Below are 136,437 nucleotides of genomic sequence, written 5' to 3' on the forward strand. Positions count from 1 at the left end.
AACAGATGTTGAAAATTTGATATCTGGTTCCTCTGCCTTTTCTAAAACCAGCTCGAACATCTGGAAGTTCATGGTTCACATATTGCTGAAGCCTGGCGTGGAGAATTTTGTACATTCCTTTGCTAGTGTGTGAGATGAGTGCAACTGTGTGGTAGTTTGAGCATTCTTTGGCATTGCCTTTCTTTGGGATTAGAATGAAAACCAACTTTCCAGTCCTGTGGCCACTGCTGAGGTTTCCAAATTTGCTGGCATATTGAGTGCAGCACTTTCACAGCATCATCTTTCAGGATTTGAAATAGCTCAACTGGAATTCCATCACCTCCACTAGCTTTGTTCGTAGTGATGCTTCCTAAGGCCCCCTTGACTTCACATTCCGGGATGTCTGGCTCTAGGTGAGTGATCACACCACCGTGATTATCTGGGTTGTGAAGATCTTTTTTGTACAGTTCTTCTGTGTATTCTTGCCACCTCTTCTTTATATCTTCTGCTTCTGTTGGGTCCATACCATTTCTGTCCTTTATCGAGCCCATCTTTGCATGAAATGTTTCTTTGGAATCTCTAATTTTCTTGAAGAGATCTCTGCTGCTGCTGCTGCTAAGTCACTTCAATCGTGTCTGACTCTGTGCGACCCCATAGACGGCAGCCTACCAGGCTCCCCCGTCCCTGGGATTCTCCAGGCAAGAACACTGGAGTGGGTTGCCATTTCCTTCTCCAATGTGTGAAAGTGAAAAGTGAAAGTGAAGTCGCTCAGTCGTGTCCAACCCTTAGCGACCCCATGGACTGCAGCCTACCAGGCTCCTCCATCCACGGGATTTTCTAGGCAAGAGTACTGGAGTGGCTTGCCATTTCCTTCTCCGGAAGAGATCTCTAGATTCTCCCATTCTACTGTTTTCCTCTATTTCTTTGCATTGATCGCTGAGGAGGGCTTTCTTATCTCTCCTTGCTCTTCTTTGGAGCTCTGCACTCAGATGCTTATATCTTTCCTTTTCTCCTTTGCTTTCACTTCTCTTCTATTCACAGCTATTTGTAAGGCCTCCTCAGTCATTTCGCTCTTTTGCATTTCTTTTTCTTGGGGATGGTCTTGGTCCCTTCCTCCTGTACAATGTCACAAACCTCTGTCCATAGTTCTTCAGGCACTCTATCTATCAGATCTAATCCCTTGAATCTATTTCTCACTTCCACTGTATAATCATAAGGGATTTGATTTAGGTCATATCTGAACGGTCTAGTGGTTTTCCCTACTTTATTTAAGTCTGAATTTGGCAACAAGGAGTTCATGATCTGAGCTGCAGTCAGCTCCTGGTCTTGTTTTTGCTGACTGTATACAGCTTCTCCATCTTTGGCTGCAAAGAATATAATCAATCTGATCTCGGTGTTGACCATCTGGTGATATCCATGTGTAGAGTCTTCTCTTGTGTTGTTGGAAGAGGGTGTTTGCTATGACCAGTGCATTCTCTTGGCAAAACTCTATTAGCCTTTGCCCTGCTTCATTCCGTGCTCCAAGGCCAAATTTGCCTGTTACTCCAGGCATTTCTTGACTTCCTACTTTTGCATTCCAATCCCCTATAATGAAAAGGACATCTTTTTTGGGTGTTAGTTCTAAAAGGTCTTGTAGGTCTTTATAGAACCGTTCAACTTCGGCTTCTTCAGCATTATTGGTTGGGGCACAGACTTGGATTACCGTGATACTGAATGGTTTGCGTTGGAAACAAACAGAAATCATTGTGTCATTTTTGAGATTGCACCCAAGTACTGCATTTCGGACTCTTTTGTTGACCATGATGGCTACTCCATTTCTTCTGAGGGATTCCTGCCCACAGTAGTGGATATAATGGTCATCTGAGTTAAATTCACCCATTCCAGTCCATTTTAGTTCACGGATTCCTAGAATGTCGACGTTCACTGTTGCTGTCTCCTGTTTGATTACTTCCAATTTGCCTTGATTCATGGACCTAACATTCCAGGTTCCTATGCAATACTGCTCTTTACAGCACCGGACCTTGCTTCTATCACCGGTCACATCCACAGCTGGGTATTGGTTTCGCTTTGGCTCCGTCTCTTCATTCTTCCTGCAGTTATTTCTCCACTGATTTCCAGTAACATACTGGGCAGCTACTGACCTGGGGAGTTCATCTTTCAGTGTCCTGTCTTTGCCTTTGAATCTCTCTCCAGGAGGAGCAGCGACCTGCGCAGACCGCGGGTTGGACGACAGCAGTGTCCTCTTCCGACTACGTGGCCTCTTGCTGTGGGTTGTACCACGTTTCCCAGAGCTGTTTTGGCGGTAATGCCGATGACCCCAAACACCCTTCACCCCAAGTGTCACAAACACCCTTCAGTGTTTCTGCTGTGCCCTCCCCTGCGTCACCGTCTTCCTACCCCGCCCCGGCACCACCCCAGGGGTTCTGGAGACCAAACTACAGATTCACACCCTCAAAGAACAGGATTTCAGGAAAATTTTGGTTAGGCAAAGTGACAGGATATTTAGTAAGTCAGGACCTTGCCCGGATGCATGAACGAACTAAACGTCTGATTTGAAAAGGATTCTAATATTCTTACTGCTGGTAACTTGCCAAGTAATCCTGAAAAAAAAAATCTTTCAATCTTATCAAGAGAAGTGATGAGCTTCTACACGGCTCAGTAAGACCAACAACCAAACGGAAAAGTGGGCAAAAGTGTTTGAACAAATAATGCATGGAAAAGAAATGCGACTGCTTCCCAAACATTGAAAACAAAAACCCAACTTCACGTATAAGCAAGAGACAAATTCTAGCTGGTCTACGGTTGTCCTTGCAGACCTTCATCCTACAGATAGAACTCCCAAGGAAAATGCGCGGCTCGTGGGCACAAGGAGGCTGGATTTGTAGTGGACTGGATGATCGGTCCTCTGTCTTCATCCCCGGGGTGCTGCATTCGTCCACCCTCGCCGTGGCTTTGTGATGAGCTGAGGCTGTCCCTTCACCCCTGGGGTCCAGGCGTGGCTCCATGACTGGATATGGAGGACTGTTAGCGGGACGACACCAGCAAAGAGTTGACTGTCCCACACGGTCCCTGCCTTCCGCCATGGCACTTCTGCTGTGTCCGTGAGTGCGTGCCCCCAGTAGCCGCTGCCGTGCTAGCCTGAAGCTCAGATTGGAGCATGGACTGAGCCAAGTTCATCCAAACCCCTACCGACCCACAAGCCTGTGAGTGAGGGAAAGAAGCTGGTCACAGGCACAGATGACGAGGCCGTGTTACCGGCAGCGCTTGCTGTCGCTCAGTTGCTAGGTCACGTCTGACCCTTTGTGACCCCCATGAACTGCCGCACGCCAGGATCCCCTGTCCTTCACTACCTCCTGGAGTTTGTTCAAACTCATGTCTACTGGGTCTTCCTAGACATACATTCCTGTGTGAGAAGTGCAAACAGGTCCACACAGCTCGTCCACAGATGCCTAAGGCAGCACTGTGCAGAAATCACCAGAGCTGGAAAGAACCCACATGTGTTGTGGATGGCTGACTGGAGCGGCAAAGCGAGGAATACCCAGTGGAATGTCTGTCCATAAAAAGGCGTGAAGGGCTGGTACATGACGAGTGTTGCCAACATGACACGATACAAGAAGCCAGTCACAAAATAGCACGTGTGTTTATAGGAAATATTTATATTTATGAATAGGAAGTATTCAGAAGAGCGAAGTCTGTGGAGACAGAGCAGACAGGTGGTTACTCAGGGACGAGGGGTGGGGTGTGATGAAAGCCACAGGGCTCCTCTTGAGGTGAGGGGAATGTTCTAATAGAGATGATGGTGATGGCTGCACACGTGTGGCTATTCTAAGAACCACTGAATCGCACATTTTAAATAGGCGAGCTGCATGTTATGAGAACTTTATCTCAGTAAAGCTGTTATTTTTTAGTTAAGGGAAATATCTTTCCTCATATGATGAAAAATGTTCTGTATCTTTAAAACAAAACAAAACCCAAACGTAAGAATAGAATACGTAGGTCCTCTCATGCACTCAGCCATGTCCGACTCTTCGTGACCCCATGAACCACAGCCCACCCGGCTCGGCGGTCCATGGGATTCTCCAGGCGAGAACACTGGAGCAGGTTGCCACGCACGCCCGCCTCCAGGGGATCTTCCAGCCCAGGGATCAAACCCAGATCTCCCACATTGCAGGTGGGTTCTTTACCATGTGAGCCACCAGGGAAGCCCAAGAACACCAGAGTGGGTTGCCACGCCCGCCTCCAGGGGAACTTCCGGCCTAGGGACTGAACCAGAGTCTCCTGTCTTGTGCACCTGTGGGCAGATTCTGTACCACTTGAGCCGGGTCCCCTGATGTGTGTATGTTTAACTACACAAGGAACTGCCCAGCAATTTACCAAAATGACTACCTCTGTGCCCTCCTGTCAGCAGCGTATGAAAGCTCCGGCTGCTCTGCATTCGCAGTATTTTGAATATGTTCTTACATTTAAGATACTCTAACAGGCATGTGTTATTGTGGTTTTAATTTACATTTTGTAAATGACTGATGACACTGACCATCTTCTTTTTGTGCTTATTTTAATTGCCATCCAGGCATCTGGTGAAGTGTCCTATAAAATAAGTTACTGAAGAACAAAAATTAACTCTCACAAAAATCAGACCCTTAAATTAACACCAAAATGAGATTTATAGAGAAGAACCACTGAGAAACTACTTGCCACACATGTGAAAGGACAGGCGAGGCAGAGCTCAAGTGGAGGGACGGCGGGCGGGGAGCGCGGCCCGCAGCCCCGAGCTGTGTGTGGGGGGTGCCGACTCCACTCACACCACTGGAGGCTGAGGCTGGGAGGCACCCAGGGCAGGCGGGTCAGCACAGGCAGGGGGTCCCTGCCCAGGAAGACAGACTCCGTGCTTGCCTGCAAAGGAGGCCGGCAGGCGGAGGGGAGCTGAGGAACATCAGTGGGCAGGGCGGGAGGTCAGCGGCACGGCATGAGGGGTGGGGGAGGGGGAACAGACGGAGGCCGCCTGAGGGCACAGGGAACGGGGTGGGGGCACGTTTCTGGCCTTTATTTATTCAGCTACCTGTTCTGTCCATCACGCCCTCCTCTGAAGACTTCAGTGCGAGTGCATGAGGCTGTCTGACGCTGTCCCTGGCTTCTGACGCCCTTTCCCTCCGTCCTTTGGGTTTCCTGTCTTGGAGCGTTTTCATTGCGACGCCTTCACGGTCACAAACTCTGTGTCCTGCACTGTCTGCTGTGTCACCAAGCCTGCCCCTTGCCGTCTTCATCCCCGTTGCTGTTTCCTCTGTAGACGTCCGACTGCAGCTTTCTCGGCCGCAGTCTTGTGTGTTGTCACTTTCCGAAATAAGGAACAGTGTTAAGAGTGACTGTTTTAATGTTCTTTTCTGCTGGTTCTGACATCCATGGAACTCCCGGGCCAGTCTCGCCTGAGCAGAAAGACTGACTCTTTTCCTCGCTTTGCCCTGAGCTCCTCCTTTGCAGGCCTGGTAATCTTCGTGCGGACGTCAGACATTGTCAACTGTCCCTTGCGCGATGTTGGGCACTTCTGTATTCTTATAGATCCTGTGGAACTCTGCAATGCAACTAACTTCTTGGAAACAATTTAGTCCTTTTGGGTCTTGTTTGTGTTTTGTTAGACGGATCTGGAAGTGTTAGTTGCTGTTATATCTGACTCTTTGTGACCCCAAGGACTAAAGTCCACCAGGGTCCTCTGTCCATGGGATTTTCCAGGCAAGAATGCTGGAGTGGGTTGCCATCTCCTGCTTTAGGTATCTTCCAGAGCCGGGGATTGAACCCGGGTCTCCTGCATTGACCGATGGGTTCTTTACCATCCGAGCCACATGGGAATCCCAGATGGATGTGGAGCAGATGGATCTAATTATTTTCCAAAACAGAGGAAGACTTCCCGAGTCTGCCCCAAGCCTGTGAGCTGAGTTCTAGTCCAGTGGACAGGAACGGACACCGCACGAGGCTCTGGGTGCCGACCCTTCTGGAGGGCTCTGTGGCCATTTCCTCGTTGCAGGAGCACCGGTCTGCACGCAGCTGGACGTGCAGAGGCTAAGCTCCGGGGTTCCGTCCTCGGAATGCCCTCCTCTCCGGGGCTTGGAGCTTCCTGGGCTCTCGGTGCCACGTCAGGAGTCCAGGGTCCTGCTGGGCCCCGCCTCAGCTTCCCCCCCCCGGTGCTGCGGCGGGCGGGAGCTGGGCAGCCCCGGACTCGTCCTGCGCCCCACTTCCCCGGGGCCGCTGTCCTTCCTGCTGTCACTGTCTCACATACCCTGCCTGCCGCCTTCGGCTGTTTCAGGCAGCACGGTCAGCGTGGTCCGTCCATCTGTCTTGGCTGGAAGCGCACGTTTCCGACCGGTCTCCCCGCTCCCTGTCCCCTCTCGTCTGAGCAGTGGTTGTCACTGTAACACTGACTGTCAAGGCTCCTTCAAGGCAATGTGTGTCATGTGCCGTGACTTTGCCTCCACGACCCTGGCTGGTCCTCACAAGCACGCGCATCTTCTTGACCTTGTCTCCCTTTGACAGGCTGGAGAGTGAGGCCCACCTGTTCTCAGGCCACGTGCATCCTGTGGCTCCCACAGCCTGCCCCCTGGGGTGCCCTTGCCCAAGTGCATCGTGTATGCTGGCTCTGTCGGGCATGCATGTGTGCCTGCTTCCCTTCAGCCATGTGACTTCCCAGTGAGACAGGCAATGGGACGACCACCCGGCGGGGAAGCAGCCAGACGGGATATCAGGGGCCAGAACCATCAGGCCTGCTTTCCCGACGCGAGTATGGAGCAGACACAGAGGTGCTGGTGGGGTGCGGTACCAGGGAAGGCGGTGCTCCACCCTCAGCAGGCTGCCAGTCTCCGCGATTCCAGCCGCCTCCTGTCGGTCAGCGCTGGGCCTGCCGCCTAAGAAAACCCTGATGTCTGCGTTTCCTGATGTCCATGGTGCCTGCAGACAGAACCCAGGACCTCTGTAGCTGGCCTGGGAGAGGATGTGGACGGGCCGGCCCGCCAGCTCGTGAGAGGCTACGCGTGGAGACGCTTCGCGTGGAGACGCTTCGCGTGGAAGGGCCGAGGGTCAGGTGACATCAGGATCCCTTCTGCTGGCCGTGTCATCACTGCCCATTTCAGGATGGGGTCCACGGTGCGGGGAGGGCCTGGGAGTTGGAAAGAAAAGGCTGGGGAAGTCAGGAGCGTTTGGTATCCAATGCGTGTCCATTTATTTTACACTTACAAAAGAAATCACCCACCCTCTGCCCCATCCCCCAAAAAAGTCTCTTTTTACAAACATTTAAAAATTAAAACCAAACTAAGATAGACAAGTTAATTTCAGTACAATTATTTTTCAATGTAGCTGTCATAATTAGAGTTTAAATTTCCTACAAGTGACCAATGTCCAAGTGACTTATAGGGAAATCCTGATTATTGGCCATTTTACAAGTTAGCAAATTCTAGTACAAAAATAGTCCGTGTGCTGGAATAGGCTTTCCTTTCATATAGGTCTCAGGTCAGTCTACCGACCACATAATCTGTGTGCGTCCTGGGGCTCTCTCTTCACAATGGCTCACTCATTGTAGCTGAAGCAGCCTGGCGTCCCCACGTCGTGGGCCCGGTTCTGCCCGGGGCCGCACTGGAGATGGCAGGTCCAGGCGGGCCGCACTGGCCCTGGGGCAGCAGGCAGAGCCCAGCTCCGCTCCAGGCCTGGAGGGCGGGTGTGCTGCGGGCAGAGCTGCCCCCTCTGAGGGAGCAGCAGCCCGGGACGTGGCTCCATGCGGGACAGCCTGCCTCCTGAGGTGTCGGTGTCCCTGGGGCCCAGTGGGGGCAGCGGTGGGCCTTGCGGCGGGGGCGGGTGGGCAGGCTACTTGTCCTGCAGGAGGTCCAGCTGCTCCTGGCACTCGGTGAACAGGCGCTGGAAGCGGAGGTTCTGCCCAATGACCGGCAGCAGCTCCTTCAGCAGGTCTCGCTTGCGCAGCCCCTGCGTGCACAGGAGAGGCGGCTGAGGGAGCCCTCTCCCCGGGAGGTGGGACGGCTGAACGCGGAGGCGTGGGGCGGCAGGTGCAGGGGTGGGGATCCCAGGCAGGCTCCGCCCATCTGGGCTTCCTGTGGCCGCTGGCTCGGGCACCGCTGGTCTCTGCACTAGTCAGTGGCCAGAGGAGCCTGGCCTTCCAGGCCGGGATCAGACCAGGCTGCCAGGGCGGGGGCCCTCCTGGAGGGGCAGCTCTCCAGGGGCCTGAGGTCAAGCCCAGGCAGGGGGCGGGCCTTGGCCTCATGTCCCGGGGTCTCTGCCTTCAGCACTTCCTACACCCCTCCTGCCCCCGGTGCACAAGCATGTCTGCCCGGGCCCTCGTGTGCCATGCGCTGCCAGGCGGGGTCTCCATCCACAGGCCCCCGAGGAGCACAGCTGCTGGAGGGAGAGCCCTGCGGGCAGGGCTGCCCCTGCAAGAGGAGGCCCGGGTGCCACAACCAGCGTGGACCCCAGACGAGGAAACAGAGGCAGCAATGTGAGCAGCACAGCACACCCACAGGAGGAGGGGGCTCCGGGGCCTGGACGCTGCTGAGGCCGAGAAGGCTGAGGGCCAGCGGGGAAGCAGCCACCCCCGAGCAGGTGGGGGCGACCACTGCCCACAGAGGCCTGTGGACGACAGCAGACAGCCCAACACCCACGCAACGGGTTCCACAGGAGACACAAAGTTAAAGAAAAACATGGGTACATTTCACAGTTCAAGGCTGAAAGGCCCCACTGAGGGCTGATCAGGTAACATGGAAAAGCTAATAACCAGACATGTTGGAATAAGACACAACATTTTCAGATAAACGGCAGAAAAATTCTGAAAATTTCCAAAGATTAAGAACATATTACCTATAAAGGAAAACATGCCAAGACTCAGAATAAAGTGTTTTGTTTTTTTAACCAGTTTGCCATATCTTGATTCCTGAGCAGGGATTAAACCTGGGCCGGCATGGAGTCCTAACCACTGGACTTCCAGGGAAATCCCTGGTGTTTTTAATACCCTGTTAAAAACCTTGCCTACTTTTTAATCCAGTTAAACAGTTACTCACATAAGAGATTATCATAAAAAATGTTTTATTCAGGCTTGTAACACCTCAAATGAGATGGCTGGATGGCATCACCGACTCTGTGGACATGAGTTTGAGTGTACTCCGGGAGTTGGTGATGGACAGGGAGGCCTGGCGTGCTGTGATTCATGGGGTCGCGGAGAGTCGGACAAGACTGAGCGACTGAACTGAACTGAACTGAAAGCCTCAGAGGGGTTACCCCAGGAAAGATCCACTCTGAAAATGTTTTGGAGGAAATACGCAGAGTGAGAAGAGGCACGCTGCTGCTACTGCTGCTAAGTCACTTCAGTCGTGTCCGACTCTGGGTGACCCCATTGATGGCAGCCCACCAGGCTCCCCCGTCCCTGGGATTCTCCAGGCAAGAACACTGGAGTGGGTTGCCATTTCTTATTATCTTGCTAAAGCTGATGCTAGTCTTTAATACGAACACACACATAAGGAAACAAGAGACGTAAATGGTTTGAACTAGGTGATGAAAAAACAGCTTGTCAGATCAAACAAAAGCCGGCCACGCCAATGCTGGCAAGAAATACACAGGCACCTACACAGAGAGGCTGCAAGTTAACGATGCAGAAAGATAAGTTGCTAGATAATAAACGCATTATCAAATAATGTAGACTTTGTGACAAAAACCATCGCTGGAGAATGTGTGCAAAGACCCCAGCACACGCCGCCCCCTCCACCCCAACCGTCTTGGGCAGCAGCCAGACGCAGCTCACGGCCACAGGTCCTGAGATGGAGACCTTGATGGAAGAGGCTTCCCTAGAGGGCCTGGAGGACAGTTCAGGCCCCGGAGGGCGGCTGCCCCATGCCCACCCTCTGCTTACTGTCTGCCCCGCCACCCCCGGCCACCACCCCGTACACGGCAAGAAACCTGGGGCCCCTGAGGTGCACTGGGGGCTCTATCACTCGTTTCCCAACACACAACAAACAGTAAGGAAAGCAGATGACACCACAGTATTCCAACAGGAGACACAAATGGCTCCTAGACACGTCAGATGGCGTCGTCCCAGGAGCCTCCTGGGGTCGCGGGCAGCACCCTCAGCTGCCCGACCTCCTGGGGACCAGCTCCACAGGAACGGCCAATTCTCACCGAGAAACTCAGCAAGAAGGTGGAGGGCTCACACTCAACTTACCCCCACCCCACCCCCAACATCCAGACGAAGAGACAGGAGAAATTTTTTTTTTAAAAAGGTGTCAATTCGGAAGAGTGCTGGGACTTTCCTAGCGGTCCAGTGGCGGGGACTCTGTGCTTCCACTGCAGGGGCTTGGGTCTGATCCCTGGTCAGGGAACTCGGATCCTGCAAGCCATGCAGGGCGGCCTCTGCAGGATCCACTTCTTGCCCTCAGATCACACCCCCTCTGCCGACGCTGTTCTGGCCACGGAGGCCTCTAGGGCCCAGCGAGTGCACTGCCACCCCCACCCGCAGACCCCCTGGGCCTCCCCGCCACCACTCTGCAGACTCAGCAGCTCACTCGCCCAGGTCTGCCAGCCCAGACGGTGCCTCACTGCTGACAGACACAGAGCAGAGGCCCCTCGGTTGTGCTGTGAGGGCTTCCGCCAGGATGGGTGGGCACCATGCCCTCACTCTGAGGCCAGGTCCCATGGCTGGAGGAGGGCACCAAGAAGCTCTCACAGCACCTGGCTCAGGCCTCAGTCCCACCTTCCTGTAGGGGTAGGAGAACTGCACCTACCACCACTGTGGACTCCCACTGGCTTCCAGTGGACATGTGAACCGGCCCCAAGAGGTCCTTGCATACTTCCCGGAGTCGGTATTCAAACCCTAGTTACAGAAAACAGAACCAGGAACACGTCACATAAAGACCAGAAAGCTGAGACCATGCCAATCACCGTGAACACAAAGCCCAAGGGACCACCGTTCCGTGCGTCACCTCCTGCGGCCTGCTGTCCCGGCTCTGGCCCCGACCTGCTCTCTCCCTGGGCACAAGCACGTCCCGGAGTGGGCTGGGCTCGGGGAGACCCCAGGGTGTGGGCCGTTGGAAGAGGGGTGGGCGGGGGCTCTGCTGGAGGGGGGCAGGCACGGGTCAGGGGAGTGGGGTCCTGGGGCAGGGACACGGACGGCCCTCGGAGAGCTGGGCTGAGGGTCGTGCAGCTGCTGGATAGCAGGCGGCACTGCTGGGCGGGAGGGGCAGAGCTGTGGGCCTACGGGGCTCCGAGGGGTGGGGGGCAGGGAGGCTTCTGGGAGTGACCTCCACATGTGCCCTGCCCCAGCCCTTCAGCTGATGGTGGGGCTGGACGCTGGCAGGGCCGCCACCTTGCTGACCAGGCTGTGGGCCCTCGGGAGGTCTGGCTGGGGCGGGGCGGAGGCGGGGCCGGGCTCACCTTCGCTCACGAGGTACCGCGCGTACAGGAGCAGCCAGTGGCGGTACTCGTGGCTGGAGCGCAGGGTGAGCGCTGCGGCGACCTGGCTCTCCAGGTGGGCCAGGGTGGTCTCCTGCTGCACCACGTGAGGCACGGAGAAGAGCCGGGCCGCCTGCCGCCCCGAGCTGCGGGCAGAGCACCGTCAGCAGCCCCAGCCGGCCCCAGGCCCCAGGCCCCACTCTGCACCGCCTCGCTGGCCCGCCGCCCGCCTCTCAGCGACAGGGCCGTGAGCCTGCTCCCTGAGACCGAGCCCGCCCGCGGGGCAGACAGCAGTCCAGGGTGGGTTTGGCAGGGACCGCGTGCGCACAGCCGCCCTCGCCCGGCACCTACGTGGAGGCGCGGCCCTGGACTATGGCTAAGGGTCCCGAGCACAGCATGGCGTCCTGGGGCGGCAGGCTGCTCCTGAAGTCCGCGCACTGCGCCAGTGAGTCCTGCTTGTCAGAGACCAAGTTCCTGGGGACACAGGGGCAGGCGGGGCTCAGGGAAACCGAAAGTCCAGCAGGGGCAGCGTGGGCCGGGCGCCCTGCACGCCCACAGGGGCCTCTTGATGCGGGCGCTGGCTAGAGGCCAGGCCAGAAATGCCAGTGGACAAGCCCAGGAACACTCAAGTGCCCCCCTGGACGGGACCCCAGAGAGCAGACAGCGGGAACACAGCCTGGGGGCGGTGAGCTCACCACGCGGACAGTGACGGGCTGAAGCAGTAGGCCTTGCCGTCCGACAGGTTCATCACCGGGATCCCGTGCTGCGTCAGCAAGATCTGAGACACTGTCATGTCGCTTCCTGGGGGGACACGCGGAAGGTTCCCACATGTTCTGGTCAGCGGGCCCCAGGCCCCTCAGCAGCAGGGCCCAGAGCCTGCGCGTCGCCTCGGCCAGCAGGGCCGCCCCGACCCGAGGGCCCTGTGCAGACCTGCCAGGATGGACTGCAGTGACTCCTCCTTCACCACCACCTCCTGCCTGTGGACATCCCAGACGGACAACGTGGCGGCGGCAGTGAGTGCCATGACATATGGACCGGTGCAGTGCAGGGTGGAGATTGGGGACGGCAGCAGGATGGGGGGTAGGAGGCGGCGTCCGCAGGCCGAGAACACCGACAGCATCCGCTTTTCACAGGCGACGCACACCACGTCCCTGGGGGCGGGGGCGGGTGTCAGGGGCCTGCCTGGGGCCGGCTCCTCTCCCCAGGCTGTCCGGGCTATCCTGGGCTCACATGAGCTGCCCCAGGAGCAAGCGTTCAAGGACCAGTGCCCCAATAGCGAGGGCCCGTGGTCCTGGCTGAGACGAGCCAGAACAGCCTCAGAGGGCTCTGCCCAGACAGGCTGGGGCTGGGGGGATGGAGCGCCGGCCGTGGGCACTGTCACGTTCCCTCCTCCAGGTGGCCACGGGGGCCCTGGGCTGTGCCTGGCGCTGCAGGCTCTGCTCCCAGTGGGGCCCCCACTGTGGGCCAGGAAGCAGCCGCAGGGCCTGGCAGTGGGTGGCAAGTCTGTGCACCCGGCTGGGGCCTGGCTGGCTCTGCAGCAGCCTCTGGTCACCAGGGAGGTCGTGTTGACACTCCCACCCTGCCAGCCTTGGAACAGAGCCAGGGAGGAGTCCAGCGAGGGCGGGGGGGCAGCAGACACCTGTGAGGGCGTCGCCCGGGCCTGACAGACGAGTGTGCTCGTGAGGGAGCGCACACGGCTCTGATGGGCCCTCCCTCCAGAGGAAGCGAGCGCGGGGCCCCTCTAGAGGCCCTGGAGCCCTTGGGAAGACACTGTGGGGCTGAGCCCTGAGTAGAAGGGCAGGACCTGGAAAGCACCGGCCTGGGTACGGGGAGGATAGTCAGAAAGCCCTGCTGACCTCCCTACACAAAACTCGGTCCAGAGAAGCAGCCAGCGACGGTCAGAGGCAGGCAGTGCCTGCACACAGGGCCTGCAGGAGCCTGGCCACAACGCCCGGGGCGGGGCTCCCCTCCTGAAGCACGTGGGTGATGGCGCCACCTTCGGGTGGCCCCAGGGACGTGGTGGGCCAGGCGTGGAGCAGGGGCTGCCCTGCGAGCAGTGGGGCAAGGCCCTTCCCTTACCCACTGCCGGCGGCTGTGAGGATGCGGCCGGGGAGCACCGTCTCCCACTCCTTCCCCTCACGGCTGCACTTCAGGCGGCTCAGCTTCAGGCCCCCGCCGGCCGCCACCTCATTCTCCACCTCGATGTACATGGAGGGGTCGGAGCTCACCTGGGGGAGGCAAGACAAGTCTTCAGTGGAGCTGGCCTCAGACGCAGGCCCCAGGGGTGTACAGAGCTTCCTCCACAGGGTGGGGGGTCAGGAGGAGTGGTCACAGGGACAGGTGCCGGGAGCGGGTGACCACCGGCCCTCCATCTGTGGAGTGGACGCGCTGGGTAACAGCTGATGACTGAAGCCTCTCGATTCCGCCACCCCCGCTCGGGAGAGAGGATGCAGCGGCCACAGGCGCCTGGCCGAGAGCACGGAAGGGCCCCAGCTCAAGCGCAGAGCTGGGGGACACGGGTCTCCCGACTGAAGACCTTCAACAGCTGTGGGGTGTGGCAGGCACGGAGGCTGGCTGGCTCCTGGAGGTCTGGGAGGCCCGAGGTGCCCGGTGTGCTTGCGGAGCCCCTCCAGGTGAGTGTGGGGAGGCGGTGTGGGTTGGCGACAGCTCCACACGGGCAGACAGGAGCGCCGGCACTTGGGAGGCCCCAGCAGCTGAGCTGGGCGGAGGGCTGGCCAGGCCCCCAGAAACCAAGCACAGTCCCACCAGGCGCTGCAGGGAAGGCCCCAGGGTGGAGGACTAGCCACTCATGGAAAGAACCGGGGGCCCCACCCAGAGACCCCGAGGGCAGCCTGGGCAGGGCGGCGTGCCCCACCGGCACGGAGGTCCCGAGGGTGGGGGGACGGCCTGTGAGGCCAGGGCCTCTGGGCCAAGGACCACCAGCCCCAGGTGCATGCTGCAATAGACCTCACACCCCTCACGGCCGCCTGTGCTGGGTGCTGTGACGTGGACGGCCCCCCAGGCACCGAGTCCAAGGCCCAGAGGCAAGATCGAGGAGGCTCCTGGAAGAAGGGACCCCTGGGGCGGGTCTCTAGGAGCTGGGCGCCCAGGGCGGGCAGCAGGCCTTGGAGGGCAAACCACGGGGGAGACGCAGGGTCCCCAAAGAGGCCAGCCACTCCGTAAGACTGGGTGGCTGCTCGGATCAGCCACAGCTCCCCTGAAGGTGATGGGGGCCGTGTGGAAGCAGCCCGAGTCTGTGACACCTCAGGGCTCACGGCCCAGGGGGAGCTCACCTGGAGGGTGAAGGCTCTCTGCGGGCCTGGCATCGGCAGCTTCAGCGCAGGTGCTGGGACAGACACACACACCGTGTCCTTCTCGGCGGTCAGGGTGGAGGGGGACTGCAAGAGCAGAGATGCCCCTGAGCCCTGCGCCAGCGCTGGAGGGTGAGTCCCTGAGCGAGGCTGGGCTTGCGGCCCCGGCTTCTCCTCCCTGAGGACCGCAGGGCAGATGCGCGCCACAGGGAGGCAGGCCACTGTGGGCCCGAGGCAGCTGCCCTGGGGGACTCGAGGACTCTGGGCGTGGGGCGGCCCAGGCCCCAGCGGCGCCCACCAGCAGCCTCACCTGCGCAGACAGGGACATGGGCAGGAGCCGCGAGTCCTTCCGTGGCCGCCCTTTCTTCTTCTTCTCCACGGTCTCAACCTCCAGCTCCAGCTTGCGCTTGGACAGCGAGCAGGGCTTGGCCGTGGGCGCCTTCTCGTCGCTGTCGCTGCTGCTCTCCAGGACGTCGCGTGGCCGCAGCTCCTTCACCAGGCTCTGCTCTTTCAACCTGTACGACACACACCCGTGGCATTTCCCGGGACCACTAGTTGCAGGGTAGCCAATCAAATCCCTGCTTGTCCCCAAAAGCCGACAAATGAAACAAGTCAGGAGAGGGCATCCCTGCTGGTCAAGCGGCCAAGAGTCCACCTGGGAATGAAGGGCATGGGTTTAACCCCTGCTCCGGGAGGACCCCGCGAGCTGGGGGGCAACTAAGCGTGCACGCCTAGAGCGTGTGCTCCGCTACCAGAGAGGCCACTGCAACGCAGGGAGCCCCTGCTGGCCGCAGCCAGAGAAACAAGGGCCCAGTGCAACAAAAACTACGCAAGATAAACACTTGCACTAAAAAAAAAGAAAGAAGGAAGCTATCAAATCATGAAAATGCGTGGAGGAACCTTAAACATTATTAAGACAAAGAAAGCCACGTGAAAAGGCCGTGCCATGTGGCTCTGATGACACTTTTTTGGAAACGGCACGCTACAGGCACCGTGAGGAGGAGAAGGGGAAGCCCTGGGGCAGGCTGCTCAGGACGGACCCGCCGTGCGCGGTCTGGAGCCTGCGGGCACGCGCACTTGCTGGCACTTCGGCTCGTATTTGTGGGTTGTGGACTCACGTATTCTCTGCCACTGTCAAGGGAGAGGGCGAGAATGGTGGGCATGACGCCTCACCCCACAGGCCCTGGTGGAGCTGTGTCTCAAAGGCCGTAAGGGGTGGGGTGACAGCTCCTGACGGAGCCAGCCTGGTGGCCTCAGGGCCCAGGTCACCCTCCCGCGTCTGGGGGTGGGAGGCGCCTCAGCACCCCTCACTTCCTGTTTAGGGACACGCGTCTCATCTCATCAGCTTTCCAGAGCGTTCAGCAGCGGGAGGCTTCAGATCCGCCACACTGCTGACCGCATACCAAGGTCAGGGGCCATGCTGGCCTGCACGACAGTGCCCCACGCCCCTCCCCGAGTGTGAAGCCTGCCCAGACATGCTGTTTCCACATGGAGTTAAGCCCCGGGGCAGCCCAGGTGGCTCTGCTGTCCACGGCAAGGACGGCTCTCGTCACAGCTGCCGCCTCCTCTGGGCAGTGGCTGGCTGAGGGGCTCCTGCAGGTTCCGGGCCCCCGTCCCCAACGTGCTAATGGGGATGCAGCTCCAGGAAGGGACTGGCGCCCCTGGCCTGTGCCAAGGGAGGTGGCCCGGCCCAGCTTGCACGCCCCAGTCCCCGACGTGCTAATGGGGACGCAGCTCCAGGAAGGGACTGGTACCCCCGGCCTGTGCCAAGGGAGGTGGCCTGGCCCAGCTTGCATGCCCCAGTCCTTGACTCACTGGACCAGGTGGTAAGTTCTGTGCCTCAGAGGACTCGCGCTGAGGCCTCCCTGAGGGCAGAGAGGCTCTAGGCCAGTTGCACAGGCTGGAACGCTCAGGCAGCCGGCTCAGCAGGGTCCGGGCACCCAGGGGGCTGCTGCCTGTCCTCGGGGAGGTAAGGACGTGCTGTGGGGGCTCAGAGGCCTCCAGCCCATCACTCTGCCTCGGCTCCCGGCCTCCCGGCTAGTGCGTGAGCAGGAAGCCGGCATTAGAGGCTAGAACCTGCCCACCCCCATCCCCGGGGCCCATGCATCCCCACCTACCTTTCCACGGCTGTCGGGGTCACGCTGGCCAAGGCAGGAGTCCCCGGCGTGGCTTTGGAGCGCTCCGTGAACCGAGAGTCAAACGCCTTCATAGGTTCGATCTTGGACGGGGTTGTCAGGACGGAGGGGGACGGGGTGGTGGGAGCAGTGGCCATGTTCACGCTGGGGTGAGTGGGGAGAAGGCCACGTCACACAACCAGCAGGGCCGGGACTCTGGGCTCTGTGTGCCGTGGAGCCCAAGGAGCCAGGCACAAACATCAGACTTCCATAAACGACTTCCCTGACTTCAACATCCCCACATAACCTTCTGGAAGGTGGCCCCTCTGGCACCTGGCATTTGTGAGGGTGTGAGCCAACGCCTGGCACGCCCCCCCCCCAACCTTCCGAGAGCTGCTGGGGGCACAAGGCCAGGACGGCGGCTCCACAGGCCCTTCCTCACCTCGGGCTTGTCTCTACCCCAGGCTGCTCTGCCCACAGGTCTAACCGGAAGTGCACGGGGTCCTGAAGCCACCGTCCCCTCCTGCTACTTCCCCTGGCCAACTGCGGCCCCTGGGCAGCTCTGCAGGTTCCCGGGGGACGGTCAGGTGCCCCCGCCACCCCGGGTCCAGGCACGTCCCACACACTGGTGCGAAGCCGCAGGGCCTCCTCCGGGCTGACCCAGGCCAGACCTGCAGGTCTCCCAGGACCTCGTGCAGGCCTGGCACCCTGCCCTTCCCCAGGCCCCTTCACCCCGATGCCCAGCTTCCTGAGAGGCCTGGCGGACCCATTGTGTGATCCCTCCTCCCCTGGTGCAGGCCTGCCGGCTGCGACCATGGCAAAAGCTGTGGTAATGCAGGCCCTGGAGTCACCGCGACTGTCAGGCACAGGCCAGGGCAGTAGCTGGGTTTGGACACCTCCCGGGAGGGAGTCTTGGCCTGTGTCCGCACCAGGGAGAAGCCAGCCTTTCGTCCCGCGCTCCCTGCCCCTCCTCAGGGGATTGGGGCTCTGCTCTTGTGGCTGTGACCCTGTGGCCTGGCTCAGTCTAGAAGAGATACTTCCAGAGACCTGCCTGGCAAGGCCCTCAGGGGGCCAGTTCCTCAGTCACACCCCTATGCTCCTTTCCCACGGCCAGTGTGGTGTCCAGGCAGCAGTGGGCCATGGGCTCCCCCAGCAGACGCATTCTGAGTGTGGGGGGAGCTGGGGCCGGGGCACACGAGCAGACCAGCTGAAGCAGGGCTGGCCCTGTGGCTGGTGACACGGAGCCCCTGGACCCTGAGCACGGACCCATCTTCTGAGCAGGCCCCCATCTGAAACCCAGCCTGTTTCTCCTTTCACCTGAGGCTGCCCAGCGTCCCTGGGACCTGCCCCTGGCCCCACGGACTCACCCGTCCTTACTGGCAGCATCGCCCACAGGCCGGGTGCCGGGTGCCGGCTCGGTGGAAGGCTTCGAGGAGCTGAAGGGGACAGGCGTGCCAGGGTCCAGCGGCAGCAGCGGCGGGCCGCTGTGGGAGCTGAGCATGGGGCCCGCCAGGGAGCCCGAGAGCGGGATGCTGTTGAAGAAGGCTGTGGAGAAGTCCCTGTCGCCGAGAAGGGGAGAGTCAGCCCAGGCCGCGGGCGCTGCGCCGAGTACTGACACGCCCTCGACAGCCCGGTTTCTGGTCCAGGGGCAAGGCACTGTCAGGGCGGTTCCATGCAAGTGACAAAGAAGTAAAAAAGACAGGAAAACCACCCCGCTCACTAGGGCCGAAGACGAACTGGCAGCCTATGTGCCACTGAGAAAGAGAAAGATCGCAACCGTTAACTGTCAGATGCCTTTGATTTTAAGATGCACCCTGAGGGTTGACCAGGCAAGCGTGTCTTGGGGCTGCGGAAACAGCACACAGGGGCCTCCCTGCCGTTACGGGTGGCCTGGACATGCCACGTCACCCAACCAGCCTCTCCCGAGGAACGGCCGATGGCTTCCTGGCACTGCTGTATCACACTGCAGGGCTCTGCTGAGGGCCCTCCCCACGGGGCCGCCGTCTGAACTAGCGCAACCCCCAGGCTCGTGCCCAGGACAGCACATGGAGAACACGGGCACGCCTGCTGTTTAACTGTCGCCCACCTTGACTTTACATGCTACGGGGAGAAAATGCTAGAAGGAAAGGCAGTATCAAGTGGAACGTTCACAGACGGTTCTGGATAAACCGTCCTCGGGGTCCCGCTTTGAGGTCCACCTCACAAGCTGTGTATGGCCGCCCACTTCTCCACACACTCAGCACCGGTTTTATCAATTTCTTCCCCTCTGACTCTCTGAGAGATGAAAGTGCTCTGTTACTACAGGTTTTTTATTGTTCGGTCAGTCCTGTCTGACTCTTCGCAGCCCCATGGACTGCAGCACACCAGGGTCCCCTGTCCTTCACCTCCTGGAGCTTACTCAAACTCATGTCCATTGAATCAGTGATGCCATCCAACCATCTCATCCTGTCAATCCCCTCTCCTCCTGCCTTCAGTCTTTCCCAGCATTAGGGTTTAATTTACAATTATTTTGATGTAGAGTTGAAAATTGTTCATCCAGAAATATCTGACACTCTTCTTCTGTGAACTGTTTGTTCATTTCTGTCATCCATTTTTCTATTTTTTTTTTCCTTTTATCCCTTCAAAATGCACTGAGCAGCAACTAAATGCCCAACGCTGGGAATGCACCGGTGAAGACGGCCATGGTCTCCGCCTACATGAGTGAGAACCTCGCAGCCAGCCAGCCAACCACATCTGTAACTTCGTTACTATTCTAACGAGTGCTCTGAGATTGGTCACGCTAAGACATTTAAAAGCAAGTCTGACCCACATTAAGACCTTGTTCTATCTGATTACTGGTCTGTGCTATTAAGACCTACTTACCATATTTTTAAAATTCCTACATGGACAGGGAATATTTTCCCCAGGATGTTGTGTTTTGACCACTTACCATGTAATTTTTCTTGCAAAAACATGTTGTGTTTGTGTGGTCTAAACTTTTGTGTAATTTGCAGGAAAGATTTTTTTTACATCTGAGGTTATTAAAAAAAAAAAAACTGAAATGTTCAGAATGTTATTCTCTGAAAAATTTCTGAGCTGTGCAAAATTCTAAGTTGTAAGACAGGGCTCCAAATTTCTCACAGACTGTGCCTCCCTGAAGTGTAGCTGACGTGCACTGTTGTGCTTGCTTCTGCTGCACGGGACAGTGACGCAGCCACACACGCACACCTTCTTTCCCAGTGTGCGTCGTCACAGGCTCCCGAGCAGAGCCTCCTGTGCGCGTGTGCCCAGCCCACAGATGAGCCCCCATGGTGGCCCTGCCCACGCCCTTCTGCTGAGCAACCACACCTCTGTTCTCTGCGCCTGCGATCTGTCTGCTGTGCAGATGCACTCGTTGTGTCACATTTCAGACCCCACACGAGTGAGCCCCTCTGGCCTTTGTCTCTCCGTGGCTCACTTCAGGCACCGTGACAATCTCCGGGTCAATCCGCGCTGCTGTAGATGGCGTTATTTCACTCCTTTCATGTGGCCGAGCGGGGCTCCGCTGTCTAAACATCCTGCGTCTCCATCCACTCGTGTGTCGGTGGGCACTGAGTTTCTTCCCATGGCGTGGTTACTGCAAACAGCGCTGCAGTGAACACTGGGGCGCATTACCTTTTGGAACAACAGCTTTCTCCAGGTATGTGCCCAGAGTGACCTTGCTGGGTCACATTTTTAGCTTTTTGAGGAACCGCCTCACTGTTTTTCATAGTGGCTGCACCAACTGACCTTCCCACCAACGATGTAGGAGGGTTCCCTTTTCTCCACTCCTTCTCCAGCGTTTGTTACTTGCAGACATTTCAGTGACGGCCATTTGGACCAGTGGGAGGTGGTAACTCACTGTGGTTTAGATTTGCCTTTCTCTAACGATCAGTGATGCTGAGCGCCTTTCCATGTATGGTTTATTAACCTGGGCCTTAGTATAGACACTGGGGCTTGCCCACGACGCTGCTAATGCACAAGGCCCTGACGTTCTGTCAATTTTTCTCGAGCAATGACACCAGGAAGTTGACAGCTAAGTGGACGTGCACAAGCTCTACACCTGTCATCTTCACGTGGCTGACAGCCACAGCACCTTCTTCATCTGGAACTTGACCGTGGACTCCATTGCAGCAACTTTGGCCACCACATTCTCATTGTGGGTCAGCAAGGAAGGGAACTGGCCAGACTTGTTCAGGCCTGGGCCCAGGATTCATGAGACCTGGTCGATCAGACTCTGAAGCCAAATTGTGAACGCTGAACATGAAACTCGCTCAGTCTTTGCGACTCCATGGACCGTAATGCTCCAGCCAGAACACTCGAGTGGGTGGCCTTTCTCTTCTCTAAGGGATCTTCCCAAGCCAGGAATCAAACCCAGGTCTTCCGCATTGCAGGTGGATCCTTTACCAGCTGAGCCACCAGGGAAGCCCCCAAAAGGCCTCATGTTTCTTGGCCAGCTTCTTATTCTCGCTGAGTTTCTTCAGTACCTCGATGTCCACGTGGGGGTGTCCAGGGCTGTGGCCGCATCGCAGCGCGGCTGTCCCCCAAGACACATACGGAGAGCCTGGGGTGGGGAGTGGCCTTGAGCCTGATTCTGCCCGAGAAGCGTCTGTCCTTCTGAGGGACACAGTTTCAGGCTGATGCGAAGCTCCCCCATCTGCAAACACTCCTGTGGCTCCCGGGAGGGACTCCCCACACCAGAAGCGTCTGTCCTTCTGAGGGACACAGTTTCAGGCTGATGCGAAGCTCCCCCGTCTGCAAACACTCCTGTGGCCTCCGGGCGGGACTCCCCATACCAGAAGCTCCCCCGCCTGCAAACGCTCCTGTGGCCCCGGGCGGGACTCCCCACACCAGAAGCGTCTGTCCTTCTGAGGGACACAGTTTCAGGCTGATGTGAAGCTCCCCCGCCTGCAAACGCTCCTGTGGCCCCGGGCGGGACTCCCCATACCAGAAGCGTCTGTCCTTCTGAGGGACACAGTTTCAGGCTGATGTGAAGTTCCCCTGTCTGCAAACGCTCCTGTGGCCCCGGGCGGGACTCCCCACACCAGAAGCTCCCCCGCCTGCAAACGCTCCTGTGGCCCCGGGCGGGACTCCCCTACCACCTCACAGAGGGCGTCACAGGGGAGAGCTGCTTGTGATTCCTCACACCACGGTAACCGGAAAAGAGCCGTTTGTTTATTTTTGTTGCTATTTCTATTGCCTTAAGAAAATGCTGGTGTGGCATGTCAGAGAATGCCAGCCTATGTTCTCTTCCAGGAGTCTTATGGTTGGTTGCGTGTCTTCTGTTTAAGTCTCTGAGCCGTTCTGCATTCACGTGCTCGGGGTGAGGGAGCGCTCTGGCTTCACCGCTTTACATGTGCTGTCCGGCCTTCCCAGCACCACTTACTGAGGCCGCCTCCCACCCACCGTGCAGTCTCGAGCTGACTGTCTCCGGGGGCACCGCGCCCTGACTGCTCCCTGCACCCCACTGCTCTATCCACATGCAGGTGCGTCACTGCTGTCACAGCTTCTAAGCTTGCGCTTCTAGCAGGGCTAGTCTCCTCTGATTAGTCTCCTCCACAACACTTCAGCTGCTCCCATGTACTTTCCTACATACCTTCAGAATCAGTTTGTCTTTTGGTGAAAATCCCTGTGGTGATTTGCAGTGGTTCATGCTATGTTCATGGGCTGAGAGAGATCTGTCATCTTTACGACACTGAGTCATCCTGCCGAGGAAGTGGTGTGCGTTTTCAGCTGTCCGTGAATTTTCCTGTGGGTCTTGCAGCGGGGTTTAGCATGTTTCTCTCCATAAAGATCTCCTGTGCTTGTGACGTTCTAGGTGCCGCACTGCTGAAGCTGGCCTCTCTCTTCCAAAGGCAGCGTGCTACTTGATGGCGCGGGGCTGGCTGCACACAGGCACCTGGCCTTCTTTCACTGACTGTGGCAGCTTTTCCAGTTGATTCTCTTGTGGATCACATCACCCTTGACTAACAACACACTTGCCACCTCCTTTCTAATTTCTTTTTGCTCTTGTCTAACTGTACGAGCTGGCATTGCTAGAACAAGGTTAAACTATTGTCACAGGAGTAGACATTTGTTCAGTTTTCAAACTTAATTTGAAACGTTTATCAAGTTTAATAAACACCTATCTATTCCTATTTAATTAGACTTTAAATAAGAATGATATTGGATTTAAGAAAAATGCCTCTTAAGCATCTACAGAGATGACCAAATAATTTACTTTGATCTATTGAAAGGTAGGAGTAAAGTAAGTTTCCCCAAATCGTCTCAACCATCTCGCTTTCCTGAAATAAATTTTACTTATTTATTGCGTATTAGCATTTTAACACATTGTAAGGTTCAGTTTGTTACAGTTTATTTAGGATTTTACATTGACATTTGGAAATGAGATTGATCAGAAATTTACTGTATCTGTCATATTTTGATTGTGAAATTTCAATATAGTGTCATTAAAAAATGATTTTGCAAGTTTTCTTTCTTTTTCTAAGCACTAGGGGTATTTTCAATAGTATTAGCTTGATGCAAAAACAATTGCGGTTTTGCACTGTTGAAATCTGTGCTTTGATATTGGAATATACTCTAAATAATGTGACTACGTTATATATCGTTCTGATGTGCATTTCTCGTTTTACCTTTCTGCTAATGACTTACTATCTGCTGTGCATTTTATGTTTACTTTAGACTACGGAAACGATGTTAGACACAAAGCAACTTTGAGAGCGTTTCTTATTTGAGCTCAAAATGGGATGTAAAAGCAGGGGAAACAACTCACAACACCCACAACACATCTGACCCCAGACTGCAAACGAACGCACAGCGCAGAGGGTTTGCAGAGGGAACGAGCGCCCTGAAGAGGAGTGAAGGGGGCGGCCGTCAGAAGCTGGCAAGCACGGCTGAGAGCGTCCCTGACGCTGACCCCATCAGAGCCACGGGAGGAGCTGTCCAGGAGCTCAACCGCTACCATTCTATGGCTGTTCTGCACTGGAAGCAAATTGGAAAGGTGAAAACGGCCGATGAGTGGGTGCCTCACGAGCAGACTGGAGAGCAAAACAGTGTCGTTTCCAAGTGCTATCTTTGCTTCTTCTACAAAACAACAACGAACCATTTCTCGACTGATTGTGACACGCGACAAAAAGTGGACTGTATACGACAAGTCGGTGGACCGAGAGGAAGCTCCAAAGCACTTCCCAAAACCAAACTTGCACCCATAAAAGGTCATGGCCACTGTTAGATGATCTGCTGCTGGTCTGATCCACAACAACTTTCTGAATTTCAGCAAAACCATGACATCTGAGAAGTATGTTCAGCAAATCGATGAGATGCACTGAAAACTGCAATGCCTGCAAATGGTGGTCAACAGAAACGGCCCGATTCTTCTCCACAGCAACGCCTGACTGCACGTTGCACAAGCAATGTTATGGAGTTCTGCCTCATCCGCCTTATCCACCTGACCTCTTGCCAAGTGAGTAGCATTTCCTCAAGCACCTCAACAACACTTTTGCAGAGAAAACACTTCCGTAACCAGCTGAATGCAGAAAACGCTTTCCAAGGTTGCTGGATCCCGAAGTTTGTTGGGTTTTTTTTTTATGCTACAGGAATAAACAAACTTATTTCCTGTCGGCAAAAATGTAGTTGTTGATTGTAATGGTTCCTATTTTGATTGATAAAGATGTGTTTGAGCCTAGTTATAAGGATTTAAAATTCACGATCCAAAACTGTAATTACATTTGCACCAACCTGATAGAGTGATTTGTTCTTTAAAGTTTGTCAGCGTTTTCCCATCAAGTTGTCTCAGTCAGGTGGCTTTTGGTCGGTTGCCTCTTTGACAGCTGTCCACTTCTTCTGTAAGACTTCATCTGTACAGATTTTCTCCAGTTTTGGTAACTTTTGTTTTCCTCAAAATAATCCATTTTCAGATTTATTTGCAGAGTTCAAGGAAAGTAACTTTCATCCTTTTGGTTTATTCTTTATCTGTGATTGCTTCCCACTTTTTCCACTTTAAATATTTGCACTTTCTCTTTTCTCTTGATTGGTTAAGCTAATAATCACCTAATCTGTTACTTATTTTGACATGCGTATCAAGAGAAGAAAGTCATTACGATCAAAAACATCAAATCTGGTGCAAGAAACGCGTGTCCCAGGGCAGAAAGCTGGCTCATGCACCACCTGCCTCCTCAGTAGGACTCACAGGACAGAAGCAGCCCCCCGTCTCCCACCCATTCAGCCCTCCCTCCCCTGGCTCTGAGGTGGCCAAGCTCCGCACAGATGGGCTTCACCTGGTCCTGAGAAAGGCGGGCGGGGGCGGTGCCCGGGTAGGTCAGGGGAAAAGGCTCCTTCAAGAGAAGCCATCCTGGGTGAGGAGTCTGGTTCCAGCGTCAGCTGGGGCTCAGTGCGTGCACACCTAACCTCAGGAGGGTGTCTGTGCGTTGGTGACTGAGGGTATCCGCGGCCCTCAGGGAGATTCAGAACAGCCCCAGGAGGAGAGTGAGCAGAGCGCTGCTGCGCACGGTGCCTGCACAGACAGGCGGAGGGGAGTGGGCCACCTCCACCCACGGCCTGTTCTTCACACAGGACCTTATCGCCCTCTGAGTCCTCACTGCAGGGAGAATGACCAACACGAAAGCCAGCCCAACCACAGATGCCACCAGCAGCGGATGCCCGCCAAGCCCACCACCCACTGGGGTCCCGCCCTGCACACCCAGTTCTGGGAAGTGCACCGAGGGGAGTCAGAGCTGAGCCCAGATGCATGGACAGGCGCAGCTCCCCCCACACCGCACGTCCAGTCATGGGCTGGCCAGGTAAGGCACGGCGCGTTCACAGGCTGGCACCTGGACCCTCTGCAAGCTAGTACTTTAGAGGACCAGTTATTCAAGTGGACATAAGGTCAAGAACCAGGAACAAACGGAGGATACAGACAACAGAGTGTTAACAGTGATCGAATCTAAGGCTGGACTGTCCTTTGGGCCTTAATGCTTTCAGTCTCAAAGTGTGCATTTCTTTCCTACTGAGAAAGAGGATGCTACGAGAGTGTAAAGACAGACAGGAGAAAGCCGACCTGACTTTCCTCACCCTGGCGTCAAGGCGAGGCCAGCTGCGTGGACACGGTAGAGCCAGAGAGGTGCCTTTGCAAGCCTGCCTACAGCGCCGTCAGGGAGCGGGGCTCCAAGGAGCTGGGCTCAGCTGGCCCCCGTCCACCCACGAGCCTGTGAAGGCCGGGCTCGGACAGAGCTGCCCGGCGGAAGGAGAGAGGAAGAGAGCCCAGGGAAGGCCAGAGAAGGCACGGGGAGAGCAAGTACCCGGTGTCCAGCTGTGCGATGCAGAGAGGCGTGATTCTCCTCCGACCGTCTGCGGTCCGCGTCTCAACCTGCTTCTTTAAAAGGTTCTGGCAAAGGAGAGAAAGAAATGAAAGGAGACGTGTCAGTACCTCTGAGCAGCAAGGCCTGCACGGACGCGAGCCCCAGCTCCCCATGCTACGGCCTTTCGGATGCAACCAGGTAGAGCCTCTGGTTCAGGATGTGTGCTCGACCTCCCACCCCGAGGGGCAGCAGCTCCAGCAGCCCCTGGCCTCCACCTCCAGTGCCCACCTGACCGGGCCTCCAGGTGGTGAACATGTGCCGGGCCAGCCACGCACCCGCAAGCACAGGCTCCACGCGGAGTCACCTCCCAGGTGAGACCTGACCTCCTGTCTCTAAACATGGCTGGTAAACACTCCCCACCAGAGGCGTGTAACCAAGCTCTCCAGTCGCACCCTGTGTGCACCCCACCTGGGGCGGGGGCGCCCTGTGCGAGCGCCTGGGACGGTTTTAGCCCCCAGTTCAGTCTGTGCCCTTCCCATCTCCCTCACCCGCACTCCCAGGGAAGCCTGGCGCCCAGGGGAAGACGCGGAGCTGACAATCTCCGGAGGGCAGGGCCTGAGGCCCACTGCCCCGTGTCCACCCCCAGGAAGGGCTATAGGCGGTGTTCTCGGGGTGCCGGGCCCAGCCCTAACCTTCCTGATGTCCTCCAGACTCTCCCCGTTGACGACGCCGGCTACCGAGGTGGCGGAGCCCGCGTCCCTGGCCGTGGGTCCGGCGTCCCTGGCTGCGGGGCCCTTGTGGTCCAGTTGCTGCTGCCTGCGCTGGTACTGCAGCATCTCGGGGTTCTCAATGACAGCGGTGGACAGCTGGGCCTCAGTCATGATGGCCAGGCTCTTGCCGTAGGTGGACTGGTGGATGCGGCTCTGAGGAAGGCCGAGTGAGGGTGTGATGCTGCCCATCCATGGGCAAGCGGTGAGCGGCTCCCCGCTCAGAGAGACAGGGCCCCCCCGCCGTCTGCCTGCTGCTGACTATGTGTCAGGAGCGGCCCTGCACCCTCCCTGGGCGCTCGCAGCCTTCAAGGCGTCTACACCTGGGGATGTGAATGAACGCCTGACCCTACGGCAGGGCTGATGAATAACAAATAGCAAGAAACTCTCGCTGAACTGAAATTGAGACCCTCGGGTTGTAACATGAGGCTCTTAAACCACTGCAAGGACCCAAAGGCTTCTCGGGAACAAGATCCCAGACCCAGAACCTCCTCCACAGCCAGAGGAGCCCCGTGAGGCTGGAGGTCCCCACCTGAGAGCGAGGGAAGGCCTGGCGTGCGGGCCAGGGAAACTTTTTCTGCCTATGTGGCTCCCAACACGTCCCAACCATTACGAGCAGGGCCTGCCCACCTTCCCAGACCTCAGCAGTCCTGGGCCACAAGCCACCCATGGGAGTGGGGACAGTGGCCTCAGCACATGTGTGTGGCTGGTGGCACAAGCAGACGACGCACACTGGGTGTGTTCGCGACCAAAGCAAAGGCCAGCGGGAGACCTGCCCAGCAGGAAGGACCACGGGCAGGGTGGCCTGGGGCCACAAGCTCCTCCCTGGGCCCTGGCATCTTGAATCAGGATTCGGAGCTCAGCCTTAGCGTGCCTCCAACGCAGGGGCCCTGCCTGCACCCAGGCTGGTCACAGCTCTCGAGAGCAAAGGGAGGTCACCTGGAGATGCTGACCGGGGGAGGGAAGAGCTGGGGTGGTGGACTCGCCCCCCACGGGCCAGGACTGTGGGTGCCAGGCCGGCCCAGGGCCCTGAACCAGGCGGATCCCAACGCCCAAAGGGTGATGTCATAGTGGGGTCCTCACAGAGGCCTCTGAGGGGCTGCCAGCAACAGTGGTCCCCTGGAGAGGAGCTGGCGTGGGCCTGCTCGAGGGAAGTGAGCTCTGAGCCGAGGCAGGGAAAGCTGCGTCAGCCCATGCAGGGCCCCAAGGACGTGCTGGCACCCTGTCCTGGGCAGGCCATGCGTGGAAGAGGCGCAGCCCAGCCAAGGTGGCTCATGCTTCTGCCCCCAGACCTCAGGCTCACCAAGGAGGGGCTTGCTCACAGGCTAGCAAGACGGAGCAGCCCTGCCTGGAGGCAGGGAATGCACGGCCCTGGGCCCGGCAGGTGTGAGTGCCAGGAAAGGGGCCCTCCCTGTCCCGATGGCCAACCTGAGGCCACGTCAGCACAGGACACAGCCAGCAGCCCCTCTGCGCTCATGGCGTGAGCACTGCTGGGGCGGCTATCGGCTCAAGGATAGAGGCCCAGGCCCGCTCGTGACTGAGACGGATTCTGGTTGAACAGAGCTTCATCTGTGAGGGCGACAGGCTAAGTGGTTGAGCCCAGGGACACTTCAGGAAGCAGTGAGTCTGTGCAGGATGCAGGGGCCCCAGAGCCGCGCGGTTCCTACCTTTTCCTCTTCGCTCAGCGGGTCTCCCAGCTCGTCCTGGGAGAAGTCCAGAAATGCCACAGAGCCGTCCATGGAGCATACCAGGATGCCCAGCCCATTTAGGGTCCTAGAAGAGATGGCCATCAGCAGCCAGGCGCGAGCCCTGGGGAGAGGCCCCTGTGCCCGGGGAGCAGCAGGAGGGACAGTCCCATCCCAGAGAGCTCTAGGCCCTACAGTTCTCAGCACACATATACCTGGGGGTCTGCTCTGGCTGCGACCCCAGGCCTGGCCACTCAGACCTGATCACACGAGGCCTCAGGCGCCAGTGGGTGCACGCCCCCTGCCCCTCGCCAGACCATGCCTTGAGCCGAGAGACCAGCTTACCAGGAGATGTCCATGATGGATTTGTCAAACAGCTCGTGGATGACCACCAAAGGCCGTTTCAGGCACGTGAGCTGGAAGGCAAATGAACGAGTGAAACCTCCCCGTCCAATCGGCTCAGAGCCACCACCAGACAAAGAGCCCTGGTCCAGCTGCGCTGACACACAGGGTGTCTCCAAGTCCGCTCACCCCACCACTAAGACCCCAGCAGTGGGCCCCAGCCCGCCAGACACACAGCAGGCCGGGGAGACGGCTGCACACACACATGACGAGCGACGCCCAGAGGTTCCGGAAGGCCTCTTGAACAGGGATGGGGACAAGGCCGCAGGGGAGGTGGCGGCCAAGGCAGGTCCTGGGACAGCAAAGCCTCAGGGAGGACCAGGCCCCTGCACGTACCCAGGCTCTGCAGGGGCGGTGCCACGCACCTCACGGGCTCACGCTGCCCTGGACCTGGCCCCGGGTTGCCACTACTAACCTCTTTCTCCTGTCTTGGGACAGGCACCGTGTTCTCTTAAAGTTAGGCACAGGGTTGCACACTGACAGCGTGGCGCAGAGCGTGTCGCACACATCTCGAGCAAGCCTGCGTCTGAGGCTGTGCTCCCGCCCCAGGGCCCCCACGTCCAGCAGGTTGGGCTCCCACACACAGGGCTGGCCCACCTGCCCCAGGGCCTGGGAGCCTAGCTTGTGGGCAGGAGGCCCTGCGGCCATCCCGGTCGTGGGGATAGGGCTGGACCCTGAGCCTGGAGTCCACGGGAATCTCACCCTCTGAGTCCTCTCTCCAGAGAGACCCAGCCCGACCCTTGGCCCACCAGCCTGCCCGCAGGCCCTCAGATGCGAGGGACCTGTCCACCTGAGTGGCAGCACCGAGGCTTTGCTCAGAACACCAGGGATGGCGCTCAGGACCACCCATGACACACCAGGCCCAGGTCTGGGGCAGGGTCGGGGATTGCTCTGCCATCAACAACTGTCCTGAAAACAGCCAGGGATAACCTCCAGACCCACCGTCTACAGGGAGTCAACCGTGAGGAATAAACTACTGTCAACGCAGCAACACACGCAAACCTCAACCACGGCGCGCCGGCTGAAAGCTAGACGGGGTGCAGGCAATACACCCCGGGCAACTGCGTTTGCATGAAGCCCCAAACAGGAAGGCCCAGGCACACGGCAGACACTGCAGCGAGGTGCCAGGGCGAGTGGCCAGGAGTGGCCTGGGCTACACGGAAGCCATGCCTGACAATCTGCACACTGCTGCCCATGGGGGCTCAGAGTCAGTATAGAGGGTTTCTTAAAGGAAAGGAAGGCCAGCGCCACGTGCAGGAGATGTCCAGCTGCACCCTGGCTGCTGACGGCACTCCCTGCACCTGGATCCAGGGGCCGCAGCAGCAGGCCAGCCTCTCCTGGCTGGGCCCCACGCAGGGCAGAGCCCAAAGCCCGCCACCAGAGTGGGGTCTCTTCTCTCCCTGCCGCCCCCTGCCCCTGGCAGCAAGCTCAGGGTGGGCTCACCCAGATGGACAGCCCCCCACCCCAGGCAGCGAGCTCAGGGTGGGCTCACCCAGACGGACAGCGAGCGGTCCTTGCTGCCGACGGCACAGCAGCAGTACGGGCAGCTGGGCTTCGCGGAGCTGCCATTCTTCTGCTTCTTCTTGAAGATTTTAGGATTGAATTTCTGAAGCCAAACGATAAAGGCGAATCAGTAACTAGGGGTATCAGGCAGGTGCCCTGCACTGACGGTCCCCAACCTTTCTGGCACCAGGGACCAGTCTGGTGGAAGATGGTCTTCTGCAGACGGGGTGGGGTGGGGTGGCTTGGCTTGCGCTCCTCTGAGAATCTGCAGGAGGCAGAGCGCAGGTGGGGTGCGGGGGAAGGGGGGGCGGCTGTGAACAGACGCAGCTTCGCTCGTTCGCGGCCCCTCCCTAACCTGCCACATGGTGGTCCTCAGGGGCTGGGGACGCCTGCCCTACACCAAATTTGAGAAGCACCCGGGTGGCCCAGCGGGGTCTCATCCCAGAGGCAGGCACATGCAGGTGCCTGCAGGTGCAGGGAGACGGGAGGGCTGCAGCAGAGGCATGGGCCCTGGGCCTGGCGGCTGGGAGGCCTTGGGGCGAGTGTCCTGCGGAAGCACCAGCCAGCCACATGGCAAGCCCTACAAAGGAGCCAGCCCCGAGCCCCCAGGCTCTAACAAAACCCCAGCTGAAGCTGGTGGTACCAGCACAGCTGTTCTTACTTGTTTAAGACATGTAGCTCAGGTCAGAATGTCTAATGTTTATCATCAAGCATGGGAAGGACGAGCTCATTCTGATGAAGAGAGACCTGAGATCAGGGTTTTGGACAAGCCCCTGCCCTGTCAGCCTCAGATGCCCTCTGCTTCCTCTATTTGGTGGCCCACAGCTGACTGGGTCAGGCTCACACAGGCTGCTCCACAGCCTGCCTCGGGTCTGTGAGGACGCTGATTGCCACCACCAGGCAGGTCAGCTATCTCACAGCACGGCCTCGGAGCCATGCCGGCCGCAGATGGGTCTTGGGGAGCCTGGGGAATGGGCCACTTGTCAGGGCCACCAGCCTGAGTGCCCTCGGGCAGGCCCACACGTGTGAAAGGGCCAGGCTGGGCCCACAGCAGTTCTAATCAAAGTCTGACTCTGGTGATACTCATCATCACGTCCACTTGCCAATAAGATACGTAGGATGTGTTCTGTAATTAATTTAAATGAAAGAAGAACCGGATGACTATGTGTGCTGACACTCGGAGGCCGCTGCCTCAGTCCCACATGTGGCCCGGGCCTGGGGAGCATGGCCTGGCCCAGGCTGCGAGGGTCCTGCTCAGGGCAGCACTGACGGTCGGCCAACCAGAGGCCCAGCAGACTCACCACGACGGTCACAGCTTTCCGATGCCCAACAAAGTCCATGTTGGTCTTCCAGCCCTCCCGCTCGATGATCTGGGCCGTGGGGCCGGAGTTATTCATGGCGTGGGCAGACACCAGGTAGTGCCCGTCAGGTGACCAGCTGAGCCGCAGCACGTGGGTTGTCCCTCCACACTGCAAGGAGCATCTGTGCTTGAACGGAGCCCAAGGCCAACTTCGTGACCAAACCCGCCCCAGGACTCAGGCTGAGTGGCGCTGTGCGGCTCTGTTGCGGTCCCGCTGCCCCACAGCTCAGCGCACAGGCTCTGAGGGCCGGCCAGACAGCACCATTGTCCACTGCGACTCTGCATGGGCTCCAGGATTCTGACCACAGACCCTCCTCCGCCCAGCACTGGGGAGCCCATGGGGTCTGCAGAGCACGTGCTGTGGCCGCCGCAGAGCCCTGATGACCCTCGGGGGTCTGGCCATGAGCCTGTCCTGGCACGGCAGCAGGGACCACGAGGGCCCAGCTGCTCCCCTGAGCCCTCTTCTCCCTGCACCTGGAAATGCCACCAGTCAAGGAGAGGTTGGCAAAGTCCCCACAAACTACCAAGGGCACAACAGAGAGGCCCTGCTTCCTGACCCAGGCAGCCCTGACACCAGGTCTCCTGCAGGGTGAGGTGATGCTGCTTAAAGCAGCTGCTGAAGCTCAGGGTCAGCCCTGGGCAGCTCGAATGAAGAGGGGGCTAGGACCCAGGCTGTGCAGGCGCGGAGGACAGCCCAGAGGCAGAGCCCGAGCGTGGTGTAGAGACACACCTGCACCAGGGCGGCCAAACACAGGAGTGTGTACACACAGGAGGCGCTGAGGAAGCGTCTCCCGGACCACAGGAACCCTCAGCTCTGACCCCACGTAAAAGCAGAATTTGAATGAGGGAAGGGCACACCAGCCACGAGCCACTGCAGTCGCACATCTGGACGCTGTGCAGGGGATTGCTAAGGCCCTGCAGAGACTGCCTGCCCCAGGGCGGAGGGCGGCAAGCCCACTGCAGGCACAGGCGCTGCCTCCAGCCCCACCCGGGGGAGGCGTGCTGCACATGCTTCGGCGCTAAGCCGCACAGGCCTCTCCACTGCAAAGGTGGATGTTTAACAGCTCCCGAGAAGGGAACAGCTCCCCCAAGGAACAGTTCCCCCAGGCTGGGCTCCACAGCTCTGCCCCGTGTCAGAGGCGGTATGGGTGCAGGTGGGCAGGGGACTGCGGGCCCTCACCTCGTCGAAAGGCTTGGTGATGCTGGTCTCTAACTGCCAGTCCAGTGTCCTCCACACCTTAAGGCTGCGGTCATCGGCTTGAGAGGCGATGTATTTACCAACAGGATCCCAGGTCAGGCCCTTCACCAGGCCAGAATGGCCTCTCAGAGTGGCTAGGATTTCTGTAAGGAGAAATAAGAAGAATTGCAAAGACTTCACCCGGGGAAAATGCTGTCTTAGAAACACGGGCAGGGGGCTGGCTGGCCAAGAGTGGGGGCTTCAGGAACCGTCCCGGCCAGCCCCCGGCCTGGGCACGCACAGGAGAGCGCTCAATCTGCTCTCACCCAGGAGCTGGGCCCCAGCGCTGTCCCTCAGCCACGGCTGACACACACACCGAGGCTGCACATGCCTTCTGGGGCAAGGGCCAGAGCTCAGCTGCACCCCTCACCCTGCTGGGAGCACAGGCCTGCGGTGGTCTCCCTTCTGGAGAGGAGCCCACCCATCCGAGCTGCCCTGACTGCGCGGCGGCAGGCCCTGCACCGCGGGGTCCCTGCTCATCCTCAGAGGACGAGGGGATGCGAGACGGGGCCGCCCCGACAGAGCAGGGACAGGAAGCACCTCGTGGGCTGCAGAGGTGGGGCTGGCCGGGACTCTGCTATTGGGAAGGACTCCAGCCCGTCAGCAGGGAAGTCGGCTTTCTGCAGAGGGGAACATGTCCGTCTACTCACGCCCAAGGGCGTCACAGACACCAGGGGCAGAGGCCAAGCCCGCAGGGAGGGTGCACCAGCTGGCCGGCTCCAGCACTGGGCTCGCACCTGCACGGGCACTCGGCTACTGCTTTCCTTAAAGCCAACTTTTAAACCTTGGACATGGTCAACAGAGACCTGAGTTACTGGCAAGACAGAGAGGCCAACCGCGGGGACGCAGCCCACCCTCTGCAGCCACCCCCAGGCGGCGCCGCGGCCAGACCGCCCGGGTAGAGGCGGCGCGGACCTGGGAACCTCACGGCGTTCCAGATGACCACGGTGTTGTCCACGCTGCACGAGGCCAGCCAGGCGTCATGGGGGGACCACGCGACGTCCATCACGTCTGCAAGACAAGGGCGGGCCGTCAGTGTCTTACCGCGGCGTGGGTGCGCACACAGCTCCACCCTGCCCGCCAGCCGGTCGGTCGGTCAGCAGCCCCGGGCTTCCCAAGGCTGGGCAGACTTGACCCGAGACCACCATCACTAGACTTCAAAAACCACCCTGAAGCATTTCCCACTCAGGTCCTGCAACTGGCCAGGAGATCTGGAGCGCTCAGCGGCCCCTCCCTGCCCTGCCCCTCCTCAGACGAAGTAAAGAGGCCCCGGCAGAGCAGCCAAGATGGCCGAGGGCACCCCGGTTTCTCCAAGCGCAGCGCCTGCCTGGGCACGGGGTCTGCACAGGAAGGGCTGGGGGTGAAGACAGAAAGAGCCACCACGCAAGAGCCGTCAGGCCCTCTCCTCCAGGCTGTGAGCTCCTCGGGGGCAGCATGAGCTCTCCCGCTTCCCTACTCCGTGCTGTGGGCGTGGGCCGGGAGCAGGCTCTGGCGCCCACAGCACTCTGCACACCCCTCACGTGGGGCATTTGTGGGCGGGGGGCTCCTCACGTGCTGCGAGCACAATGTCCGATTCAAAACTCCTTTCTTAGCTTCAGGATGGCTTCCCTTCTAACTCGCCGAGTCTATTTTTGTTTACTTGGCTACGGCAAGACTGCCCGTCAGTCTGACGCTGTCTGCGGCCTCCCCTGCTGCCCCCGTGTGCTGGGAGGAGGCTGTGGGGGGTCTAAGGAGAAGTCAGGTCTGTAGCAGGGGGCACAGGAACCTCTGGAGCCTGGGTGTGTGCTGGGGGCTCCACGCACACCCCAGACCCCAGCTTCCGAGGCCTAAAGCAGCAAGTAGAACTCCAGAAGGGAGGCAAGTTTCTTAGCAATTTCCTGAACTGTGGATAACACTGACATTAGCAGCCAATTCCATCACTTTTCCTTCCTGAAGGAGGTTATTGTCGTCAAGTCTGTTATTCTGCCTTGTGGTACTTTTTAAAATTATTACTTCTTTTATCTTATTTTGTTAACTGTGAAAAAACATTTGCCCTGCTGGCGGTCTGATGAGTGAACGTTCCTTCTGTTTTCTCCTCTGTCACACACGCCTCTCATGGCTGGAGCGTGTCACGCTGTCTTCAGCTGAGCTCTCGTGGCCTCCTCTCCCCACCAGCTGCTGCGTGGCTGCAGACAAGTCACCCGTGGACAACGACGCTTTCCTCTGGTTCCGGGGCCTTGGCGCCACCTTGAACTCACAGCCCTGCGTTCTCAGGAGCCCGCGGCCTCCTCGACGTCCGACCCTCTGTGTGAGCTTCCCCCGCGTCCTGACTCTCCCTACCAGATGCCCTTTGGAGCCACTGCTGAGTCTGCGGTCAATATCCACAAAGGACACAACCTCCTCGCACGTCAGTTTGGAGCCCCTGCTTTCAGAGCACACACCAGGAGCGCCTGCCTTGAGACCACACACCCAAGGCCCTGCCTTGAGACTACACACCTGAGGTGCTTCCCCCTTCACTGTCACGCTCACCAACTCCCCAGCATCACTTCATCCTGGCGATTCCCAGAGAATGACTTTTCTAACATCCCTAAAGTCCTCCACCTGCACCAACGACCTTGGCTTCCTGGCCTTGGCCACTGTCCCCATGGCCACACCCAGGAGCCCTCTCTGGTTGCGCTCCCACTGCTCCCCCAGACTCTCCGATGGCTCTTCCAGCTGTGAGGGCCCGGCCCGTCCACCTTGAGGGCCCAGCGCCTGCCCCTGCCCGTGACGGCTCTCGCCCTGTCTCTGCAAGAGACCAGCCAGGCTCCATCCAGCTCCAGTCCCAGGTCTCTCCTAAGTCCCGCCAACTGGGCCTGAACCGGACCGCACCCGCAGGAACCAAGCCCGCCAGGGCCATGGCCTCCACATGCTGCCCCATGGCCGACCCAACCCCTGGTGCCCAGGCAGCTATGGGGCGGGGGTGGGGGGCTCACCCCTGAGGCTCTCAGCATCTTCACTGCCCCCCTCCTGCTGCTTAGCCACACCCCAAGCTCCGGCCCTGCCTGTTACTCCCTGCACTTCCCCCCACAACCAGCTCGCAGGTCCACCCCCACTCCCCACCTCCACTCTGCTCCCTGGATCTGCCCAACCACCCGCCCTGAGTTCACTGCGGTGAACCCTGCAGCCTGACAAACCCTCACCCAGACACCGCCATGGGCGCCCTCCGCCCCACAGCCCAGGCCGCTGCTCTGTGTCACTCAGCCGAGTGCCCCAGCCCCAAGCCCACGGCCACACCCTTGGCAACTGCCCTGTGGGCCCCTCGTCCTGGTTGGGTCACGTGCTCGTCCCCTCCCCACCCTCCACTCTCCCCAGGGACACCACCTTCTGAGACCTTCCTTAGGAGTCTGAGTAAAACTGCGGGGATCTCTTTTCATAACTGGATACTCCAATTGCTACTTTGGCTACTGCTAACTTTTGGCTATTGCTAGAGAACACCAGAAGTTTTCTTATACGAGTCCAATTGAGTAATTCATTTTTATTAGTCTGAAGTGCTTTCCAATGCTTTGTGAGTTCTAAGAGCTTCACTCCTCCCATCATCTCGTTTCTGTATTATTCTCCAGTCCGTCTGCTTTCTTTTTCTTTTTTCTCTTCGTTTTGGTACACCACACAGCTTGAGAGGGCTGGAGGGCATCACCCACTCGATGGACGCGAGTCTGAGTGAACTCTGTGAGTTGGTGATAGACAGGGAGGCCTGGCGTGCTGCAGTCCATGGGGTCGCACAGAGTCGGACCTGACTGAGCGGCTGAACTGAACTGACACAGTTGGCGGGGGTCTCTGTCCCCCAACTGGGGACAGAGCTCGGTGCCCAGCAGGGGGGGTGCTGCGTCCCCCCCGCTGGAGCGCCAGGGTGCACCTTCCAACTGTGTAACCGCGGCGCAGAGACCCCACAGGAGTGATGTGGCCACAGCACCCACGGCTGGCTCCTCTCCAAACCAATGGGGCAAGGCTCAACTGTGACCTCTGTTTGCCCTTGCTCCCAAAGACCCAGGGAAGACCTCATCACAGTAAGGGAACTGGTATCTATGGCCATTCAAAAGAAAAGGGTTTTTATTAGGAACTGACGCCGAATAATGTACTACTCACTTCAGAGTGCCCCAGGGTAACCCTGGCTTTGCTGGCCTGACTTCCTGGCATGTTAACACCTGTGAGCAGAGCACCACAGCATGAAGCGCTCCTGTGAAAAGTCACGCTGGGTTACAGTGAGCCACTGCCAGCCACTGTTACTAAATCCACAAGCACCCTGGCGTCTCTGATTTTTCCAGCTTTGTTCATATTTATTGGAAATGCAGGGTTGTAGCTTCCTTTGAAGAGTAAAGATTTCTATGTTTCAGAATAATTCTTTACAGTCAGAAACCAGGCCTCATCAGCCCAAGTGGGCCCAGGAGACGTTTTCTGAAGGTGACTCCCAGCCTTCCCCATGGCTGCCACCTGCTCAGGTTTTCCTGGCCCTGCGGCGTCAACTGTGGAAACCAGACCCTCCCGGCAAACCCTGTTTCTTCCTGCGTTTTGTCTTGGCTCAATACTGCACGTCACAGCACACTCTGATGATCCCCACCGAGGTTAAAGGCTCCCCTAGACCTCTCTCTTCTGGTTTTATCACGGTGCTTCTCCCCACCCTGGTCAAACACCCAGTACACGGATTTCACACGTTGCTTTTCAGGACCCAGAGCTTCCTGCCTGTCTGTTTCTGCTCTCTTGCGAATCTTTTTCCTAAATGGTTTCACTCACACCTGCTGCTAGAGATGCCCCCACTGAAGGTGAGCAGCTCTGCCTGCCTGTGAGGAGCCCTGGGGGGTGGGCTCAGGCCCAGTCTCAGGTGAGGGCCCATGGAAGTCCTCCCTGAGCCCCCCACCTGGGTGGCCTCACGGGCAGCCTGCCGGGTTCCAGAGGAGCCCAACGAGGCTGCACTGCCAGCAAGACAGTAAGTTATGCAGCTGACTCCGTCAGGGCGACCCAGTGGCCCTCCCTCAGCCCCTGCTCACCCTTCCAGCACCACCTGCAGCGTGCCCTCCCACCCCCACCAGCTGCAGGCTCCTCCCCAAGGGCTCGGGACACCCCCCACCGCTGGCTGTGCAGGCACCAGCAAGGGGCCCGCTCCCCGCCTGCTCTGCCCTAGGAAGCTCCCCGGTCCATCTCCTCTCAATGTGCACAGGCCCGGCTGGGCCCTGGCCGTTTCTGCCTGAGCCTGAGTGCACCTCCTCTGCCACAGCGTGGCTGGAGGGTCCCTCTCAGGCCCCAGGACTGTAACAGCCCCTGTCAACAGGGCCACCAGCCCTCCAGGACCTGCCCTGCACACGCAGCCGGCATCCCCAGGTGCAGCGGGTGAGACGCGGCCGGCTCACCGCCGGCCCCCAGCCCCCCAGCACGCCCGCCCGGCCCTTCCTGGCCAGACTGCGGGCTTTCGGAGGAAAAATGAACTGCACTGACTCTAGGGTCCCTGGCCTCTGACCGAGTGCTATCCACCTCAGTCCAGACCTGAGCAGTGCCTACTGAAGACACACTACACACACTCAGAGTCAAGTAAGGAGCTCTCCAGTGGGCCCCGTGTGCGGGTTTCTGTGGAATAAAGAAAGTGCGCTTACGGACTTAGCGATCCACTGATGAGGCAGTGACTCAGTTCCCAGGATAAACAGCGCAACGTGGGGAGTTCTACATTAAAGATATAAACACACAGCCCATGAGGGCAGGAGTGGGGACACTGACGCCGCTGGAGGCAGGCGGGGGGTCGGGGCGGCCAGACGCAGGGCTGCGCTGAGGCCCCGCGGTCCACGGGGCCGCTGCGGTGCCCCCCCGGGCAGCCCACTCACCGCCTGAGTGACTCCGCAGGATGGAGACGCATCGCCACTGCTCCACGTTGGCAAGCTTGCCACTGGAGCCGAACACGGTGCTGGGCCCGATGTACCTGTGTGAGAGATGAGTCAGCGGGGGCCGGGCCGGCACTACGGAGACAGACAGACAGCGGCCAGCTGCACGGCGGGGGATGGGCAGGCGAGGCCACATCTGCACACCGGGTGGACGCTCACCGCCTGACCGACCGACCGACCACGGCAACGTGTCCACGACACAGAATGACGTGACGGCCACAGGCCCAGATGTCACTGAGAACGAGATCCCTCTCGTCACCTATGTTGGAGCACAGCCCAGGAAACACAGAGATACACAAACACAGCCTGTGGCTCCCTTTGAGTGATGGGACTGTGGTTTGTTTCAGTTTCCCAAACTGGGTACCACATATGTTATTGTACGTCAGCTAAAGCCACAGAATCCCTGAGGCCCTCCTGCAGGGCCGTAAACTCCCTGCTGGGACGCTAGGGTCGGGACAGCACTGGGGTGGTCCCTGGGCCCCATAGGCGTGCCCCGCTAACACCCTCCGTCCAGCAGAACCCACCCAGGCTACAGGCAGGCTCTCCTAGCCACAGGCCCGGGGACACTCCGGCTGAGCAGGAGGCATCTGGTACTAGCCTGCCTGGCCCAGAGGCCCAGGACCAGCCTGGGAAACCCCAGGAGACAGTGCACTGCAGGTGCAGGCTCTCAGGGCGGGTGGGGCTGTAGAGCCCCGGGCGAGAGGGAACAGGTGAACGCCAAGGAGGGCAGGCTCTGGACCCCACCGCAGGACCCTGTGTGCGGGGAGGCCTCACTCAAAGGACAAAATGGGAGAGGCCACCAGCGCCAGCCCTGGGGGCACTGAGCCGGTCTGCAGGCAGGTGGGTGGCTACCCCCCTCCAGGTGTACTTCCTGCCACCCCTGAGGCTGGAGCTCTGGGGACCGCAGTGCCAGGGTGGGATAGAGACCAGCAAAGAAGCTTCTAGAAACAAGACAGAAGAAAAGAAAACGATGCTTACGTAGCCCGCTTCCACACCATAATGAGTTTGTCGTCTCCCCCGGAAGCTAAGTACAGCCCACCGTTTGACCACCGCACACAGTTCACACACGCTGGGGAGAGAAACAGAGCGGTCACGCGTCCACGGGGCCGGGCGGCAGGTGCAGCTCACGAAGGCCACTCTGTTGGGGCAGGAGCGGGCGCGCAGGGCGCCAACTGCATGCACGAGCGCCCGCCCAAGGCAGGGTCCGCGAGGGCGCTCATCTCTGGCAGGTCAGTGCTGAGCACACGGTCCGGGAACTGGGAACTCAGACCCGTCAAGTCAGCAGGGGTCTCTGCTGACTTGAGATGTGTCTCTGACCAGGGATGACCATCCACAGGAGGGCTCGTGAGAAAAGGCTGAGACACCCTCTCCAAAGCATCCAGGGAACCAGATCAGTAGAGCTTCAAACTGGCTTCAAGCCACCTACCAGTTCTTTCCAACTGCAGACAGACCGCCCTACACACGCTAACTAAGCAGGCAGAAACCCTAGCCCTGCCGGTTGGAGCCCCCGGAGTTCCATGACACAGGACACTGTCCAGGCTATGGCCCTCATGTGGACAGTGGGAGGGGCACAGTGCGCATGGGGGCGTGCGTTACTGGGAGCGGAGTGTCTCTGGGGCAGCTGGGTGGGCCCCAGAGCCGGGTACGGACCCTGGACGCTCCAGGGCAGGTAACTACGGCGCTACACGGGAGAGGAAACTGCGACCCCATCGGGGAGCCCCGAGGGCCACAGCAGCCATCGTGGCGTCTGCTTAGCTGTCTCGTGGGCACCCTTCCCTGGAACCCTATTGCCTCCAGGCCGCTGGTCCCAAAGCCCCGTGGAATCAGGCAGGAATGACTCGTGAGCAGGAAATCACCGGAGGTACCTGCAGACTGTCCAAAGGTGGTTCTGTGGGCAGGCCGGGTCTTCTGCTGAATAACTCACCCAGGTGTGCAGCCAACATCTGCGCGTCAGACAGCAGGCCACGGGAGCTAGCGCCGCACGGCCTTATCTCTCTGATCATAGACACACGTGCTAACCTTGGGCACTGTGCCGACACGCAAAGCCTGCAAAGGGCCACCCTGTAATACCTAAGTGATTGTCCATCTGGCAAAGCATCTTGGGGACATGCTCGTCCTTCTCGTCATCCTCCTGGAGGACTGGAGACATATTCCAGATTACAACCTTCCCAGAATCCTGTCCTGGAACGGAGGAGCAGAAACAACTTGATGAGTCTGGAGTGGGCACAGGACACCATGCCCCACCCTCACCCGGCACAGAGTCAGGCTGACCAGTCGGATGAATGGAAACAAGCGCTGCTGGGCTCAGAGGTCGCGAGTTCTGCCCTCGACTCTGGCCTGGCCTCCAACACGGGTCCACCAGGGGCCTAGGGGGTCCTTGGGCCCACCCGGGACCCAGACCCCCATCTGGGACACAAGTGGATGTGCAGGGCACCCTGCACCTCCCCCCCGCCAGGCAGCGGGCACTCTGCTGGCACACACACCTGTGCATCTCGGGAGGGAGTCCACTGCTGGGAACTCCCAAAAGGGGAGCCCCTCACTAACTCTCTAGTACAGAAGTGAAAACCAGTAAGGGCCTGGACGTGGACATGTCAAAATCACACAGCGCCCCTGAGACAGCCTCTCGGCCAGGATGTAAGGACTCTTCCTCATCAGACCCGGACCTCAGCGTGCCAGCTCAGCAGGCAGGCGCGCCCGCGCGGACAAGGATGAAACCCCGGCCCCAGGGACTGGACGGAGCTCTCCGGAGACCCAAGAGACGTGCAGCAATGGTGGGCTGAAGCCTGCGCCCAGCCCCCTCTGGCTCTGTCGCAGAACCACCAGCCTACCCACACTCAGGAAGCTGGGGTGCAGGCTGCCTTCAACAGGAGCCCACTCGGCAGGGGTAAGAACATAAACCTATTGCCACTACACTTAGAGCGTGGGCTGAGCCCCAGGTTCAGCTGTGACCCGCCATGGGCACGCTGCAGAGCGGGGGGCGGGCGAGGGTGGGCACAGCGCCCCGCTGCTCCCCAGAACCTACCTTGCCCTCCAGTTGCGAACTTGGTCCCGTCTGGGTGAATATCAACTGAAAAAATTGGTTTGCCTGGGAACAGAAGAAAGAGACACATAGTAACATACTGACCCAGCAAACTGCCAGTTACTCAAGCACCACCCCTGACCACCGCTGAGGGAAGACAGGCTGCCAGCAAACACCGCTGAGTTAGCAACAGCGCAAGCTGCCCCACAGCCTCCTGGGCACGGAGCAGCCTGCAGCGCAACAGTGGGACGCCGTCCTGTGCCCGCAGGCTGGGCCTGCAGACCCCGCACTCATACCCAGGTCACCACCAGGTGGGCATGTCTGGGAGGCCACGCACTCCTGGGGCCGACAGCCTAGGTCACGGAGGCAGTTTGGCCCGCCCCGGTCCTAGGAGTGGCAGTGATGTGCATCCCCCCCGACCCCGGTACAGCTGGGCAGGGTGCAGTCAATCAGACGGTACTCCCTGCAGGGAAGGCCAGGCCCGACCGGGGACCGGCGAGGCTGGAGCCACTTAGGCAGACTGACCGGTGAAGGCGGCGCAGCAGACTGTCTGCGCCTGTGGGCGTCTCCCAGCTCTCGGCCTCCTTTAGCCCCAGGCCCAGCCCAGGGAGAGGGCTCAGGGACACACGAGCGGCCTGGACATCAGTGGTCACTGATAGATGCGGGGCGGTTGCCAGGGGTCTCTCGGCTGAGGATGCTCTGTCTCCATCACCCCAGAGGGGCACGGTGGATGCGGGCATGTGGGTCAGGCTCTGGGGTCATGTGACAGCAAGCGGGGACTGAAAGGCAGTGTGGCTCCCCGCAGCACCGTCTCCCAGAGGGCAAGGCCACGGTGAAGCCAGGTGCAAGCTTCCATGAGGCCGGAGAAGGCCTTGCCTGGTCATGACATGGTGGCGGGGAGTGGCAGGGCACAAGCGCCAAACGCTCCTGCTCCGCACTCTGGAGGCAGCAGTCACTGCAGGCCCCGAGCCACAGCTCTGTCATGACAAGTCAGCTCTGTCACGACAATCAGCTCTGTCATGACAATCAGCTCTGCCCGGCATCCGCTGGCCCATCCTGAGCACTGACTGGCATCCGTTGGCCCATCCCGAGCATTGACAGTGTGTTCAGAGCCAGCTGCCAGGGTGGCTGTCAGCCCTGACCCAGCGGCACCCACCTGTGCACAGAGGCTACTGGAGCTTGTCCCGGCGCACAGACCCGCACAGACCCCCTCTACCCTCAGGAGAGCTCGGACACCATCTGCAGCAGCCCTGGGAAGGCAGGCGTGGGCAGCGTGGGGGATGTGCTGCCCTTCCCCACAGGTGAAGGGGCTGCAGGGCAGCCGCTGTGAGGGCGGTTTCCTGCCATCTGTGCTGCAGGGAAGAGAGGATGCACGGGGACAAGATGGCCCACGAAGCCTGCTCCTTCGTGCTCTGCATGAGCCAGCATGCCTGCGCAGTGGCCAGCGGAGCGGACGAAGTCCCAGCTGAGCCGGCACCAGTCCTAAGTGGTCAGCAGCGAGGAGCACCCACGTCCTCAGCTGGAGCACAGCACACTCACCTGCCTACAGACCCATCCAGAGGACATGTATAACCCCAGGGAGGCAGGGTGCCTCAGTGCGGAGCCCGGGGCCTCCTGCAGAAACCACAGCTGCCCTGAGCCCCCAAGGCGGAGGGTCAACCAGAAGACGGGGCACCACCCAGGAGTGCAGACCCTGGGGCAGGCTGCCACCCTGGAGCAGGGGCAGCAGCAGCTCCTATGGAGAAGGGACTGCTGTGCTGGAGGACGTGGGGTGGCAGACATGGGCATGGGCCCGGGCCTGGGGTGGACGCTCCGCCCCGCCATCCACCAGCCGCAGAGCCTCGAGGGAGACACTTCAGCTCTCCGTCTGGCCCCTCACTGCAGACGGGCAGCGGAACCCTCATCCACCAGATGGGAGGCCAGCTCCCTAATCTACAGACGGGCGGCCAGAACCCTAATCTACAGGACAGTCCACCAGCACTGCAGGAGACAGATGAAGACTCCAAGTCACAGCGCATCCAAGGCCTATGATCTCAGTCTGGAGTCTCTCAGAGCAGGGTGCGCCTGCGCTCAGCGAGGTAGGCACCTGTCTCCTCCGCAGGGATGCACCTCGGGTCAGAGGAGACACGGAAGGACCTCTGAGGGGCTCTGGCGCTGTGGTGGCAGTGTGAGAACCCGCCGTGGAGCCACAGAGACGCACCCTGGATGGCCTCCAGAGACGGTGACACAAGTGAGTGACGCCCCGGGAGCCGCCGCAGCCGGCAGCCCACCCTTGGGCTCCGCTCCCACATGGCCCTGACCCGAAGCCCCCCAGAGCGCCCCACTCCCGTGCCCTGTCTGGGGGTGCTGATCCGAGGGCCGCAGCACACGGCTCCCCACTGGGCAGGAAGAGAGTCAGCTACCGAAGCCAGTTCTGACCGGGGCACTCAGACAGAACCCTCCTCCCTGGCCTCAGGAGGCCCCCGAGTCCTGACCTTCACCTAACACCACCTACAAAAACCAACCCGAGATGGATCAAAGGCCCAGATGTTGAACGTAACATTATAAAAACTTTTAGAAGAAAACAGGAAGGAAAAAGCTTCATGACACTAGATTGGGCAACAATTTGTTAAGATATGACAACAAACGCATGGGCATTAAGAAAAAAAATGGACAACCTGGATTTCTTGAAAACTTTCACCCATCAAAGGATACTATCAACAGAGCAAAAAAGCAACCCATGGAATGTGAGAAAATGCTGGTTAGTAACATCAGATGTCCAGAATATACAGAGAAGCCCTACAACTTGATGACAAAAAAACCCTCCAAAACTTGATTCAAAATGGGCCAAGGGGGACCTCCCTGGTGGTCCAGTGAGTAAGAATCCACCCTGTAGTCCAGGGGAGGTGGGTTCAATCCCTGGTCCAGGAACTAAGACTGCAGCAAAGATCCCGTGAGTGGCACCTGAGGCCCGAAACCACAGCCAGAGACAGAAAGCGTTGGCGGGTGAGAAGACCACAGAAGTCCCTAAAAACGGGCCAAGGACTCAGACAGATACTCTCCAAAGGATGGCCCCTGAAAGAAAACAGAGAAATAAAGACCAGGGCTGGTGCGGAGGTGGGGAGAAACACACTCGCACGGCAGCTCTCAGCAGGGTACAAACGGAGTTACCTGTGGGCTGCGTGAGGCGCTCAGGTGTGTCTGACTCTCTGCAACCCTGTGGACTGCAGCCCACCAGGCTCCTCTGTCCGTGGGGATTCTCAGGCAAGAATGCTGGAGCGGGTTGTCATGCCCTCCTCCAGGGGATCTTCCTGACCCCGGCATTGAACCCAGGCATCCCACACTGCAGGCAGATCCTTTACCATCTGACTCACGAGGGAAGCCCAGAACTACCTGGGATCCAGCAACTCCACTTCTAGGTTTATGCCTCAAAGAACTGAAAGCAGGGTCTCAAGGAGGCATTTGTACCGATGTTCACAGCAGCTTCATCCACAAGAGCCGAGAGGGGGACACAGCCCCAGGGCCCAGCGGTGGATGACGGATGAGGAAACGTGGTCCGTCTGCACAGTGGAGCATCATTCAGCAATAAAAAGCAAGGAAATCCTGACACAGGCACGACACGGAAGAACCGTGAAGACATTCTGTTAATTCATGTCAGCCAGTCACAAAAGCACAGACACTGCACGATTCCACTTGTATAAAGGTCCAAGAGGAGTCAAATTCAGAGAGACACAAAGTAGAATGGCGGTGCCTCGGGTTGGGGCAGCTTCAGCTTTGCAAGATGAAAATGCGTGGCGATTGGCTGCCCCACAATGTGAACACACAGGACACGACTAAATAGCACATGTAGAAGATGGTTAACACGAGAAACTTTACGTTTGCTCACAACTTGAACAAACGCTAACCAAACCCGACCCAGACCATTAAGTCTGCACACAAGCAGGCAGGCGGGGGCGGGAGCTGGGCACACTTGTCCAGGTGCCGGAGCCACGCAGCCGCTCCCGCTGTGGACACACAGGTGAGCCCCCACAGGCAGAGCCGCCGCCGCCTCGGTGAGCAAGAGACACGCACACAGACCCTCACAGCCTGTTTCTCAACTGCGTGCCTGTCTGTGAGATAGAAACGAGTGCCAAACGCCTGTGGCTGCCATCAGCGTGCGGACACGGTTCCCATGCAGGTGGCAAGCGTGCACGTCTGTGCCACAGCCTGCACTCTCTGCAGAGGCCTGGCTGCCCGCCTGCCAGGCCACCCGGCCCACAGGGCCCAGCGCCTCCCTCTCGCGCCCACCAGCTCTCCCCTCTGGCCCTCATTCCCCTCATGGGCTCCCCCCACCCCCCGGAGCCGGTCTGCTTTCCCAGAATGGTGTGGCCGCCTTCACGGCAGCCGGTCCACTCTGCCCAGCAGGATGTGGACCATGAGGGCTGGGTCCCTTGTCTGCCTCCTTAGGGTTTCCCCAGGCCCTGCAGCACACAGTGAGCTCCCCCAAACACCAGCAGTCGTGAAAGGCTGGGCAGAGGCCCCGCCTTTCTGACACACCGCTGGGACGGCAGGTCCTCTTGCCTGAGAGAGACTTATGCGGCGCCCCCGGGGAGCAGAGCCCGGCTGCATGGCCGAGGGGCCTCTGGGACCCCCAGTGCTTCAACCACAACCTCTGGGTCCTAAGTCAGCACCGCCGCCGGACACCTCGGGTGTTAGCTGCCCGAGACGTTCAAAACAGCGCTCAGGGAGGAAGCTGGAGAATCGCATCACGCAGCCGTTGCTGGGCTGGCTTTGGCTTTCTAGTGCCATGGGCTAGAGGTGAAGACCGTGCAGGGGTATTGTTTACAGACCACGGTCCCTTTTCCTATGAACTTCTAACGTGTCATCCCTTCCCCCGTCCCATCAGGAAGGTAAGAGCGGTCAAGTGCAGCACTCCCGCAGAGGGAAGTCTATGTAACAATCTAAGAAAGTCACACCACAGTTAAAGACACTGCACTGCTAAGACAGGAAACGCTGGGCGCTCCCAGCAAGAAACAGTGCTCCTGTGGCGCGTGAGGTGCCAGGAGGCAACTACACTGATTGTCACGGTCCGGTCTCTGCAATCTGCACAGTCAGCTGTTCACCTGAGACGAGTTACTGTTTCGGGTCAATTTTCAAAAAAGAACAGCAACCCGACAATGTTATTTCAGTGGAAAATGCCTGGGGACACTTCAGCTGTCTGAAGGGAGGCTACAAAAAAAACACTGGGTTTGCTGTGACGTGGGCCTGTCGTTAAGGTCTTAAACGCTCCAGGTGCCTTTATGACCTAGTCTACGCACTAAATAAAACCTGTGTTTTATTTCCTTCAGCTGTCCCACACAGCACAAGGGGTCTAGTTCCCCAACAAGGGCTGAACCCCGGGCCCCGCAATGGGAGCGTGGAGTCTTAACCACTGGACCCCCCCAGGGAGGTCCCAAAGGTGTATTTAAAAGCACCAAGTCACCCAGTTATCTTTCCAGTTTTAACAATATGCTCATTTTTGCATTTTTTAACTTCCTAAAAAAAAAAAGGTCTTACTTTTCTCAGAAAAACTTTTTTTACATTTTTCAAATGCCAACTGCAAAATCACCAAGTGCTCCATTCTCCAGACCACACCCCATTAACACCCCCGTGCAGCCCGACTCAGCGGTGGACGTGGCCAGACAGAGAAGACACCCCTCCTGCTCCGCAATGGCGGCTCCAGGCAGAGCCGGCACTTCGACAAGGCCCCCGGCGCCCCAGCTGCTCCTCCACAGCCTCCCTGACCCTGGGGGTCGCGTTCACCCCCATATTCCACCTTGCAACTCTCTGGGGAGAGGAAAACACTCCGCATCTCCAGTGGGGAACAGATTAGAGAGCCTGCTTGCTTGACAAAACTTACCACGTAAGAAGCTTGATGTCTGTGCAGTTCGGTACGTAAGGTACACTTCAAAAGCAGCGTTGTGTGTGTGTGTCTGTGTGTGTGTATGAACGTCACACATACACATGGCCACACCCGCAACCACACGCACGCTTACTGCACCGGCGCCACCCTGGCTGCCTCCTGCACGGTCACGGCCACAGCCTCCGCCCATGTCCCTTGGCTCCCACACCCGGGCCAGGCCCGCGGCCCACCCAAGTCGTGAGGCTGCACCAGGTGGACTCCTGCACCCACCAAAACAGCCGAGCCCTCCCCAAGCCCGCCCTGCAGGCGCGCTCTGGCCGCCCTCCGCCGGAACGCTCCGCTGGGGGAGGGCCGCCTTCCCACCACCTGGTCTAGGGGTGGACTGCTGGCGGCCTGTGACCACGCTCCTCAGTGGGAGATGGGCTTCCCCAGACCAGGCATCCTTGCCGGGCAGCCTGAGGGGAGTGCAGAGGCCTGAGGGCCTCGCCCAGCGGGGGACAAGTCTGAGGCCCTGCAGGCGCAGTCCCAGGCCCTTGGCCCGCAGGAGGTGGCCAGGAGAAGCGGGCGGGCCTTCCGGCCCCTCTTCTCACATGAGTTGCCCAGGAGCCCCCGAGCAGAACCACCCCCCACCCCTGCCACCCTACTCCCCATGGCAGGAATGGCGTCACCTGCTGCTCCCCAGGGCAGTGCTCGCGCCCTGCCCCTGCAGGAGAGGCAGGCACGCGGCAGACACTGCGAAAGGCGGGTGGGTGGCCAGGGTCTGTGCCACGCCCAACGGCCGCTCCGTCTCCAGGCGTGCTGCTGACCTCAGAGGACGGTAACACGCGCGCATCAACGCTTATTCCCAGGGTTCATCCCAGACCCAGGTTTCAGGAGCCGCACACCCCGACAGTCCACGGGCAGACCCCTGCAGAAACAGAGGCGCCTCGCACCTCTGGGGAAGAGGAGGGATCGAGGCAGACAGGCCCCCAAGACACAGGCCATGGCTGCAGGGCCCTCTTGGCTGTGCGACTGCAATTCTACTCCTAAGGCGAAAGCAGCCTTTCATGCACTCTTTAAGTTAAAAGAAGTATCTGCAAACACCTTACCTCCTAGCCTCCGTCTCTACTTTTTTCTCAGCATATTAACGAAATCCACTGAGCGTCTCAAATCTAGTCACCTGCCTCTACCTGGCTCACCTCCACCCTGACCTCCTGCCTCCACTGCGTCTCACACCGAGACCTAGGAAACTGCCTCCCTGCAAAACCCAGCCTCCCCAGGAAGGCCCACGCACCCCCAACACCCCAGGAGGAGCCCATGCCTCCAGGCAGGTGCCCAGGGCTTCAGCCCAGAGCCCCAGCAGCCATGACCTACGCGGCCCATCGCTGACACCCAGTTATCTCAGGCCCTCCTGGGGCCTTCACTCCAGACACTCCCCAGCAGCAGCACGTCCTCCGCCCCCGCCCCCACCCAGGGCCAGACTCAGGCCTGTGGCACGTGAGCCCCGGCCCCGCCTCCTCCCTGGAGGCTGTCCGCCTTGCACTCTGGACAGCGGTCTGTTTCCCGCACACTCACCTCTGATCCCACAGGACTTCGCTGCAGGAGGGTTCAGGGTTCAGGGCATAAACCCCAAGCGTACGATGCAAAGGAGAATCCCACCCAGTTGCTGCAAGTTCTCTTCAGACGTATTCTGATTACTTTTCAAAACCTACCTACTGCCTCCAGGCATAAGCTGGCATGAGACTGTGAAGAGCGTACACTTCCTGAGCCTTCACAGGTGAGCTGCGAGCAGGCCAGGTAGGTGTTACCCACTTCACTCAACAGACCAGGTAAGAGATATCAAGAGCCTTCTGGAACACATGTCTGGCAAGCAGCAGAGACTCAAGAGGACCATCTGACTCCAAAACAAAAGGCAAAGCCCTTGTCCTCAAGCAGCTTACAATCTAGTGGGACGGGTGAACAGGTCCCCAACAGCAACTGCTGAGAGACACGCTCACCCAGCGTGGGCCCCAGGACGGGCGTCAGCCAGCTGACTGCTGCAGGGTGGTGTCGGCGAGGCCACAGCGCACCCCCACCCACCAGCTCCCAGAGCACCATCCCCGCCAGCAGCGGAGACCCAGCATGTCCCCAGACACCAGCCTGTTGACTGGTCTGATCTGGGCCAACAGCACAGGTTATGGGAATGACCACGGCAGTCACAAAGCGTCACCACCTCCTGGCCTGTCCTCAGAGCAGTCATGCGGGCCTTTCTGCACCTAGGCGGCTGCGGTACCGTCCCCCTTCCCTGCATCTCCCCTTCAAGCTGACTTTCTTAAATGGCAATAAAAGGCCTTAAATCCTTTGCGGGATGAGAAGGGGTCGCAGACAAGAGAAAAACATACACCTCAAAGCAACAGGACAACTGACAAACTACCCTGTTGTTGAAAATATGCCAGACACCTTTTTACAACACTGCCATCAAAGTGTGAGCCAGAAACCAAAGGAGGATGCGGTTCTTTCAGCCCTGGCCCTTCTAGTTGGAATGGGCTTCACTCAAGAGCTGTGCATGAACTCCACAAGGGGACAAAGGCTCGGGGAGGGGAAGAACCATGAACCTGCAGTGACGTTTTCTCAACATGCAGACCACGTCTTCCAACAACCGAGACACAACTGCTCTCAGCCTCTAACCAATGCGCGGTCACAGCCTAATCAGAGACAGACCTCACCCCGGCCAGTCCTAAAGTAAAATGCTTTGGCCACCAGATGCTAAGAGCCAACTCACTGGAAAAGACCCTGATGCTGGGGAAGACCGAAGGCAGGAGGAGAAAGGGCGACAGAGGAGTGTGAGCGAGCTCAAGGACAGGGAAGCCTGGCGTGCTGCAGTCCATGGGGTCGCAGAGTCGGACAAAGGAATACCGTCTCCAAGAACAAAGAACGAAGCAGGCGCACGCACGTGTGCCAACAGTCCTTTGTATGTAACCTCTCCACACAGGACAAACCTCACAGGCTCCTGTAACACGCCTCAGCTGAAGACAGCCTTCCAAGTCTGGGCACAGGATCAAACGGCAGGGTCGGATCTCACCAAGGTGCAGACGGTGGAGTCAAAGGCCCAAGAGTTCCGCTAATAAACGATGATGTCCTGAGCCCGGTCTGACCCTACATTCAAAGCTCCTTTCTGTGACATGACTTCAAGATTGAACTCACCTCTTAGCACAGGGGTTCTCAACTCGGGGTTCTGACCTGGCCAACAGGGAGCGCCGGCAATGTCTGGAGACAGGCTCTACTGTCACAGGCGGATGGGGTCAGTGTGTGTCAGTGTGTGAAGGTGCTACTGGCACCGGAGGCAGAAGCCGGAGATGCTGCTAATGCCCTGCAACACACAGGCTGGGGTCCACGCGATCACGCGCCCCAAAACGTCAGCAGTGCTGAGACGGAGAAACCCTCCCCGAGAAGCAAGGCCTCACCACTCGTCAGCCAGGAAAAAGAAGAACGGAAGAGCACACCTGCACGCAACAGACACTTGCCCGCTCAGCCCATCTAATGGATCCTGCCCCCACGGAAAACGCAGGGCTCTCTGCTCCTTCCCTCTGTGGGCTCTGAGACCCCAGAAAGTACGTTCAAGCTGCATAATCAGTCAGGAGACAGAGTGCAAAGTCAGGAAACCAGAAAGCGCGGTAACGCACTCTCCAAAGCACTTCGACCTCTTTGGTTAAACTGAAGTAAGGGTGGCTGTACTGGCCACCACCCACCACTGGGGTTCCGAGCAGCTCCCACCATTCACCAGTCTTTACAGGACGGCGCAGGCGTGGTCCAGACCATCTCAGCCTGCGCTTCAGGAAAGCTGTCATTTACCAGCAACGGTCCTTCTGAACACTCCATGAGACTGGGGCTGATTTCAGGAGACTTTAAAAGAAAGGAAATTTGACAAAAAACAGGTCTAAGAGAGTCTCAATTTCTTTTATCATTATCTTCTAGGTTTCTAATGCACTTCAGATTCTGGGGAGCCCTCTGTCTTCCTCCCCAAGCAAACACCCGAATCACACCACGAAGCAGGCAGGGCAGACAACGTGAGGCTCCCTGTTCTCAAGGCCGGTGGAGAGGCCACAGGAAGGAGCCCTGGCCCACAGTCCGGCCCACCCTGTCCAGCTCAGATTCTTTCCCATCTGCACCTAAATGATCACTTAAGCATCCCGACCTGCTTGTGCTTATGCAGCATAAAACTCACGTCCTGCAAAGGAGCTCATCACAAAGGGACAAATTATACAGCTGGACGAAGACAGGAGGAGGGTGTACTACACACACAACCTGATCGAGCAGCGTGTCAAAGTGAAACTTCTCTCAGGCTTCACTTGCACAGCAACTAACTTTCTTTTCCTGACTCACACGCACGATTTTAGTTACTGAACAGCTGCCCAGTTCAGCCGGGGGAGCCCTCACCCTGCGCCTCAGGCAGTGCCCTTGGAGAAACATGCAGGAGACGGGGGACTAGAGCTCACTGCTCTCACGTCCATGCACAGTCAGCGGAGCCGGTCAGCTCTCACCTGCGCCAGCCAGCACCATCAGGCCCTCTGTAGAGAAGGTACAGCACAATGTGGCAAGGGACACGGAGCGAGCCAGGCAGCCCCTGCGCTGCGGGCACCTAAGGCGCCCCCCCTGGGGCTGGAGAGGGTCTAGTGAGTAACTCAGGAGCAAAGGGGGACCTCACCTGGACCCTGGGAAATTACAGAAACGCGATACCCTGCAGGAAGATGGAAAGGGAGAGCACTTCCGAGCCAAAGAGCAGGCTGGTGTTCTGTTCAGCTGCTGCAGAAGGCATCCTGAGATCCAAATTCAAAACTAAAAAGCTACTGGCTTAGGAAAGGTGAAAGCACCTACCCCACAAGCTCTAAAAGAAGACTGCAGCTCCCTCTAGGCGCCCGGCTGAGTAGAAATGAGGAACAGGACAGAACCAGGGGAACTGCCTACTTATCAGCAGTCAGACAGCCGGCGGCGGCGGGGACCCTGGTCTGGAGGATAGGGCCCCCCGCACTGCCTGAAGGGGGTGGCGGCTGGCGCCCCTCCCTTGCCCAGGGAGCCAAGGCCAGATCCTGCAAGCAGGTTTGCGCACCCGGCTGCCGGTCACCGCACACGTCTCTGCACCAGTCTCTTAACCCAGGGCGCTGACCAGTCCGCTCCGGGTGTGCCGTGGGGCCCCGGCCTGTGCCCCGCGCGCTCCACTCGAGGGGCCCTGACGCTCCAACTCGGTGCGAACGCAGTCCCGCGGGCTAGAGGGCCTCAGCCCGGAGTCACGGGGCTCCACTCGGAGGCAGTGTCAGCGGATCCAGCCCCGGGTACGGCAGGACGTGCCCCTTCCAGGTCTACACGCCGCCAGCGAAAGGCCACCGCGCCCGGCCGTCACACGCGGCCCCCGCCCGGCCTGAGCCCGGGGGCGCCTCCGCCGCCCGGCTGTGACCTCCGCCCGGACCGCGGGGCCGCGGCCGAGGGCTCCGCGCACGTGCGGGGCCGCGAGCACGCGCGGCGCCCAGTGCCCCAGCGTGAGGACGGAGCCCGCGCCCGCCGGCCCCGCGCCGCGGCGAGGCGGGAAGGCCGGCCCGCGGCCCGCAGACCCCGGCCCGGCCCGGCGCTCGGGGCCCCCGCGCGCGCTCACCATTGTGGTTGACCCAGGTCGGCTTCAGGAGCTTCATTGTTCGGCCGCCGCCGCCGCCGCCGCCGCCGCCGGGCTGAGGCGAGAGCCGCGTCGCTCAGCGCGCCCGCGCCATGGAGCCGCCGCCGCCGCCGCCCGCCCTCCGGCCGCCGCCCGCCCCGCGCCCTCAGCGCCGCCGCGCCATCGCTGGCCCGCGCCCGCCGCCGCCGCCGCCCCCCGCGCTCGGCCGCCGCCGCCGCCGCCACAGCCGCATCCCCCGCGCCGCTCCTCCCGCGGCGGCTCCCGGGCAACGCCGGAAGTGCCGGCGCGCGCCTGCCAAACGGCCCCGGCGGGAAACCGCTGCCCGCGCGCTCGGGCCGCGCGGCTCCCGGGCCGCCGGCCGGGCGGGAGGGCGGCGGGGGCGCGGGGGGGCCGGCGGGGGGCGCGCGCGGGCGGGCGGGCTAGTTGGCGGGCCCCCGCCGCCGCCGGCGCGCTCTCACTGGGCGCCCGCGCGAGGGCGTCTGCCGCGCGGCCCGCTCGCCTGACGCGCGAGCGCTTCCGGCCTCCCCGCGCCGCGCGCGGCCCTCGCGGGGCGCAGGCCGGGCGGCCCGGGGCGGCGCCCGCGGGAAGGGGGCCCCCGAGCGGCGCGGGGCGCGGGGCGGGGCCGCGGCGGGGCGGGGCCGGGCGCGGCGGCGGCCGGAACGCGGGGCCGCGGGGCTGCGCGGCGGCCGGACCCGAGCGCGGGGCGGACGGCCGCGCGGCGCGCGCCCGGAAGCGGCAGCCGGCGACCCGGGGGCATGGCGGCCGCGGCGCTGGGGGCGGCCTGGCGCGCGCTGCGCCCCGCAGGCGGGTGAGGGCGGGCGCGGGCGCGCGGGCGCGGGGTGAGCGGCGGTCCCCGGGGTCCCGGGCGGCCTCGCGGGGACGCGGGCGCTGACGCGCGGCCGGTCTCTTCCAGGCTCCTGGGGGCGCGGCGGACGCAGCCGAGGGACGCGCGGCGGCGGGCCTCCCTGCTGTCCTTCTGGGGACTCGTGCCCGTGAGGTAAGCCGGCCGCCGGCCCGGCCTGGGGCGTCGCGCCCGGGCGCCCGGAGAGCGAGGGTGCGCGACGTTCGGTTTCTGTCTAACCAGGTCAAAAATTAAATGCAGAATGGCTTGAAGAAAAGGTCGTTCGTCTTGAAGGGATTCTTATGTAAAAGGTGTCTGTTTCTCCCTCCCTGGAGAGGTGTGGGGAGGCCGGAGCGTCCTTGTTTCCACCTGGGACCCTGGACACCTTCTGCGGGCGTCGTTCATGAGACAGCCTTGATGCCAGAGGATTCGATTGTTCCGAATAGTAACTTATGGGCAGAGCAGATGTGTTCATTAGGGTAAACCGGACTTGGTGCTGGAGAATGAGGAAATTTGTTAAAATGTCAAACGGTATAAACAGGAAGTTGCTAGTCATTTTTATTATACAGTCTCTTTTAGTCTTACTCGTGTTTATGAGTCATATATCTATTTAAAATGTGAGTAACAAAAGTTTTCGATGGATAAATGGCAAGGTCTAACTGTATAGCACAGGAAAGTAGATTTAATATCTTCAGATAATCTGATGGAAAAGAATGGAAAAAAAGATGTGTGTATGCATAAAAGGATCACTTGGCCATACAGCAGAAATTAACACAATGGTGTTAAGGAACTACACTTCAGCTTAAAAAATACATAAAAAAATATGAGAAATGAGCGTGTAATTCATCAGTTTGGGGCCTACCTGAACCCCTGCACTAGAGATGAGCACTTCTCTTTAATTTATGCCCTTACACCCCGTGGAGTGGAGTTTTCCACCCCTTCCTGGGTTGACCATGCCCGGTTCTTCTGAGGACCCTCGCTGGAGGATGTCCGAGGAAGCCAGCGCACACAGTTCTTCCTCGCGGAGAGCACAGTTCCAGTGTGCGGGCACTTTCCCTAGTGCCATGTCTCTGCACACTCACGAGACCACAGAGGAAGACGTTCAGTGTCTGCCTTGTGCTTCAGAGCAGAGCCTCTGCGGAAGAAGAAGAAGGTGGACCCCAAGAAAGACCAGGCAGCAAAGGAGCGCTTGAAAAAGAGGATCCGGCGACTGGAGAAGGCAACCCAGGAGCTGATTCCCATTGAGGATTTTATCACCCCGGTCAAGTTCTTGAATCAAGCGAGGTAAGGGCCTCTGGGCTTGAGGTGTTGGGGCAAAGCAGTTCTGTCACCTTCAGGAAGTGGTGTCATGGGAGCCTCACACCTGTCGTGAGCAGGGTCATAGGCCGGGACTGGCGTGGCCCGGTGCCGAGTCCTCTCCTGGAGAAAGTGCTGGGCGCTGTTCCTGAATGGCCGAGTGTGGGCGGGAAACTCTGGGCAGGACTTGAGCGGGTTCGAATGTGGCCCACAGCCCCCGCCCCTCCGGATGGCAGCAAACCTTCAGCCTCCTGCTCTGGGATGCACATGCTTGAAGCCAATGTGTGTGGAGTTGGGTGGCCGGGATTGTTGCCTCATCAGAGCCTGTTTATACAGCAGTGCCGCGCTGTGTCGGGGGACCCCGCCGTTTGGGGTCTCCAGGGCTGATGACAGGCTCTCAACTCCCTGGGATATTGGTGTCTGTTTTCACGACACCATTTCACTTTTCTCCAAAGCCGGTTTTCACCACGGTCTGCTGGGGGGATCGCTGTTTCTTGTCTCCACGTAAAGCGAACGGCACGGGTTCCCAGTGTTGTTGCTGCCGCATCCACCCTCCCGCCCCTTAGTTTGTCCCTGTGTTCCACGCACGTTTCCAGCGGGGACACGGGTCCTGTGCAGTTGGTCGGTGAGGTCTGTGCCTCCAGGCCACACCCTTGGCTCTGCGTGTCCCCAGGCAGCGGCCGCCGGTGGAGCTCCCTTTTGAGGAGAGCGAGCGGAGAGCCCTGCTCCTGAAGAAGTGGTCACTGTACAAGCAGCGTGAGCATGAGCAGGAGAGGGCCGCCATCGCGTCCCTGCTCGAGGCCCAGCGGGAAGCTCTGCAGGAGCTGGAGCTCACAGACCCAGAGCTCCATGCTGAGGCCACCAAGCGGGATCCCAGCCTGTTTCCTTTCGAGAGACAAGGGCCAGACTACACGCCACCCATCGCCAACTACCAGCCACCGGAAGGCAGGTACCAAGACATCACCAAGGTGTATACACAGGTGGAGTTCAAGAGGTAGAGACGCAGGTAGCTGCCCTCAGGACACACTGCCCGGCAGACCCCACCCCACCGGGCTCCAGCCTGCTGCTGATGGGTCAGGCCCACTGTGAATAAACGTGTTGAGCCCCGTGTCTCTGTCTTCTGTTAGTTAACCCATCTGAAGCTGCCAGGGGTGAGGGGGCTGCCCTTGCTTGCCTGGCCTGGGGAGAAGGCCCCCACTCTGACTGCTGCCCTCCAGCGACCAGGAAGGGGCAGAAGCCGCCGGCAAGAAGCAGTGACCACAGGAGTGGAGGTGAAGGACGTGCACCCCAAGGAGAGGCAGGGCCAGCTCTGGGTTTTAAGCTGCGGGGCAGAGAGGTGCCAAGGAGAGTGTCAAGGACAGGAACCCACTGGTGAGGCGGTGTGTCCTCCAGGATGGCTGACACCTGACCCGGCCGAGGCCACTCAGTGTGGGCTGGGGAGGCGTAAGGTTGGCATCGGAACAGACACCACAGACCAAGGGGCTGAAACCGTGGACATTGACTTCTCCCAGTTCCGGGGCTGGACGCCCCAGGTCCAGGTGTGGGCAGGGCTGGTGCCCTCCAAGGCTGCTCTCCTTGGTGTGCAGATGGCCATCATCTTCTTGTGCCCCTGTGTGGTCTTTCCGTGCCCTGATTTCTTGTAAGGATGCCAGTCATTGCGTTAGGGCCTGCCCATGCAACCCTGGGCTTCCCCTCTGGCCCAGGTGGTGAAGAATCCGCCTGCAATGTGGGAGGCCTGGGTTCAACCCCTGGGTTGGGAAGATCCCCTGGAGAATTCCATGGGCTGTATATTCTATGGGGTCGCAAAGATTCAGATATGACTGAGTGACTTTCACTCAAGCAATCCTATTTCACCTTAATCAGTCCTTTAAAGACCAGCCTCCATATACAGTCATGCTCAGTAGCAGGGGTTGGGGCTTCCCCTGGTGGCTCAGTGGGAAAGAACTGGCCTGCAATGCAGGAGCCATGGGAGACGCAGTTTTGATCCCTGGGTCAGGAAGAGCCCCTGGAGGAGTGTGGCAACCCACTTCAGTACTCTTACCTGGAGAACCCCACGGACAGAGGAGCCTGGTGGGCTGCAGTCCTTGGGGTCACAGACATCCCTGAAGTGACTTATGATGCACAGAGCAGCAGGGGGTAGGCCTCCCCCAGAAGCACTGGGCGGGGACATAGAGCAGCCCAGCAGTGAGGGTCCGTGTAGGCGGGGGCCCGCCTCAGGGCAGGCATGCCAGGGGGTATGTCACCTGTGGGAGCACCCAGTGTGTGTGTCACCTGCGGGAGCACTCAGCGTGTGTGGTGGTGCCTGCAGGAGCATGCAGCGTGGGCACTGGCCTGGAGGACCCTGGCTGCCCTCCCCCGCCTTGTCAGCCTGCGGCTCCTCCTCGGCCTCGCGAGCTTCCAGCCGCCGCCTTGGACAGGGCTGCACTCAGAGCCCTCCCCACCGCCCCACCCTCGCAGGTGCCTTTCAAGCCTGTAGCTTTCCTCAGTGACGGAGGACAATCAAGTCAGTAGGTCACAGCCAGCTGTTTAGTTTCAACCTTTTACTTGGAGGTCACAAGAGGCTGGCAGGAGACTGGAGGTCGGTAGGGAGATGCCGAGTGCAGTTCCCCGGTCACGTCTCCCGGCCAGTCTCACCTGCACCAGAGACCAACAATGCTGCCCGAGTAGGTCCCGGCTCCCAGCCCTGCTGCCCCACCACAAGTTCTCATATCACCGGCTCCCCAGGATGGCACTCCGACCCCGGCCCCAGAACCGCCGGCGTTCCTGAGATCACACTGCACCGGGTCACTACCCAAACATCTCATCACCGTGGGCTCTGTCCTGAGTTTGAAAGATGCTGCCGGTTTCAATCTTCACGGCTGACGCCTGAACATCCTTGTCCATCTCCCGAACTCCACAGGATGGAGGCCACATGTCCGTTTCGGGCTTGCAGTCCCACGGAATGGACGTGCGTGGACACAGGCACGTTTCCCTGTACTGGAGGCACGCTCAGTGTCCGAGCAGGCATGGGGCTCCTCACGGCGCCGATGGCCCGCCGCACGAATCCCAGGAACCAGGGGGTGGCCGCTGTTCTCAGCACACAGCCCCCCGCAGGGGTCTCAGACCCGGGAAGGCCCAGGTACCCCTCCCTCTCTTCGCACAGAAAAAAATGCCCGTGAACGGAGCTGCAGCCACAGCTGACGGGCCCTGGTTGCCAGAGGGGGCACCCTGTGCCTTTATACTCACCTCTGCTCTGGGGGTCCTGTGCGCACACCCCCGCCGCTCACAGTCACAGAAGACTCCTGGGGCACACGGGTGGGGCCCCATAATGAACGTCGTTCTGAAGGGGTGGGTTATTCTGCCCCTAAGAACAGGTTCCACGATGCGGAGCCATACCTGTGCCCCGGTTGGGGCCTGCGGGGAGGCGCTGAGACGCCGCAGGCCAGGTCCACAGCACCAGGCAGCGGGCCAGCCGTGTGGCCCCAAAGGCTACATCATTTCAGCAGAAGAAAGAGACCTCTAAAGGAGGGTTCTTCTTGGTTCAAGAACATGTATTTTAAAAGCATCTACAAGAACATAAGCATACAAAATTCTAACACTGCCCGCATCTAACTCTTTCAATATTAAACCCTGGATGTAATTTAGTTTCTATCTGGAATCAAACCTGTGAAATGTCTTTTGATATAATCCACGTTTTATAAAAACGACTGGGGGAAATTCCGAGGGAAGGAGCAGTGAGTGGCCATGGTGGGAGGGCACCGTGGCCGAGGTGCGTGCTGGTCACCAGTGCAGGGCCAGGGAGGGCCGCCTCATTCCCCACCGAGTGTCCCCACACATCAGAGCTGCCCCTGGAGGGTTCGTCTGAGGGGCCCAGCCCTCGGGACAGCCTCCCTGGGCCGCTGTCCCCAGGCTTGTCCGGCTGGCCATAGGGACACTGCGTGCTGGGTGGACCGGCTCCAAACCTGGTAGTGACAGCGGGGCAGGCGAGGCTGGAGGTGAGGGCTCCGTGTCCCACACTAGACGGAAGCTCCCAGGGACCCTTTGGACTGTTTGGGTTGGTCACCCGTCCTTTTCCTCAGGCAGAGGAAGGTGCCAGTCTTCTGGGGGGCTCTGCCTGGGCACCCACACCAGGCCATGCTTCCGTGCAGCCCGAACTCTGGCCCGCTCGCTCTCACACAGGGACCGCTGCAAAGGAGACGGGGTCACGGGCAGCCCCACGTGTACCCGCCCACATGTGCAGCCCAGCACACACTGAGATCACTCCCCTCCAAGCTACCGAGAACACCTATCGTGGAGGCGTGCACTTCTGGGCCCCAGGGTCTGATGCTTTCGGTTGACCTAATCAGCTTCACCAGCTGAGACAGGTTGGGGACTGAGCCGTGAGGAGAGGTGAGCCTGACAGAGTGGCCAGAGGCAGAGACTGAGCGAAAGCAGGCGCCGCCCCCGCCAGGAAACTTGGGGAAGCAGGTCACAACCCTGATGGGGCCTGGGGTTTTCTAGGCACTGTGATGGCCACTTTACATGTAGAATTTCATTTCCTCCACTTGCTGGTGTTTAAGAGCGACCAGAAATGCAAAGCAAACGTGAAAGCCCTGCAGACCTCCAGCGTGGAGGTGAAGGTCACAGCTTCCGCTCGAGGCCCACGTCTCAGAGCTGCCACCCTTTTCCCGAAAGAAGGAATAATCGCCTCCTGGCAGATGCACCTCCTGCTTTCCTCATTACCTTTCCACAAGTGGGTAGGTTACTAAATGGCTGTGTAATACTCTGCGGTGGGGAAGATGTTCGTTATCTGGTGAAATTTCTACGACTGGACATCAGGTCACTTTTAGGACATTTTGAACTTTCAACTGTCACCCAATTACCTCCCTAGGATATACTTCCAGGAGTGAGACTCTGAGATCAAAAGGCATGCATCTGACATTTAGAGAATCAAAACACCCACAATCCCCCAGCACTGCCCAGGCGCTCAGACTCTCCGAACCCCAGTAGACGCTTCGCTGGGCAGAAATCACTTTCTGTCATTTTAAATGTGTGTCAGGCCATTTGATGTCCTTTCAGGGTGAATCCCTTCTCCATGCCTTTTGTCCGCTTCTCCATTGTGATATCCATTTCTCTTACTGATGTATAAGATCTACCTTTACAGGCTATGTATAAAGGTTATTGATTTCTTCCCATAAAGACCCGCCAACTCTCTCTTCCACTGCTCAGGGACTGGGCATTTACACTCACCAGTCCTGCTGGCATATCCCACGAGCTCTGCACGCTCACAGCTCCTCTCCACCCTTCCCCCCATCAGCTCCAGGGCACCACTGTCTCCCAGACTAGGAGGTAGGAGCCAGGAAGGCATAGAATGTTCTAACCGCTCCTGAATGTCCAAGAGCATCCAAGCGGTAAGTGTCTGCTGAACAGATGGACTAAGAACCCCTCCTGACTGGTCTCCCGCGCCGGCACCACGTCCTCTCCCAGCCCGGCTGCCAGACTGACCTTTGAAGGATACAAATCAAAGCACACGCGGAGGGCTGGACAAGGCCCGCCCCTGCGCCCAGCGCCTCTGGTTCCCGGCCTTCCCGGGCTCGGCGGGCCCGGCCGGCTCACCTGGCCTCACCTGGGCTTCGGCGCTGCGGCGCTCCTCCCACTCGCGGCAGCTGGCCAGGTCGCGGCGCCACTGCCCGCAGGCCGGCCGCTCGCCGTGGACGTAGAAGTGGCGCAGGAAGTGCCCGGCGCTGCGGCAGAGCTCCCACTCGGCGCGGTAGGCCTCGCACGGGCGCGGCGGCTGCGGGGGCGGGCACGGGGCCGTGAGCGGGGGACCAGGTGCCCGGCCGCCCGCTCCGACCGGCGGACTCGGCTCCCCGGGCCCCGAGCGCCCGCCGGGCTTACCCGCCAGCCTTCGCCTTCCGCCATGTTCCGGAACCGCCCGACCCGCCGCCTGAGGCCGCCGCGTGACTGACGCGCAGAGGGACCAATGAGCGCCGAGGCTTTGCCAGCGGCTCCTCGCCCGCCTCCCTGACACGCGCCAGTGAACGGGACATCCGGGCTGGCAGCCAATAACAGGCGGGGGCGGGGCCCGACACTCGGGGTGGGCGGGGCGGGGCCGGTGGGCGGGGCCGGTGGGCGGGGCCGGTGGGCGGGGCCGGTGGGCGGGGCCGGTGGGCGGGGCCGGTGGGCGGGGCCGGTGGGCGGGGCCGGTGGGCGGGGCCGGTGGGCGGGGCCGGTGGGCGGGGCCGGTGGGCGGGGCCGGTGGGCGGGGCCGGTGGGCGGGGCCGGTGGGCGGGGCCGGTGGGCGGGGCCGGTGGGCGGGGCCGGTGGGCGGGGCCGGTGGGCGGGGCCGGTGGGCGGGGCCGGTGGGCGGGGCCGGTGGGCGGGGCCGGTGGGCGGGGCCGGTGGGCGGGGCGGGGCCGTCTGCCGGCCGCCTGCTTTTCGTCTCCGCCGGGGCCCGGTCGCTGAGATGGGTCGGCACACCTGGGCTCCGGCGCCGCGCGGTCAGGCCTGCGGCTGCGGCCGTCCCGCCCGTGCCCCGTCGAGGGCAGGGTGACTCCCGAGCGCGTCCAGGCAGGAAGCGGGCCGGAGGGGCGCGGAGGCCGTGCGGCCCGGGGAGCCAGCAGGCCCCGCGGGTGGGCGTCCGGAGGCGGCGTTCGGGGTGAGGCTGTGCTGGGCCGGGGGGGACAAGGCTTGTCCCTGAAGGACGCGCCCGAGGCGGTGACAGCGGCGGCCAGGAGGCTGACGGCGCTCAGGACTGCCCCGCGACGCCCCGCGGTGGTTCTCCAACTCCCCCAGCCCAGCCACCGCCAGTTGCGCGCTGGTTGAGTCCGGGTCGGGGCCGAGAGCTGCAGTTTCCCCAAGGCGTCCTGCCGCGGTGCTTCACAGGCCAAGCTGCCCACCACAGAGGGCGTCTACTTCTGCCAGCGAGCCGAGACCCCTGGAGGGTCAGGCAGGTCACAGCCTGCTCAAGACCTCCGAAACCACTTGCATTGCCTGGGTGTGGGTTTGGGTCACAGGGCACAACCCTGGTCATCACGATGAACTCTGATGCTCCTTCTCTGAGGACTCGTGGGTGAACCCTCCGCGGGGACAGTCTCCTGAGTGCTGAGGGAAGCCTGGGCCCAGGGCCCTGGGGCCACCCTCCCGCGGGGACAGCCTCCTGAGTGCTGAGGGAAGCCTGGGCCCACCCTCCCGCGGGGACAGCCTCCTGAGTGCTGAGGGAAGCCTGGGCCCACCCTCCCGCGGGGACAGTCTCCTGAGTGCTGAGGGAAGCCTGGGCCCACCCTCCCGCGGGGACAGCCTCCTGAGTGCTGAGGGAAGCCTAGGCCCACCCTCCCGCGGGGACAGCCTCCTGAGTGCTGAGGGAAGCCTGGGCCCAAGGTCAGAGTGGCCCCCACAGGCCTCTCCTCAGTAGATGCGCTTTCCAGGAGCCCCAGATGTCAGCCCCCTGCTGGTACCTGATCAGACGCTTAGAGGCAATGCAGGTTTTGGTCACTGCCTGTTTTTATTTGAAATTTGTAATTGAAAGTTATTTTCAAGGAACAAGAGATTAATTAACATGTCAAAAGAGCTCTTATATAAAGTGGAGACCTGAAACTAATACTAGTAAAAAAAAGGCCAGCAGAACTTTGGAAAATTTAATACATTTAGAACTGGGAGTGGGGGTAGGGAGAACGTATCTTCAGCTTTCATTTATTGTTAAGTCACATATGTGCTTCACCATGAAGCTGTTTTTACAGACCAAACCAAAGAACCAGTTATTTCCAAATGAAATCAAAGTGAAAGCAGAAATGCTTCTAGATCAGGTTTTCCTTCTGAGGCATGATTTTTTAGGAGGAAAAAAAAACCAACATGTAAAATAAAAACAAACACCCTTTCTCAAATACTTAAACTGCAGCCAGCATAATGGGATGATCACTATTTATTTACACCCCTTTTTTCCCAGTCCAAAGGCAACAGCTAAGTATGACCTGGGAAAAGGATAAATGGAAAAAACAAAAGAGCACAACTTAGCGCGATCCACCCCCCACTGTTTCCAGCAGGAGTCAGGGCGCCCGCTGCAGTGGGGCAGTGGGCGTGGGCACGAGGCCGTCTCTCCCCCAAACCCAGCACACAGCCCCCGTCCCGGGGCCCTCCTCCAGGCAACTCTAAGTAAACCCAGTGACGGAGCATCCCCGCAGAGCCAGTAACTAAAAGCCAGTATGTTGCAATTATTTTATTTTCCAATCAGTCAACAGTCCCAGCTTATGGCTTTCTTCCCTTTTTACGCAACGACTGTCCTTCTCCAGAGAAAGCAACGAATCTGCCTCCGGCTTCATCCTGTGAAGAGAAAACACCATTTTCAGAAACTCCTTGGAAGTTGACTAAAAATGCTTTATTCTGTTGACTCGGGTACCATCCTGCCATCTTCCTTACTCACATTTAATATCTTTGAAACAGAAATGTAAATTATCACCTACTGAACTGAAAACCAGAGTAACTACTCTACCACAACCTTTTTTCTCAGGGTGAATATACATTGTTTTGCAAAGGCATCCCGCTTTCAATATAGAACATACAAAATATACCCCCTAGAAGCAAAACCACCCCAAAAACACACTTCCAGTCCCTTCTGTGTGCCTCCACAGACACTGCCTCATCTCAGGCCACACGTCTCCTCTCGCACCAATTCCAGCCCGGGTCGCTGTTATTTCCAGCTCTGCAGCACTGAAGCTGCCTCGGTGAGCAGTTCAGCGTCTCTGCACACAGCTTTGACTTTCCCTAGAAGCTCAACTCCTCGGCAGACGGGTGCACTTCTTTAAGCTTTACAGAATGGTAACTCAGCAGCCCTCAGTCTACCAAGCTCTTCTTCCAGCAGAAAGACTGCTTGTTTTCCAGAAGCTCTGAAAACAGCAAGCATCTGGTCCATGAGTTCTGCTGCTAGTTGGGGAGACTGCCGCTGAAGAGGACCCAGGCTCCCAGGCACCACTGACCACCCGGGGCAGCTAGTGTTTCTCGGGGGCCCGTGCAGGATTCTCGTGGTGGCAACCACGCAACGGCACGCCGAGGCCGAGCCAAGCAGCGTTCCTTCCCTGCAGGGCCTCCGTCTGTCCTATGGTTGACACCGGAGCCTGGCTTCTCCCATGTGCACAGATCGGCCACAGGAGGGCCCCTCTGACTTCACCGTTCGAGGAAGCTGTCTTCCAGGCGCTTGGGGCTGTCCCCCGCCTGCATGGGCCACGCTCCAGGGCTGCACACAGCCGTGGGGAGGCCCTGCTTCTGGGGTGGCAGGCTTTCTCATTTCTACCCTAGTCCCTGGTCTCAGTGGTGTGTCACAGCAGCCTCCTGAGAGGGTACAGAGGAAACCTTTTAGGGAGCTCTTAACTGAGAACATCTCGCGGCTCACGGACGGGGCTGGTGCGAGACTGCTGGGGCCACCAGACCACCACCACAGGCTGGCCCTGAGCAGACACACCTCACAGCGAGGCGTGGACCCCCAAGGCTCAGGGGCCGACAGCATGGCTTCCCCGGAAGCCCCGGTCGTGGATGGTAGGTGGCTGCCTTTCCGCTGTGTCCTCACAGGCCTTTCCCTGGGGTGTCCGCATCTCCTTGATGTGGAACAGGGCCCACCTAGAGCCTTGTCCCACCTCACGTCTGGAAAGGCTGCGCCTCCAAACACAATCACACTCAGGCCTGGGGGTGAGAGCTCCAGCACAGAAGTCTGAGGACCCTGCTCCACCGTGTCCTGGCTTATGTCCAGCGAAGACGCCGCTGCTCCTGACCCATGGCACGATCTCCACCTCCTGGAAGCTCTAGGGTCTTCCCTCTGCCCCAACCTGGAGCTGTTTCCACTCACTGTGCTGGTTGCCTGGAGGGCCCCTGTCTGGGGAGATTATTTCCCTGGTGCTTCCTGCCCCTTCGGTGTCTTTGAGTTCCTGGGACGGGGGTGTTGGCAAGGGGAGTTTCCGACTGCAGTCTTCACTCTGGGACAGTGGGCTGGGATCTTCCCTGGGCTCTGCTGGCAAAGCTCCTCCAGCTGCAGCCAGCCCAGCCGAGGAACTGGGCGGGGCAGACACCAGGGACGGACTATCACCGCCACGCTGAGGGCCATCCAGGGACTGTGACACTTGGCTCTTCTCCTGGGGGCATGGCCGAGTGCCCTGGGACAGATGCTCGGTCCTCAGCACAGGCCCTGCCACCTGCCCCAGCAGGGCTGCGGCGACCTACTCAGGAGCCTTGATCTCCGGGGCTCCCCCACGACCCCCATGTGTCACCTGTGTCCCAGGACAGGCAGTGGGAATGCACCTGCCAGCCACCCCATCACACACCGCGGCCTGGACGTGTTTGCGCACACCCGTCTCCCCACCCTTCCGATGGTCAGGGATGAAGGAGCCAGAGGATGCCCACGAGGCTGGCAGGCCTGGCTGGCAGCTGGGCTGGGGCGAGCAAATGCCTGGGGGGGGGACCGTGTGAGCTCCTCTCAGCTGAGCAAGGTCTCAACACGGCGTCAACTTGATGAGCATTAAGGCCAAAAAGGGCTGTGAGTGGGTCTCTGAACCCACCTTGTTCCCCAAGGGACTGAGCCTCGAGAAGGAAAGCAGGAGACCAGGGTCTGAGGTGGTGCTAACCACCGAATCTGAACCACCAGCAGTCAGCAGCTGGGCGGCAGGCTGTGCAGGGTTTCTGAGCCAGTTCCCGGCACCCAGAAGGGCCTGGAAGGCGGAACCTCCCCTCTCTGCCCTGGGCTGAGGGAGGTGTGTCGAGTGGAGGTGCTGGGATGGCTGCTCAGTGGTCAGCTCTGCCCGAGGCCCGGGCACCCTGAACACCACCCTCCCCCCGGCCCCAGCGCCCCCATGCCCCCGTCCGTGAGAGGAAGACGGGCACAGCAGCTGCCCTGCAAGGCCATCTCAGTGCAGAGCTCTCGAAGCCCAGGCCAGACCCGCACAGGAGGCCAAGGAGCTGAGCCCTCGCCCGTGCCCACCACAGAGCCGGCAGAGTCCACACAGCTTCAGCAGGATGGCCAGGCCACAGGGAGGAGAGCCGGGATGAAGAACACACTAAAGGAAGCCCTTCTTCACGAGGGAAAGAATCCCCTTGTCACCAGTAGCCAATGAAACTTGTTATGACTCACAAAACACTCACCTCCTCAACTTTCTTGACCAGCGGACGTGAGTTTCTGATGAACGTGATCTTACCGAGTTTAAATTCATAGTTGGGAATCCCTCTATAGAGAGAGAGAGGAGAAACGTTGGTGCCAGAGGAAGGGACTAGAGTCCACGTGTGAGCACAGAGAGGAAGCAGGCCCGCCCTCTCAGCTTGGAGGCTGCACCCACTACACCTCAGGCCTGCCAGAGGTGCCGCCCTGTTGACTCCGGGCGGCAGAGGGCACAGGGCAGGGTCTCCTGGGCTCACAGCAGCGTCCTCCAGCCTCTCACTCCTCATGCACTTCACGCCCCAGAAGGTTGGGTGCAGACCTGTCTGCGGCATCTCACACGGCCAGCGGGGACACAACTCAGCCCTGCTGTCACCGTGAGGGCCACCAGAGCCAGGACTTTGCCCCGAGTCCCTGAACCAAACAACCGGGAGAGGCGGCCGGGTGGTCACTGACGGCACGAGTCAGGACGGCCGGGTTCTGGGCAGGACACAGGGCTGATGAGGTTTGCAGGTGGCCGGGGGTGGGGCAGTGCCCATGACTCCGCAGAGCGCGGCAGGCGGGGGCCTGGGTCAGGGGGTGGGGCAGGGCCAGCACACCCACCTCTTGATGTCTCCTGGCCTGACTGGGGAGGGGCTGGGCTCCACCCCCTTCTTCTTCCCGTCCAGTCTGTTTCCGGAGCCGGAGAAGGCCTAGGCGAGTAGACTGGGGCTGAAAGGGGTCTGGGGCAGGGGACCGCCTTGGGAGCGCAGCGCCCAGCCACCGGGGCCCAGTGAGCTCAGGGAGCCCCCCGCTGCGCCACCCAAGGCACTGGCTGCCAAAGATCCGGTGACACGCCTGGCTGGGCCCATGGCTCAGCACTGTAACCTGCCTCCCAGCCTCAGGCTGAGCCTCCTCCGTGCTCCCCCGCTTTCCCAGGGACGGCAGTAGTGCGGGAGGCCACCGTGTACTGCGGGACACAGTCCAGAGCCCACAGGGGAGGCCACGGCTGGTGAACCCACTAACGGGCTCATGTGTGTCTGCTGTACTATTGCTACTTTCTGGTAGGTGAGAAGATTTTAAAAAGTCGGGGCTGCCTGGCAGTTGCTGGGAGGACTCAGAAGAAAGCGGATGGAAAAGGGTCTGGAGCCTGAGAAGGCGCCAGGTGTACGTGTGTGGGGTCCCCCGGTCCTGGCTGAGGTCCCTGGGGTGTCACCGACAGTCACGGAGCGGCACTCACGCGGAAGCCCAACTCCCCGGTGTAGCCACTGTGGTCAGCTTCACCTTCCTGGAGGGACAGGAAAACAGGACACACTTCTCAGCGGGGCCCCAGCCCTTCCCCGGGACCTTCACTGCCCCTCTGCCGGCACTGGACAGCCAGGACACACGGGGCCCCGGAGCAGGGATGGGCGGGGGGAACACAGCTGCATCGGCACCGGCCGAGGTGGAGCCCCACGGTGGGCGCACAGAGCCAGGGAAGGCTGCGGGGGAGCAACTTACAGCTGAGTCCTCGTGCTGGGCCTGCCTCTCTGGCTCCTTGTAGCCCAAGGGAGCGTCGAAGTCCACCTGTGCCGGGAAGAAAGCGCAATGACGCGGGGCCGCGTGCAGCCTCTGAGCTGCACGAGCCACACTGAAGGGGCCACTTCCTTGATGGTCACGTGTTACAGAGTCACAGCGAGACTTTGGCGCTGCGAAGACCTCCCCAGTTCTCTCACTCACACACACACACACACACACGTGTTCTGTTCTGAGCATCACTGCAGGTCTGCACACCCACCCCAGTTAAGATCCAGAGCAGTTTCAACACCACAGGGACCCCTCCCTCCCCAGGACTCCACTGCCCCGTCCTGGCTGGCAACCACTCCTCTGTTCTCCATTCCTGAAGGTTGTCATTTCAAGAACACCACATAAACGGACCCAGGCAGATGGAACCCTTCTGCTGGGCATCTTGCCCAGAAGCCCGGCGTGCTGGGCCGCTGTGGGGACCAACAGCCTCCTCTTTGGAATTGAGTAGCCCCGCCTCAACCTCCAAGGAGATGGGCTCCTGGCAGGGCTGACGTGCTGGCCGTCTCAGGACCGACAGCAGCCCTGACACTGATTACAGGTCAGTGCCCTCCTCGGAGGGTCCGGCAGCATCTGCACCGCGCCCCCCAGCAATCCCAGGGGCTGAGTGACGCCTGCCCAGGGCACCGGCCAGCAGGACCCCAACGCCTCCTCCCACGGCCACTCACGTTCATGTCGCACTCGATGATGGACACAGCCTTGTCCGGCTTGGTCTCCATCACCCGCAGCTCGTAGATCTGGCGGGAGAGAAGGGGTTGGTTCCTGGCAGCTCTGGGCCCATCACACTCGGGTCGGCACTCCCGGCCCCGCACACACTCACTCCCCTGATGACAGCCTCCCTGGCCAAACCTCCCGCTGCAGACAGCAGAGTGGGTACCCCCCGGGGCTTGTCCCTCAGCTGATCACCCTCCTAAGTGACTCAAATCTGACAAGGCCATGAGGCAGCAAACTGCAGGAGACCCAATGTCTATCCCAGGAAAGTTCACTTCCAGAAATTAACTGTCAGCAGACAACAAGCCAAATGCTGAGTGAGATGGTGCTGAGAGAGTTGGCTCCAGCACGGCTCATCGTGGGGTGCGCTGAGGCTGCCTGCACCAGACTGGTGACGTGAATGCCGCGGATTCCTGCATGACAAGGCAGAGGCGCCAGGGCTTCCCAGGCAGCCAGGAGGAGAGGAGGCGAAGGCCAGCTGCGGTGTCGGGGACAAGCGTGGGGACCACGCTGAGCCAAAGGGCCAGGAGCAGGGGGCGGCCCTCTCCTGCACCTCCTCCCGAGCTATCTCAGCCTTGCTCTCTGCCCAGCGAATGTCTTGCTCTTGTAATGAACAGCTAAGGCAGCTCCACCACTGAGAATGCTGAATGGGAGGGCAGGTCCCCCAGCAGAGAGAGAAGGCCCGCTCCTCGTCTGCCTCGCAGGCCCCCGTGACTGACAGAAGCGGGTCTGTCACCGGGCGGCCTCTGGCGCCGCCGCCACGATCAGGGCCGCGTGGGCACGCGTGTCCACACCCCGGCATGTGATCACTTCGTCTGCAGCTGTTTCCAAACGGCAGGCCACGACAAACGTGGCTCACGAGACCAGACGTGCTGTCACCAGAGACCGAAGGACTGCCCTCCAGCCTACAGCAGTCCCGAGGGCACCACTAAACTGGAGTGCTGCTTCCAGAGAGCCTGGTACAAGGCTCCTCGGCATCCATGAGGCCCCTTCAAGGGTCCACATTCCCAGGCAGGCCCTGACCCAGACCTCACGCCACACACAGACGGGCGACCAGCCCTCAGCACAGGCTGCTGAGTCTTCTCGGAAGGGCCCTTTGGAGGATCCAATCTCCATACTTCCAAAACTGGAGACCCTAACATGCATCTCAATTCTACGCACACCTGAGCAACTGTCCTTCCCTTACCGTGCAAAAAAGTCACTATCTTTTATCATCAATTTTTTTTCTGCCCTTATACTTTAAGAACAATGACATTAAGGTTGCCTGTAATCCAAAAAGCTTAAGATAAGCAACATGGAAAATGTCCCCACGAAGCTAAAGGGAACAAGACTATTTCTTAGTTTATGAGAAAACACAGAAGTGTGACTCAAAACTTGTAAAACTTAACAGTAACAGTTCTTAGGACTGCATGTCTCACAGAGGGAAACTGTCAGATAGCAACCGGCATCCGACCCTGAAGAGTGTCTGTGTGTCTGTGTGTGTGTGTGTGTGTGTGGGTCTGTCTGTGTGGGTGTGTCTGTGTAACTGGCGTCTGCTCCCACAGTGTGTGACAAACGGGCTCCCGCTCACAGCCCCGAAGCCCCGGCACGTGTGGTGCTGAGACACTCACCTTCTCATTGTAGTTGATGGCAATCACGTCCCCAGTGGTCAGACACGCGAAGTTTCTCAATGCATTTTCTAATCTGCAGACACACACAGTCAAGGCCAACAGAGCAAGGTGGAGTCCTCACATGTGAAACAAGTGCCCACAAGGGGTTCACAGCATCAGGTCACCCTGTGTACTGAACAATCGTGTGCCCAGTTGGGGCAATGATTCAGTAACATGACAGAAGCACCTCTAGCATGTGGTAATGGGGTGACCCTCACTCTCCACTGAGAGAAAGAACCAGCCATGGAGCAGTGAGACCCCCAAACCCTGAGAAAGGCAGATCTCTGAGGTGGGAGGCAGCTAGGCTTCTGGGGCCAGGGGTCAGCTGAAGACAGGAAGAAGGGGCACAACCAGCCTTCTGGGGGACACATTAGCCAAACCATGCACTTCATTGCATGTAAGTCACACCTCAATGAGAATTTAAAACATCCTATCGGACAAAAAAAGATCAAATAAAACGTAGGTAAAGTTCCCTCAAAAGTGAAGATGTTTTCATTTATACTTCTGCTGTGTCTACCTTTCGGGCAGTAACTTATATTTTACCATATATTTTAGACTAAAAACGTTTAATAACAACAATCTTAAAACAAAAAGTAGCCTATAAGCTCTTTCTTTAAAAAATACTATATACTTCTTAAAACTGAGTCACCTTGAGTGCCCAGACAAGGGAATAATGCCCAAACACAGCATGCTTCATCCTCAGCAATCTACTGATCTGTCTTAAAGACCAAAATCAAATATAACGCACAGCTCCAGACGCGCCACTGGGCTTTGTGCCAGGGTCCCTGGAGAAAGGCACAACTGCCCTTGGACGGGGTCCGTGGGGCACCCAGCACGCTCATCCAGGCCCCCAAGTCATGTGGACGCACCGGCCCAACACCTGTGCTCTCAGGTCAGTGTCGACCACGACTGCTGTGCTGCCCCCCAGCAGGCACACCCCACGGAGGCTGGCTGTCACCCGCCACCTGAACAGCTGCGCTGCAAAGAACCTGTCTGTCTTCAGAAGGATACACGGCCTTGGGGTTGGTGATGTCCAGGAAGTCGGGGCTCTGTGGCTGGAACTTGGAGTATGTGGCTACCTGCAGGTTGACGCTTTCCACCTGAACCAAGCCGCCCTCCTCCAGCAGCAGGTTCTGCATCATCTGGAGGGGAGCAGATGGGACGTGGTAGGGGCGCGGCCGGGGACCGCGGGAACACCTGGGGCAGTCAATCGCTGGAAGGGCAGCAGGCAAAGCCCCAACTTGCAGCTCCAGGCCTCCCCAGGCCAGAGCCTTCCCACAGGGACCACCCCCTACTTCACCCTACCCCCAAGACCCCACGCCACCCTTTCTACACTGCCCGGGACATTTCATTTCCACATAAGACCTCGTGAACACAAGGGCCCTCGGGTGCCTTCAAAGCACCCACAACACTGACAGCAGCTGGCAGTCGCAGCAGACAGTGCTGAGGGTCAAAGGGCACAGGGGCAGCTGCAGGGCCCGCACACTGGGGACACTGTGGCCCAGCCCCACCCACCCCCAGCTCTTCCTGCTGCCACGGGCCCCACCCTGCAGTGCAGGTGCGGCTCTGCCGGCCTGTGGACAGTACTGGGCCAGGCCGAGTGCAGAGAGGCTTAGTCCCCACGGCAACTGGGGGGACACAGTGCTCTGGACACTCAGGTACAGCTACATGCATGCACACACACACAGACACCCAATAGGGAGAAAAATATGAATAAAAATCTAAAACTCTGTATTTGGATCATATGAAAAATACTCCTGCTCCATCACTTAAAAAAAACCTGATCCAGTAAATAGTAGTTTAACAGCACGGCTGTGGTTTCCAGGCGGAGTCCTGGAGCACCGCGTCCACGGCCGCACGTGACAGCCTCCCTGGGGCAGGGCCACACAGCCTGGCTGCTCACCCAGTGCGGGAGGTAGCAGATGCCCTCGTCGGCCACGAACTCCAGCACCCCGCAGTGTGTCACTCGGTCCGAGTTCTTGTTAGTCAGTTTGAACAACATGGGGTAGGTGATGTTAAGTCGGCCTGAAAACAGCGAGAGATGAGGCTCAGCTTCTTCCGGGAGGAGAAATCCTGCCACTAGACCCTCCCCAGCAGGCACTAGGACCCTCGTGGGGCTGAGCCCCACGCGTCTGCCCACCCAGCGGACCCTGGGCTCCAGCTAGAGATCAGGACATCTGCTGAAACAGGAGCACAGCACCACTGACATTCGTGCTCGTCCGAAACCCCAGCTCTAGAAAATGATGTGTTTGCGCTTATTCACAGCTTGCCCATCAACCAGGTGCTGGGCAAAGTGGGCAAAGTCAGAAGCGCAACAGCACACCTACGAGAGTGCCCAGACGCTCGTGCCAGGGAGGCTGCTGGGGGGTGCGAGGCTGGTTGCCCAGAGGGGCCGGCAGCAGGAACAAAGTGCCTTAGGCACTGGGCCCTTGTCACCAGCATGCCCCAGGCTGCAGAGCTGTGCAGCAGACTAAGGTGGGTCAGGGTGATCGGACTGATCAGGAATCCAACCTTGGGTCTGAGATTCTCGCCACTGGAAGAGACCCACCCTGTGTTTCTCAGTCCAGCAATTTTCAAATCACACATTGTGATTTTGAGCAGCACCGCAGGGCGCCCAAGCTTGCTGCACCCCCTCACCTCCTCTACCCACAGGATCTCACCCGGACAGCTCCTCCCGTGACTGACGAGGTCTGTCCAGCAACGGCCTAAGCCCTTGTCCGATCGACCCCTGAGCCTCCTCTCACGTCCGTGTGCCAACACCCCTGGTCTCAGTCCTGGGTCAGCTCCACGCACGAGTCAGGCTCCAGGCCGGCCCCTCTTCTGCGATAACTGGGCCTAAGGGCCGTGCCCCGGGTCTACTCACCCCCAACCCTGCTGAGTTGAGCAGAACTCCAGGCCTCCCTCCGTGGGTACAACGGCTGCAGCCAGCGCTACCTCAGGGCCAGCCCTGCCGCTGCCTGGGGCCCTGGCTGTTCACATAGCACAGGCGCCACCGAGGAAGCATCACTGCCCCCAAGCAGCCCCACAGGCGGCTCCGTGTGTCCTGTGCAAGGCGAGAACGCCAATCCAGGGAGTCGCTAGTCTGGAACCAGGTCAGGCAAGGTGCACAGCCCGAGCCAGCACTCGGTCCCACCGAGCTGCCCAGTGGGCACCTGACAGTGTGGACCCCCCGCCCCAAAGGACTCGGGGTCTGTGGTCAGGGTCTCCCTAGTTCCAAGAGTGGAGCTGGGGTGTAAGGTCTCCAAGTGGCTCCCGTTGGAGGAGGCGTTGAGGGAGGGAGAACAGTGTGGCCTTTCTCATTCCTGCTAAGAGACAGGTGAGGGCGGGGAGCAGCTCCTGGGGTGGAGAGCTCACAACTGTGGCTGGAGCTGAGGCAAGAGGCTCGGGGAAACAAGAGGTCTGCTCACAGCATCCTCCCAGGGTCACCACCGTCCTTGAGGGGAAAACCCCATGCCTCCAGCCAAGGGCATCAGCTACCCCAGCAGCATGAACGGCCCTGGCGCTCACACCCGCCTTTAGTCTGCATAGCACCCGGGTGGTGGCTGTCAGAGGAGCACCCGCAGGGCTCAGCCTCCCGGCCCAGCGAGCACCCTCCAGGGACAATCCCCAGCCAGCCCTGCTGAAGAGTGCCTCTACCCGGGGGCTGCGGGGCGTGCATGTGGTCCCAGTGCCCACGTTCACGTCACCTCTGTCCTCAAGTCAGGGAGAACGTACTTACTGAGCTGGTCGAGGGCTGAGGGCGGCATGATTACTGTGGAGAGAATGTTTAAGACATGCTAAGAGAAGGAAAACTAACAGAAGACAACAAAACCCAGGGTGCGCTTTCTCTTGCGTCTACACAGATACTCAAGGAGGCTGGGGGGCAGGCAGAATTTCACACTGATCTGGCACAACAAAGCTGACCGGCTGAAAGTTATCTGACAGAACCACAGCCCTCAGCCGTGAATGTGATCACAACAGGACCCTCACCCCACCTCTCAGCCGTCCGGGGCCGTGACACCATGACAGTGGCCAGTTCCTGTTCACATGTAGATGAGGGCTGCTGAGGACTAAGGCCCTGCAGGCTGGGGCGGGAAGGGTTACGATTCAAAATAAAACAGCACATACTCTTCCCTCCTTTCTCCACATCTGACCTGTCATTAGGCCCCGCAAGCATGGACACAGAGAAGCAGCGGTACTGCGTGGAGAAGCGGTTCTGGAAGACCCGGGGAATCGGGTGGTCGAACATGTTGAAGGAGAACTAGAGGGAGGAAAGAAATGCTGCACTCAGCACAGAACATAAGCCCCGTCCTCCCATCTGCAGCCAGAGCTGGTCAGAGCAAGATTACCCAGCCGCCACCTCCCAAGAGTCTGGTGCACCTCCCAGCAGTTTCCACCAGCTGCTGTGCCCTGGCCTTCCGCCCAACTCGTCCCCGCTGTTCTCAGATGGCCCCCAGCAAGCCTGTCCTTCACCTCTCCCAGCCCCCAAGTCCCCTACCAGCAGGTCCCAGAATCTCCTGTGATGGCCACATCCCCGCCCCCGACCATGCTCCTGTCATTCCGTATTCAGGAGTGCCACCGTCTGCTGGGCTCTGGTCTCCAAGCACCAGGGAAACACCCCTAAGCAAACAGCTCCAACCTCTGCCCTGGCAGAGCTGAAGTTGAAGACGAGGGAGACAAGCACAAGAAACCACCTGGGTGGTGGTGTTCTCAGCACAAGAGAGAGAAAGGAACCGAGAGCTCTCGGGAACGCTGTTTCAAGAGGATGATCAGGAAAGCTCTCTCTGCAAAGACCAGAAGCCAAGAGCCCTCCCCTGGCTTCCAGGACCACCCTAACCCTTCTCTGGACCTCCTCTGCTCCACCCAGGTCCAGGGCTCACACCCCTCTCACGGGGCGCTCCACCACACCACACCCCTCCCTCCCGCACACAAGTGAAGACCAGACACAAAAGAGGGAACGGACGCCAAGCACTGAGCATGGGCACCAACCTGTCCCCGCCCCGCTGCCCTCCACGGCCCGGCGCCAGCACACTGCGCAGCGCCCGGCAGTGTTCCGGGCTTGGGAGCAGAGCTCCCCACGCTGACACACTCGGAGGCGGTACACCGGGCGGCACGGTGCTCACGCGGCTCAGCGGGCAGACCAGCTTCCAGGCCTAGAGGCCTAGCGTCCGTGGCCGGCACGGCGCGCCTCCCTAAACCGTGCGTTCCCGAGCCGACGCCGCGACCACCACGCCCGCCTCGGGGGCGCCGCCCGGGCGCACCGGGCGAGGGGTCTCGGGGCCGCGCTGTTCCGGGCGCTGGGGCGGCAGGCCCGAGCTCTCGGGGCCGGCCCGGGCGCCCTCCTCTCACGCCGACAGCCCCCAAGTCGACCCAGCGCGGGTCCGCCGGAGGCCGACCCGGGTCCCCACCCGCGAGGCCGCGCCCAGCCGCAGACGCCGGCGGGCTCGGGCCGCGTGACTCGGCACCGCTGCGGCCTCCACGTCGGCCGCCGCGGCCGGCCCTGCCCGCCCGGCCACTCACCATAGTGGCCGCCTCCGCCTCGCCTCGCCTCGCCAGAGCGCGCCGCCGGGAAACGCCGCCGGGGGAGCCGCCGCCGCCCCTCTCCCGCGTGGCGCCGGAAGCCTGGGGCTCGCCGGAACCGACGGAAAAGCACTTCCGGGCGGCGCGCTCGGCCGGGCGCGAGGACCCGCAGCGCCTCCGCGCGCGCGCAGACGCGCCCGCGACCACTCGGGCAGGCGGGCAGCGCCCCCTGCTGACGAGGCGGGGCCCCGCCGCTCGTGCCGGCGCCGCGCGGCGCCCCCTGCAGGCAGAGGTGCTGCCGTGCGCCGCCGCGCCGCGCGCCGGAGGAGCTCCCCGCCCGGGGCGCCAACCCGCGGCTCCTGAGGGCGGCCGGGCTCTGCGCCGCTGAGGCGCCCGGGAGCTCCCGAGTGCACTGCCCTGGACGTGAAGTCGCTCCGTCGGGTCCGACGCGCCGCGACCCCAAAGACCGGAGCCCGCCAGGCTCCCCCGTCCGTGCAAGCTCGAGTGCGCTGCCGTTTCCCGCCTCGGAGGACTCCTGAAGTGTGCATGAACTTAATTTGTGGCGAGGCTTCTCTAACCTGGAGATCCCAGTCGGAGTCGGGGCGTGGGCATTTTTCCCCCTAAAGTGTACGGAGAGCAGGGCGTCTGGAGACGCGGAGTCGCACGGGCCCGCGCGGCTCGCAGCGCTGCAGCCCGCGGAGGACGCCCCTCTGCGGGCGGGTCGGGGCAGTCCCGTCGCGACGGCCGAGCGGAAGTGTCGCTCCCGGCGCGGGCCAATCAGAGAAGCGGAGAGGCGGGGCCCTGGGTCGCGATTGGCTGGCCCCCGGGGCAATCGGGGAGCCCGCACTTGGCGGGAGTCTCGGCCGCGGCCGGGCTCGCAGGGTCCCAACCCGGGGTGTCCAGGCGCCGCGGTCATGTTCGTGTCCGACTTCCGCAAGGAGTTCTACGAGGTGGTCCAGAGCCAGGTGAGCCCCTCCTGGGCTCCGAGACTGGGGGAAGGGACGAGGGCGCGCGACCGTGGCGGCAGGAGGGGCCGGGCTTCGCGGGGCCGCGCTCAGCCGGCTTTCCCCCCGACAGAGGGTCCTTCTCTTCGTGGCCTCGGACGTGGACGCTCTGTGCGCGTGCAAGATCCTTCAGGTGAGGCCTGCTGGCCGGGCCGGCGGGGGCCGCGGGGGACCGGGGGCAGGAGCGGGGCGGGAGCTCGGCCTGGGGCGGAGACTCCCGCCAGGTTGCGCCCGGGGAGGGACTGCGTTAGGTGGGTTAGAGGAGAAGCCGGCAAAAGGCCACAAGCTGGGCACAGAACGGCTGCGTTGGAGGGACCGGGAGACCTGTGGCGCCTTCTCTCCGGTGGGGTTCGAGGCAGAAGAATCTGACAGCCGAGGGCACTGGGGTGTCATCAGGGATTCTGGAGATACTGACTCGTTAACCTATTAGGAAAGAGCGTTGCTGTTCGGTCGCTCAGTCGTGTCCGACTCTTTGTGACCCCATGGACTGCAGCACACCAGGCTTCCCTTCCTTCACCATCTTCCGGAGTTTACTCAAAGTCAGTGGTGCCATCCAACCATCTGATCCTGTTATCCCCTTCTCTTGCCTTAGATCTTGCCCAGCATCAGGGTCTTTTCCAATGAGTCAGCTCTTCTCATAAGGTGGCCAAAGTATTGGCAATTGAGCGTCAGTCCTTCCAGTGAATATTCAGGGTTGATTTCCTTTAGGATTGATTGGTTTCATCTCTTTGCCGTCCAAGGGACTCTCAAGAGCCTTCTCCAGCACCTGAGTTTGAAGGCATCAATTCTTCAGTGCTAGGGTGGAAGGACTGATGCTAAAGCTGAAACTGCAATACTTCGGCCACCTCATGCAACAAGTTGACTCACTGGAAAAGACTCTGATGCTGGGAAAGGTTGGGGGCGGGAGGAGAAGGGGACGACCGAGAATGAGATGGCTGGATGGCATCACCGACTCTGTGGACATGAGTTTGAGTGAACTCTGGGAGTTGGTGATGGACAGGGAGGCCTGGCGTGCTGTGATTCATGGAGTCGCAGAGAGTCGGACACGACTGAGCGACTGAACTGAACTGAACTGAAGGAAAGATTGTTCGGTTTTAAATATGGTTCAGGGCTTCCCTGATGACTCAGCAGTAAAGACTCCACCTGCAATGCAGGAGATGTGGGTTTAATCCCTGGGTCAGGAATATTCCCTGGAGCAGGAAATGGCAACCCACTTCAGTATTCTTGCCTGGAGAACCCCATGGAGCCTGGCAGGCTACAGTCCATGGGGTTTCAAAGAGTCAGGCCTAAATGGCTGAGCATGCAGCCACCCAAGCAAGGTTTACATGAGCTTTTGTCAGGCCCTTGGGTCAGGAACTACTCACCAAAAACCTAGAAATACCAAGTTTTTCAGCAGTGTTTTCCTTTGGTGATGCTCAGCAAAGCTGAAGTGTGGTTCAGTGAATTTTCCTGTTCTCATTACCTCCTTGCTGACTCCAACATTTCACTGACCTTACGTTAGCATCTGTTGTCTCTCAGCCCATCTATTTTTTCTTTTGATGTGTGTTTCAAGATGGATTGCAGACATTCTAGTTACAATAGGTTTTGAAAATACTCTCTTCCAGGCCCTGTTCCAGTGTGACCACGTGCAGTATACGCTGGTTCCAGTTTCTGGGTGGCAAGAACTTGAAACTGCATTTCTAGAGCATAAAGAACAGGTGTGAGAGATGCATTTGAGAATGTTGGGCTTTATCTCTCGGTTCCAACTTCTTAACACTCACCGTTCTTTCTGTTTCTGTGATGGGGCTTCCCAAGTGGTGCTGGTGTTAAGGAACTCGATATTTCTACAACGGTTTGTGTGTATCTCTAATTGTCGACTCTCTTAGGCTACACAGAAGAGAAAAGTGAGCTCTGTGTGCAGGTGACTTACCCTCCAATCGCAGAGACAAAATTGACAAGAAAACGATAGTGAACATGGACAATCTCTAGCTTTGAACCTGTGTTTAGACACATTTCACTTTCAGGTGCTTGGAAGTTTTTTCTAATACAGCTTGGTTAAAGTTACTTTATATTAGACCATTATTTCACATGTATTTTTCCAAGAAGTGTATGCTGGTTTCCAACTGGAAATTCAGGAGCCTGCTTCCTCCCTTTGGACTTTAGACAGCAGAGACCAGGTATCTTCTCAGCCCTGCGAGCAGCTACGATGAGAGACAGGATGTCTGAGCTCCCCCCCAGGGAGGGGCTGCTGTCTGGACGTGGGTCCCGGAGTTTTTGTCCGCAACGAGGACCGTCTGACAGAGACGAGTCCTCACCTGGCGCTCCTGTCGTCATGAGAGGGGCCTACGCCAGATCAGTGTTGACAGGGAGAGAGGTCTTTGCAGTGATAGGGTGTAACAAAAAGCTTCTTAATGTTTAGTGTTAGTCGCTCAGCCGTGTCCGACTCTTTGCAACCCCATGGACTGCAGCCCACCAGGGTCCTCATTCCATGGGATTTCCAAGGCAAGAATTCTGGAGTGGGTTGCCGTTTCCCTCTCGAGGGATCTTCCTGACTCAGGGATTGAACCTGGGTCCCCTGCATTGTCAGGCAGACTCTACCATCTGAGCCACCAGGGAAGCCCCATTTAATATTCAGGTACTTGTTAGATGCGAGCCACCTCAGACTTGCCGGAATATGACCCGGTGCAGCCAGCACAGGGTGGGGGGGCTGTCACAGAGCGAGGGACAGGTCAGGGGGACCCTGCTGTGCGTGTGGGCCCCACACCCGAGGCCAGAGAGACTTGGCCTTTGCCTGCTCCTCGTTGGCAGGACAGTCGTACCCGCCTCACAGCGTCATCCTGGAAATGCACTTTTTTTTTTTTTTAAAACTAATTTATTTGTTTTTGCCTGAGTCTTTTTACTGCACACAGGCTTCTCTAGTTGCAGTGTGCAGGCTTCTCGTTGTGGTGGCTTCTCTCATGGAGCACAGGCTTTAGTGTGTATGGGCCTCAGAAGTTGTAGTTCAAGGGCTCCAGAGCACAGACTCAGTAGCTGTGGCACACGGGCTTAGTTGCTCTGTGGCATATGGGATCTTCTGGGACCAGGGATTTAGCCCGTGTTTCCTGCATTGCAAGGCAGATTCTTAACCACTGGACAACCAGGGAAGCCCAAAAGGGTTTTTGTTTTTTTTTTTTAAAAAATTGGCTCATTGTTGTCATTCAGCAGAGACTGTGGCACTACCTTCTTTTCCTGCCTGCTGCCTCCGGAGTGGAAATGCACTTGTGCGTGGGGTTGTTAAAGCACTCGGCACAGGCCAGCTGTGGCCACATCTGGAGCCCCTTGGCTGTAGGGCCTCGCCGTGCATCGGGCTGGCCGAGTCCCTGCAGGGCTCGGGCCTGGTGCTGAGGGCAGATGGCCTCCCCCGCACACTCACTCTCTGCGTCCCTCTCCTTCGTCCAGTTCCGCTATTTTGTCCTCATAAACTGTGGCGCGAACGTGGATCTGCTGGATATCCTTCAACCCGATGAAGAGGCCGTGTTTTTCGTGTGTGACACTCACAGGCCAGTCAATGTTGTGAACGTGTACAATGACGCCCAGGTAGGCCGGACTCCCCGAGCTCCCCCACCCACCTGTGTGTCCCTCTTACGCCACAGCGCCAGGCCTGGTGTTCCTGGCAAGGCTGTGTCCACCTTGCCTACAGGGGCTGGAGCAGCCTGAGGACAGGGCCTCGTCTTGTCCGTCTTTGATGAGAAACACGTCACCTCCCCTCGGAGGTGCTCAGAAGGCACGTGTGGAATTCACTTGACCCAGGAGGCACAGGGTCCAGAACCTGCTCCGAGCTCAAGCCAGCCAGCTTTATTGACTGTCAGGGGACCTCAGAGGCACCTGCCCTCTAAGTGGGGCAGGACGCTCCCTGGCTCCCAGGGTGGTGTGGGGTCCAGGATGGTTGTGTGGGGCCGGTGAGCCTGGTGTGCCCTTTTACATGAGCTCTCTGAGCCGCCCGTGGGCACACAACCACAGTAGCCTCAGCCCTGAAACCCTCTCACCAAGGACCTCTTTGAGGGACAGGACTCTTGCTCGCCGCGAGGTCACAGGTCTTTGTGTCCTTGCTCGGAGGCTGAGGTACAGGGCGTTCGTTTTGCTGGCTGAGTGTGGGCCTGAGAGGGAGTGTTTTATCCAGACCTCAGTGACTGCGTAGTCTTTTCGTCTGCAGGCTCCGTACTTTTTGTGCACTGAGTGGGGTGCAGGTTCGGGAGATAAGATTCTGGGAGAGAAAACGTGTGATGGATAGTTTTCCATCAAGGAGACGGGAGGTTGATGGCTTTGTGTTTTAATCGTAGATCAAACTGCTCATTAAACAAGATGATGAGCTTGAAGTTCCCGCCTATGAAGACATCTTTCGGGATGAAGAGGAGGATGAAGACCTTTCGGGAGATGAAGGCGCTGAGGGGTCAGCGCCCTCTGAGAAGCGCCCGCGGCTGGAGGAGGTGGGTGTGGGCCTCTCCCCACAGGCTTAAGGGGGCCGGTCACTCCTGAAGGTCAGGGACCAGCCCAGAGCCTGTGGGCCCAGGCAGAGCTGGAGGCAGCAGGTGTGGGCGCTGTCTCTGGGCAGAATGTCTATTTGGATCTCCTGCCCATTTTTTGATTAGGTTTATCTTTTTTTTATATTGAGCTGTTTGAGCCCTTCTGACCAGCCTGGGAGTCCCACAGGCGTGAGGGCAGGGTATAGGACACCACTCGGCACTGTGAGGAAGGTCAGAGAATTCTCTGTTAGTCTACTAACAAAACCCGGGGGGTGTGCTAGTCAGCTTTCCTAAGGTATAACTTTTACATAATAATCTTCACCAGGTGTACAGTTCCGTGAGATCTGACAGATGTATGAAGTCATGTGGTAGGGAGGCGTTCTGTCACCCTCTAGAAGGTCCCTTGTCAGGACCATCACTTGCCTTCTTAAACTGGTTCTGACATCACTGCAGATCCACAGGCAGGTGTCAGAAACGAGTTGAAAGCACGTGTGTGCTTTGCCCGTGTCCCCAGCGGTGACCTGTCACAGCCACTGAAATAGTCGGGATGCGGGACACTGCCGTCACCGCAGAGAGCCCTGATGGCACCCCCGCCCACCCGCTGGCCTGCCGTCGGCTCAGAGCCCTCCCGGGCTGGGGCTGAGCTCCTTCAAAGCCCTCCCAGGTCCTTCAGAGCCCTCCCAGGTCCTTCGGGGCCCTCCCGGGTTGGGGGCTGGGCTCCTGGCTCTTTCTCAGCCTTCTGTTCTCTTTGTCGTGGTCAGGAGATCGCGGAGCAAACCCTGAAGAGGAGGCAGCGGAGAGAGTGGGAGGCCCGGAGGTGAGGATGCGTCCAGTGGGGCAGGTCGGCGAGGCCCGTCTCTTCTCCACGTTAGGCTCATGGGCTTGCTTGAGCGCCGCTGGGCCAGCACCTGCAGGATGGCGTGTGTGGGCCCTGCGCTGGGAGAAGCTCTGGGCCCCTCCGTTTTGCCTTTGGTCCCGTGAGGGCCAGGCCGGCCCCCAGGTCTCCCAAACACACCATTGATGGGGAGTGATGCCCTGATCCTTTGCTGTCATAGTTTCTAAGCATGCATATTTCCGTTTACAAATGCTCGCAAATCGGATAGATAGCAATTGTGTGAAACATCTCATAGGGAAAAAAACGTGAAAAGAAAGCTAGGTTACCCAGACTTCCTCTTCACCCTGCAAATCGTGTTTCTTGGGTGCCATCAGACTTCAGCATCTTCCCCGATGCTTCTTCCGGTCCTGCTTCCTGGTGCAGACCTGGTGTCTTGTGTCCTTACAGGAGAGACATCCTCTTTGACTACGAGCAGTACGAGTCTCACGGGACGTCGGTGGGTGCCGGCGGGTGCGGGCGCGGTTCTGTCCGCACTCTGGGGGCCACTGTCCGAAAACACGAGGACAGTGCGCGGGTTTGGGGTCGCTCCCAACCCCGCAGCCTCCTCTGTGTGGCCGGGGGAGGGGTGAGGCTCTGGGCCTCTCCTGGGTGAAACGTCCCTCAGGCCAGGCGTGCCCAAGGGAATGGCAGCTGTTGTTCCTGCTCCTTGTGAGGAACACTTGAGTGGGCCTGTCAGTCTGTGCAGGGGCTGGGGCTCTGGGCTTGCACAGGTCCTGGGACGAATTTCACATGGAAGACACATCGTGTCAGCTTGGGGTCACTGAGCACAGCTCGGGACCTTGAGGAACCCCAGAAAATGGGTTTCCAGTGAAGCATGCTGTGTCTAGTCTTAGGGTCTGGTCCTGGGGCCCTGACTCTGAGCCTGTATTTCCAGAGCCCTTGTGTGGCCGGGGCCCCGCTGGCCTCTACAGGATGGTCCTTCTGTTCCAGGAAGCGCAGGGCACTGAGGCGCAGGCGGGCGGGTGGTCTGGGCGGGGACAGATGCCCAGCCCCTCAGATGCCGGACGCTCCTTTTGAGGCCAGCCTCCTTGGAGCTGCTGAAGGAGACCCAGAGTCTCAGGACAGACGGGGTTTAGGGCTCCCAATCTGACCCTTCTCCCCTACCCTGACTCCGTGCAGGACCCCGGGGCCCAGGCACCGTGGGCTGGGCCCTGCCCTGAGCAGGACCACCAGCCTCAGGCCTGTCTCTCTCGTAGGCGGCCATGGTAATGTTCGACCTGGCGTGGCTGATGTCCAAGGACCTGAGCGACATGCTGTGGTGCGTGGGCCCCTTTGAGCAGCCAGCCCCCCCCACAGTGCCAGCTGTGGCCCCTCTGAGTGGCCGGGCTGGGGCTCCCCGCCCAGTGCCAGCTGCAGCCACCCACCAGTGCCATCTGCGGCCCCCCACCAGTGCCTGCTACCGCCCCGTCCTGCACTTGCACAGGGGCATGGCTTCCTTCCTGACTGTGGCCTTCGGCGCACAGACTCGTTGGGGGGACAGCGGGGTGTCACGAGCACAGAGGGTCCGGGGGTGGGGCCTGAGCTGTCAGCCCTTCCCAGCTGACCACTTGGCCTTGCTGCCCAGCAAACCTGAGTGTGAGGTTTGAGCAAGCCCACATGCCGCCTGGTACCTTTGCAGCCCTGGCGGGCAGTGAGCTCCAGGACAGGGGCCGCCTCCGTGGGCCCAGTGAGCTCCGCGGGCCGCCTCCGGGTCTGCTGGAGGCCTGGTGCAGTGGAGCGTCTGGGTCAGACCCCACTGGCCAGAGGTGCCCATGAGTGCCGCCCGCCGATTCACAGCTGTGTCCTCTCCCTCCAGGTGGGCCATCGTTGGACTCACGGACCAGTGGGTTCAAGACAAAATCACCCAGTAAGGGCGCAACCCCGGGCTGCCCGAGGTCGGCCGCAGCGGGCTTGCCGTAGGGGCTGGGGGGCCGCGTCCCTGCTGGGCCGTTTGAGGAGGGGCAGCCACGGGCCTGGGTCTGGTTGTGTGTGGCCTTGGGTGGACACTCAGCAGCGGGGGCGGGCGGCGAGCCCAGGCATGCTGTTCTCCAGGGTGAAGTACGTGACTGACGTGGGCACGCTGCAGCGGCATGTGTCCCGGCACAGCCACCGGCGTGAGGACGAGGCGCACACGCTCTCCGTGGACTGCGCGCGCATCTCCTTCGAGTACGAGTATCCTCGCCGCCCCGCCCACATCCCCCGGACCAGAGACTAGGGAGGGCCTCGTGGGCGCAGGCTCTGCTGTGTTCAGTAGCGTCCTGTGTCTTAGGCTGGCCGGAGCTGGAGATTCCCGGTGGGGTGTGGCCACAGTGTCCCCTTGAGCTCACTGTGCATCCACACCTCCCAGGCTCTCTGTCCGAGTCGAGTCATGCTGGGACCGAGGAGCCCAGGGCCCCGGGTAGCTGGTGGTGCAGGTGGCGTCACGGGTTGGGGGCGGGTCCCTGTGCAGCCGCAGCTCCTTGACGCAGCCCAGCCTCCGCCTGGCGCTCTACCGGCATTGGTCCCTCCATGACAGCCTGCACAACACCTGCTACACGGCGGCCAGGCTCAAGCTCTGGTCCCTGCACGGGCAGAAGCGGCTGCAGGAGTTCCTCGCGGATGTGGGGTGAGTGTTCCCAAGGCCCCGCCCCGCAGCCCCCACCCGCCCCGCAGAGCCCAAATCTGGTCATTCTGGAGTGAGCAGACTGGAGTGGCAGCCAGGGTTCACGCCTCCTGTGACCAAGTGCCCCTTCCCCAGTCTCCCCCTCAAACAGGTGAAGCAGAAGTTTCAGTCCATGGATGTCTCCTTGAAGGAGAATTTGCGGGAGATGATTGAAGAGTCTGCAAATAAGTTTGGGTAAACTCACATCGCTATGGATTAAACTTTGTCAGGGTTTCAGTGTGAGCCACGTTCTGAAAATAATGCAGAAAATTAGAATACACAAATGATTGGGACCTTCTCTTTGGGTTAAAAATAGGACCTCTTAAAGTGCTTGAAAAGTCTAGAATTGGGGCTGAGATGCAGAGGTTTGCAGTCAACCTGGCTTGTCTCTCTCTGGACCCTGGGATCCCACTGGGGCCGGGTTCAGGCGAGGTGTGCCCAGCGGATTTGCTGGCCCTGCTGGAGGGCACGGGCCTGGCTGCTCCTGGCGCCCTGGGACACCCCACCCCCTGCACAGACACAGCCAGCTCCTGCCACGCCCCACGAGCTGACAGCCAGGTGCCGGGCACTGGGCATCCCTGCTGCAGGCCTTCTGCCCTGTCTGTTCTCTGACCAGAAGGGCCGTGCCATAAGAATCCATGGGGGCCGGGGGGGCACACCTTCGTGCGGGGGTGCCGGCCTGCAAGCTGGCCCAGCACAGGCCACCGCGGGCACACGCAGTCAGCCGCCACATTGCTTGCCCCGCTGCAGCATGAAGGACATGCGCATCCAGACTTTCAGCGTCCACTTTGGCTTCAAGCACAAGTTCCTGGCCAGCGACGTGGTCTTCGCCACCATGTCACTGATGGAGAGCCCCGAGCACGGCTCCGGGACGGACAGCTTCACGCAGGCCCTGGACAGCCTCTCCAGGTAGTGGCCGTGGCCCAGCCCGCCGCGGAGGCCCCCAGACGCGGGGGTGGCCGGGGACACGGGAGGCGCGCGGCCCGGCCTCGGGGATGCTCTGCTTCCCTCTGGCTCTTGGCTCTGTGTCTGTCCCCTGCCTCTTCGTCGTCGTTTAAGCCACAGCGTTTTCCTTCTGTTTGTGGCGCTTCCTGTCCCACTTCCTGAGATGCACCGTCGTTTACTGTCTTTCAGCTTGTTGGCAAACAGGACGTTGCGGTCCTGGGCCGCTGAGGCCGCGTCTTTCTAGCTGACCTTCCCTCTGCAGAGCGAGGCCATCCTCCTTGTCCTGTTTCCTGTTGGTGACTGTGGCCACGGTGGACCGTTCCTCACGCATTGCGAGTTCAGTCCTCCTGTGTCGGGGGGCCTGCCCTGGCCCCTGGCCTTTGCCACGACTCTCGCGTGTCCCCGGGGCCTCTGCCCGCGGCTGCCTGGACACTCTGTCTGTTTAGGCCTCTGCTCCCCTGCCGCCCCCACACTGATGCTGACACTACATCTGCTGGCCGGCTGGGGGCCTCCTCCCCCCACGCTCAGCTCGTGGGCAGCAGCGTTGCTCCCTTGTGTTCTGAGTGGGAGCCTTAGAACCAAAGCTCACTGGTTCTATAATGTCGTTGCTCCGTCTTTATCTAGGGGTATGGGAAAATCCAAAAACCCTACCGTCGCCCGGTTCCACCCGTCTCAGAGCTGACGGGCCAGTCTTGGCCATTGTCCTCTGACTTCCTGCCGCAACAAAGCGCGTTCAGCCCCTTCTGGGCGCCTCCCCCGGCCACATGGCGCTGCCTCCGCTGTTCGCTCCTCCTCAGTCTTGACGTTCTCACACCTTGGTCTTCTCTCCCCGTCGCTGAGCAAAGGTGGTTGGCATCCCGCGTTTTCCGCTCCCGCGCACCTCTAGTGTGAAAATGCTTCCGCGTGTTCACAGTTGATGACACTGAATTACAGGGTAGAGGACCGAGTGTGAGCTGCCTCACCTTTGGCTGTAGGTCGATTCTAAGGGGTGAAGCTCAGTGGACAGTGGTTCGTGGTTGGGCTGATAAAATATCCCAGAGTCGCTAACGTGCGGGCTGTGTGTGTGTGTTAGTCCTCAGTCGTATCCCATTCTTTGTGGCCCCATGGACTGTATCTGGCCAGGCTCTTCTGTCTGTGGGATTCTCCAGGCTAGAAGACTGGAGTGGGTTGCCATCGCCTCCTCCAGGGGACCTTCCTGATGCAGGGATTGAACCCAAGTCTCCTGCTTTGCGGGAGGATCCTTTATCATCCAAGCCACCTGGGCAGTGACCACATTCCTTCCGGCCACACAGCTCTTTGTTTCCCTTGGAGCCTCCTTTACTGCATCCGGTTTCCCAGCTCTCATCCCCGAGAGCCTTCTGTCCAGGAGAGCCTGGGGCTGTGACCTCAGCTCCAGGTCACCAGGCCTGCCTCGGAACACCCAGATGTTGCCCCGGGGCGGACCCAGCACATCCCGGGCTCCTCGGCTGTCTGCAGTCCCTCATTTTGCAGGAGTGTGATTCTCAAGCGGCTCTTAAAGGGCCCTCGCGTGTCTCACAGCGTCCTCCGGCCTCATCTGGGTGCTGGCCTGGCTCGTGCAGGAATCGGGGTTCCTCCCAGCCGCCCGTGGTGCCATTTTGGTTCTTGTTTCTCTGTAAGTGCACCCCGGCCCCCACCGGCAGTTTTCGGGACCTTGTTCGGCTCTCAGTGTGCGGAAGGTCTGTGCGTGTGGGTGGGTGTCGTTTCGCGCGCTCGGCCGAGCTTTTGGGCGAGTCCGCGGGAGCGCTCTTGTTCTTTGTCGTCACCATCCCCCACCCCCGGCACGTCTGGCTCCTCCTGGAATGACTCCCAGTCTCTCGGCCTCTGCTTTTGCCGCGTCTGTGTGAGGAACTCTTCTGGACTTTATCCTGTAGCCTTCGAGGGAACTTTTTACGTGCTACAGCCACCGTTCGTCCCACAAACGCTTCTCAGTTTCTGATTCTTCATTTCCAAAGCGTCCTGTTCTCGGTTTATGAATGTGCTGCCCAAATCTCTAGGAAGACACCAGCTGGACTTCATTTTAAGCATTCTTGTGGTTCCAGATTATCTCCAGTCTCCTCTGGGGCCGTTGTTTTGGGCCACAGGTCTTTCTCAAATGTCTGGTGCTGTTCAGTCACCAGTTCTGGGGCAGAGGGTGGTGCTGTGGATGCCCAGCGAGCCCTGGGTCTCTGGGGATGATCTGCCAGTGGAAGGCAAGGCCTCGTCTTGGCAGGTGGGGAGCCAGTGTGGCATGTTGGGGTCCTCACCTGCTGGGTATGGAGGTTCGCTTGAAGGCCTCACTGCTCCACAGAGGGGAAGCCCCCTTGGAGTGGGAGAAGGGGTGGGGTCCCTGGTGCCCCCACGCCTCCCCAGTTGGAGCCCTGCACGGCACCTCTGCTGGCTTCCAGTTTCCTGTCCTCCTACGCAGCCCCTCCCCGTGACGTCCATCCCCATGGATAAACACTGTCGCTCCCTCTCGTTGCAGGGGTAACCTGGACAAGCTGTACCGCGGCCTGGAGCTCGCCAAGCGGCAGCTGCGCGCCACACAGCAAACCATCGCCAGCTGCCTCTGCACCAACCTCGTCATCTCCCAGGGGCCCTTCCTCTACTGCTCCCTCATGGAGGTCAGCTCCCCCACGCGTGCGCCCCCGCTAGGCCCCTCGGCTGCCCCTGACCACCCACCCTGAACCCACAGGGCACCCCGGACGTGGCGCTGTTCTCCAGGCCCACCTCCCTGAGCCTGCTCAGCAGACACCTGCTCAAGGCCTTCGTGTGCTCGGTGAGGGCGGGGACCTCCGGGGCAGGGGTCCTGTTCAGCAGAGGTGGGTGGGGGAGGCATGGGCCTGGGATGGCTTCCTGCTGGAGGTGACAACCACATCAGGACCTGGAGCAGGTCGGGGGGAGCAGTCGGGAGCCCCAGAGGCTGGGGCAGTGGCCTGGGACTCAGGCATCTCGGGGCTCCTGGGCACTGGGGGCGCTTACCCAGGCTCAGGCTGTGATCAAAGTGTGCTTCCCCCCCGGCAGACAAAGAACCGGCGTTGCAAGCTGCTGCCCTTGGTGATGGCTGCCCCCCTGAGCGTGGAGCAGGGCACTGTGACCATGGTGGGCATCCCCCCAGAGACCGACAGCTCAGACAGGAAGAAGTGAGTCCAGGGGGCTGGGTCTGGGGGGGGTTCCAACCTCAGTGCAAGGCCAGGGACAGCCTTTTCCACCTTGAGGAGGGGGCAGGCCCTGTACCCTGGGATCCTGTGCCCTGCGCTCCCTTCCCTTCCCTTCCTTCCCCTGGCCCATCCCACCCTGCCGTGCGTGCCTGGGACCCCGCCCCACACAGCTCCGTGGGGCATTGGGGGCACGCTGGGCGTGCAGCGGCCATCCAGAGTAGCCTGAGGCCCCGGGTGGTGGCCAGCGAGCATGCCTCTGTGTCCCCAGCTTTTTCGGCCGGGCATTTGAGAAGGCGGCGGAGGGCACCAGCTCCCGGGTGCTGCACAACCACTTTGATCTCTCGGGTGAGTGTACCTGCACGGCCCCCGCGAGGTGTCCAGGGCCCCTGCCGGCAGCCCTCTGACCTCGGGCCTGTGCCCCGGCCCAGCCTCACGGTCCAGCCTGAGGCCACATTCCCTGGACCCCCAAGGCTGCCCAGCGGAGGCTGTGGGGACCGACCCTTGGGGGCTGCCAGCGTGCACACCACCCGCAGTCTCTGGGCGCCAGGGTGGGACAGGGTCAGTTTAGCCCTGTCTGCTGTCCATCTCTCCGACGTGAGGGGCTTCACCCCGGGGCAGTGAGCCCAAGCCGCTGTGACAGCACCACAGTGGGTTGGGGGGGGCGTGAGACAACAGAAACGGACTCCACGCCACGCTGGGGGCCAGGGTGTCGGCAGGGCTGCTTCCCCCGAAGCCCCTCTGCGAGGCACATAGGCGCCGGCATCCCCCAGGTCTGTTCTCAGCTCTTCCCACAAGGGCTCCAGTCAGCCCAGCTGAGGTCCCTCCACAGTGACCTCCAGTAACCCGGTCACCTCTTTAAAAGCCTACTGCCACGGACTTCCTTGCTGGTTCAGTGGCTGAGAAACAGTCTTGCAACGTGGGGAGCACGATTTGAACCCCTGGTTGGGGAGCTAGGAGCCCACATGCTGTGGAGCTGCCGGGCCGTGTGCTCTGGAGCCGGTGGGCCACAACCAGAGACCCCTCTCGAGACAGACCTGATGGCCCAGCAGGCAGCCCGGCCCAGCCAGGTGACACAGCTGGCCAGGTGACACGGCCTGGCCAGGCGGCCCAGCGGGGAGGAGCCTGCCTGCCGGCGCAGAACACACAGGAGGCAAGGCTTTGGTTCCGAGGTCGGGAAGCTCCCCTGGAGGAGGGCATGGCAACCCCCTCCAGTGTTCCTGCCTGGAGAATCCCACGGACACAGGAGCCTGGCGGGCTACGAGCCACGGGGTTGCAAAGAGTCAGATGCAGCTGAGACCCGAGCCCTGCCCTCCCCCCACAGCCTCCGGGGTCTGGATCTGGGGTCTTCCAGATCTTGTTGCGGCCTTGTGGAGGCGGTCCCCCCAGCAGCAGCCCCCTCCCATTTCAGACCTGAGACCGGACAGGTGGTGCTGGCCGGCCAGCAGGATGCCCCGGCTTCCCCAGGCTGGGGCCTCTGGGGGCCGAGCTGCTTGGCTGCCCCACTCCCTGGCGGGTGGGTGGCCGAGCCAGCCTGCCCCTTCTGAGGGCTCAGCAGGCCACATGGAGAGGCGTGCCCAGGGAGCCAGGCGCGCGTGGAATGTGTGGGGGTTGCCGCCGGGCCTTGGGAGTCAGCAGTGCCCTGGCCACCCCAGCCCTGGCCCAGCAATGTTTTCCTTTCATTTCTGCAGTGATTGAGCTGAAGGCTGAGGACCGCGGCAAGTTCCTGGATGCGCTCGTGACCCTGCTGTCCTAGGGTGAGTCGGGCAGGCTGTGCTCGAGCTTTGCCACAGAGCCTGGCTTTTCCTCACACTCAAGGCTGGGCGGGGTTCTGCGGAGACGGGCACAGTGCCTTCCCCAGGGTCACCTGCCCCAGGCTAGCAGGACCGCAGCAGGCGCCTGAGTGGGCTGAGCTCACTGGGCTCCTGGGGTCCCTTCAAGGGGAGCCGGCGTCTGCCCTGCTCTTGCCACCGGGTTTCTCAGACCCTGGGCTGGGACCCATGGGGCGTCTGTCGACACACACTGTCACCAACAGCTCAGATTCCGCTCGGCTGCCCCTACCCTGGCGCCCTAGAGCCACCTCTCTCTCCGGGGCCCTTGGGAGATGTGCTGGGCCCTGCTCTGTCCATTGAGCCCTTCAGTCCAGGCCCCCCGCAGCAGAGGCCCGGCCCGGCCCCGCCCTGAGCACTGGCTGGGACACAGACCCTGTCCTGGCTCTGGCGTAGGTGTGGGGGTACCTCCTGCCAGCCCAAAGTCTCCAGCCCCCAGTTCTCTGCTGACCTCAGGGTGTGGGAGCCCCAGTGGGTCCGCTGGGAACAGTCTGGGGCCTCCAGGACCCCAGCTCCTCTTGGGGGGAGCACGGGACTTGGGGTCAGATTTGGGTCTCCTGTGCAGTCTGCAGGGGACCCTCACCAGGCTGCCCCTGTGTCCTCATCTGAAATGGAGCTGACACCCCTTGGGCCTGGGGGGCAGGGCCTCAGCAAGGGCCCTTGGGGGCTTGAGTCAAAGGTTCCAAGTGGGTGTCTCTGCAGCGGGGCGGGTGCTGGGGACAGACCTCTCCCTGCAGCTGGCCCAGCGATGACATCATGTCCTGTGTGAGCCGCACAGAGCCCGGGTGGGCCAGCGTGGGAGAGCAGGGGCCAGCCCCGGGCAGGGTCCACAAAGGGAGGAAGTGCAGGGCCAGGTGGCCTTCGGCTCTCAGGCAGGTGGGCGGCAGGGACCCCCAGCCGTGAGTGCTGGGCCGCTCGGGAGCAGCCAGTTGGCTGGAAGGCCTGGTTGCTGTCTGTTTGATCTGGGGAACTGTTAGAAATGTTTACATTTGTTTTTTCTTTTCTGTCTCTTCCAGAGTTTGATTTCTTCAGAAGTAACCTCTGCCTCCTTATTTATATTGACTGGCTTTTACAGGTTGTAAGTTATGGACATGGTTTTAGACACGGGGACAATGGTTTTTAATGGAATAAAATGGCAGCTCAATCCTGGGTCTGGTCACAGGGCCAGCACTCGGTTGCTCCCTGAGCCTTCTGTGTCCAGAGGGGCCGTGGTCCTGTGTCCTGGGCACCATGCCCCCCGGCGGGAAGTCCACATGGGAAGTGACCTCGGGGCTCCCTGGACAGCCTTGGGCGGAGCCCCGGCCCCTAGTGCCCGCACTGACCACCGTGGTGCCACCGGGACCGCCCTCTCCAGCCTCTGGCCGCTTCCTCTGTCCCCTGGCCTCAGACTCACACTTGACCGCGCCCCCGCCCAGGCCCGCCCTCCACTCACCCCAGCACCTGTCTGCCCAGGCGCCCCCGCTTTGCGGCACCCCAAGCGGGCACTGAGCACGGGGTCCAGTTCAGGAAGGGGGCTGAGGGTCCTCGCAGTCAGCGTCGGCCGTGTCCCGTTACGAGAGTGCCAAGCTGGGTGGGCCTGCAGGTCTGGAGCCGTGGACTGGGCTGTTCGCGGAGCACCTGTGCAGGCTGAGGGCAGCTGAGGGTGCCCATCTGCCCATCGGCGAGGAGACTGCCCTTCACACATGTGGCTGACACTCCAGCCTCTGCCTGGAGTTGAGGGCCCAGGGAGCAGGCAGGCTGGCGGAAGCATAGTGGTTTGGGCAGCCATTAGGTTGGTGGGAACAGCCCAGAAATCAGGTCCAGAAGTTGAACGTGTAGGGGGCTGGGTCTCCGGGTGGGTCTGGGGGAGGCTGGTGGGCAGTGCGGTAGCTGCACTAGGGCCACGCGGCTCCTCTGGAGTGGAGCTCATCCCCGCCTAGGAGGGTCGGAAGTTCATCCTGAGCAGGGCGGGGGATGGCAGCCTGGCCCCCAGGGCCGCACGCTCCCCACCCTGGCCGCGTGCAGGAGCAGGGCTGGGCAGCGACCATTCAGGGGCCTGGGGCCTGCAGGCAGCTCGGCACGGTGTCCACGTGCTGTCCCTGATGCTGGTGGGGCCCAGGGCAGACAGGCTGAGGCCAGGGCCACACATGCCCCGCCTGCGGGCTGCTCCAGGTCAGGCCCCAGGTGGCCACGCTACCAAGGCTGCTGGGGGCCTCTGCCCAGGGGCCCGGCCCTCTATGCTTGTCCACTGTGGGGAGCTCGCATCCCCAGGTGGTTCAGCCTCCCTGGAAGTCCTGGGACTCGGGGCCAAGTTTACAGCAGTTGCCTTGAGCCACGTCCTCATGTTCTGCCCCTCCCCACGGGGCAGCCTGGCCAGGCCTGGGAGACTCCTTGCCTCAGGACCTGGCCCAGGTCTCCTGGACATGAACTGGGGCAGATGCCACATCCTCCCCACTGGCAGGTCTGGAGCTCCTCCAGCAGCCCTGATCCCATCCACTGCCCTCCTGCTCCAGCCTTTGGCAGACAGTGAAAACACATTGATTCAGAGTGCTTAGAAGAGGGCTGGAAGCACTGAGTTCTTGGTGGCTGTCATGGGTCTGGCCCACTCTGCCCTTGTGGGATGCCCACCCAAGGCCTGATTAGGGCCAGCACCGGCGCCCGGGGGCCCCACCCCCAGGAGGAAGGTCACCAGGTACCCCCAGCAGGAGCTGACTCAGACATGCTGGCGCCCGGGGGCCCCACCCCCAGGAGGAAGGTCACCAGGTACCCCCAGCAGGAGCTGACTCAGACATGCTAACGGCTGGCCCAAGTCTGGGCCGGCTGCCAGGACACCAGGGTGGGTGCAGGCCTATGCAGGGAGCCAGGGTTGGGGGCTGGAGTTCAATCTGGGCAGCCAGCTGCCAGAGCCTCCTTCCCGTGGCATCGTGGTTGTCAACCTGCAGCCCCCTCTCCAGAGCCGGGCTTCCCGCTGCACGTTGGCAGCAGGGACCTTGTCAGCGTTGTGCAGATGCCTGCCTATGGGAGTGATCCAGGGATGGCTGAGCCCTGGGAGGGCAGGTGGAAAGCACCTGCCAGGTGGTGCCTGGCGCCCAGTCCCCTCTGCAAAGCCAGCAGCCCTGGCACTGCCTGCATCCCAGGACCCCCCCACACACCGGCTGGGTCCACCTGCAGCGTTTGCTGGGGTCTGCCTCTGCCCCTGTGCCCACCCCTGCTCCAGGGACCCGGCAGTGGCCCTGCTGGTGGCTGTTCCCACCCAGTGGGAAGGCGACCAGATGGCAGGGGGACCTGAGAAGTGGCCGTGGGGTCTCCCAGTTCCCAGAGGGCCAGCCCTGCTTATTGGGAAGAAATCGGGTGGGTGGGCGGATGAAAGGGGGCTGCTGGGCACAGGCAGTGGTGACAGAGGACAGGACACAGGTGGAAGGACATCCAAACCATTTACTAAGCAGACTTGCACACTCCTCACAAGCTGCGGAGGTGGGCAGGGTCCCCGCCCCACACCCAGGATCTGGTTGTAAGCCTCGCTTGGCGAAGTCCGTGGGTTGAGACAGGGAGGCCCAGCCCGTGGGTGTTGTCTAGTCCGGCTGTAAACGTCCCTCTGGCAGTCCAGGCTGGGGCTCCTGGGCTCAGTCTGTCCCTCTGAAATGAGTCCCTGAAGAGCCAGCGGGCATCTCCAGTGCAGCGCCCACACACCCAAGGAACCGCGCCCAACCCACGTGGTGGGGCCAGCACCGCGCACGAAAGTCACTGTGCCAGTCCTCCAGAGCGCGCATCGCTGTTGCGAGGCGGGACGCAGCCCCGGCTGGCCAGGCGGCGGGAGAGGACGAGCATCTGGCCAGAGTCCAGTGCGGGCGTGAAGCCCCGAGTTCCGCGGAACCGGATCGCGGCACACCCCGGCGGAGGCCCATCCCCCGGCCAGTCCTCCCTCTCGCGGCCCCGCCTCAGACGTAGTTCTTCTTATCATAGTCGCCGGTGGCCGTCGGCCGCCGCGATGCCGAGTACTTCACCGGGAAGCTGAAATCAGGGCGGCCGGTGCAGACCCAGGCGCCGCAGCACACGAGGCCGCCGCCGCACATGAGCAGCGCCGAGGCGGCCCAGCCGATGTAGAGCGCGGCGCCCAGCTCGTACTTCTGAGACATGGGCACGGTCGGGTCGTAGAACTCGCGGACCACGATGTTGGCGAACCAGCAGAGCGGCACCAGCGCCAGCAGCCCGCAGAGCGCGTAGAGCGCGCCGCCGCTGAGGGCCACGCGCGCCTTGGCCGGGCCGGGGGCCACGCAGGTGGTGCACTGCGCGCCCGCCAGGGTCACGAACAGCGCGACGAGCGCCAGCAGCACGGCGCCCACGGTGAGGGCCCGCGCCGCCTGCACCTCGGGGCTCAGCGCCAGCACGGAGTCATACACCTTGCACTGCATGTGCCCTGTGCTCTGCACCACGCACGACATCCACAGCCCCTTCCAGGTGGTCTGCGCCGTCACGATGTTGTGGTCCAGGAAGGCCGTCACCTGCCACATGGGGAGCCCGCACGCCAGAATCAGGCCCACCCAGCCCACCAGGCACAGCACCAAGCCGAGAATCTCCAGCGCCGCCGACCCCATGGCGGGAGACAAGACGCGCGCCCGACGGCCCGGGGCCTCGGGGCGCGCGCGGCTCACTCGCTCAGTCTCCAGGCCTCGCGGCCCCGCAGTGCAACCTCGGGTCTGCGGGCGCGGTTGGAGGGGCTTCCCTTTTGAAGGTTCGGGGGCGGACTCTGCCCCCCCCGGCCCTGCCCCCTGCCCTGGGCAGCCAATCCGCGCGGGGCCATCTGTCCGCAGCCAATCGCTGGCACCGCCGGCAGCCGGAGTAAGAGAAACAACTGAGCCCGGGGTAGCCGGATAGCGGGCTGCTGGGGCGGGAGGAACCGCTCGGCCCCCGGCCGCGGCCGCAGACCCCGGCCCGCAGCTGTCCTGGTCTCGGCCGAGCCCCTTCGGGAGTGGCCTTGGGTGGCCGCGCACGCTCCGCGACCCGCCTCCCTGTGCGCTCCACCTCGCCGTTTCAGGAACTGCAGGACCCTGAATCTGCACCGACTTGCCCCGACACATGCCGGAGCGAGCCGGTCAGTCCCTATCTCCCCGGCCAGCTCCCGTTTCCCTGGCCCCGGTCGGCCGGCGCCCCCGCCATCGCCACTGCGCCAGGGCCTGGGTTGGGGGCTTCCTCGGCCCTGCTCCCGAGTTAGCCAAGCATGGCACAACTTGATCCTCCAGGAAGCTCGCCCTGGAGTCCAAACCCAACCCAGGCCCCTTCTCACCCCGACCGCGATGGGCCCCTAAGGGTCGACACTGTCTCCCCCACAGGCCGAGAAGCCAGGAGGGCTTGCGTGGGTCAGCGTTCCAGCTTTGTCCAAGTTCCTTCCCAGCGGTACCATCCCTGGGGCCTGAGGCTCCAGCCCTAGACAACGGACCTTTCCAGGGCCAGGAGACCTCCCACTCTGCCCCTGCCCCAAGGGCTTCCTCTTCATAGGAGCCGCCCACTCCCTCCTCTGAGGCTCGGCTCAGGAAGGCCCCGGGGGCTCCGCAGTGACCCACACACAGGTGGTCCTCCAGGAGCCGCCCTGGCTCAGGGCTTAGCTGCCCACTCCCGCTGGGCCTCAGATCAGGCGCTGGGAAACAGCTGGGGTGGGGCTCTGCCGTTCCCCTCGCGTCAGCGACCCTGGCACCCCGGCCCCCAGGCCCCCCTCCGGAAGCCAACATGGAGCTTCCTGACCAGGAGGAAGAGCCCCCATCCTCGCTAGAGGCGGGAGGTGAGGGATTTCCGGGCATTCTTCTGCACAATGGCCCGGCTGGCTCTCCAAAGGCCCTCTGGGATGCACACTGGCCCCCTGAGGCTCAGGTCGACCCGGTCCCTTTCTGGCAGCCCCCCTCCATCTGCCCCCTTCTCTGGAGCAAAGTCCACCCAGGAGTGGGGCTGTGCACACCCAACTCATTCCCCAGTCCCGGCCCTTGACCGTTGGCTCCTCTTCCTAAGAGGACCGAGGACACCTGTGCCGCACGGGGAGGCGCCCGAGGCAAGTCTGCTGGGCCCTGTGGGACTGGGTGGACAACGTTACCCCTTCCTTCACCCCAGCCCCCTCTCCCCTGCAGGGATGGAGCCCCAAGGACCACTGCCTCCCAGACACCCCTCATTCCCTTCTTCCCTCCTGCTGCAGGCCCTCCTGGACGTCTCCTCCCCCTGTCCATTCCAGGGGGCCCAGCCCTACCACCCACCCACCCTTCCAGTCTTGCTTCCCCACAGCCCGAATCCAAGGACCTTGCTGAGTCCCCCCACCACGCTCCACCCTGCCGTCCCCCAGAGTCCACTGCTGTGGCCTCCTCAGGTCACCTAGGCCCCCCTCCAGGGTCAGGCTCTGTCTAGAACCCGCTGCGGCTCGCCCTGCTTGTGGACAGAGCGCCAACTCCAGAGCGGCCAGGGGACATGAGCCAGCTGCACCCGCCACCCAGACCTGCCCCCTCTCAGCCTGCACACTGGCCTGTCTACACCCACAGCCTCTTCTGCCTGCACTGCGATGTCCCTACTAAGGACACGCACCTACCAATCTGTGTTCCCAAGGGACTTCCTCCCAGACACCTCTCTGCCCCCAAGCTGCAGCTGGCTGACCCCAGCACGGGACCATCTGCTTGGGAGGGGCCGCCTGCCACCCCCTACGCCCCAGCATCCCAGGGCCACAGCCAGCACAGGGCTCACCCCTTTGCCTGCCCTCCCGCCTTCCTCTCTGCCACTCTGGGCCCATCTGGTCTGGTGCCCCGGGGAGCCCCAGGAAGGCCGCATCTCCTTGGGGACGACCTCACAGTGTTCTGGGGACTGGAGGACACCTATGCCCACCTCAAACACCCTGATTTCCACCCCGACGCCGCTGTTGGTCGTGGGCCCAGCCGCAGTTGAATCAGAGCTGTCACAGAGGCCCAGCCTGGCCCACGGCGCGTGAGGACCTGCCAGCCCTGCCTCCCACCTTCTAGAGTCTCCCAAACACCTCCTGTGTGTGAGCATCGTCTCCAGGAAAACACCTGCCCTCCACCAGGGGCTGGCCTTTCAGCTACACCCTTGGCTGGGAGGGTGACACAAGTGATGAAGGACGTGATGCTTCAGCCCAAACCCAGGACGAAGCCCCACACAGGAGCCCCGAGGCAGGAAAGGGCAGGAGGGAGCCGGCGGCCTCGCGGTGACGGACGTGGCGGGCCCAGGCCCACAGGCCAAGGATCGATGGGCGCCAGGCTGGGCGGGCTGTGGAGCCCTGATTTCTGGCGAGGGGGTTCCCAAGCCAGCCCGCCAGCCAAGGCCACCTGCTCCTCTGCTGCTATTGTTCTGCCTTCCCAGGGGAAGCGCCGCGGGCCTCATTAGCCGTGTGGGGGAGGCCTGAGTCGGCAGAAGTCAGTTTATCTCAAGCAGCTGCCGGCTGACCCTGCACCGCGGCAACCCAGTGACCTTCCAGGGATGATCTAAATTTAGGCTCCAGATTTCAGAGGACTGGGCTGTGGGAAGCCCCGAGTTAAGGGATTTTGTTTTGGGATTGGGGAGGTGGGGAGTGAGAAATAACATGTGTCTTTTGGCTTTGAAATAGTTAACGACGTTTTCCTCGGGGCACTGAGCACTGCTGGGCCCTTTCCCGGCACAACTGGTTTTCCTGAGGCAGCTCCCCAGCAGTGCCAGGCCTGCCCCGGGCCCACGGCACCCCATGTCGGGGGTAGTAAGGGGGCTGCCGTGCCCATCCCAGGGTGCCGTGACAAACAGCTGGCGAGTCCACAGTTCAGACTAGGGATCGGGGCTCTCCCTGCCCCGTCCCACCGCTGATGAGATGGAAGCCCCCATGATGGAGGCCGTAAGGCTGGAGGGAGGCAGTCACCGAGCCGGACCCTCTGCGGCCCTTCCTGAGCCCTCAGGGTCTGAGATGGCCTCCCGGCTCCTGCGACCCTCGCAGCTCATCCACGTCCCTCCTGTCAGAGTGGGCACCGCCGGCCAGCCGGCTGGCAGAACAGGAGAGCACTGTGGCTTCATCTTCCCCAGCAGGGAGGGGGGCCCCCCGGCGGCAAGGGACTCTGTTGGAGTGTGCAGCCCCTGTGCCTGCGTGGCCGACCCTGGACAGGGTTTCTCGGGGGCTCCACGCGCTGGCGGCAGTGGCCTGCACCGCCTCCTGGCCTCGCTGCTCACCTGTCCGCCCCAGCCATCCCGTCCTCCGCCTGATGCATTTTGCAGTCATTTTATACTCTTTTCACTCAAGATCAGTAGAGTGACTCTGGGTTCTTTTTCATCCGGCTTCGTATTATAAACACAGCCCTACTCTGTTAGGTCCCCCGCTGCCCCAGGAGCTGGGAGGGAGCCCAGAGGGAGCCCTCTGCCCGCGCTTGCCTGGAGAGGGGCTGTGACCGAGCACCCCAGTTCTGTAAAGTGGGGGTGAGATGGGCTCATCAAGGGCTGCGTGGGGCTTAGTGAACGGCACTTCCTGGGTCAGGGTGGACGCTGGATTCACAGTATATTGGTGACGACCATCTTGGTTATTATGCAACCATCCCTCAAGACACCGTTTCAGAAATAACAATTCTTCTATTGTAAATAATGCCTCGGGGAATGTCATTATTCGCAAGCCTTGGTATTTCGGATAATTTCCTCAGGAAAATCTCCTCTGAGTGGCATTTCTGGCTCACACCCCAGAGGGCGTGTCCCCTACACCCCTCTCTGCGGATGAAATTGCCCCAAGTGTCACTAGCTTTAGGCAGTCACGGAAAACCTGTTTGCACACGTACAAAATGGCACCTCACTTTAATCTGCGCATCTTTGCACCGTAAGGAAGTTACCTTTTGTTTTCAATTTACACTGCTCGGTTTTATTTCCTCCTTGGTGAGGTGTCTGTGTAGCCACAGAGAGCCTTGGTGTTTTCTCACTTTGTGTTAGAAACATTACTTGTTATATGTGGCATATAGTTTTGCTGTTTTCTACTTAACCTATTAATGATTGTTTTTCAAAATGTCACTGAAGTTTGAATTTTTAAGTGTTCACATCTATTAAGGTTTTCCCTACGCACTGTTTGTCTTTAGCCATCAAACACTCGGTATAGACCCAGAAAATATAAGTGAGTTACGATTCCTTACAATCTTCTCCTGTATCTCCTCTTGTCAAGGAGGACTTCTGGTTCTGACCGAGACGCCCAGGACTAACTGGAGTTTTGCTCAGGAGCTTCTGTTTTAGTTGCGGCCTGCGAACTCTCAGCTGCGGCGTGTGGAATCTCATTTCCTGACCAGGGACCAAACCCGGACCCTTGCTCTGGGAGCGTGGAGTCTGAGCCACTGGACCACCGGGGAGTCTTGGTGGTCGCCTTCGAAAGGCAACAACCTCCACAGTTCCTATCCTTGCCCTTGTCCCCACAGCTCCGGCACTTGAGAATGTATATCCATCACCTGCTGCAGGCTCCCATGAGCCAGTCTTCAGATGCCATCGCAGCCTCCTGCTGGCATGCTCAGGCCCTTGGGAGCTGGCATCCAGACCAGCACTGGCCCAAACACGGGGTGAGTCAGAGCTAGACATCCAGGCCCAGGCTGACCACACCAAGGACGCGGGCGCTGCTCGCAGCCCCAGCCCTTGCCGGGAGGCCGGTATGGAGCACGAGAACTTGCCAGCAGCTGCCCGGGTCGCCCCCTGCAGACACCCTGTTCCTGCCACGCTCTCACTGAACACACATGAGCTGGGGCTATCCCAGCGGGGCCTCCCTGCAGCAAATGGGGGCCCAGCAGTGTCCACAACGCCCAGGACGTTGCCTCAGACGGCGTCTCCGGCTCTCATTCCCCACAGACCGTGGGCGGGATACAGAAGAGCTGAGCACAGGGACCCAGCACGTACCCAGCAGGCCGAAGGCTGTGGAGAGGAGCCGTCCCTCACACGTTTGGAGGAAAGAGCAATTCACCAGGGCCAAGGGGCCATCAGGCGTCTCAGGGAAAGAACGACCCTGGGTGAGGGCAGGGGCAGGCTCTGGAGGGCCCCTGTGGCGGGGCTCTGGCTGACTGGGACCGGAGGAGGGCCCCTGGGAATGAAGCTGGGGAGGAGAGAAGGCACCACTCCAACAGGCACGTGGTCACGCCTGGCTGAGGGACGTTGAAGTCTGGTCCTGCAGCCGGGCCGCCAGACTCGGCTGAGCCCAGATCGCCCTCTTCCCAGGGGTTAGGCAGGGAGGCACTGGGATGGGATTCGCGGACGTCAGCGCACGTGAGAATTAGCCAGAGTGGCGATTATGTAAACACATGTCCCTAGATCCCATCGCAAATCCCAACACTCGAGGCCGGGGCCTGGCAGCTGCTCTGAGGGTCCTGTTTGGAAGCACTGGACCCAGAGAGTGAAAAGTAGGGAATAAGCTGGGAGGCTGCGAGGGTGCCTGTGCCAACTTCCCGGAACGGAGCCGAGAGAACCTGGGTACAGTTGAGAAGTCAAGCTGTGGAAGGGACCTCCTCCGCGGCGGCCCAGCGCTCAGGGCTCCGTGCTGCCCCTGCAGGGCTGGGGGTTCCATCCCCAGTCAGGGAACTAAGGCCCCACCTGCTGCAGGGCACGGCAGGAAAGAAAAAGACACGGGTGTGTGATTTCAGTCATGGAGGTAAGAGCTGGAAACAGTGGAGGAAGCGGCATCCAGGGAGGACTGGAGCAGGGAGGCCAACTTGGACTTCATTCTTCACAGTCTCAACTTTCTTTCCTTAGATAGAGCTGCTACCTTTATTATTAAAACAACAACAAATACAGACGACGGAGCCACCAGGAGGAGGGGCGACTGGCCCACAACCTCCCTTGCTTCCTCAGGGCCTTGGCCAGTGAATGCACCTGCACCCTGCAGCCTGGCACCCCGCTACAGAGCAGGGCTCCCCTCCTTCAGCACGAACCACGCCCTCACCACCGCTCTCCCGAGAAGTGGGCACTGGCACCTGAGTGCCCGCTCGACGAGGAGGGCGCTGTGGTGCGAGAGAGTCCAGAACCACTGCCAGGAGTCATACAGCCCTGACCACTCTGGGCTGCAAGGGACCTTCCCGAGGTCGCACAGTGACCCAGTCCTTCCCGGAACTAGTAGCCTTTGGGGCTTAAAAACATAAGCATAAAATAAAAAGCAAACCTTGTTCGGAAGCTGGCTGTGGGCAGTTGGCTTGGCCTGCACCGTGGACTCAGCAGCCAGCTGTTTCAGAGGTTTGGGTTGGGGGCCACTGGACAGGATATGCTGGGGAGCCACGTGGAGACGACTGCTTCTGGAACAGGGATGGGTGATGACAGCTGTGTCCCCGGATAGCCGAGGGCTTGGCTCCCACCGGGGCCCCGGCTCTGTAGGGCTGTTTTCGGGGTGAAGGTTATCGAGTCCAAAGCCCTCTCGTCCAAAGCCAGACAGCTGCTGTCCTGTCCACAAGGTAGACAGGGAGGTGTTACTCCTTCCCAAACATCCTGTGCCAGCAAAGGACAGGTTTCAAAACACAGGAGTCCAAAAATCTCCCCTTCCCCATGGAGCAGGAGTGTGGAGGGAGGGCTCAACGTGGGCAGCCTGGGACCTGAGCCTCCGACACCCCAGCCAGGGTGACGCTGTGCTCTGCTGAGCTGGTCGACCAACTGGGGAGTCAGTGTTTGGGGGTTCCTCAGGACGCAGGGGTAAGTCAGGAGGCCACTGTGATAGAGAGGCTGCTCAGAGGACACTGCACAGGAGCAGGGCCTGGTGGCTGGCAAAGCTCTGGTGCAGGGGCATGGGGGGCATCCCTGTTTTCCTCTAACAGTGCCACCATGCAGGCCAAGCCTGCCTCGCCCGGGGAACCCCACAGGCAGCACCGGATGTGACCCCCTGCCGAGGCCAGCTCCAGCCCACAAAGCTTTCACCCCGGCCTCAGGAGTGGGGCTAGCCAGCTCTGGCTCTTCCACCACAGTTCGTGGCCAGGTGTGGATCAGTGTCTCCCACCTTCAGCTTCTTAACTTACCTGTCAAGTGGCTGATGGGTGTGTTCCAGGTGTCTCCAGCACGGCACCAAAACCCACACAAATTGACTTGCCTGTGAGGTAATCACAGCAGCATCAAGCACACTCACCTGGCACTTGCCCCAAGCGAACAGGGGGTCTCCCACACTGCAGGCAGATTCTTCACCATCTGAGCCACCAGGGAAGCCCGAGAATACTGGAGTGGGTAGCCTATCCCTTCTCCAGGGGATCTTCCCCACCCAGGAAGCAAGCGGGTGGAAACAGCATAGAGTGATAGCTCTGTACGGACAAGATGGGGTTAAGTCAAAGTGTGCTTTGTTTTGCAGAAACTGATGATTAAGTTGCAGAAAGTTCCAAACACCAGATGTCCCCGAAAAGACGGTGCATTCCAGTCAGATACTGCGTCCTGAACAACCAATTAAGTACCTACTTGCTTGCAGTTTTTGGCAAATGGGAGGAACCTCTGCCTTATTGTAATGATCAGGCCTACCCTCTTAAGAATATGCATGTCCCCCAGGCTTAAAACAGAGCTTCCTAGGTGACTCGGTGGTAAAAATACCCACCTGCCAATGCAGAACTGGGTTTAACCCCTGAGTCGGGAAGATCCCCTGGAGAAAGAAATGGCACCCCACTCCAGTATTCTTGCCTGGGAAATTCCACAGACGGAGGAGCCTAGTGGGCTACAGTCCATGGGGTCGCAGAGTTGGACATGACTTCGAACGACTGAGCACGCACACAGGTGCTTGCACACACACACACACACACACACAGGCTCAACAACTCCCCTGGAGAGTTCTCTTCCTGTCTCCCTACCTGTCACAAGTAAGAAATGCTTTAACAGAAAGTACCTGGTGTGTTCACTGGCTAAGCCCTTCAAAGCGACTGATCCGTTGTCTAGTAACAAGAAGAGGGCCAGTGCCACCAAGACATAATTCCCGTCGCTCTGCCTCCTTGTTACTTTCTGTGGTCAGCCCTAATTTCAGCCATTTGAGAGGACACGCAGCCCAGTGGTGGCTCGCCGAGCTCCTGGGTCTCCCTAATGACAGTCAGCCGTGGCGCACCCTTGCTGTGGTTATCTCCCATAAGTACACCCTCCCTGAGGAAGCACCTGTTCTGCGATGTCATTGCACGGTTAGGGGAGTTCTTTGTGTATTTGGGCTTCCCTGGTGGCTCAGATGGTAAAGAATCCACCTGCAATGCAGAAGACCTGGGTTTGATCCTTATGTCAGGAAGATCCCCTGGAGGGCATGGCAACCCACTCCAGTATTCTTTCCTGGAGAATTCCCATGGACAGAGGAGCCTGGCGGGCTACACTCCATTGGGTCGCAAAGAGTTGGATACCACTGAGTGACCAACACACTTTGTGAATTTCGGATAGAAGTCCTTTATCAGGTATGAGTGTTGATTTTCTCCCAGTCTGCGACCTGCCTTTTTTAAAATTTATTTTAAAATGTTATGTATTTTTGGCTGCGCTGTGTCTTTATTGCTGCTTGCAGGCTTTCTCTACCGCGGAAGGGGGCTTCTCTCGTCGGAGCCCCAGCTTCAGGAGCTGCGCTCAAGGCTCAGTTGCTCCGTGGCACGTGGGATCTTCCTGGACCAGGGATTGAACTTGTGTCCCCTGCATTGCAAGGCAGACCCTTAGCCCCTGGACCCCCAGGGAAGCTAGCTCTGCCCTTCATTTTCTTGATGTGGTCTTTTCAAAGCTGATTTTCTCCAGGTTTCCTGAGGGACTATTTACAGAAGGATCCCTCGCTCTCTCCGGGCTGGAGCTCCGTGAATTCCACCACCGCAGCGAGACGGGGAGAACGGGCTCCTCCCGCCACCCACCGGCACCTCCCCGCCGGGCAGGCCTGCTCTGCAGCCCCGGGCCGGGCTCTGTGCCTTCACTCGGGCCGCCGACCGCCTCCGGCCGCCTCCGTGTCCTGCTCGTAAATCGCAGAGCAACAGGAAAAAGCCTATTAAACGCCCCGCTAGGCGCGCTAATAAAACCAGTAATAATGACACCAAAACGCTCGCGGAACACCCCCACCCCGCCCGTGCCCTGCTGACAGCCCGGCACCGAGCTCGCCACACGCCTGCGAGGAGCCGCCGCGACCCTGCTCAGCGGAGATCCCGAGCCCGGCGCTCCAGGAGCTGCAGTTTTGGCCTGGGTTCCCGGGGCCGCCAGGCGCGCCGGGCTGCCCACCCGGGGAGGCACAGAAGACTAGGACCCCGGAGGCCGGCGCTGAGGGACGTGCCTCAGCTGACTCAACGCCGCCGCCTCAGGGCGTCCCCTCACGCCTCCCGCGTGCCCGAGCCGGGACTGCGCATGCGTGTGCTGTGCGTGGGGCTGCGTGGGGTGTACATGGGGCTGCGTGCGCCGTGTGTGAGGCTGCGTAAGGCGTGCGTGGGGCTGCGTGTGGCGTGCGTGGGACTGCGTGCGCTGTGCGTGGGGCTGCGTGGGGTGTACATGGGGCTGCGTGCGCCGTGTGTGAGGCTGCGTAAGGCGTGCGTGGGGCTGCGTGGGGCGTGCGTGGGACTGCGTGCGCTGTGCGTGGGGCTGCGTGGGGTGTACGTGGGGCTGCGTGCGCCGTGTGTGAGGCTGCGTAAGGCGTGCGTGGGGCTGCATGGGGCGTGCGTGGGACTGCGTGCGCAGTGCGTGTGGCTGCGTGCACCGTGTGTGAGGCTGCGTGAGGCGTGCGTGGGGCTGCGCGAGGCCTACGTAGGGCAGGGAAGGAGCATCCAAGACGCGGGGAGCTGTCCAAGGTGCGCGTTTGCGCCACGGAGTGGAAGCCGCGTTGCTCCGGGGAGCAGTGGGGTCGCGGGAGCCAGCCCCTGGGACTCCAAGGGTGCCCACCGTCGCCCTCAGCGCGAGGCCTCAGCCAGCTGTGGCGAGTGAGGGTCTACCCGACTGGCCAGGGCCCAGCCTGGTCACCCGCAGGACGGCCCCCTGCGCGGGCGGGGCCACCAGCAGTGTTGGTGGCGCAGTGGAGGACTGGATGGGGCAGCCCTGAGTCCTGCGTGGAGGAGGGGGCGTCCACACTGACTCCTCCCGGGGGCAGCCCTCCGAAATGCGCCTTCGGAGGTGGGCCTGGGACGCTCCCAGCAGGGCATCGAGCTGGCCACCACACCAATACTGGGCCGTCGTGTGGGGAGCAGTAGGCAGGCCTGCACGGGGAGGTGGCGAGAGGACGTGCAGGGCCTTGGAAGCTCCTGTGGGTGGGAAAAGCTGCCGAGGGTCCTCGGGCATGGAACTCACGTCAGATGTGTGCTTCAGTAGCCTAACTCAGGAACCAGACAGGAAGTGTAATTGTACAAGGGGATGTTGGAGGAAGGAAGCGAGCCTCATAGTCCCGGGAGTGATGAGGGCCCGAGCCTGGCGGGGGAGCGGTGTGGAGGCGGATGCAAACAGGACTGCAGAGAGATTGTGGGGATAATGGTCAGGTCTCAGCGCGCCCTCCCCTCCCACTACTGAGCCTAGGAGGACATCTGGGCCTGGACAGTCGGGGGCTGAGTCACGAAGACGTCCGAGCGTACCCCGAGTACAGACCTCATGCCAGGCACTCAGCCACCGAGCGAGCTAGTCTCTGCTCTCCAGGCGTTTGTAGTTGGATAGAGATGATTACATCTCTATGCGTGGGGGTTGCAGCATTCCACGTGTTTCTGCCTGAGCCTGTGATGGAGGCAAGGACGGCTTCCTGGGAGGAGGTAGGCCCAAGCTTCAGGGCAACTGGAATTCCCAGGCACTGTGGGCATCTGAGGCATAGAAGGCGCATGAGCAGGAAGGCCAGGTCATCTGTGAGGTGCTCAGAGCTCTCGAAGCAGGTGCTGGAGTCTAAAGCGAGATGGACTAGTAGAAGGTCATGGTGGAGTCTGAAGTGGGAGGTTGAACCTGAGTTTCATTCCCCAGGCGTGGGGGAGCCATCAAAGGGCCTTGTGCGGAGGAGAACTTGTTCACACTTGGCTTGGGGGATCTTGTGTGGGAGCTTGTGGGTAAACAGCTGCGAAGGGAGAAGCTTGTCGGGAAAAGCTATGGCAGGAAGTGCCAGGCACCAAGCGGGGACTGAACATGGACAGTGGTGGCCAGGAGCAGGGTTGCCATGGTGAGTGCAGGAAGACAGCGGGTGTGGGGGCAGCGGTGGGCGGGAGGAGGAGACGGGGTGCATGGGGTGCTGGGGACATCCCAGTGGAGACACCTAATGACAGTTTACTAGCCGAGCAGCATGGCAGGTCACTGAAACCTGAGGAAGCTCGCCTCTTCGCACGCAGGTGGCCAGGCTGCCCCCGCTCATAATGTCATGTCCTGAGCGCTGGACTGCTTCAGTGCAAAATGCATGGGAAATACAGGGGGCCCAAGTGGAGGTGCAGGTTTGGCTGTCATTCACATGAAACTCCTAGCAGAGAGGCAGATGAACAGAGTGCGATTCCTCCAGCTGCAGGGCAAGACAGAGGCTGCCTACAGATAGTGCTGGTTGCAGGGGAACCGAGTGCTGGTGTGTGTCTGGATGGCCTCAGCAAGGCCAGCTTTGAAGTAAGACACTGGACCTCTAAGCTCCTCTATGGTGTCAGAACCTGACAGTCGCCTGCGTGCCTCTGTCCTGTGCCCAGAGAAGCTGACTCTGAGATTCTCATGCGTTGGCTTAATCCGGGAAGGCTGCGGTCCACCTGCCTCCTGGTGCCCTCTCCTGCCACTCGCAGTCCGGGGGGTGGGCGGTGGTCCTGCAGACATGCTCAGCTCCCTGTGTTCCCGCTCAGTGTACCTGGCTGAGGGAGTCTGCTGGACGGATGTGTGAAAGTGTGAGCGTGTTAGTAGTCCCACACTTGTGTCCGACTCTTTGCAACCCTGTGGACTGCTCTGCTCATCGGATTCTGCAGGCAAGAATACTGGAGTAGGGAGCCTTTCTCTTCTACAGAGGATCTTCCCGACCCAGGGATCGACAGGTCTCCCACACTGCAGGCAGATTCTTTACTGGCTGACCCATCAGGGAAACCCAATCTGGATAAGGCATTGGCCCTAATAAATCTCTGAGTGGGTTATTGGGCTTTAAATAAAAACAACACATCTTTTCTGTGTCTTTAAATATTGACTATTAAAAGATCTTGTTGCCATAACTTCAGTGTATCTCGGGAGCAGGGGTGTTTGGCTGAGTCAGAGGAGTGTGTGCCCCGAGACCCTGCTACTGCCCTGCAGTGGCTGCCAGAGCTCACAGCTGGGAAATGATTTGTGGCCGCTGAGGATAAACATATTTGTCCCTGTCCATTACAAAACCCGCACGGGCCATCAGCTCCTCCTGGTCACTGCGGTTTACCCTCCCCACTGGGTCTGTCCACTGTGACCCGTGGACGCAGGTCCTGTGGCTTTGCATGTATCCTCTGGGGTCCCAGTTTCGAGTCTGGGCCCTGTGTTCAGGGCCACGGCTGCTCAGCCCCTGCAGGACCGGGTTTTCCTGTTTTCGTCGTTCCCCTTTTGCTCCGTGGGCGCCCTTTGTGTAGGGGAGAAAAAATACCCATGAAGGAAGCTCCCCGGAGGGTGAGCAGGTGCGCAGTTCAGCCAAGTAGGCAGCTCGATGGGGTGCGTCTCTTTGTGTTCGTCCGGGTCGGGAAGGGTGTGACGGTGTGCTGTGCTCGGAGCGATGCGGCTCACAGCCAAATAACTTTACCACCTGAGCGGCGAGGCGGCCCTGCCAGGGGTCCAGCCGCGGCCTCCGGGACTCGGAGCAGGCAGGCCTGGCACTCATGGTGGCTGGGACGCTCACTCGTTGTGTGCTCCGGGCGCCCTGTATCTACACACTGCTCCTCAGCACGTGCACACGTGTGTGCGAAGGCGCGTCCGTGCACACGTGTGTGGGGGCGGGCAGGCAGACGGCAGCAGCGGAGCTACTGCAGCAGGATGGCCGCTGCCGGGACGCTCATGTTTCCTCCTTGGCTTTCGTGTACATTTGAAAATTCCAAAATAAAAAGGTTGAAAAATGCTGCTGTTGTCATTCAGTCACTCAGTCCTGTCTGACTCTCTGCGACCCCATGGACCGCAGCACGCCAGGCCTCCCTGTCCATTGCCAACTCCTGGAGTTTACTCGAGTTGGTGATGCCATCCAACCATCTCATCCTCTGTCATCCCCTTCTCTTCCCACCTTCAATCTTTCCGAGCATCAGGGTCTTTTCCAATGAGTCAGCTCTTCGCATCAGGTGGCCAAAGTATTGGAGTTTCAGCTTCAGCATCAGTCCTTCCAATGAATATCCAGGACTGATTTCCTTTAGGATGGACTGGTTGGATCTTGCAGTCTAAGGGACTCTCAAGAGTCTTCTCCAACACCACAGTTCAAAATCATCGATTCTTCGGCGCTCAGCTTTCTTTATAGTCCAGCTCTCACATCCATACATGACTATTGGAAAAACCATAGCCTTGACTAGATGGGCCTTTGTGGGCAAAGTAATGCCTCTGCTTTTTAATATGCTGTCTAGTTTGGTCATAGCTTTTCTTCCAAGGAACAAGCATCTTTTAATTTCACGGCTGCAGTCACTGTCCACAGTGATTTTGGAGCCCAAGAAAATAAAATCTGTTACCGTTCCTTTTATTCCCCATCTATTTGCCAGGAAGTGATGGGACTGGATGCCATGACCTTAGTTTTTTGAATGTTGAGTTTTAAGCCAGATTTTTCACTCTCCTCTTTCACCTTCATCAAGAGAGATGTGTGCAGACCTATGTGCAGAGCCCAGACGGGAGGTGAGGACGTTGTGAAAGGGGCCACGAAGTGCAGAGGAGCTGCTGTTTCCCTTCATCTTAGGGGGCAGGAAGGGGAGGCTCACAGAGGGAGGCTGGGAGGCCTCCAACACACACATCCTGCAATGCAAAGCCAAGACTGGGGAGGAGTCTGCCCACCCACCCTTCTCTGTACACGCGCTTTAGGAAGCGCAGTGGGGTGTGTGGCTTCGTGCCAGGTGCATGCAAAGAGCCTCCTGTAATCACCTTAACGGTGAGCCAAGCCCGTGAAGACACCGCAGGGGCCCTGGCTGCGACCCGAGCACGGGAGCCCCGCGGCTGGATTTCCTCAGGATGGCCTTCAGCAGTTCAGGGACCGAGGTCACAGGATGCCTACGTTCTCTCAAGATCCCTGAGCCGGCGCCTGGCTCCCAGTGAGCGCTCTGCCTTCCCTGGTGCCATTACCTTGTCGTCAGTGCTATCCTTGCAGGCTGGTTCAGAGTGAAGATTCCCAGCCTGTTCCTGTGATGGAGAAAACCCTCAACTGTTAGACCTTCACGTCCAGAGTTCTGTAGATTTCTGCTTTCTTTAAACTGACATTTCCCCTTCACTAAACCTTCTGTGATCATCACTTGATGATGTATAGAAATGAAAGCATTATACTGTACATTTTGAGCTGACATAGTGCTGTGTATTAATATCTCACTAAAATGGGAGGAAGAATAAATAAAACAGACATTTACTAGGTGAAAATACGTATGCCGTGCTGGGGGCCTGCTGCGCGCTTTTGCGGCTCTTCAATCCCAGTGTGCCTGCTGTCCTTTGCAGTTCCCCTGAGTTCCCGCCTGGCACACAGGAAGTCTGCCAGGAAAAACTCTGCCCTCGCCCGCCCTCATGGGAGCTGGCGGGTCACTTCCTTGTTCTTTCCTATTATTATTGTTTGTTGAGTTTGAATGGTGCTGATGACCAGGCATTAAGGTAGTTTCTCTAAAACATCCTTTTTAATTATTGAAGGTTTATTACAGCAACATCTGAAAAACAACAACCACAGAAAAAGATCCCGTCCCTCATGTTCCCCCTCCTCCCAGAAGAGCTGCCTTCGCTCCCCAGAGTCTCCTCTGGGCTTTGCGCTCACGCTAATGCACATTTTACGTCGCTGGAATCACTACATTTGGACAATTTAGTCTGCTCAGCTCATGCATTTGTTTTCCATGTGACATTATTCTTAATAATTTATGATAATCTGTCAGGTTAATATATATAATTCATCCAGACTTTCTTCTACAGTTGACAATTTTGCCTACTTTTTCACCATCATGAATTTCATTTTATACAACTCTTCTTGGCTAAAGAGCTTCCCAGGTGGCGCTAGTGGTAAAGAACCCATCTGCCAATACAGGAGACATAAGAGACACGGGTTCAATCCCTGGGTTGGGAAGATCCCCTGAAGGAAGAAATGGCAACCCTTCCAGTATCCTTGCCTGGAGCATCCCATGGACAGAGGATCCTGGTGGTGGGGTCATGAAGAGTGGGACACAAACTGAAGTGACTTAGCATGCACGCGATTCCTGGTTATGTGCAGTTTGTAAAAAGTATAGGTGTAAATTTAAGAATTTAATTAAAGCTAGCACTGGAGTCAATCAGTCCAAATCGCTGGAGCGATTCCGCTGCTTTATTACTGAAACTCCTCTTCGTCGCTCTCCTCGGAGCTTTCCCAGTTGCAGCAGGCTCAGGGTTCTAGCCCAGCGGCTGCCATCTGCCTTCATCCCTCACACCCGGCTTCTGGGAGGGCCCAGCAGGAACGCTGGCCGCATTTCAGAACCTCAAGCCTGCCAGGGCTGGACACACAGCTGTCAGGGATGGTGTCCATATGGGGCCGGGTGAGCGTAGGTCTTGACTGGATGGCCCGGGGTGGACCATGGCAAGGCCGAGTGAGTGGCAGCGGATGAGGGAGCCGGGTGGCACATCCTCTGCTACCCAAGCAGCATGCAACCTGGTGAAATGCAAGAATCCAGTGTTTTCAGACACAGAACATCACGCAGAACAGAGCTGCGGTCCCTGAGGAAAGGGACCCCTGAGCGTTTGGGGGTTTCTGAGCTGTGTGTACCTCTGAGTGAGGCCCAGTGGAGCTGTACCAAGAATGGCCCCAGGAGCTGCCAGGGGGCGCCCCCAAGAGCTCAGCCACAGTGGACTTCGCTCACTGACACCCAGGTGCACTGAAGAGCCCCCCAGGGGTCCCCTTAGGTCACTGCCTATGAACAGCCGTAGAGTGAGGGCATGTTCGACTCTCCCCAGCGAAGCCTGGAAACAAGACTCAGAAGACTGCGCTAACCTGAAGGTCATGCGAATGCCTGCCTAATTGGACTCAGAGGAAGGGAAAACCACGGATGGTCCTGATGAGGCCTGATGAGAAAATTCTCCACAAAATCTATCATGTCTGTTTAGCCAGGAGTACGGACAGCAGATCGTGAGCAGTAGGGATTGTCCCAGGAACGGAAGGGTGGCCCCACATTCAACAGTCAATCAAATGGCTTTCCTCAAGGAGGAAATGTTATGATCATCTCAACAGATCCAGAAAGCTAGGTACTAGCAAAGAACTGCTGGAAACTGAAATTTAAAACATTTGCATTTACAATAGAACAACAACAAAAACATAAAATACTTAGGAACGAATCCTGAAAAATATGCAAAAGATCTTTTTTTGCTGAAAACTCCAAACACCAATGAAAGAAAGAAGAGAGTTCCTAAATAAACAGAGATGGGCATCGTGTCTGTGGACTGCAACCAGTGGCAGTGAAATGTCGGTTCCCCCCGAATGGACCCAGAGTTTAAACTCAGTCCCGATCACCGAGGGACTGATCAGCCGATCGGAAAGGCCCAGCAGGCCTTTTTGTAGAAATTCTTTGTTGTTTCAGTCGCCAAGTCGTGTCCAACTCTCTGCGACCCCATGGACTATAGGCCTCCAGTCTCCTCTGTCCGTGGGATTTCCCAGGCAAGAAGCCTGGAGTGAGTTACCATTCCCTTCACAAGCTGACTTTAAAATTCCCACGGAAAAGCAAACATGAGGGAGTCCACAGGACGTCAGAGGAGAGTGTGGCCTGAAGACACACGCCGTCTGGTTCCACGACGGACTCTGAAGCTGCGGCCACCGAGACAGGATCGTGCCTGGGGGGCTGGACTCAAGGTCGGCGGGTGGAGCAGAGCCCGAAACTGGGCCCCCGTGTGCGCACCGTCGACTGTGGCCCTGAGAGGCTGCCTCAGCGGGGAGCACGCGGACTGCGTGGGGTCAGAAGTCCTTGCAGGGTGAGGGGCAGCCAGGAGGACAGGGCCGGAAACTCGGGGAGGGGGTGTGGGCCCTCAGACAGTCTGATGTGCTACTGAGGACTGGGGAAACAGAGGCGTGGGGGCTGTGTCCCGCTGGGTGGCTGGGTGCGATGGAGGAGGCACAGGTGGTGGCCTGTGTCTGGAGAAGGGTCGGAGGCAGACACAGATGTCTACCTGATGGGGAGCAGCTGCCCAGTCACACAAGCGGGCCCAGGTTTAAGGGATCAGGAGTCCATTTGGGTCCCGGTGGCTCGGAGGGAAGGGACCCGGTCACATGGGCAGCCTGAAGTTTCCCTCACAAGTGGCTCTTTTGACGATCCAGTGGTTTGGGGTGGTCTCCAGGTGCCCAGTGCTACTCTGAACATTTCCAAAGGGCTGCATGTCTTCCCCTCATACCCTCTCAGGGGGCCTGGTGTCCCCACTTTACTGATGGGGAAAACAAGGCGCGAGACCAACTTAGGTTGGAATCATAGGCTTGAATTTGCAAGGAAAAAAGACTCTAAACGTTGAGGCCTATTCTTCTGGATGACTTCCTCTTCCACCCAAAAGAAGCACGGAGTTATTTCCAAGTTATTTTGAACAGGACGACCTCTTTAAAATCTGCATACACAGCATCTTGGGATGTGTGGTCAGGGAAGCACTGGGGGATTTTCTGCTGACAAACAGACCGGCTCCCCCTTTTCAAAGTCACCTGGTATTTTTGATCGTCTGTACCTTTTGTAACTTCCTCTGAATAAGAGGAAATATGGTTGCCAGTTGTGTTTAATTTATTTTAAACAAATCAAAGCACTGATTTCTGCTTCCTGCCTGTGTAATACTTGAGCTGCAGGCGGCTTCAAAGGGCAGAGTGAGTGTTGCTGAGTGATTGTGGGTCTGTTGTATTATAGCATAAACAGTTCAAAGCTCTCATTGTATAGGGCCAAGGGCGCAGCCCAGAGATACCGCTTTCTAGGAGGGCGGGGAGAGCTCCAGGTGACGTTTCGATTGGCCCTGTGCTAGTTAGTAGATTAAATTTGGATTTAGCTAGAATATATATTTACGCAGAGACTCGGAGTTTGTTGTTCCTGTTTTCTCTAGCCCTGCACAACATTTTGTGAAACCTTTATCTCCAACGCCAGTTTGTTGCAAAGGCTCCGCAGAAAAAAAACTAAACACTTACTCATCATTTGGTTTTCTTAAAGGTTCGTGGGGTTTAGGAAACTCCACCTAGATTAGCTGTTTGTCTCGTTCACACAGGACTCCCCCCAAGAACCTCTCTCTCCTTGGGCCGAAGGCACTGGAGCTTCAGAATCAAACATTCCCAGAGCCACCCAGGGCAGGTGCTGGGAGAGCAGGTGTTTACAGCAAAAATGGTGCACACCCCCGCTCCCTGGATTCCTGAAGCAAGTTGACTTGTTGTAAAAACATTCCCAAGGCTCTGGTGCTCAGTCTCCCCGACTCCTCCGTGCCCCCACCAGCCGCGACAGCATCCGGGCTTTCTGCTCCTGGACCTTAGGACGTGCCAGGGCCTCCGGGCTGCGTGGAAGCCGCCCTCTCTCCCGCCTGACATGCGGGAACAACACGTGTGAGCGCCTCGGGGGCCACTTGGGGCGGCCGTACCCGCTCAGGGCCTGGGCTGCCGGGCACACACACACACATCCAGCCTCCAGGCTGCATCCCGGCCTGGGGGGTCTCCCACCACCACCACCCGTGTGCAGACATTGGCAAGCGTGTGTGCAGCCGCCACTCGGCAGTGAGCTGGGGCAGGCGTGAGACCCCGGCCCACAGGAAGCCCGGCAGCCCCTGCCCCTTGGCCCTGCAGTGTGAGAGCTCCAGTGCTCTGTTCGCACTTCTTGGGAAGTGCTGATAAGAGAACAGAATAAATCAAGCGCAAAGTTACATGTTTCCTGGCTGAGGAAGCAAAACTCTAAGTGTGACCTTGGAAGTCCTCCTGGACACTACATAAAAAAATTTTTTTTTCCCCATGGTGACTTTTTCTTTTTTTAAAAAAATTGTGGTTCAGTTCAGTTCAGTCGCTCAGTCTTGTCTGACTCTTCGCGGCCCCTGAATCACAGCACGCCAGGCCTCCCTGTCCATCACCAACTCCCAGAGTTCACTCAAACTCATGTCCATCGAGATGGTGATGCCATCCAGCCATCTCATTCTCTGTCGTCCCCTTCTCCTCCTGCCCCCAATCCCTCCCAGCATCAGAGTCTTTTCCAGTGAGTCAACTCGTCACATGAGGTGGCCAAAGTATTGGAGTTTCAGCTTTAGCATCAGTCCTTCCAATGAACACCCAGGACTGATCTCCTCTAGAATGGACTGGTTGGATCTCCTTGCAGTCCAAGGGACCCTCAAGAGTCTTCTCCAGCACCACAGTTCAAAAACATCAATTCTTCGGCGATCAGCTTTCTTCACAGTCCGACTCTCACATCCATACATGACCATGGGAAAAACCATAGCCTTGACTAGACGGACCTTGGTTGGCAAAGTAATGTCTCTGCTTTTTAATACACTATACAGGTTGGTCATAACCTTCCTTCCAAGGAGTAAGCGTCTTTTAATTTCATGGCTGCAATCAGCATCTGCAGTGATTTTGGAGCCCAAAAAAATTAAGTCTGACACTGTTTCCACTGTTTCCCCATCTATTTCCCATGAAGTGATGGGACCAGATGCCATGATCTTAGTTTTCTGAAAGTTGAGCTTCAAGCCAACCTTTTCCGTCTCCTTTTTCAGTTTCCTCAAGAGGCTTTTGAGTTCCTCTTCACTTTCTGCCATAAGGGTGGTGTCATCTGCATATCTCAGGTTATTGATATTTCTCCCGGCAATCTTGATGCCAGCTGGTGCTTCTTCCAGCCCAGCCTTCCTTATGATGTACTCTGCATAGAAGTTAAATTAGCAGGGTGACAATATACAGCCTTGACGTACTCCTTTTCCTATTTGGAACCAGTCTGTTAAATTGTGGTAAAATTTATACAACGTAGATGTGACCGTTCTAGCCATTCTCAGGACAACTCGTGGCGCTGAGCCGCAGCCACCGCGTCTCCGCAGCGTCCCACGGGCCCCGCCAGCAACGCCGCCGCGCCCCGCCCGTGACCCCGGAAGCGGTCCCCGCGCCCGCCCCGCCCCCGCCCGTGACCCCGGAAGCGGCCCCTACGCCCCGGACGCGACGTCCGCGCTGCGCTCGGAGGCAGGGAGGGCAGCCATCTTTCTGTTTCTGGCCCTGAGTGGGGCCGTGTGAGGACTACCATCCTCCTTCCGAGGAGGGGTCTGTCGGACGGCCGACTTTGTAGTGTCACAGGTGGCCCGGGTGGAGCCCCGTGTGCCAGGCACGGCCCTCAAGCCCACTGGGGCTGGCGCTGGCGCGCGGCTCTTGGCCTTCAGGAACCTTTTCTCATGGGAGAGGCGGGGGGAGCTGATTAACCTGATGGGTGGGTGGGGGCTAGAGTAGGGGTGGGTGGGATAGGAAGTGGTTCCCAAGTTGCCTTGTCTCCACCCCTGAGCGTACCATGAGGGCCTAGACATTTCATTCCCATTCTGAAAACAGGCATAGAGAAGTTGAATCAAGGGTGTCTTTCTGGATCCCAAGGGGTGGAGGGCAGGTGGCGGACTGGCTGCCCAGTGCCTGTGGACGTTGCTGAATGTCCAAACCTTTGTCACCAGCATCATGGAGGGAGGGGGCATCTGTGTGTCCACCTTCCTGAGGCCCAGGGTATGCTGAGCGTGGCCTTGGCCTTCCGTCCTGGGGACAGTGGCCGGCTGGGGCCATCCCTGGGTTCCTTTTCTCACGCCAAGGTCCACTGTGGGTCTGTGGAAGGTGAACCCCGTCTCGTGTGGAAGGTGAACCCCGAGGGACAGCGTCAGTCCAGGCACAGGGCCAGGCCACACGCGTGTGGCCACTGACCCTTGGCCCTGCGGCCTCTCGCTTGTCCACAGTTTCCCCCACAGCTGCTATTACTGTGGCTTCACCCTTTGCCCAGGCTGCTCCCTTGGTGGGGGAGGTGGGGAGGGACACTGTAGGCTGGACCCTACCCGCCTGACCTCCGCTCAGGCGCTCAGAGTGGCCACTGCCGCATTCCGTGGTGGGAGGAAGCTGAGAGGAGAGTTCACCACTCTGTCCTTGGGGTTCGTACTCAGCTCTGCTGGGACATGGTCACCACTGCGGCGGGTCTGCAGCCATACCAGGGGACACGTGGCCTGCAGAGCCGGAAATGCTTCCTGTCTGGCCCTTCCCAACCCAGGCTTGGGGGGGGCCTCCTCCCCACCGTGACAGAGATCAGGCGGGTGGCGGCAGCTCACGTTGTCAGCTCTTTGGACAGCTACGGGGACTTCCTCAGAAGCTGAGCGTGTAAGGAGGGGCTGCTCTCTGCCCGCAGCGACCTCTGGGTGAAAAGTAAGGATGAGGACACGGTGGGTTTAGATAGATTCCCTGCCCCCTCACTGTGTGACTTTAAAAACTTGTGGTAAAGTATTCGTGACATAAAATATATCACCTTAAACATTTTTCCCTTTGGCAGATGTTTACCGAGCGCCTTTCATGTGACACCGATTTCATGGCCAGCCATATGACAGTACATGTTCACTCTTAAAGCTGGGGGTAAGTCTGGAGTCTGCTCGCCTACAACTCTGAAAACCAGGGAACTCCTTTTTGTTCAAGCTCAGAAGATCTGAAAGCTTACATGTAATAAAACATCGTGATGCAAATTTATTAATTTGCAGGGAGCCCAGGTCAGTTGCAATTTTATTTTCTTAGGGTACAAAATCAATGTAGCTGGCAACTGTAGCCATGAAATTAAAAGATGCTTGCTCTTTGGAAGGAAAGCTATGACACAACTGGACAGCATATTAAAAAGCAGAGACATTACTTTGCCAACAAGGGTCCATATAGTCAAAGCTATGATTTTTCCAGTGGTCATGTGTAGATGTGAGCTGGACCATAAAGAAGTCTGAGTGCCAAAGAATTGATACTTTTGGACTGTGGTGTTGGAGAAGACTCTTGAGAGTCCCTTGGACTGCTGGAAGATCAAAACCAGTCAGTCCTAAAGGCAATCAACCCTGAATATTCATTGGCAGGAGTGATGCTGAAGCTGAAACTCCAATACTTGGGCCACCTAATGCAAAGAAGCGACTCATTGGAAAAGACCCTGATGATGGGAAAGATTGAAGGCAGGAGGAGAAGGGGGTGACAGAGAATGAGATGGTTGGATGGCATCACCAACTAAATGGAGATGAGTTTGAGTAAGCTCCAGGAGTTAGTAATGGACAGGGATGCCTGGCATGCTGCCGTCCATGGGGTCTCAAAGAGTAAGACACAACTTAGGGACCGAACAGTAACAGCAAATAGGCTATGAAATGACCACCTTGGTATAAAAGTCCACTTAAATGATTATTATCAGAAGTTGCAGTGGTTGCTGACTGCATTAAGACTGCACAGGATCCAGCCAGAAGTCTGAAGCTGCAGCCCTGCTGGCTCTCTGCCTGGACGCTAGTCCATTAAAATATCCTTTCTTCAAAAATGCCCACACACTCAAGAACCACGGTTCCCAGGGGCCGCTGCAGTACTGCTCAGAGACATCTATTTGCCATCACTCTGGTTTTCTTTGGTTTGGGGCTTTCTTTTTCTTTTTTCAATTTTTATTGTGGTAAAATACACATACCATAAAATTTACTGTTTTAGGTATTTTTAAGAATATGGCTCAGTGGCATCAAGTACATTCATATTGTTGTGCAGCCATTGCCACCAGCATCTGCAGAACGTTCCGTCTTCCCAGACTGACGCTCTGTCCCCAGCAGACGCTAACCCCGCCTCCGATCCCCAGCCGCTGGCCCCCACTGTCTGCTGTCTCTCTGAGTCTAATGGCTCCAGGGACCTCATATACGTGGGATGACACAGGTTTGGCTTTCACTGAGGGCCACTTAGAGATCGTTCATATTAGACCAAGGGTCAAGGTTTCCTCCCTCTTTCGGGCTGAGTAATGTTCCAGTGTGTGTTTATTTTACTTGCTCTGTTGCCACATTTGGCTTCATCACCCACCCAGCGATGCACGGGGGCTGCTTCCACCCATTAGCTCTTGTGACTGAAGGGGCTGTGAACATGGGGGTACAGATGTCCCTCAGGATGCTGCTCTCGTGACTCTGCACACAGCTGAGCAAGGGGTTCCGGTTTCTGCACGCCCCCCAAGGAGCACTCGTATTTTCTGCTTTTTAAATATTAGCCAGCATAATCGGAGAAGGCAGTGGCAACCCACTCCAGTGTTCTTGCCTAGAGAATCCCAGGGATGGGGGAGCCTGATGGGCTGCCATCTATGGGGTCGCACAGAGCGGACACGACTGAAGCGACTTAGCAGCAGCAGCAGCAGCAGCCACCATAATGGGTAGGGGGTGGTTTCAGTTTTGCTTTTAAATAAGACATCATCTTCACCCAATGAAATCACAGACCTCTTTTCCTACCAGAGGAGTTGTGACAATTGAACACTGTCCAGAGAGAACTTTTCCAGCTCCGGAAAGTTCCACAGACTCTTTCCCATCGGTCCCTCCCACCCTCCACATGGCGCCATGGCCAGAGCCAGGCCCCTCCTCGCTTTCCACGTGGCTGCCCCCTGGGCGGAGCCTGTCCCAGGTGTTCCGTGACCTGAGTCGGCCTTCCCAGTCCGCCGGGTCAGGGCCTCTCCCTGCCGGAAACGATGTGCCATCGGGGTGGGAGAGAGGCTGCCTGCAGCAGAGCTTCTCTGTTTGCTTTTGGAAGACGCGACACAGGATGCCCCATCCTCCTGGATGACCGGAAAGTGATGTCAGCCCAGGTGCTTCCGAGCCCAGGGGCGGAGGGGTGGGGGGAAGGTTCTCGAAGCGAGGGTAAGCCCTGGGCTGATGACACTTTCCCTGAATGTGCTCAACTTGGAAAACAGTGCCATTGTCTTCATGGGCAGCAGGTTCCTGAAAAGCTGGGTTCAGCCCAGTGCCTGGGTTTCCTGGGTCTCCTCGCTTTCCCCAAGGATTTGCTGAGTGACCATGGATGAGCCTTCTTCTCTGTCAGAGCCTCGCTTTTCATTTATCTGTGATTAGTTCTTCCAGGCACTCGGGAGACAGAACACATGGGCCTGAGGTGGCGGGAACCCCTTGGGCAGATAGTGCCATGTCACATCATGCCTACCAGACCTCGGTGAGGGGCGCATCCAGGTGGGGGAGGGTCTGGATGAGTCCCTCTGAGGGAGTCACCCCTAAAGGATGGGCAGGATTTACCCGTGCCCCACGCTGAGGCGGCTGAGTCTTGGGGACTCAGGGTGCATGATCTCCAAGGCGTATGTAGGGACTCTGCGGTGGCCCCTCAGCACGGGGATACAGCCCGGGTGGGTACCAGCCTGGACTGGTCGCTCCCGAGCTTGGGGTGCAGGGGGAGCTCCTCGGGCCATAGCCACCCTTCTGAGCCTCCGTGGCTTCCAGAGCCTTCAACAGCCTGGGCAAGAAGAGGCCTGAGTTTCCACTTCAGTTCTCTTTCCTAACATCAGCTTTTCGAATAGCGGCCCTGATGATTTGGCAGTCTCGGGAGCTGGGCCCCGCTCGCTGGCAGTGGGCTTCCCCGTCGTCACGTGGGGACTCACGGTGTCCACGTCTCACGTATCTCCGTCTGCGGGGAGTCGGCGAATCGACGTTCTCTGGGAAGAAGCAAAAACCGAGCAGGATGCAGAGGACCAGCGGGCTTCCCCCGCCAGGCTCTGACCGCGTGGCGTCTGCTTTCTTCTCTCTTCAGTGGTGGGGAATGTACACGATGGGAACGTGGTGTCTGAACTGCGTCTACGTGCCCAGCCCAGGAGCAGCGGCTGTGCCAGCAGCCTCAGCGCTCCACCCACTGCAGACCCGGGACCACCACCCCCCACCCCACCCCCGACCACCCCCAACCTCCGCTGTCAGTGGCGCCTCCGTGCCCAGCGTGGGCTGAACGGGCACCTCGTGCTGGACCGCCTGCCCGGGGCGCTGAGGAGGCCTTGGGCATTTATGTGTTGGATGTGGGGGTGTCTCAGAACCCCAGGTCACGCTCTGAGCTCCCACTGAGAGGTGGCTGCCCCCACACCAGCAGATGGCCACCTCGATCGCGGTGCTTTGGGGATGAATTCTTCTGCTGACTGCATTCTCAGAGGAGTGTGGTGTCATTTCGGAGATGGCATCTCCGACTCGATGGACATGAGTTTGAGCAAACTCCGGGAGATGGTGATGGACAGGGAAGCCTGGCGTGCCGCAGTCCATGGGGTCGCAGAAAGTCGGACACAACTGAGCGACTGAACAACATATTTTTGAGAAGTCTCCGTATGGCTTTCCATAATGGCTGTTGTAATTCACACACCCACTAATACTGCACAAGGGTTCCCTTTTCCCCCCACATTCTCACCAACACTTGTTTTCCTCAAAAGAAAAACATCATAGCCATCCTTGGGACTTCCCTGGTGGTCCAGTGGCTAAGACTCCATGCTCCCAGTCCAGGGGGCCCGGGTTCCATCCCTGCTCAGGGAACCAGGTCCCACACGCAGAACAAAGACCTGGAGCAGCCAAACCAATAAATAAAAATGAGCATTAAACGGTGACCGCGCCCGCCCCACCAGGCGTCAGCGGTGCCCCACTGTGGTTTCGACTTGCCTTTTCCCAGTCGCCAGCGATGCCGAGTCTCCTCGTGTAGAGCATCTTTGAGGAAGGCCTCTCCAAGTGCTTCATTCCAGCTGGGCTCTTGGGTTTGTCGTTGCGGAGCTCTCGGAGCTCTCTGTACGTCTGGATAGTGACACTTTATCACACACGTGACTCTCGAGCACTTGCTCTCCTTCCACGGGTTCTGTTTTCCCTGTTGAACGTGTCCTGTGATGGACAGGGGTGTCGTCTGATGTCACCGCGTGGTTTGATTTTTGTTAAGCAGGTGCCTGTGGGACCCCACACCCAAGAGGCTCCCCTCCATCTGCTGACACGTGGCCGAGCTGGGCCACGCTCTCATCACAGGGCCCGGCTTTCCGAGCCAGAGCGTGGAGAGCGGCAGGGAGTCGGGCACCGTCCTCTTCTTTCACAGCAGCAGAGGGATGCCAGTGTCTTCCTTTGCCCGCTTGTCACGCACTGACGTGCCCCTCTCTCCCGCCAAGTTCATGTGTCCCCACAGTGTCTCAGAATGTGCCTGTATTTGGAGATGCAGCTTTAGAGAGGTGATTAAGGTGAAACGAGGACTTCCCAGGTGGCGCTCGGGGTAGAGAACCCACCTGCCAGTGCAGGAGACATAAGAAACGCAGGTTCGATCCCTGGGTCAGGAAGGTTCCCCTGTGGGAGGGCAGGGCAACCCACTCCAGTATTCCTGCCTGGAGAATCCCCACGAACAGAGGAGCCTGGTGGGCTGCAGTCCACAGGGTTGCAAAGAGTTGGGCATGACTGAAGCGACTTAGCAGGCCAGTTAAATAAAGTGAATCCATCAGGGTGGGGTCTAATGCAGCTTGACTGGTGTCCTTACATGAAGGAATCAGACACACAGGGGTCCAGTCATGTGAGGCTGCAGTGGAAAGACGGCTATCTGCATGCCCAGGCGAGGGTGATCAGGAGGAGCCGTCCCCACCGACACCTCGTCCTCGGCCACCTCTGCTGTGCCAGCCCCGCTGGCTGGCGTGGCGCCGGCTCACAGCAGCCGCCTCCCACCCCATCTCCCGTTGGTGTTCCCCTTGACGGTGCCCACAGCCGGCGTGTGGCTCTGGCAGATACCCGGGAGCCGGGAGCCCATGTCTGGTTGTGAACCGCGGACGGTACTGGCCTCCTTGGCTTGCCACTCGGAGCCCTGTTTCCCGGAGCCCTTGGCCGCAGCCCAGCTTTATGTTCCAAATAGGAAAAGGCGGGTGATTTAGAGGCTCAGCCGTCATTAGGCGTTACCTTGATTTATGTAAAAATAATATTCACTGGTTGAATAACAATGGCCCGGCGTTCACCTGCGGCCTGGGAGCCTCATAAAATGGGCACATTCATCTCCATTGCGATGACATCAATTTGTACCAGCCGTTCTTCCAGAGAAATGTGTCATGTTGTTCCAAGCGTACCTTCACTCGGTCGTGTTAAGTGGTTCCAACAGACCGGAGTGTATATTTTCTCTAGGGAAACTCTTGTCTATTATTTCAGCTGAAAACATTCCTTGCACACAATGACTAATCAGGACTGCAGATCAGCGCTGGCCGGGCTGGCCCACCTGCTGCTCCGCAGCCGGGGGGCCGGCGCCCAGGTTCCGCTGGCCCGGTGGTGCTGGGAAGAAGCAGGCGGGGGGCCGTTCCTGTTTCCTTTCCCTGGAACTCAAGGGTATTTTGTCAGCCTTTCCCCCACTTGACTCTAGAGGGTCTGGCCTGCGGGCTCACATGCTGCCCTGGAGGGCTGGCTCCTGGGGCGGCTGCTCCAAGGGGTGACCTCATGGGAGGGGAGGCAGTATTGGCTGTTGCTCCTTTTCTTCTCGGTTCCCGAGGGAAGGCTAATCTCCAGGAACACAGAGCCTCTGGAGGCCCATAAAGCCTAGCCCAGGAGGAGCGGGATTGTTTCATTGTTGCCGCCCCAAAGCAAGAGTTTGTTTTGCTAGTGGTTCTCTTCCCTTCAGGAAAGCGCTGGCTTGTGAGCCTGATGGGTTATTCTTGCGCCCCTGGTCCTGGCTTTCCCCCCATTGTTCCCGCTGCTTTTTATCGCCGAGATCTCGGTCAAGTTCCATGCCCTCCTCAGGCCCTGTGCTGGTTCCTGCCGCTGGGATGCCGCCTGCTGGTTCCCCGGGCTCTGAGGGTGAACACGTGGGGCCTGGTCACCACTTCTCAGGTTGTGACCTGTCCTGAGCGGCCCCGAAACCCGCCCGGGGCGTTGGCAGGACGCTCAGCTGTTTCGTTGGCTTGGCGTCCCCCAGCCCAGCATCCGGGCGGTTCCCGCCTCAGGTGAAAGCCCGCAGTAGCCGCCTCGACGCTAGGGCTGGAGGGTCAGGAGAAGCGGCAGAGGACCCTTCCTGACCTATCGCCAGGGTGACTGGCCGTGATTCCACGGCTGGGCCGAGTCGCCCCCTTCCCTGAGCCTCTCTGGAAGCTGTGCTGTGTCAGTTCCTGTGATCGGCCTCCGGGACGCGGGGACCGTCCAGCGTGCGGCCCACAGCAGCCTCTCCCCGCACTGAGGACAGGGGGCCGGCCCGTCCTGGAGGTGCTGGGTCTGCAGTCCCTTCAGTGAGGCCGCAGGACGCCAAGAAGGGAGAGGGACGCTCAGAAGGTCACCTCTAAGTTAGAAAACACCTGCACCCAGTGTGTGTAGCAGCACCACTCACAGTAGCAAAGCATGGAAGCGACTTAAGCGGCCCTGACAGGTGAGTGGATAAAGTGTGGGACGTACATACAGTGGAATACGACTCCGGCACAAAGCAACGAGGTGGCGCCACAGGCTGCAACACGAGTCGCGCTGGAGACGATCACACCGGGTAAAGCGAGTCAGAGAAGGACAGGCCCCACGCCCTGTCACTGACGTGTGAATCTGACATACCGCTCAGATGAACGCGTCTGCGAAAGAGAAACAGACTCAGAGGCGTGGACAGCACACTCGTGGTTGCTAAGGGGGAGAGAGGTGACAGAGGGAGGGACTGGGAGTCGGGAATCAGCAGAGCAAACGTGTCCTGGCCGTCGAGCGCGGGGCTGGAAAAGAATTTCCAGACACACGGGATTTCAGAAGGGAGTGAGTTTACTCAGAGCAAAGAGCAGAGATAATGAGTGTAGCCGCCAGGAGCCGACGCGTTTCGTGGGTTGTGTGTGTGAAAGCGTTAGTCACTCAGTCGTGTCCGACTCTGCAACCCCATGCTCCTCTGTCTGTGGGATCCTCCAGGCAGGAACACTGGAGTGGGTTCCCGTGCCCTCCTTCAGGGGATCTTTGAAATCCAGGGATCCAACCCTGGTCTCCCGCATTGCAGGCAGATTCTTTACCGTCTGAGCCACCCGGGGAGCCCCAACTTTGATGTGGGACTCCACAAAACTATTATGTACGAGACGGGTAAACACAAGGCCCTATTGCAGAGCACAGGGAACTATAATATATTCAACTATCTTGTGATAAACCATAATGGATAGGATATTTTGAAAAGAATTGTCTGTATAACTGAGTCACTTTACTGTACAGCAGAAATTGGCATGACATTGTAAATCAACGATAAAGTGAAAAATAGTGAAAGTGAAGTCGCTCAGTCGTATCCGACTCAGTGCAACCCCTTGGACTGTAGCCCACCAGGCTCCTCCGTCCATGAGATTTTTCAGGCAAGAGTACTGGAGTGGGGTGCCATTGCCTTCTCCAGGGGATCTTCCCGACTCAGGGATGGAACCCGGGTCTCTGGCACTGCAGGCAGATGCTTTACCCTCTGAACCACCAGGGACAATTTTTAAAAATTAAAAAAAAAAAAGGAAGAAGGTGGCATGTGCTATTGGCTGAGCTGGTCTGGCCCGGTGGGCGGGCGCACACTGCCCTCTAGTGGTGACCCACGGCGGGGCACGGGGGCTCTCTGGGAAGCTGGTGACTCCGGGGCCACCCAGCCACCAGTGGGCGTGACCCGCTGTCTCAGCTCCACGCGTGTTTGCGCGTGTTCTGTGTCCCGCGCTGCGGGGGCCGGATGAAGGACACGGCGTTACGGGCTGTGTTGTGTCCTCTGGATGTTCATCTTTGCCACCCCCTGGATGCCCAGCACGTTGGCCCTTGGAGTCCAACGAGGGCCTCTGGCCGGGCCCTGATCCCGTGTGGCCGGTTCTTTCTGAGAAGAGCGAGGAGGACTCAGGCGCACACAGGGACGACCGCGCGAGAAGGCGCGAGAAGGCGCGAGAAGGCGCGAGAAGGCGCGAGAAGGCGCGAGAAGGCGCGAGAAGGCGCGAGAAGGCGCGAGAAGGCGCGAGAAGGCGCGAGAAGGCGCATCTCAGAGGGGATGGCCATCTTCGGGGCTTCACCCCAGACCCGTGTCCTTGGGGCTGGGCTGCCCCGCGGCCCCTTTGGCGCCGGGGCTGAACTTCAGGCCTGCCCACCCGCGACCCCACTCTCAGGTCAGGCGCTGCTCTCGCCCTGGGAGCGTCTGAGGACCCCCCCCTGGTCTGGGCGCTGGTGAGGGCAGCCCCGTAGGGCCTCTCCCCACCCCTGGCCGGCCCACCACGCACCCCGGGTGCCGGCCAGGAGCCAGACCCCAGCTGCCTGGGGCGAGCCCCACCCACGTGGCTCTCTCGCTGGAGCAGGTCCCAGAAAGCCCACAGGCCCCCGAGCAAGGCTGGGCCTCAGCTCAGGTGAAACCGAATCTCATCAGGCCTGGCGGATCTGTCTTCACAATACATAGAAAACTTCTGCAACTCAGGAATAAGAAGATAAACAACCCAATTTAAACACAGGCAAAGGATTTGAATAGACATTTCTCCAAAGATACAAAAATGGCCAACAAGCACGTGAAAAGATGGTCCATGTCATTAACCATCAAGGAGATGCAAGTCAGAGCCCCAGTGAGATGTCGCGTCACAGCCACCAGGACGGCTTTTGTTGAAAAGATACACAGTGATGAAGACTGGCAAGAATGTTGGGACACGGGAACCCCCATACACCACCAGTAAGACTGTAAAACAGCACAGCTGCTGTGGAAAGCAATGGGACAGCTACTCAAAAAGCTAAACACAGTTACTGTGAAACCCAGCAATTTCACACCCAAGCACACACCCAAGAAAACTGGGAATGCGACAACTCACACACACTTGTACACAAATGTTCACACCTTGTTCCTAACAGCCAAAAATGGAAACGACACAAATGCCCACCGACAGAAATGTGAGTAAACCAAGTGTCATGTACATGTATATGTAATGCATGTCCATACACACGCATACAATGGAACATGCATCGGTCATATAAAGGAACAGAGTCCTGATTCACGGGGCAACACGGGTAAACCTTGAGACCCTGATGCTGAGCGGGAAGAAGCCAGACACTAAAGGCCAGGTGTTGTTGGCCTGTGTTTCTGTTTACGTGAATGAGATGGCAAGTGAATCAGAAGTTGCCGGGGGCTGGAGGGAGGGGAGAATGGGGTGTGACAGCTGATGAGCACAGAACTTTTTTGGGAGGTGATGCAGATACTGTGGAGTCAGGTAGTTTATGATGTTGCATAACTTTAAAAATATACCTGTTGTTTAATTATTCAGGCGTGTCTGACTCTTGCAACGCTATGGACTATATAGCCCACCAGGCTCCTCTGTCCATGGGGATTCTCCAGGCAAGAATACTGGAGTGGGCGGCCATGCCCTCCCTGAGGGGATCTTCCCCACCCAGGCATTGAACTCATGTCTCTAATGTCTCCTGCACTGGCAGGGGGGTTCACCATTAGAGTTGCCTGGGAAGCCCAATAAGAGATCGGTAACGTAAAACTCACTTTGGCTAAAATAATTTGTATTTCTTTCTAAACTGTTCTTCCAAAGTAAAATAAGCGTCTTTCTGGTTATGAGTAGGTTCTGCAGGAGTGTATCTGTTCCGGGTGGGGCTGAGGTCCCCCCATCCCGCCCTTCCGCACGGCGCGGAAGGAGCCACACGGGGGCGCTGTGGCCCTCACTCTGCTCAGTTGGGACCTGGAATCCTTGTACATCAAGGCAGAGGCGCCCAGGAAACCCTCGGGGAGAAGCCGGGGTGAGCTGACTTTGGGCGGCTGAAAGGAATCGTGTTTCCCTGTGTTTTGTGTTGTCAGATGTGATGAGGGTATGGTGATCATATTTTAGAATTCGTAACTTTTGATGTCTCCCCAAATATTTAAGAGTGAAAACACGCCTGGTCCATGCTGGAAAATACTTTAGCAGAGGGTATGAAAGAAACGAAACGGAGATGAACCAAATGTTAATAATTTTAAAATCTCACTGACGGGCGTCATTGTTGTCATTTGGCCACTAAGTCGTGTCCACCTCTTTTGCTCCCCGTGGACTGTAGCCCGCCAGGCTCCTCTGGTCCATGGGATCCCCCAGGCAAGAATACTGGAGTGGGCTGCGATTTCATTATCCAGCATGCATCTAAGATCTTTATCTATGTATCCATATCTGTCTATGGAAGAGATAATATTGAATGAAACCCTATATATCCATCAACTGATGAGTATTTGGGGGCCCGTTTGATATTATTTTGCTATAATATTATCTCATGCATAGATATGTGGTGCTCGTGGTAAAGAAGAAGCTGCCTGCCAACACAGGAGATGAGGGTTCGATCCCTGAGTCAGGAAGATCCCCTGGAGGAGGAAATGACAACCCACTCCAATATTCTTGCCTGGAGAGTCCCACAGACAGGGGGAGCCTGGTGGAATACAATCCATAGGTCCCAAAGAGTCGGACACGACTGAGTGACTAACACTTTCACTTTGTCATAGATTGTTGAGATGAACACACACAGAACATCATCCCCCAGATGCCCCAGCGCTTCATCTAGTGGCCAGGGGTGACAGCTAAGCTGGTGACGGGCTGGGAATGGGGGTTTCTGTGGTGGCCACGTGGGGACCCTCTCAGGAGGGGACTGGCAGAGTGCCCGAGGTGGACAGGTCAAGTGTGTTTGTGGGACTGGGACCCATCAGTGCCCAGCTAGGCAGGACGGCTTATTTGCCCCTGTGCAATGCCATCAAGCCGCACAGAGTGGCTTGTAGGAGGACCTTCTTGGTATTTGGTCAGCCGCCTCCCCCAGGTGAAGACAGGTCGGGCAGGTTGCTGGATGGCCTGGCCTGGGACACGCCCCTCCCAGGAGAGACTCGTTTATCTGATGAACAGGTGAAGGGGCAGAGAACCACTGGGGATTTCCATTTTCTTCATGTTTTCCAGTTTTCTACAGAGACATTTTATACTAAGAAAAATAAGCGACTGACACTAAAACTAACATGACATTGTGAGTCAGTTATACTCCAATATAAAATTTAAAAATTTAAATAATAACAGTGTTACTTTCAAAAGCAAATGTGTGTGGAGTGGTAGGAGCCTTCACTTGTGGCTGGTGAGAATGGAAAACGGCCTGGCCGTGCAGGATGACCATTAGGCAGGGCCTGGCACGACTGGACCCACACCTACTCCACGGTCCGCAGTCGTGCTCCTTGGTATTTATTTACTCAGAGGAGCTGGAAATGTCTGTCCACACAGCCATTTGCATGTGGGCGTGTAGCTGCTGCTTTCTGTATAATTGCCCGAACCCGGAAGCACCGTTCCCGACGGTGGACGGAGAAAGAAACTGCACAGACAGACAACGGAGCTGCTCCGCCCCGAGAATAAACGAGCTGTCGAACCGTGGAAAGAGGGGCTCCCTGGCTGCCCAGTGGTTAAAACTTCAGCTTCCAGTGCGGGGGGTGCTGGTGTAGTCCTGGTTGGAGAGCTAAGATCCCATATGCCTCCTGGCCAGAAAACGAAAGCATAAATGATACTGTAATAAATTCAATAAAAACTTTAAAAATGGTCCACATCGAGAAAAAAAAACTAAAAATAAAAAGGAAACATGAAAAGACATAGAAGGGCCTTCCATGCAAATTGCTGAGTGGAAGAAGCCAGTCTACAAAGGCTGCACACTGTGAATGCCAGAATGGAACGTTCTGGAGGAGACAGGCTAGGGAGACAGCAAGAGGCCCGTGGTTTCTGGGGTTGGGGGAGGGAGGGCTAAATGGGGGGAGAAGGGGGTGTTCAGGGCAGTGGGGGCACTCCATCACACTGCTGTCCCCCTGTGGAGCGGGCAGGAGCGCCCCCAGGCAGACGCGGGGGCTTGTCGATTATCCGCGATGAGTGCTGATGGGGCGGGGGGCGTGGGAAACCGCTGTGCTTCCTGCTCAGTAGTGCTGTGACCCTCAGCTGCTCTAAAAATAAACCCTATTAAAACATTTTAAAAATAAAGTGAATGTGAGCCCGCGGAGGCCGGGTCTCAGTGCAGCGGCGGCTCCAGGCCCAGCAGCGGGGGCCTGGGGGCCCTGGGCGTGGGCAGAGCCCGCTCCCGGCCCCGCCCCGCGGCGGGACCCCTCGGTCGCACAGTGTGTGTCAGTCTTGAGTGTTTTTCTTGGCTTGGATGGACAGGGTAGGTTGCGCTCTTTGTCAGTTTTGGAATTGAAGGTATTTTTAAGAAACGCAGCCAGGATCGTGGGAACATCCTGAAGCCCTTGGCGTGTCTGCAGTCTGCAGTCAGTGCCCCCCACCCCCTCCAACCTCCCCCCTCCACCCCAACTCGGACCGCAGCTCAGTGCCTGGCGCATCTGGAGTCTGCAGTTGGCCCTGTCCCGCCCCCAGCCTCCCTACTCCCCCTGCACCCCCACCTCCCGACAGCTCAGTGGATGTCGTTCACTTAGGTTTCAGGCGTGGACAGTCGAGGAGACTGCCCGCACCGCCCACCCCCGACCACAGTCCCTTCTTTCTCCTGATCCCGACCTGTGCCAGCAGACTGCACAGTTGAAGGGGCCAGGCCACCTGGCGTGTTCCAGGCCACTCCTGTCCCGCACCCCCACCCCCCGAGTTAACTGCAGCTCTAGTTGAGAACAAGCTAAACAAACCTGAACCCACCTCAGTTCAGTTCAGTCGCTCAGTCGTGTCCGACTCTCCGCAACCCCATGAATCACAGCACGCCAGGCCTCCCTGTCCATCACCAACTCCCAGAGTTCACTCAAACTCATGGCCACAGAGTCAGTGATGCCATCCAGCCACCTCATTCTCTGTCGTCCCCTTCTCCTCCCGCCCCCAACCTTTCCCAGCATCAGAGTCTTTTCCACTGAGTCAACAGGAGCCATTCAATTAGGAAAGAGCGGTGCTCCCTGGTGGCCCAGTGGTTAGGACTCCCCACTCACACTGCAGGGGGCCCAGCTCAGTCCCTGGTCGGGGAACTCAGATCCTGCTAAGGAAGGAGAGTTTGTCATTGCCGCTTTGTAATGAACTCAGTGTCTGAAACAGCACCGTGTCCTCAAGTCAGGGGCCTCTCTGCTCAGCATGTCTCTCCAGTCACCATCAAAGTGTCGGTCAGCCCGTGGTCTCTTTGGAAGGCCCCACCGGGAAGCAAAGGTCCTCCATGGACTCTGCTCCACAGATGTAAGATAAACTTTCCAAAAATTAATTGTATTTTCTATATGTTAGACTGAAACACACAGGCTTCCTGAGTGGCTCAACCATCCACCTGCAACATAGGAAATGCAGGTTGATCCCTGGGTTGGGAAGATCCCCTGGGGGAGGGCATGGCTACCCACTCCAATATTTTTGCCAGGGAAATCCCATGGACCGAGGAGCCTGGTGGGCTACAGTCCATGGGGTCGCAAAAGCCAGACATGAATGCAGCAACTGAGCATGCTCCCGAAGAATTAAGTACATACCATTTGAAATTCTTCACAAAATGAGATACAGGCAAATCTAACAAAGCGTGCACAGAACATGGACTCTGAAGGCTGCACAGGACTGCTGGGAGAAGCGGGGATGGGGCGTGGGTAAGCACGGCCGCCTGGGTGAGCCGCCAGAGAGACGTGAAAACAACCCCAAGGCCGGATGCTACAGGCGGGCCTCTCCGGGGCTGAGGGTTTGGCTCCCGACCGCTGAAGTAAAGTAAACGCTGCCCCGAAGTACATCACTCGGAGTTTCTGTTTCCCCGGTGCGAACAAGAGTGGTGTTTACACCAGACTGCAGTCTATTAGTATGCAACAGCATTATGTCTTTAAAAAAAGTGTGCAGGCCTTAATTCAAGAATATTGCTGAAGACTCCTAACCATCATCTGAGCCGACAGTGAGTCAAAGTAGCAACATCACAGATCACTGACCGCAGATCACCCTGCAGATACAGTAGGGATGAGAAAGTTCGCAATCTGGTGAGAGTTACCAAAGTGACACAAAGACATGACGTCAGGAAGAGCTGTTGCAAAAGTGGCCCAACAGACTTCATCTACCCGGGGTTGCCACAAACCTTCAGTCTGTGAAAAAGAAAAACAAAACAAAAAGACGCCGTTTATCTGTGAAGCTAATAAACCAAGGTGTGCCTTCTTACAAGTCCATGTTCATTCATGTAACTGTTGAAATGAAAAAAACTCAGGAGCACGGCGAGCCGATTGGCGCTTGCAGGGTGGGCGGGTGGGGCCGGAGGGCCGTGGGCGCGGCTAAGAGGGCGGCGCGCGTCCCTCCGCGGAGGCGGCCCCGCGGTTCCGCCCCACGGAGCCGCCGGAGGGGCTGAGCGCCGGCCGCCCGGGGCCGCGCCGCTCGGGGGCCCCCGCTCCGCGTGGGGGGCGCGGTGGGGCCAGCCGCCGGCTGGCGCCCGTCCCGGAGACGGGGTGTCCTGCTCTCGGGGCTCCCTGTGGGCTCGCAGTTGCCAAAGCGGTGCGTCGCCCCGCAGCGCGGCCGCCGCCCGTTTGGGGAGCGGAGGCCGCCCCCCGTGCTCGCCACGCGCCCTGAGCGGAGGCCGCCCCGCGGCCCGTCGGCCCCTCTGCCGTGTGCGGCCGGCCGGACGCCCGGGCCCGGGGGAGGGCGGAGCAGCGGGGCTCCGCGGCCGCCGCACCCCGGCGCCTGCGGGTTCCGTGCGGTCCGCGGCCGCCGCCGGCGCGTGTGACCGCCGCGGGCCGGGGTCCAGCGGCGAGGCCGCGGGGTTGCTGCGCGTCCGCGTCCTCTCTCCGCGCCGCGCCCGCCTTCCGGGCCGCCCCGCTTCCCCTCCCCGCCGGGGGACCCCGCGTCTGCCGCCTCCTGCCTCCGGGGATCCGGTGCCCACTGACCGCGCCACGTTACTCCCCCACAACACCGGCCTGGCCACGCCGTCCCAGAACCACGCTGGTCTGTCTTCCCGCGTCGCAGTGGGGCCCTGGACCCCTGCAGACCAGCTCCCCCCACCCCAGCTGGCGGCTCTGCGCTGGGACTCCAGCCGCGGCCCAGCCCTAGTCCACTGGCCCCCCCAGCCTGCCCTTCTTCCGGGCTCAGGGGCCACATGCCCGTGTCCTGGCCGTGACCCTGACCCCCGGCCCTCCCTTTCTGCAGGCCGCTCTTATCGCAGCTTCCCGGGTGACTCGGTCGGTCAAGAACCCGCCTGCCAGGCAGCAGACCCCGGTTTGATCCCTCGGTCAGGAAGATCCCCTGGAGAAAGAAATGGCAACCCACTCCAGTATTCTTGCCTGGGAAATCCCATGGACAGAGGAGCCTGATGGGCAACAGTCCATGGGGTCCCAAGAGTCAGACATGACTGAAATTGAACCATCAGCTTACCCCACAGAACAGAGCCTTCCAGCACCCCCTACCCCCGGGCTACTGCACTGTGGTTCCGGAGTATTCCAGGCTCGCGATGCCTGCTGACGAGGACGACTGTCCACGTGTCTTCCCACTGCTGGACGTGAGCCTCAGGGCACATTCCCAGAGGGGGTCACAGGACCCAGGGGAAAGGGATCTCTTCAGATGCCACCCAACCGGCCTGGGCTGCCACCACGTGTGAGCGTGTGAGCCCAGCCTGTCCCCCCTCTGGCCTGAACGGTCCACCTGGCACAGTCACTTGCTTGGCCTATTCCTGGCGTGAGTGTGTGTGAGAGTGTGTGAGTGTGAGAGAGTGTGTGTGTGAGTGTGTGCGTGAGTGTGTGTGTGTGGCCAGTTCTCGTGCTGTGTGTTGACCATCATCTGCGTTTTGCAGTCTCCTGTCTCCCCACCTGGCTTGTTGAGCGCCCTTGAATGTTCCGAATGTTGGCACATTAGCCCCTAGGTGTGCCCCGCCCCATCATTTTCATCTCTCCCGCTCCCCTTCACAGTGGGCGGCGATGCGATTTTGTGTTACTGAATCTGTGTCTTATCGTGTGTGGAGTCCCAGGTTTCAGAGTTCAGTGCTTCTGTAGTTTCCCTTGTCAGTGTCGACGTTCGCTCCGTTGCAATTTGGTTTTGTAACGGTGGGAGGTGTGCAGCCCACGTTCCCTGTTTCTATGTGAGCCCCCCAGCTGTGTCCCCGTGTCATTTTATTTTCAGAAAGCCCACTGCTCCCCTACCTTCGTCATGTACTGACTCTCCAGATGAGCTTAGGTCTGTTCCTGAATTTTCTATCAATGCAAGTCACGTTCGTAATTTAAAATTTTCTAGGAACCATAGAAAAAAGTAAATAAATAAAGAGAAACAGGTGAGACTAATTTCGACCTTTTTTAATGTTTCTTTTTACTCATTTGCCTGCATTATGTCGTGGTTTCCGCCCACGGGATCTGGTTCCCTGGCCAGGGGTCAAACCCAGGCCCCCTGCATTGGGAGCGCAGAGTCTTGGCCTCTAAACCACCAGGGGAGTCCCTGACTTTAATATTTTCACCTGAATCTTCCCAAACATCACTTGAGGTGCGGTCGGTATAGGCATGTGATTACTGGTGTGTCGGCCGCTTTGGGTCTGGAGACTGGGCATGTGCGACTCTGCATCAGGACGTCACACCCCAGGGCCAGCGGTCGCAGGGACACGTGCCAGCCTGTCCCCCGCCTGTCCGCTTAGGCCTGCCCTTTCTGCAGCCACGGTGCGGAGGCCCAGGTTGCGTGTGTCCGGCGGGCTTTCTCCTCACTGAGCCGGGGCTGCCGTCTCCCTCCCCAGAGAACCGTCTCCCCTCCAGCGGGAACTGTCCTGTGGGGGCAGCTGGCATTTTGGTGAGAAAGCAGGAGAAATCCCTGTTTGTTCGGGAACTTGTCCTAGGAGAATTTGTCTCTCTCGTTTTGCTGATTGGAGGTCTGTTCATCTGCCAGGGATCGGGAGACGATTCTTCACTGAATGTGGAATTTTCTTCTGCTTCTACCAACCAGCTTTGATGGAGCTTCTTAGGAAATGCGACAAACTGTGAAAATAAAAACAGAAACCAGTGATACGCCTTCTTATTGCTTCTTCATGTGCTGAGTGCCGGCTCCTCTGGCAGCGGGGATGTGGATCCTGAAGGAAACGGGACTCTGTCTGTGCTCACATCTCTGTCTCATGCTCAGCAGACTGTAATTGCTTTTCCGCAAACCTGGCTTTTTCTGTTTGCTCCGTGTCACTCTTTCCGCCCGAGGACGATCCCTCCCTGTGACTCGTGCCCAGCCGAGCCGCAGATGGGCCTTCTGGGCGGGACTCTGTGCTCTGGACCCGGAGTCTGCCTGGGGAGGCCCAGCTCTTCCTGCCGGGATTCCAGACTCAGTGCGAGGGGGGCCGGGAGCCCAGCAGGCGGGGCAGGGGACACCATGAATCAGCAGTTAGTCAGCATGCGTGGAACGGGCCCTACAGGTTCTCAAGGGGCACAGGGCAGGGCTGCAGCGTCTGCACAGGAGCCGGTTAGGGGCAGGGCCGCCCGCCCCTCCCTGCCCAGCGGACTCCCCTCGCTGGGTGGGGCCGCCAGCACCACAGTTCCTGCCCTTTCCTCAGCTTGGCCTCCTAAGGCAGCCCTAACCCAACCCCCGGAGAAGGCAATGGCAAGCCACTCCAGTACTCTTGCCTAGAAAATCCCATGGATGGAGGAGCCTGGTAGGCTGCAGTCCGTGGGGTCGCTAAAGGTCGGACACGACTGAGCGACTTCACTTTCACTTTTCACTTTCACACATTGGAGAAGGAAATGGCAACCCACTCCAGTGTTCTTGCCTGGAGAATCCCAGGGACGGGGGAGCCTGGTGGGCTTCCGTCTATGGGGTCACACAGAGTCGGACACGACTGAAGTGACTTAGCAGCAGCAGCAACCCAACCCCAAGCCTGATCCTGATCCTAAACCCTAACCCCTAGCCTGAGCCTGATCCTGACTCTAAACCATAACCCTAACCCTAGCCTGATCCTGACCCTGACACTAAATATTAATCCCTGCCAGAACCTGACCCTAAACCCTAACCCTGACCCTAAACCCTAACCCTAACCCCTAGCCTGACCCTAAGCTCTTTTTTTTTTCTCTTTCTTTTTTTTTTTTATTTTTTCAAAAACAATTTTAGGAATCTTTACTTGAAAACAACCTTATCTTAAAATGGAGTAACTTTGGTTTTACGAGCAGCAAGCAAAGTACAGAAGCAAAAATGCATTACAAGAGCATTAAGTTCTACATTAGCTGACCCTAAACTCTTAACACTAACCCTTAGTCTGACCCTGACCCTAAACCCTAACCCTGACCCCTAGCCTGACCCTGACCCTGACCCTGACACTAAATACTAACCCCTGCCAAAACCTGACCCTAACTCCTAGCCTGGCCCTGAGTCCCAGGATGCTTCCAGAGAGCTCTCGCGTGCAGAACCCCTCCCGCCGCCCGCTGGGCCGCAGCTCCTGGGTGCTTCAGGCCTGTGCAGCCTGTGTGTCCTCTTGGGGCTTCGCGTGTCTTCTCTGGGGCTGCCTTCCGCACACAGGCAGCATTCTGTGCCCGCAGGCCGGCGACTCTTTCTTCATTGTCACTATTATGATAAACCACGTTGTGAGCTCTGTTCTCATCAGTGTCCCACAGTTACGTTAACTCCAGGGGCTTCATACAGAAGATCCTAGTGCAAAACTGAGACTTTATACTGGACTATTTTTATTACTTATGTTCAAAAAGAGTTACAGTAAAATGTTCATAGCGTGGGTTTCCCAGGTGGCTCGTC

At 59.1% G+C, this 136,437-nt stretch overlaps 6 protein-coding genes across 15 annotated transcripts; 2 read left to right on the forward strand and 4 right to left on the reverse strand.

Moving 5' to 3' along the window:
* Nucleotides 1–7,687: 7,687 nt before the first annotated feature.
* HIRA (histone cell cycle regulator) lies at nt 7,688–53,604 on the reverse strand. 3 transcript variants are annotated; one of them, XM_055405669.2, is made up of 24 exons: nt 53,448–53,604; nt 41,986–42,048; nt 41,034–41,144; nt 39,942–40,032; nt 38,907–39,001; nt 33,994–34,089; nt 33,022–33,182; nt 31,783–31,950; nt 30,471–30,584; nt 28,922–28,992; nt 28,559–28,664; nt 26,817–27,047; nt 26,125–26,210; nt 18,199–18,390; nt 16,835–16,996; nt 15,028–15,232; nt 14,700–14,804; nt 13,486–13,634; nt 12,337–12,557; nt 12,102–12,207; nt 11,758–11,880; nt 11,389–11,552; nt 10,740–10,828; nt 7,688–7,941 (listed from the first exon to the last, which is right to left on the reverse strand). In XM_055405669.2, the coding sequence occupies exons 1-24, from the start codon at nt 53,482–53,484 to the stop codon at nt 7,825–7,827; spliced, it is 3,063 nt and encodes a 1,020-aa protein (XP_055261644.1). In that variant the 5' UTR covers nt 53,485–53,604; the 3' UTR covers nt 7,688–7,824. The 3 variants fall into 3 exon arrangements, with proteins under 3 accessions (XP_055261644.1, XP_055261645.1, XP_055261646.1); XM_055405670.2 differs by lacking the exons at nt 41,034–41,144; nt 41,986–42,048; nt 53,448–53,604 and adding an exon at nt 40,829–41,021; XM_055405671.2 differs by lacking the exons at nt 39,942–40,032; nt 41,034–41,144; nt 41,986–42,048; nt 53,448–53,604 and adding an exon at nt 38,682–38,748 and having other exon boundaries at nt 38,907–38,980.
* A 514-nt stretch (nt 53,605–54,118) lies between these two features.
* Nucleotides 54,119–56,712, forward strand: MRPL40 (mitochondrial ribosomal protein L40). Its single transcript, XM_055405678.2, has 4 exons — nt 54,119–54,273; nt 54,379–54,462; nt 55,432–55,590; nt 56,276–56,712. The coding sequence occupies exons 1-4, from the start codon at nt 54,221–54,223 to the stop codon at nt 56,598–56,600; spliced, it is 621 nt and encodes a 206-aa protein (XP_055261653.1). The 5' UTR covers nt 54,119–54,220; the 3' UTR covers nt 56,601–56,712.
* Nucleotides 56,713–59,506: 2,794 nt separating this feature from the next.
* On the reverse strand, nt 59,507–61,516 carry C19H22orf39 (chromosome 19 C22orf39 homolog). The gene is made up of 3 exons (XM_055405679.2): nt 61,459–61,516; nt 61,187–61,354; nt 59,507–59,766 (listed from the first exon to the last, which is right to left on the reverse strand). The coding sequence occupies exons 1-3, from the start codon at nt 61,480–61,482 to the stop codon at nt 59,641–59,643; spliced, it is 318 nt and encodes a 105-aa protein (XP_055261654.1). The 5' UTR covers nt 61,483–61,516; the 3' UTR covers nt 59,507–59,640.
* A 2,244-nt stretch (nt 61,517–63,760) lies between these two features.
* Nucleotides 63,761–77,023, reverse strand: UFD1 (ubiquitin recognition factor in ER associated degradation 1). Of its 7 annotated transcripts, none has more exons than XM_088828407.1 (13): nt 76,671–76,809; nt 74,727–74,833; nt 74,568–74,650; nt 74,312–74,344; nt 72,497–72,618; nt 71,605–71,735; nt 70,555–70,627; nt 68,902–68,970; nt 68,171–68,236; nt 67,911–67,958; nt 67,295–67,383; nt 66,682–66,763; nt 63,761–63,879 (listed from the first exon to the last, which is right to left on the reverse strand). In XM_088828407.1, exons 2-13 carry the CDS (start codon nt 74,819–74,821, stop codon nt 63,805–63,807), a joined length of 966 nt encoding a protein of 321 aa, XP_088684533.1. In that variant the 5' UTR covers nt 74,822–74,833; nt 76,671–76,809; the 3' UTR covers nt 63,761–63,804. The 7 variants fall into 7 exon arrangements, with proteins under 7 accessions (XP_088684533.1, XP_088684534.1, XP_088684532.1 ...); XM_088828408.1 differs by lacking the exon at nt 76,671–76,809 and adding an exon at nt 76,093–76,225 and having other exon boundaries at nt 74,568–74,611; XM_088828406.1 differs by lacking the exon at nt 76,671–76,809 and adding an exon at nt 76,093–76,225.
* Nucleotides 76,929–92,172, forward strand: CDC45 (cell division cycle 45). Of its 2 annotated transcripts, XM_055404674.2 has the most exons (19): nt 76,929–77,057; nt 77,170–77,229; nt 78,701–78,793; nt 80,514–80,651; nt 81,395–81,541; nt 82,339–82,394; nt 82,860–82,908; nt 83,669–83,730; nt 84,268–84,318; nt 84,504–84,623; nt 84,925–85,056; nt 85,189–85,287; nt 85,843–86,001; nt 88,520–88,658; nt 88,730–88,813; nt 89,059–89,177; nt 89,464–89,540; nt 90,884–90,949; nt 92,038–92,172. In XM_055404674.2, exons 1-18 carry the CDS (start codon nt 77,007–77,009, stop codon nt 90,946–90,948), a joined length of 1,701 nt encoding a protein of 566 aa, XP_055260649.1. In that variant the 5' UTR covers nt 76,929–77,006; the 3' UTR covers nt 90,949; nt 92,038–92,172. The 2 variants fall into 2 exon arrangements, with proteins under 2 accessions (XP_055260649.1, XP_055260650.1); XM_055404675.2 differs by lacking the exon at nt 78,701–78,793.
* A 2,245-nt stretch (nt 92,173–94,417) lies between these two features.
* On the reverse strand, nt 94,418–96,535 carry CLDN5 (claudin 5). The gene has a single exon (XM_055405424.2). It carries the CDS (start codon nt 96,076–96,078, stop codon nt 94,939–94,941), a length of 1,140 nt encoding a protein of 379 aa, XP_055261399.1. The 5' UTR covers nt 96,079–96,535; the 3' UTR covers nt 94,418–94,938.
* Nucleotides 96,536–136,437: the final 39,902 nt, after the last annotated feature.

The sequence above is a fragment of the Moschus berezovskii genome, chromosome 19 (genome assembly GCF_049115385.1).
Source record: "Moschus berezovskii isolate FMDL1 chromosome 19, NW_MosBer_1.0, whole genome shotgun sequence".
NCBI lineage: Eukaryota > Metazoa > Chordata > Mammalia > Artiodactyla > Moschidae > Moschus > Moschus berezovskii.

What these genes read in the sequence shown, in the direction of transcription:
- CLDN5 (XM_055405424.2), bottom strand. Translation starts at nt 96,078, where the DNA reads ATGTGTCGGGGCAAGTCGGTGCAGATTCAGGGTCCTGCAGTTCCTGAA.
- MRPL40 (XM_055405678.2), top strand. Translation starts at nt 54,221, where the DNA reads ATGGCGGCCGCGGCGCTGGGGGCGGCCTGGCGCGCGCTGCGCCCCGCA. An exon ending in GCGCTGCGCCCCGCAGGCGG is followed by an intron (nt 54,274 to 54,378) that starts GTGAGGGCGGGC and finishes GGTCTCTTCCAG; the next exon opens with GCTCCTGGGGGCGCGGCGGA. An exon ending in TGGGGACTCGTGCCCGTGAG is followed by an intron (nt 54,463 to 55,431) that starts GTAAGCCGGCCG and finishes CTTGTGCTTCAG; the next exon opens with AGCAGAGCCTCTGCGGAAGA.
- UFD1 (XM_088828405.1), bottom strand. Translation starts at nt 76,640, where the DNA reads ATGCACACTTCAGGAGTCCTCCGAGGCGGGAAACGGCAGCGCACTCGA. An exon ending in CTTGCGGGGCCTAATGACAG is followed by an intron (nt 74,345 to 74,726) that starts GTCAGATGTGGA and finishes TTCTCTCCACAG; the next exon opens with TAATCATGCCGCCCTCAGCC. An exon ending in CCATCAACTACAATGAGAAG is followed by an intron (nt 68,971 to 70,554) that starts GTGAGTGTCTCA and finishes CTCTCCCGCCAG; the next exon opens with ATCTACGAGCTGCGGGTGAT.
- C19H22orf39 (XM_055405679.2), bottom strand. Translation starts at nt 61,482, where the DNA reads ATGGCGGAAGGCGAAGGCTGGCGG. An exon ending in CGGAAGGCGAAGGCTGGCGG is followed by an intron (nt 61,355 to 61,458) that starts GTAAGCCCGGCG and finishes CCGCCCCCGCAG; the next exon opens with CCGCCGCGCCCGTGCGAGGC. An exon ending in GCCGCAGCGCCGAAGCCCAG is followed by an intron (nt 59,767 to 61,186) that starts GTGAGGCCAGGT and finishes TCTCCTTTGCAG; the next exon opens with CGGTCCCTGTGTGAGAGCGA.
- CDC45 (XM_055404674.2), top strand. Translation starts at nt 77,007, where the DNA reads ATGTTCGTGTCCGACTTCCGCAAGGAGTTCTACGAGGTGGTCCAGAGC. An exon ending in TTCTAGAGCATAAAGAACAG is followed by an intron (nt 78,794 to 80,513) that starts GTGTGAGAGATG and finishes TCCTTCGTCCAG; the next exon opens with TTCCGCTATTTTGTCCTCAT. An exon ending in GTTCAAGACAAAATCACCCA is followed by an intron (nt 84,319 to 84,503) that starts GTAAGGGCGCAA and finishes GCTGTTCTCCAG; the next exon opens with GGTGAAGTACGTGACTGACG.
- HIRA (XM_055405669.2), bottom strand. Translation starts at nt 53,484, where the DNA reads ATGAAGCTCCTGAAGCCGACCTGGGTCAACCACAATG. An exon ending in GTCTGGAGGACATCAGGAAG is followed by an intron (nt 26,211 to 26,816) that starts GTTAGGGCTGGG and finishes CTCCTTTGCCAG; the next exon opens with AACCTTTTAAAGAAGCAGGT. An exon ending in ACTGCAGTCCATCCTGGCAG is followed by an intron (nt 12,208 to 12,336) that starts GTCTGCACAGGG and finishes GTGTCCCCCCAG; the next exon opens with GAAGCGACATGACAGTGTCT.